This window comes from Papio anubis, chromosome 20 (genome assembly GCF_008728515.1).
Source record: "Papio anubis isolate 15944 chromosome 20, Panubis1.0, whole genome shotgun sequence".
Lineage (NCBI taxonomy): Eukaryota > Metazoa > Chordata > Mammalia > Primates > Cercopithecidae > Papio > Papio anubis.
This window is the reverse complement of record NC_044995.1, coordinates 29,207,744-29,351,922: the sequence shown is the minus strand read 5'-3', so window position 1 is coordinate 29,351,922 and position 144,179 is coordinate 29,207,744. Positions and strand designations below refer to the sequence as shown.

General features: G+C 41.1%; 4 protein-coding genes across 20 annotated transcripts; 2 read left to right on the top strand and 2 right to left on the bottom strand.

Annotated features, from left to right (window-relative positions):
- Nucleotides 1-31,674: 31,674 nt before the first annotated feature.
- LOC101020199 (zinc finger protein 28 homolog) lies at nucleotides 31,675-116,997 on the bottom strand. Of its 16 annotated transcripts, XR_004180476.1 has the most exons (6): nucleotides 116,474-116,993; nucleotides 103,087-105,233; nucleotides 96,302-97,164; nucleotides 75,035-75,131; nucleotides 74,431-74,544; nucleotides 72,817-73,613 (listed from the first exon to the last, which is right to left on the bottom strand). XR_004180476.1 is itself a non-coding variant. In XM_031660311.1 (5 exons), exons 1-4 carry the CDS (start codon nucleotides 116,501-116,503, stop codon nucleotides 73,543-73,545), a joined length of 312 nt encoding a protein of 103 aa, XP_031516171.1. In that variant the 5' UTR covers nucleotides 116,504-116,996; the 3' UTR covers nucleotides 31,675-32,001; nucleotides 73,518-73,542. The 16 variants fall into 16 exon arrangements, 8 of the variants coding, with proteins under 8 accessions (XP_031516171.1, XP_031516170.1, XP_031516172.1 ...); XM_031660311.1 differs by lacking the exons at nucleotides 96,302-97,164; nucleotides 103,087-105,233 and adding an exon at nucleotides 31,675-32,001 and having other exon boundaries at nucleotides 73,518-73,613; nucleotides 116,474-116,996; XM_031660310.1 differs by lacking the exons at nucleotides 96,302-97,164; nucleotides 103,087-105,233 and adding an exon at nucleotides 71,262-71,310 and having other exon boundaries at nucleotides 73,518-73,613; nucleotides 116,474-116,996.
- On the bottom strand, nucleotides 50,036-51,512 carry LOC116271735 (zinc finger protein 254-like). Its single transcript, XM_031660309.1, has one exon. It carries the CDS (start codon nucleotides 51,087-51,089, stop codon nucleotides 50,640-50,642), a length of 450 nt encoding a protein of 149 aa, XP_031516169.1. The 5' UTR covers nucleotides 51,090-51,512; the 3' UTR covers nucleotides 50,036-50,639.
- LOC101020912 (40S ribosomal protein S2) lies at nucleotides 106,150-107,105 on the top strand. The gene has a single exon (XM_003915257.4). It carries the CDS (start codon nucleotides 106,154-106,156, stop codon nucleotides 107,060-107,062), a length of 909 nt encoding a protein of 302 aa, XP_003915306.3. The 5' UTR covers nucleotides 106,150-106,153; the 3' UTR covers nucleotides 107,063-107,105.
- A 4,082-nt stretch (nucleotides 116,998-121,079) lies between the features above and the next one.
- ZNF681 (zinc finger protein 681) lies at nucleotides 121,080-136,659 on the top strand. Of its 2 annotated transcripts, XM_031660304.1 has the most exons (4): nucleotides 121,080-121,246; nucleotides 124,411-124,537; nucleotides 125,049-125,141; nucleotides 134,358-136,659. In XM_031660304.1, exons 1-4 carry the CDS (start codon nucleotides 121,244-121,246, stop codon nucleotides 135,992-135,994), a joined length of 1,860 nt encoding a protein of 619 aa, XP_031516164.1. In that variant the 5' UTR covers nucleotides 121,080-121,243; the 3' UTR covers nucleotides 135,995-136,659. The 2 variants fall into 2 exon arrangements, with proteins under 2 accessions (XP_031516164.1, XP_031516165.1); XM_031660305.1 differs by lacking the exon at nucleotides 125,049-125,141.
- Nucleotides 136,660-144,179: the final 7,520 nt, after the last annotated feature.

The following is a 144,179-nucleotide window of genomic DNA, read 5'->3' as shown; positions in this document are numbered from 1 at the left end:
AAAAGAGTGAGGAATAAGTTTTCTTGATCTGGCGTGTGTTTGTCTGTCCATGTTTATCCATGTTTCCATTATTCCATTCCTTTCCGCTCCATTTCCCTTCCAGACCCCTAATTCCTTCCACCTGTCCATCCATCCAGGGTCTACCGTTCATTCCATTTTCCCTCTTTCCTCCTCTGCTCTTCCTCCTGCTCTCCTCCTCTCTTCCTCCTTCTCCTCTGCTCTCCCTCCTTTTCCTTCTTTTTCTCTTTTCCTCCTTTTCTCCCTCCTTCTTTCCTCCTCCTCCATATTCTCCTCTTCTCCTCCTCCTTCTCTTCTCCTCTTCTTCCTCCTATTCTATTACACCTTTTCCTTCCCTCCATTTCCTCCACCCCATCCTTCCTCCCTACTTCTCTTTCTCTCCTCCTCATCCTTATCCTATCTTCTTCCTCTTTTTTCTTTCTCTCATCATCATTTCATTTTCTCGTCCGTGTTTTATCTTGTCATCATAATATATTTGTCATCCTGCCCCTCTTGTCATCATCGTACTATATGTTCCATCGGCGCTTAGGCTGTCGTGTAAACGGCAATATATCATCATCATCATCGCATCGGCGCCGGCGCAATAATATGGCTGCCAATCATAAACATGTCATCATCGTACCGCCGATTATATTTCATGTCATTGTCATCATCAGCCATCATTCTCTTGTCGGTATGTGCATTTATCATCATTCGCGTAATATTGTCATCTGTTATGTTATGTTTCGGCGCGTAACAATATCATCATTGTCGGCTGTTTATCATCATCATCTCACGGCATATTTCTCTTTCATCAACAACAGTTCCATTGCTCTTACGTCATCATTGTCATCGTCGCGTATTATCATCGGCTGTCGGCTTGTTTCGTACCATGGCATCATCTTCGGCGTGTTGCTCGGCTGTTGTTTCGGCTATATCTTGGCGGCAACAGCGGCCATCATCCGCGCTCGGCGTCATCGGCTGTTTCTCTTACGTACCATCATGGCAATGTCATCATCAGCTCCTGTTCCTCCTCCTTCTCCTTTTCTTTTCTTCCTTCTCCTTCCTTCTCCTTCCTTCCTCCCTCCTTCCTCCTGCCTTCCCTCCTTTCCTTCTTTCTTCCTCATCCCTCCTTCCTCCTTCTTTCCTCCTCTTCCTCCTTTCTTCTTCCTCCTTCTCTTTTCCTTCTTCCTCTCCTTCTCCAACTCTTTCTCCTCCTCCTTTTATTGATCCTCCACCTCCTCTTCCCCCTTCCTCCTGTTCCTCTCTTCCTCCTCCTTCTCCTCCTCCTCTTCTTTTCTTCTCCTCCTCCTCCATTTCCATCTCATCATCCTCCTCTCATTTTACTCCCTCATTCTTTCTTCCTCCATTAATTTTCTTCTCCTTCATCTCCCTCTTCGGCACTCATTAACCCTTCCTCCTCTTTCTTCCTTTCTTCCTCCCTTCCTCCTTCCTTCCTCTTCTTTATCCTCCTTCCTCCTATTTTCCTTCCTCCTTCCTTCCATTCTCCTCCTCTTCCTTCTTTCCTCTTCCTCCCCTCCTCCATCTTCCTTCCTTCCTCCATCCTCTTCTTCCTCCTTCTTCCCCTCCCTCTTATCCTTCCTCCATTTTCTTCTCCACCCTCCACCTCCTCCATTTTCTTCCTTCTTTTTCTCTTCCTTATTCTCTCCTCCTCCACGTTTCCTCTAAACCACTCCTTCCGTCCTCTTCATTCTTTCCTCCTCATTATTCTCTTTCCTCCACTGTACATCATGATTCATCGCTCATGCATTTCCCTTCCCATTCCTTTCTTCTCCACCCTCCTTTCCTTCCTCCTCCTCTTTCCATCCTTCTCACCTTCCTCCTCCTCCTTCCTCCCTTCTCCCCTCCTCTTCCCCTCTTCCTTCTCTTCCCTCCCTCCTTCCTATTTCCTTCCCCTTCCTTCTTCATTTCCTCCACCTCCCCTCTTTCTTTCTTCCCTTCTCTTATCCACTTTCTCCTCCTTTTCCTCTCCTCCTCCTTCTTGTTCTCTCCTCCTCCTTCTTTTCTTTTTTCCTTTTCTCCTTTCTCTCCTCCTTCTCCTTTCCTTCTCTTCTACTCCTCCTTTTCCACACCTCCCTCTCTTTCTGCCCTCCTTCTCTTTCTAATTCTTCTCCTCATGCTATATTCTCCTTCTCCTTGCCTTTTTGGCATTCATCCTCCAGCTCCTCCTCACTCCTGTTCTCAGCTATTTCTCTTTAACAACCATCTGCTCATTTACTCCTCCTCTTCCTCCTCCTTCCTTCCTTCTTTATCTCCTTCCTCTCCACCTAGTCCTCCCCCTCCCATTTCCTCTTTCCTCTTTTCCTTCTCCTCCTTCATTCTTCCTTTTGTCTTCCTTCTTCTCCTCCACTACCTTCTCTTCATTTCTCCTTCCCTCCTCTTCATCTTCTTCTATCCTCCTCCTCTCCTCCTCTTCTCCATTCCTCCTATCTTCTTCTTCCTTCATCTCCTCTCCTCTTTCTGTTCTCTTCCTCCCCCTTCTTCTCCTGTCTTCTCTTTTTCCTCCTTTTCCTTCTGTCCTCCTTCTCCTCCTCTCCTCCTTTTGCTTTCCTTTTCTACTCTTCCTCATTTTCTTCTCCTCCTTTTCCTCCTTTTCTCCTTGCCTCCTCTTACTCCTTTTCACTCATTCTCTTCATCGGCACTGTTCCCGTTTCAGCTTTGCTCACCCCTCCCTCCACTTTCCTCCCTCCTTCATCTCTTCTCCTCCCCCTCTGCTCCTCCTCCTGTTATACTCTACTTTGCTTCCTCCTCCTTCTCCTCTCCTCCTCCTCCTCCTCCTTATTCTCTTTCTCTCCTCCTCCTATTTTCTTCTCTTCTCCTCACCTTTCTCCTTTTCTTCTCCTCCTCCCTCTCTTTTTCACCTACTCTTCTCCTTCTTCCAGGTATTTTTCTCCTCTTTTCTCCAGTCCTGTTGTTCTCTTCTGTTTTTTTCCTCTACTTTCTCTCTTTTATCTTCATTTTTCTTCTCTTCTTCACTTACTTCCTCCTCCCTTTATCTCTCCTCCTTTCCCACTTCTCCTTCTCTTCTACTCTTCTCTTTCTCTCCTCCCTTTTCTCCACTCCTACACTCTTGCTACTCCTCTTACCGAGGAACTGGCAATGACAAGCAGCACCCAGCACACGTTGTGGCAGTCTCTGCAGCGCTGTGCTAGCAAGACCTGAAGTGCGTCTATATTAGCTTTTGGAAGGTAAGAATCCAGCCCAACCCAGGCAGCCGAGTTTATGTATATGGTTGTTTATTTGTTTTTTATTTATTTTATTCTATGAGAACGGGTCTTGCTCTGTCACCCAGGCTGGAGTGCAGTGGCACAAGTTTATGTGTTTCAAGAGATTCTCTCACCTCAGCCTCCTGAGTAGCTGGGAATACAGGCGTGGCCTACCACACCTGTTTTTGTAGTGACGGGCTCTCACCGTATTGCCCAGGCTGGTCTGAAACTTCCGGGCACATGTGCTCTGCCCACCTTGGCCTCCTGGAATACTGGGATGAATTTATTTGTTATAGCACCATCGGGAATCTGATGGTGCAAGCCTAGTAGGCCAGAAATATCTTTCCGACGCTGCTCCCCAACTTCTGCCCTGTCTCCCCGCATCCTTCCCCCTGTGAAAGGAGAAACTTTCCTTCTATTGTCTTTCCATTCTCTCTCTGGAAGGGAAGCCTGGAAACTAAGGATCCTGCTTTCCTCTGCAGTCGCAAAGCACTGGGGGTGCCGGCCAGGAGGTGGCCTCCTGGGGTGTTCTTGCCAGGGTGTTTGATGGAAGTGCTCTCTGCACCCTGCTCTGCCGATTTGAACTTTCTGGGCAGAGGACACTGGCGTCAAGGGGGCAGCAGGCAGCCCTGCACCTTGGCCTTTTCCTGTCTGGCAGTTGTGTGGCCGACTACCACCTAAGGCGCCCAGGAAAGAAGGGGGCCAGGGGCTTGCCATGGGGCACCTATCATTCCTCGCCCTTCCGTCAGTGGGGTGCATGTTTCACAAAGATCCGTCGGTGTGGAGAGCACCTTCCTTGCAGGAGTGAGGGGTTCAGTACCGATGCGGTCGTGAGTCCAGGAAAAAGGCAGGGGGCCTACTCCCGCTGGAACAATTTGTGACTTGTTCTGGGGCTTCCCTTCCTCCTCCCATACTGGCCAGATGCCTAGTGTCGCTTTCTCTAACCCCAGCACCAGCCTCTTCCTGGGCCCCTCCCCTACTGGGAAAAAGGCTTATGGGGTGCCTGTGTAAACTGGCCATAAAAATATGGGGCAATAAGTTGTGGAAAGCCCCAGAAGGCCTCTGAGGAGGAAAGCCTCCTTATTGCCATCATGTTCCCATGACCAGAGAGTGACCTGCTCTCTTATCTATAAACACTGTGCTCAAGGAGAAAGACACTCCTTTGACACATTGGAATGTGGCCAGAATTGCCTGCTCCCAGTTAAGCCTACTCCCCATAGCTGCTCTCCAATAAGTTAAAGAATAAATCAGTAGTTAAGTTTATGCTGCTTCAGCACAAAGAAAATTTAGCTAAACAGCGACTGCTATAGATTAGGTGTGTGACACACCGCCTCCCTTTCACTGTTTCACCCCTGAACATCTGCTTCTTAGAGCTAAATGATTGTACTCAATAAATAGTGTAGAGACCAGAGCTCAGTGCCTTTGCAGCCTCTGAATTGCACTGGCCCCCTGGTCCCCACCCTTTTGCACTCTTGTCTCTTCTCTTTCCTTCATCGCCAGCAGACTTCAGGTACCCTACAGGTGGTGTTGAGGCTGGTCCCCAACACTTGCCCATTTCCCACTCGTGTCTCTTAGGAAACTGCGACCCTAATGTTTGCTAAGGAGCGGGGGAGGTCCTTCCCATAGCCAACGCTCTCCTGCGTTTTCTGGGCTGAGGGCACATCGAGCATGTGATCCACGAGCCCACATCCAGACCAGCATTTCACACTCCATTGCAAAACTCTACACAGCTTCTGAGCTAGCAGCAGCACACATTCAGGAACATTGGAAGGATTTTCTTCTTCTTTTGTGGGAGATGATGTTAGTGGTTGTGGAGAGAGAGAAGGGTGAATAAAAAATATAACGATTTGGTAGGTTGAAACCTGTCTGGGAATGTCATTAACAGAAAATTGAACCCTCGTTCTTGTTTAAGAGTTTAGATTTAAGCTTAGCCCTTTCAAAGTCAATAAAAAAAAAATTGTCTGTTAGATGAGAAGGCTGAAAATAGTGAGACACTTCTGCCTGGTGGAAAAGAAAATGATTTCTGCAAAGGCAAAGTTGCCAGTGCATCCCCACATATATGAGGGTTTTTTTCTTTTTTAGATATGTAGTGGTCCCTGCACCTGTGCACAATGATGCTGAGGTATATTTAATAGAAGTGGAAGGTGAGGGAAAGGGAATTGCAAAGAGAAGAATGTGATTTTGTTTTCATTTTTTCACACCTGTGAAAAGCATTCTCTAGATTTAATGCTTTTTCAAGTAGGCAGGTAGAGTTTCTAAGCCATATTTTAATTACGGAGTCTGTTAGAGGACAAAGTCTTGGCTAAAACCTTTTGGAAACACACAAAAAATGCTTAGTTCTGTGCTACCTTCAAGAGTCCACAGAACTTTTGCAGGAATGCTTATGAGTTCCATCCAAAGGGTCTTGTGCTTCATTTCAAGTGAATGAAATTGCACTGTTTATCTTTTTTTTTTTTAAGTTTTCTTAAAATTTTAATTTTGGGGGTACATAGTAGGTGTATATATTTATGGGTTATATGAGGTATTTTGATACAGGCATGTAATATGTAACAATTACAACACGACAAATGGAGTATTCATCACCTCAAGCAATTACTCTTTGTGTTTCAAACAATCCAATGATACTCTTGTAGTTGTTTTCAAAAGTACAATTAAATTATTGTTTACCACTGTAACCCCATTGTGCTAGTAAAAACTAGGTCTCATTCATATTTTTAACTATTTTTGTATCCACTACCAATCTTCACTTTTACCCCGACACCCCCACCCCAGCCAATTCTTCCTGGCCTCTTGTTACCATGCTTTTTTTTTTTTTTTTTTTTTTCCATCTTTCACGTAGATTTTTCTTTTTCTCTTTTTTTCTTTTTTTATGCTTTAAATTCTAAGGTACATATGCACAACATGCAGGCTTGTTACATATGTATACTTGTGCCATGTTGCTGTGCTGCACCCATCAACTCGTCAGCACCCATCAACTCATCATTTACATCAGGTATAACTCTCAATGTGATCCCTCCCCCATCTCCTCTCCCCATAATAGGCCCCAGTGTGTGATGTTCTCCTTCCAGAGTCCAAGTGATCTCATTGTTCAATTCCCACCTATGAGTGAGAACATGCGGTGTTTGGTTTTTTGTTCTTGTGATAGTTTGCTGAGAATGATGGTTTCCAGCTGCATCCATGTCCTTACAAAGGACACGAACTCATCCTTTTTTTATGGCTACATAGTATTCCACGGTGTATATATGCCACATTTTCTTAATCCAGTCTGTCACTGATGGACATTTGGGTTGATTCCAAGTCTTTGCTATTGTGAATAGTGCTGCAATAAACATACGTGTGCATGTGTCGTTATAGCAGCATGATTTATAATCCTTTGGGTATATATCCACTAATGGTTTGGCTGGGTCATATGGTATTTCTAGTTCTAAATCCGTGAGGAATCGCCATACTATTTTCCACAATGGTTGAACCAGTTTACAATCGCATCAATAGTGTAAAAGTGTTCCTATTTCTCCACATCCTCTCCAGCACCTGTTGTTTCCTGACTTTTTAATGATTGCCATTCTAACTGGTGTGAGATGGTATCTCATTGTGGTTTTGATTTGCATTTCTCTTATGGCCAGTGATGACGAGCATTTTTTCATGTATCTGTTGGCTGTATGCATGTCTTCTTTTGAGAAATGTCTCTTGATATCCTTTGCCCACTTTTTGATGGGGTTATTTTTTTCTCATAAATTTGTTTGAGTTTTTTGTTATTTCTGGATATTAGCCCTTTGTCAGATGAGTAGATTGCAAAAATTTTCTCCCATTCTGTAGGTTGCCTGTTCGCACTCTGATGGTAGTTTCATTTGCGTGCGAGCTCTTTAGTTTAATTAGATCCCATTTGTCAATTTTGGCTTTTTGTTGCCATTGCTTTTTGTGGTGTTTAGACATGGAAGTCCTTGCCCATGCCTATGTCCTGAATGAGTATTACCTAGGTTTTCTTCTAGAGTTTATGAGGGTTTAGGTCCTAACATTTAAGTCTCTAATCCATTTTAGATTAATTTTCGTATAAGGAGTAGGAAAGGATCAGTTTCAGTTTTTCTACTTATGGCTGGCAATTTTCCCAGTACCATTTATTAAATGAGATCTTTCCCCATTTCTTGTTTTGTCAGGTTTGTCAAGGGATCAGATGACTGTAGATGTGTGATATTATTTCTGAGGGCCCTGTTCTGTTCAATTGGTCTATATCTCTGTTTTGAACAGTACCATGCTGGTTTGGTTACTGTAGCCTTGAGTATGGTTGAAGTCAGGTAGCATGATGCCTCCAGCTTTGTTCTTTTGGCTTAGGATTGTCTTGGCAATGTGGGCTCTTTTGGTTCCATATCAACTTTAAAGCAGTTTTTTTTCCAATTCTGTGAAGAAAGTCATCGGTAGCTTAATGGGAATGGCATTGAATCTATAAATTACCTGCTTGGGCGAGGTATGGCCATTTTCACAATATTGATTCTTCCTATCCATGAGCATGGTGTTCTTCCATTTGTTTGTGTCCTCTTTTTATTTCACTAGGCATTGGTTTCTGGTTATCCTTGAGGTCCTTTACATCCCTGTAAGTTGGATTCCTAGGTATTTTATTCTCTTTAGGCTTTATTGTGAATGGGAATTCGTTCGTAGTTGGCTCTCTGTTTGTCTGTTACTGGTGTTAAGAATGCTTGTGATTTTTGCACACTGATTTTGTATTCTGAGACTTTGCTGAAGCTGCTTATCAGCTTAAGGAGATTTTGGGCTGAGACAATGGGGTTTTCTAAATATACAGTCATGTCATCTGCAAACAGGGACAATTTGACTTCTTCTCTTCCTAAGTGAATACCCTTGATTTCTTTCTCTTGCCCGATTGCCCTAGCCAGAACTTCCAACACTATGTTGAATAGGAGTGGTGAGAGAGGGCATCCCTGTCTTGTGCCAGTTTTCAAAGGGAATGCTTCCAGTTTTTGCCCATTCAGTATGATATTGGCTGTGGGTTTGTCATAAATAGCTCTTATTATTTTGAGATAAGTTCCATCAATACCGAATTTATTGAGAGTTTTTAGCATGAAGGGCTGTTGAATTTTGTCAAGGCCTTTTCTGCATCTATTGAGCTAATCATGTGGTTTTTGTCTTTGGTTCTGTTTATATGCTGGATTATGTTTACTAATTTGCATATGTTGAACCAGCCTTGCATCCCAGGGATGAAGCCCACTTGATCATGGTGGATAAGCTTTTTGATGTGCTGCTGGATTTGGTTTGCCAGTATTTTACTGAGGATTTTGGCATCAATGTTCATCAGGGATATTGGTCTAAAATTCTCTTTTTTTGTTGTATCTCTGCCAGGCTTTGGTGTCAAGATGATGTTGGCCTTATAAAGTGAGTTAGGGAGGATTCCCTCTTTTTCTATTGATTGGAATAGTTTCAGAAGGAATGGTACCAGCTCCTCCTTGTACCTCCAGTAGAATTCGGCTGTGAATCCATCTCGTCCTGGACTTTTTTTGGTTGGTAGGCTATTAATTATTGCCTCAATTTCAGAGCCTGCTATTGATCTCTTCAGGGATTCAACTTCTTCCTGGTTTAGTCTTGGGAGAGTGTAAGTGTCCAGGAAATTATTCATTTCTTCTAGGTTTTCTAGTTTATTTGTGTAGAGGTGTTTATAATATTCTCTGATGGTAGTTTGTATTTCTGTGGGGTTGATGGTGATATCCCCTTTATCATTTTTTATTGTGTCTATTTGATTCTCCTCTCTTTTCTTCATTAGTCTCGCTAGTGGTCTATCAATTTTGTTGATCTTTTCAAAAACCCAGCTCCTGGATTCATGGACTTTTTGGAGGGATTTTTGTGTCTCTATCTCCTTCAGTTCTGCTCTGATCTTAGTTATTTCTTGCCTTCGGCTAGCTTTTGAATGTGTTTGTTCTTGCTTATCTAGGTCCTTTAATTGTGATGTTAGGGTGTCAATTTTAGATCTTTCCAGCTTTCTCTTGTGGGCATTTAGTGCTAAAAATTTTCCTCTACACACTGCTTTAAATGTGTCCCAGAGATTCTAGTATGTTGTATCTTTGTTCTCATTGCTTTCAAAGAACATCTTTATTTCTGTCTTCATTTCGTTATGTATCTAGTAGTCATTCAGGAGCAGGTTGTTCAGTTTCCATGTAGTTGAGCGGTTTTGATTGATTTTCTTCATCCTGAGTTCTAGTTTGATTGCACTGTGGTCTGAGAGACAGTTTGTTATAATTTCTGTTCTTTTACATTTGCTGAGGAGTACTTTACATCCAACTATGTGGTCAATTTTGGAATAAGTGCGATGTGGTGCTGAGAAGAATGTATATTCTGTTGATTTGGGGTGGAGAGTTCTGTAGATGTCTATTAGGTCTGCTTGGTGCAGAGTTGAGTTCAATTCCTGGATATCCTTGTTAACTTTTTGTTTCATTGATCTGTCTTATGTTGACACTGGGGTGTTGAAGTCTCCCATTATTATTGTACGGGAGTTGAAGTCTCTTTGTAAGTCCCTGAGGACTTGCTTTATGAATCTGGGTGCTCCTGTATTGGACGCATATATATTTAGGATAGTTAGTTCTTCCTATTGTATTGATTCCTTTACCATTATGAATGGCCTTGTCTCTTTTGATCTTTGATGGTTTAAAGTCTGTTTTATCAGAGACTACTATTGCAACCCCTGCTTTTTCTTGTTCTCCATTTGCTTGGTAGATATTCCTCCATCCCTTTATTTTGAGCCTATGTGTGTCTCTGGTGGATTCTACTGAATCTGTGGCTGTTGGGTCTTGACTCTTTATCCAATTTGCCAGTCTGTGTGCTGTTGGATGAACTTTAGTCCCATTTACAGTTAAAGGTTAATATTGTTATGTGAACTTGATCTGTAATTTATGATGTTAACGTTGTTTGTGTTAGTTAGTGGTTTCTTCCACCATCGATGGTCTTTACATTTTGGCATGTTTTGCAATGGCTGGTACTGGTTGTTCCTTTCCATGTTTAGTGCTTCCTTCAGGATCTCTTGTAGGGCAGGCTAATTGGTGACAAAATCTCTAAGCATTTGCCTGTCTGTAAAGGATTTTATTTCTCCTTCTCGATGACTTAGTTTGACTGGATATGAAATTCTGGGTTGAAAAATTCTTTTCTTTAAGAATGTTGAATATTGGCCCCACTCTCTTCTGGCTTGGAGAGTTTCACCAAGAGATCTGCTGTTAGTCTGATGGGCTTCCCTTGTGGGTAACCGACCCTTTCTCTGGCTGCCCTTAACATTTTGTTCTTTCATTTCCAACTTTGGTGAATCTGACAATTATGTGTCTTGGGTTGCTCTTCTAGAGGAGTATCTCTGTGGTGTTCTTTGTATTTCCTGAATTTGAATGTTGGCCTGCCAGGTTGGGGAAGTTCTCCTGGATGATATCCTGAAGACTGTTTTCCAGCTTGGTTCCATTTTTCCCCTTCACTTTCAGGCACATCAATCAGATGTAGATTTGGTCTTTCACATAATCCCATATTTTTTGGGCTTTGTTGTTCTTTTCCTTTTTTCTCTCTGATTTCTCTTCTCACTTCATTTCATTGTTTGATGTTAAATCACTGATACTCTTCTTCCAGTTGATCCAAGTCAGTTACTGAAGCTTGTGCATTTGTCTTATATAGTGTCATGGTTTTTATCTCTATCAGTTTTGTTTATGGCCTTCTCTGCATTGGTTATTCTAGTTATCCATTGTACATTCTGTTTACAAGATTTTTAGTTTCTTTATATACCGTTTATGGTTTTATCCTTTAGCTTTGAAGTTTGGCCGACTGAAGCCTTCTCTCTCAACTTCGTCAAAATTTTATTCTCCATGCAACTTTGATCCTTTTTGGCGATGAGCTGCGTTCCTTTGGAGGGAATTACGCTCAATTTTTTGAATTTCTAAGCTTTTTCTGCCTGCTTTTTTCCCCATGTTTGTGGTTTTATATGCCTTTGGTCTTTGATTCTGGTGACATACTGATGGGGTTTTGGTGTGGGTGTCCTTTCTGTTTGTTGGTTTTCCTTCTAACACTCAGGACCCTCAGCTGTAGGTCTGTTGGAGATTGCTTGAGGTCCACTCCAGACCTTGTTTGCCTGGGTATCAACAGCAGAGGCTGAAGATAGAATATTGCTGAACAGCGAGTGCTGCTGTCTGATTCTTGTCCTGGAAGCTTCGTCTCAGGGGTGTACCCTGCCATGTGAGGTGTAAGGTGTCGGTCTGCACCTAGTGGGTTATGTCTTCCAGTTAGGCTACTCAGGGGTGAAGGACCCACTTGAGCATGCAGTCTGTCCATTCTCAGATCCCAACCTCCGTGCTGGGAGATCCACTGCTCTCTTCAAAGCTGTCAGACTCCACCCAGAGGTGGAGTCTACAGAGATAGGCAGGCCTCCTTGAGTTGCGGTGGGCTCCACCCAGTTCGAGCTTCCCAGAGGCTTTGTTTACCTACTTAAGCCTCAGCAATGGCGGGCACCCCTCCCCCAGCCTCACTGCCGCCTTGCAGTTAGATCTCAGACTGCTGTGCTAGCAATGAGGGAGGCTCTGTGGGCGTGGGACCCTCCAGGCTGGGTGTGGGATATAATCTGCTGGTGTGCCATTTGCTAAGACCCTTGGTAAAGCACAGTATTAGGGTGGGAGTTACCCGATTTTCCAGGTGTTGTGTGTCTCAGATTCCCTTGGCTAGGAAAAGGGATTCCCTTCCCCTTGGTGCTTCCCAGGTGAGGCAATGCCTCACCCTGCTTCAGCTCTCGCTGGTTAGGCTGCACCAGCTGACAAGCACTGATTGTCCGGCACTCCCCAGTGAGATGAACCCGGTACCTCTGTTGAAAATGCAGAAATCACTGGTCTTCTGTGTCGCTTGTGCTGGGAGCTGGAGGCTGGAGCTGTTTCTATTCGGCCATCTTGCTCCCGACTCCACTGTTTATCATTTTTTAAAATACTGCTAAACTGCTTGCATGTGTAGCATATCTTGTTTTTAAAGGATTTGTCGGATGTGGGACAATTTTTGGAAATGCTCCTGATGCAAGACCTGAGTGTGGCAGATACGTGTTTGTTATGTGATGGTAAACATGCCTGTCACTAAGCTGTTACAGGTGATACATTCATACGTAACTTGCTACAGCATCCAAGTGACTGCCTGATGAAAGAGTCTTTTATTTTAAGTCACTTCAGGCAGACTCCTGAGGTCTTATTTGCATCTGACACAGGCACAGCTTGTAGAAGGAGAAAAAAATACACCTTACCTTACTGGTCCTGCATTAGATCAATAGCTGTTTATTAAGTACCTGGTGTATGCCAGGCACTGTACAACATAGGTGCTCTGGTAATAAATGGCTGGTAATAAATGTAGTTGTCAGTAGAACACAGTGGCTCATGCCTGTAATCCCAGCACTTTGGGAGGCTGTGGTGGGTGAATAACCTGAGATCACGAATTTGAGACCAGCCTGACCAACATAGAGAAACTCCATCTCTACTAAAAATACAAAATTAACAGGACGTGGTGTCACATACCTGTAATCTCAGCTATTTGGGGAGGTTGAGGCAGGAGAATTGCTTGAAACCAGGAGGTGTAATTTGCAGTGAGCTGAGATTGCACCATTGCACTAAATAAATAAATGTAGTTTCCCTACATCAGGGGTCTTCAATACCAGGGCACAGACTGATACCAGTCTGTGTCCTGTTACAATCCAGGCTGCACAGCAGGAGGTGAATGGTGGGTTAGCAAAGCTTCATCAGTATTCACAGCCACTCTCCATCACTTGCATTACAGATGAGTGGCAGCATTAGATTATCATAGGAGTGCAAACCCTATTGTGAACTGCGCATGTGAGGGATGTAGGTTGCACACTATTTATGAAAATCTAATGCCTTAGGATCTGTCATTGCCCCTCATCAGCACCAGATGGGAACATTTAGTTGCAGAAAATCAATCCCAGGGCTCTCACTGATTCTACAATATGGTGAGTTATACAATTAGTTCATTATATATTTCAATGTAATCATAATGGAAACAAAGTGCACAGTAAGTGTAATGCACTTGAATCATCCCAAATGAAAACCATCCCACCACATCTGTGGGAAGAATGTCTTCTGCAAAACCAGACCCCAGTGCCAAAAAGGTTGGTGACCACTGTCCTACATTGAACAGTGCCTGCATACACCAGGTAGCCAAAAAAATCTTCAGAGGGGTTAATTAGATAGAGCTTTTAAAAACTGTATTTGTCTTTGGATGGCTTGCTTTGTATTTTCTTTTTTCCCTTTTCTCAGAGACAATGGGGTAGGATTATCTAAAATGTCTTATATTTCTGGTGGCTTAATTACTTAAAATATTCCTTATTCATTTTGGTGTGCCTTTTTGGACTAAGTTATTTTCACCCTGTTCTTTGAAAGCACCCAGCAAAAATTTCACATTTATACTCAGAGAAAAACTGTTAGAGTTGGGTGGGTATATTGACTGCTATTATAGCTGCTTTATGATCTACCCAGGGGCTGGCAATAAATTAAGCTCAGGATCCACAGTTCCTAACTACTGCTTAGCCCCATGGAACAGCTGCTTTACAGAGTCAGCTTGATCTCAAAACTATGTAGCTTTAAATGTATACTGCTTATTTACCTCTGTGTATGTGTGTTGTTATTTTTAATGAAGACCATTATTTATTTTCAAAATAAATTCAGTTGAATTTGAAAGTATAAGGGAATTTAAAATGAAACTTTAGCTTTTGGTGGCATTACCATTGACGAATATGATGATAGGCATCTTGTCAGTAGCTTTTCTACCTCATGGGATTGTTTTAAGCATAAAGCAAATATTCCAGAAACTCAAAACCTACATATGGAATGAAGTGGTATATTTTGAGATCAGGAAGCTTTAAGGGTATACACTGTAGATTTCCTTTCTAGAATTTTGAATTTTTCAGTATCTTGCTTTGGGAAAGAGTGCTACTGGCCTTTAGCGTACAGACACTAGAAATGCTGCTCCACATATTACAATGCATAGGACAGCCCCAAATGTCAGAAGAGCTGAAGTCAATCAAGCCTGCTTGAGAGGTACAGAAGTGGCCTTTTTTGCATCCACAAGCACACTGGGTGCATTCCCTGTATTACATGTGGTATATTTAGAAATCTGAAATTCCATAAAATAGATAAGATTGTATCTGCCTTTAAGGTGCCATAGTTGGCAAGGTCAAAGTTTTACAAGAAGCTTGGGATTGAGGAAAACATTAAGTGATGTTCAATGTATTTGAAAACTCCATAGGAAATACGAGTTCTAGAACTCATCTTCTACAACAAATGAGATGCATTGGCTCTGCAAAGCTGTTTTGGTAGGTGGCTCAGTTTTCCCAGTCACCGCCTCAGTTATTTAGGAAACTCGCTGTGATGCTGTCATCTGCCAGTCTCCCTCATGCTTTCAGTTATGTGGAGCATATCTTTTAAAAAAATTCTTTGAATCAGCTCTTACTTGCTTGACAGTTAATGTTTTTGCATTCATAATCTCCCTAATTTTAATTTCTCCAGTTTTTGCAAAATTCCAAGCATGCTTGGCGGCTAAGGCAGACTGGTGGTAAGTGGCCTCTACAATGGGAGTGTTAATTGTACCAGATCTGAAAAGGGGCCACAGCTCATCAACATTTCCTCTGTAGTGTCTCCTTGAACAGCGGTGCGATTCTGCCTAGCCTGGTCTGCACACATTTTTTGCCAATTTAAACTCCATGTCAGATATGCACTGGTGGATAAGCAAGTGCAAGCCAAAGGTTTTTTATCAAAAGGTGGAAGGCGCATGGCTCTGAACACCGATTCTAACAGCCCTATAGTGAATGGGCTTTGCACTCCATTATTCACCACGTTAATTTTTAATTCTTTTAGTAATTTAAACTCTACAAGAGTGTGTTCATGTAAAAGATGTGGTGGATCATTCAGATCAGGCCTTATGGTAATAAGAAAAGCACAAGGCCCCAAACGTTTCACCACCATAGCAGAAGCATGTAAATTTTTCTGTATGGGGGTTTCTACTTCTGTTATTGGAGGGGGTGGCAGAGGCCAATTCTCTTTTTTTTTTCTTGCTTAGTAAATGGCCAATTCTCCTCCCCTTTTTCCTGCTCATTATTTTCAATATGCACTGTTGGAGGAACAAATGATTTTTTTTAATTCTTGAAACTCAGAAATTGACTTCTGTTGTCTGACAGAATAAGGAGACAGCAGCAGTAGGACCATGCGAAGTAGGCCCCAAGTAGGAAAAACAGAAGGGCCTACTTTGAGGCCTTTTTGATGAGCCTGTTTCAATCTCTCTCCTACTCTGTCCCAATTTTCCACATCGAGAGTGCCTGCCTGTGGAAACCATGGGTTATGCATAATAACCTCCTGCAGAAGCTTAGTTAATGTCTGTGAATTAACTTGAGATCCAGACTGTTTCAACAGAACTTTAGGCAACTGCATATAATGTTTTTCTTCAAAAGACAAAAGCTGCTCCATGGTACCTTGATTCAGAAACTTCCCATCCCCAGTAATTTTTTAGAGCACTGACCTTATATCCACTGCCAGCAGATTTGTCCCTGGGTCCCCATTCATCTTGTGTATTTCACTTCCTCTGCTCCAGCAGATCTTCGTTCACATCCTCAAAGTCCCTGTTCATGACACCACTTTGCCACTGACCCTGGTGTACTGAGCAAAGGAGGATGAATGCAGGAATAAAGACAAAGACAAAAGAGTATGTTTGAAAGAAGAGGTCAGGGGGCTCCTTGCTTCTAGTGAAGAAGGGCCTGAGCTTCTAGAGCCCTTCGCATTTATTGAGTAAAGGAGACAGGGAGAAGGGGGTGGTTGTCAGTCAGCTGCTTGACTTAGTGCAGGCCCATGGCAGCATTCTTTGAACAGTAGGCTCCAGATGTCCCAGTAGATAACCTCAAGGAGCACAGCACCAGGGAGTGACTACCCCCAGTGTACCTTCTGGTGACAGGTACAGATGCAAGTTTGCCCACATTCTGCATTCATGCTAAACAGTTTGCTGTTTGATCATATAGCCTCCAGTGGAATGTTGAGTTGGTCACGACCCTCAGGTTTTTGGTGTCCAACATTTCCCTTCCTTCCTCCCTCCCTCCCTCCCTCCCTCCCTTCCTTCCTTCATGTGTGAAACAGAGTCTTCCTCTTCACCCAGGGTGGAGTGCAGTGTTGCAATCTCAGCTCACAGCAACTTCCACCACCTCCAGGGTTCAAGCAATTCTCCTGCCTCAGCCTCTTGAGTAGCAGGGATTGGAGGCATCCACAGCCATGCCTGGCTAATTTTTGTATTTTTATTAGAGATGAAGTTGCACCATGTTGGTCAGGCTGGTCTCGAACTCCTGACCTCACGTGATCTATCTGCCTTGTCCTCCCAAAGTAGTGGGATTACAGGCATAAGCCACTGTGCTCAGACTTGCATGTTGATTTATAATATAAAAGTGAGATTTTTGAAGAATTTGGAGAAGAGACACATGTAAATTGCAAGCTAAGGCCTAACTATCACTACGTATTCGGCAAAGGAAGTGGACAGACATAAACTACCAACTTCAACACATCTGTCATTCAGTAGTTTGCTGCTAGGTGGAAGATTTAGGTGCATTGGTGGCAAAGAATGTTTAATTACAAAAATTCTAAAAGAAGAGTTGGCTCAGCTTAAAGAGAAAAAAATGCCTGTTAATGCCTTGTTGCACTAAAAGCTGTTACACTGTGGCCTTTAATAATTATAAGCATTTTTAATGGATTTTAGTTTGAACATTAAATTCAATAGGAAAAATAAGTGCACAGATAAAAGACACAGGTCATTTCAGAGCCTCAATGTGTGAACCCATTTTCTCTACTTAGCGTTTTGTTCATTAGTGGTATGAGTTAGTAGGAGTATTGGTTTGAATATAATTTGACTTCCCTTTATTCTATTGCTTTTTGGTTTTAAAATTGAATGCCAAACCAGAAATTTATAGAATATAAATCTTGCTTGATGTGTGTATGTGCAATGTACACACTTGATAATAATTATGTATCATATTTATAAAAATAATTATTTTTACTGTTTTAAGGAAACTTACTTTACACTGATACTTTATGATTTAAAACAACACAGCACTTCTCTAAATACACAAAATCAAAATTTTAACTTTCTTTTAAAAGAAGCACATATATCTTCAGAAATAGGAGAGATACCCAGAAGATAAGGTAGGTGTTCTGAAGCACAAGCTGAAGCATTTGAATGGGTTTTCTTTTCAAACAATAAATTTTTAACAAAGAAAATGTCTGCATTGTGGGTGAAAATTTCTAACTTTAAATGTCTTTTACTAAGTACTTACATGCTAACTAGAATTTAGACTCCTACCTAGTGGTACATTTAGATATAATATCCTAACTTCATTTTATTTCTGAGGAGGCCTGTATATTTTCCTCTATGACACACAAAAATAGACTTTTCAAGCCATTGTATCTTTTACTTTAGAGATTTTAATTGTTGGTTCAGTGGATTGTTTACAATGGTTTAATAACTTAAACAGGTTTTCTATAATTTGGTTAGTTAAATCTACATGTATCTGGTTAAAATACTCTACTTAAAAGTTTTAAACCAATAGTAACTTAAAGGAGGCTTAAATTCTGTTTCTCAGAATTTGATTTGTATTTAAATTATAAAAATATGATTTCTAAGAACATTTTGTATTCAAAAGCTTATTAAGGTATGACAACTTTATTTTCCTAAGTACAATTCCATATCAGATTAAGCCTCCTTTTAGAAAAAAGAGTTTTTCACTACCAAATTTACCATTCCAGTGATGGGTTTTTTGTGTGTGTGTTTTTGTTTTTTTTTTTTACACTTACAGATTTTTATTTATTCCATAAATATTTAAAGATCTGATTGTGAAGGTTCTGTCTTTACCACCAAGCCTACTGGTATGGCAAAGACTGACAATTTCTAATCTCATAGAAGATAGACCACATTGAAAGAGACTCATTTAGCCATGAACAGGTCACTTCTATCAATGTTAACTGCTCAAAGTTAAAAATAGCATGAACCCATGAAGTAAAGTTTGGCCTTTGTGCATGGGAGAGGATTGCAGGATGCCAGGATGCAGGTCTAGGAAGGCATCCTGTGGAAGTGACATTTGAGCTAGTATCTGAAGGATGGGTGACAGGAGGAAAAAGAATCCTTCAGAGAACAGCAGGTACAAAAAGTCCTGAAGTTGAAAAGGTGGATGTGTCCAGGGAAGTGGGAGAAGTACAGTGTGTTTGGAAGAAGAAAAGACACTGAATGAGGTGAATGACAGGAACGATGAAGTAGGCAGAGGCTAGAGCAGGCTTGTAAGAACTCTGGAAAGTGGTGAAAAGAGTTGGGCCAAAAAGTAGTGTGATGAGATTTGCTTGTTAAGAACTATTTTTACCCATAGTAGTACATAGACCTGGTAGAAGGAAATAATGATTGGCTTTCTTTTTGGAAGATCAGTTAGAAGGCTAGTTCCTGAAAACTGTGAAAAGTAGTGGTGGCCTGAAGTATAGTGGCAGTAGAGATGGGAGCTCAGATGGGTTTGATAGAGGATTAAGAGGTAGGAGAGTCTTGCTGATGAGATGGTGTGGGGAAGGGATAGGTGACTTCCTGATCTTGGATTTTATAGCTGGGTGGATGGTGTGCCTGAGATTGGAATGCTGGATTAAGCAATGTATACGAACAGGGCATGTTCCCAACCAAGAGTTATGTATCTGTTTTCCATGTTATTAGTTATTTCCCTACTTGTGTTTTTGTTGGTTAAAAATTATGTACCTAGCATGGATGAAGCATGAAAAGTACTTATGTAACTGAGAAACCAATGTTATGTTCTTACCTATGAAAATAATTAAATGGCTTTCTACTGTTCTTTTCCTTCTTCCAATTTATCGATACTAAAGTGTAAAGGACAGATTTCTTGTAGATGACCTGACCTTTTCAATGATTTTCAGATGAGATGTACACCTAAATGTTAAGAGTGTTGGAGCTTGTGTTTGATTGAATAATGCTTTATTCATTTGACTTGTAAGCATATAATTCATGAGAAGAGACTTTGAGTAGGAACCAAGTGAGCACTCTACAATGGCTTAAGCCCATCAGAACAGTTATGGTCTGATTTTTCAACTTATTTCTTAATTGAAGCCCCATAAGGAACATAAGTGGTCTTGTATTACCGTTAATTTCTTAGAGTTACATCAATATTTTGCTTCACCAGTAATCTGTGAAAATAAAGTTTATTTAGTAAACAAAAGTTGCTGTTTATCTACTGTATGCTATGATCTTTACTAAATCTGTCAGTGCCAAAGAAAAACATTAATCTTACCTTTTTCACGAAGAGTAAAACTAATTTCCACAGAGTGTTTGTCTAGCCAGCATTTAAATACTTCTGGTGATGACAGAATTGCTACCTACCCCTAGGCACTCCTTGGGTTTCTACTGTATTAATTCATGTTTTTATAAAATGGCAAAGTAAGTTTTTTTGGAAGCAAAATAGACAGTGATGTGTTTTCTGCTGAGTTGGTACACACTAGAAGCCGGAGTGCAGGCATGCTGTTCTGTGCTTTATGCAACTCAGGGAGACAGTGTGCAATGTGACCCCCAGAGAGTTCCATCAGGGCATGCTTCGACTGCTCAGCGAGTGGCCATCTCCTACATTAAGATTTCTGCTCCTGAGAAAAAATATCTGTCTCACTTGACTGCACAGTCCTACTCTTCTGTGTGAGTTGGGCCACCATTTTTTAAGACAATCTCACATGAAAGTCTTACTGGGACTCTAATTTTGGGTAATGCTTGTCTCTGATGTCATCCACATGACTCTCCAAAATCTCAGGTGAGTCCCACTGTGCTCCAAAGATGGTTCTCTTCTATGGTATCAATCCTGACAGATGTAACCAGAACATCCTTTTAGGTCACAAATAGCATTGGTTTCCTCATTTTAAGGAGAATGGATATTTCTGCATCACCAGAACCATAAATATCATTAGGGCAGACACTACCCTTCATTCCATTTCTGTACAGGATAAGATAAACTGAATAGAAGGAATAAACCTTTAAAAAGCCCTCCCTACTCCTCACTTTTTAATCTTGAAATGGCTTGGTGACAACATGCTGGGAAGAATACTTCTAAAACTATGGTTAAGTATGTTTTTTTGAAAATTTAAATCTTAAGTTACTCTACAAATAACAGAGTTTTTTTACCTCACTGTGACCTAAGCATATGCATGCGTTTAATAGTCTAATTACAAGTTAGTTATAAATGTCTTACCAGATAATTACCTTGTGAATATCCAAAATTAAAATCAGTATGTTCAGAACTAATTTGTGGTGACAAATTATATATAAGCCAACTTTTGAATAAGCCATTCCTAGCTACTTATTTTGCAGAGTGCTGGATAGTGGTGACCATGTATGCTGTCTGTTGGGTGACGTATTCTTTCTTAAATATTTGTGTATTTGCACTGTTACGGGGCTGCTTCCTCAAGGCCTTTGTTTGTTACATTTTCTGTACTTTGGGGTGTGGGCATGTCTTACATATGGCTGTTTTCTGGATATTTTAGACCATCTATTGTGGTAAGATTAAGTGAATGCAAGTTGAATATATTTCCTGTGAAGTCTACGAGAAAATTAATGAAATAAGTTAATAAAGAAATACATGTTTGAAATTTGAGTTTACTTAAGAAGTAATTTGAGTTTACTTTAGAGAAATTAAAAATTGTATCAGGTAAGCTAGGCCATGCATTGTGTCTTAAGCGTGTCTGTAGTATGTCTATTCTTTACATGCCCAAAGTCAATGTCATCTTGCTAAGAATGTGAGATAGGGATATATGCTGTCAAATTACTTTTTTGACAGGAAAGTAGATGCTCTGCCTTGGAATGAGAAAGTGTGTGTGCATGTTTGGCCTTCCTGTGACAATAAGTGCTGAAAACAGGGTAGTCACTCATCTTCTCAGTTTCTCATTGATTTTGCTCCTTTTTTAAAGCAGCTCTAGATGTAGATGTGGTGAACATGGTGGTCTGTGTGTTATGAAGCTTGCTTTGTGCCTGTTATTCTGTTCTGCACTGGAGAGCAGACGATGTGTGGTCATGTGTTTGTTTTGTACTATGATAAGAAAAAGAAATAAGTATCAGTGTATTGAGGAAGTGGAGTGGTTGACACTGGTCAAATTCTTATGTTTAGAGATTATTTCATTATTACCTTTACAGTAAATGGGATTTTATAAGGGCTCATTTGTCCAGCTTGTCTCTAGGAAGTCTGGTAGTAGCTAGGGGCTGTCTCTTATGTTTCTTCAGAAAACTAAATAAACAGAAATCAAGTCCTAAACACCAGAAACTATGATATGCTTATATTACAAATTAATCTGTCTAGAGTACTTTTTTTTTTTTTTTTGAGTTGGAATCTCACTCTTGTCACCCAGACTGGAGTACAGTGGTGTGACCTCGGCTCACTGCAACATCCATCTCCTGGGTTCAAGCAATTCTCTTGCCTCAGCCTCCCCACTACTGGGATTACAGCTGCCCATCACCATGCCTGGCTAATTGTTGTATTTGTAGCAGAGACGGGGTTTCACCATGTTGGCCAGGCTGGTCTTGAATTCTGGACCTCAGGTGATCCACCCACCTTAGCCTCCCAATGTGCTGAGATTACAGGTGTGTGCCAACACTGTTGGCCTATCTAGAGTACTTTTAAATACCCTTTTAAGTTTAATCTAAAGCATTCAAATTGCAGACAAACTTTGGTGAAAAGCATTTCTTAGCCAGGTTTGCTTGTATTTGCATTAAATCAGATAAACAAGAGGTTAAGTATTTCTGTTTCTCTTTCACCTGTGCTAGACCTATTAATCCAAACACACTTAACATGATAGCAGTAGGAGCAGAAGTCATAAGATCTAACAATTATTGAGCACTAGCTACCAGGATCCTAATTTTTTTTTACACAATATATTTTTTATTCATCGGGAGGTGGAGGTTGTGGTGAGCCAAGTTCGCGCCATCGCACTCCAGCCTGACAATGGAGCAAAACTCCATCTCAAAAAAAAAAGAAAGAAAGAAAGAAAAAGAGATGTAGATGTAATTATCATCCTGAAGATTTAGATGAGGAAATGGAGGCCCAGAGAGGCGGCCAGCTATTAGAACTCAAACTGTTAAGTTTGTCTTTAGGACTGTGCTTCTTACCCCTGTCAGACTACCTACCATAGAGACATGACCCGCTCACCAAACGAATAGTAACTGAAAACCTCCTGTGTGCAGAGATCTCCCTGTTAGACACATCCAGGGAAAAGATGCTAAAACCAAGGGAAAAGTATAAGTGTGTCAGGTCAGGCTTCTGGTTTCCAGAAATAAATTACAGCTTACCTATTCAACAGCTCATTTTAGCTAATATTTGACCACAAAAGTTAGACCTTCCCTTCTGTGATGGTCAGGAATAGAGACTGGTGTTCTGTGGACTGAGGGAGTCGCAGAGGTCGTGTTAGTACATAAACTGACTGACGGGGATTTGTTTGCCCTTAAAAAGGGGGAGTTCAACAAGACACTAAAGCAGAACACTGGCAGACTGAGATCCAGTGGAAAAGTCCAGTGAAACCCTGAAAAACTCCTGCCAAGGATGAAATTTTTAACATGTTCTCATTGGAAAGGATAGCATGTGGAAGGGAGGTGGTCTTTCACATGGGGGGAGATACGCTAGAAGTGAAAAATCATGAGCATAGATTCTACAATTCTGTTGATCCTCTGTGTGGTGGGTAGTAGGGGGCTCTCTTATCTCTTGAAACCTTCCTTGTGGACACCCACTTTTAATCTCACTGAAAGTGCTGAGCCCTGTTCAAGGACTCATATAAAGCATACTTTTGAAGAGATTTGAAATTGTAAGCTCATAAGTGTTTGGGAAATTTAGTTTTGCTTTGGGTAGTGTCAATGCCTTGAGAACAGGTCTATTGTTATTTTACATAACATAAAAATTAAAGGTTTTGCCTCAGAATTTGCATTGGGGTGATCTTAAAAGGCTCATAACATGTGATATGTGAAATAAGGGCATCAATTGAATTGACTTGATTACTAATCTAAAAATGTGTCCAAGATCAAATGTGATAGTCTCTAGAAGGTATTATTTCTTTGTTGTGTTGCTTTTTAAGCAGGAGGAGCCACATGTACTAGAGGACAGTGAGAGGTAGACCTTCTGTCTCCTTTGAGTATGTTTGAGATGGGGTCACCAGTGTGCCTAGTTTTTTTATGAGGGTGCCTGAGCAAGTTATGAAATTGGCAGGCCTTGCATTGTGACAGACACTTAAGGATCTATTTTCTTCTATTTGTGGATAAGGACTATTTTGAAACTAGTAATAAATACAGAATTGAAGTCACGCATGCTACCAGCTCAATTTTAACTGACTTATCTTCTGTATTTACTGCTATTATTATTTTCATTGTTATTTTTCTTATGACATTGGGAGAGTTTCAGCAAAATAATACTGGAAAACAATATGGATTAGTAGACCAGTATTCTGGCTCCCTTCTTACCTCATCTGTTGAAGATCACTATCAGCAAGCTTGCTTTGGGACCCATTTCTTGACACCTACACCTGGTACCAGGCTCTAGAACTGCAAAGATGGACATAATATGATTCCAGTTCTAAAATTCACCAGTGCCACAACCAGCAAGAACAAGTGGAGAACTGGCAAGTGAGAAGTTGCAGTAGAAAGAAAAGGTGATACAGTCACATGTGTAGCTTTTCCATGTGGAGGAGAAGAATGTGGGAAAGGAGAAATGTACATTTGGGCAAAAAAGCAGTTTAAGTACAGGACTTGAAGTATAAAAATATGAGGCTTATTTGAGGACAGGGTAGGACAAGAAGTGGAGTGTGAGAAAAGAATATAGTTTGGGAGGGTTGTGTAGAGATGAGATGATAAGAGATGTTGGAAACATGAATGACTGCTTAGAATCATGAAAGGGGGCTCAGCTCTGTAGGCTGTTATGAGCCATCAAATGTTTTGGAGCAGGGCTGTAGTTTGAGCAGCTCTGTGTGTTCAGAGAGAACACTGGTAACCTTTTAAAAAGTTTAAGCTTGAAAAAAGACAACGTGTTCAGCAAAGTGCAGTGCAAACTTTGAATTTGGTACCCTTTTTGATAAATACATTTTCCCTTTTTTATGAGACTTTTGAGCCCAGAATGTACGGGCTGCCTTCCTAAACATGGTTAAATCATAATGGAAAAGTTAGACATTTATTTTCCACACATCAAATTCAATTAGACAATGTTTAAGTTTCCCTAATAGGGTTTTACTAATTGGTATTTAAACTCTTTGAAGAGTAGGCATATTAGTCCGGGCACGGTGGCTCAAGTCTGTAATCCCAGCATTTTGGGAGGCTGAGACAGGCGGATCACGAGGTCAGAAGATCGAGACCATCCTGGCTAACATGGTGAAAGCCCGTCTCTACTAAAAAATACAAAAAAAAAACTAGCCGGGCGAGGTGGCGGGCGTCTGTAGTCCCAGCTACTCGGGAGGCTGAGGCAGGAGAATGGCGTAAACACGGGAGGCGGAGCTTGCAGTGAGCTGAGATCCAGCCACTGCACTCCAGCATGGGCGACAGAGTGAATCTCCGTCTCAAAAAAAAAAAAAAAAAAAAAAGAGTAGGCATATTTACAAGGCAGGAACTCCTTTTCTTTCAAAATATTGAACCTGGACACTGGGAGCTGAATGGAGGTATGTGTAAAATAATTTTGGACAAACGATTACTACAATGGGGATACCAAAAGCTTCTATGAATCAGTAAAAAGTTAAATAATTCAATAGCAAAATAAGCAGAAGATATGATTAGGCAATTCAATTTATTTATATATATAAATTTTTTTGAGATGGAATTTTGCTGTTGTTGCCCAGGCTGGTGAGCAATGGCCTGAGCTCAGCTCACTGCAATCTCTACCTTCTGGTTTCAGGTGATTCTCCTAACTAAGCATCCTGGATTGCTGGGATTATAGGCACGTGTCACCATGTCGGCTAATTTTACATTTTTAGTAGAGACGGGTTTTCTCCATGTTGTTCAGGCTGGTCTCAAACCCCTGACATTAGGTGATTCGCCCACCACAGCCCCCCAAATTGCTGGGATTACAGGTGTGAGGCACCGCACCCAGCCTGGGAAATATATTTTAAATAACATGTTCCATTAAACTATTCATAAATGATAAGTGTAGGGAAACAAGAGCTTTGTAACACTGTTACTGGAAGTATAATTTGATATCATATTTCTATATAGCAGTTTTTGCACTTTGCATCAGTGGCCTTTAAAATGTGCTATATTTCTTAATATAGAAATTTTAACTAATTAATTAGTTTTAACATAATGAAGCAGGGTCACTTGTCTGGGGTAAACACCTGAGGTACATCATCTCATGTCAAGGAAATCGAGTAGATGGACACACAAGAAGTTGGTTTAGGAGCGGAGATTTAATAGGCAAAAGAAAGGAGAATAGCTCTCTCTCCTGAATCTCCTGAGAAAGAGTGGGGCACCCCAGTGGGACTTCCTGCCCTCAGTGAAGCACACTGGATTTTATAGACTGGCTTCAGGAGGCGGAGTTTAATTTACATAGGACTCAAAGATTGGTTGGATCAGGTGTGGACATTTACACAGTGCATGAGGAAGCTGGCTGCCCCACCCTAACCTTCTATTATGCAAATAGAGCATTTGCCAGCACCTTGTTGCCTGCTTCTTACACTACATCTGGTTTACAAAGAAAAGGGAAGATGGAGCCACCATTTTGAACATCCATAGTCTGCAGGTAGCTCCTTTCCTATTGGCACAGCTGCTGGCATTTATTCATGCAAGCTTCCAGCTTGGTTATCTATGTCTGCATCTTGATTTTACAGGCTGCTCTTTGTTAAAAAAGAAATAATTTGTTTGTTGCTTTTATTAAAAGGAAAACTTTACCAAGGACTTCCTTGCACTCACTATCTGCCTAAATAATTTCTTTTTAACTCCTGTATCAATAATAGTCACGGGAAACATTTATAACGTATTTGTATGCATGAATAAGCAAGATAGCAAACTCTAGTGGTTCTTTTTAATTTGTCTATACAAATGTATTGGGTACAAGCGTAATCTAGTTATATGCATAGACTGCACAGTTGTGAAGTCAGGACTTTTAGGGTATCCATCACTCTAACAATGTACATTAAAACTTTTATGTAATTTCTCATCACCCACCCCACACCCAACCTTCTCACCCTTTCAGGTCAGGTGTGCTGGCTTTCAATGACCAACACAACAAAGACAAATTAATTGTTTTCTGAGACTTAGAATTAAAAATCAACCTAAGAGAAAAGATGATGCCTAAGGCAGTAAAACGTATGTGTGTATACACACACACACACACACATATACACACACACAGACACATATACGTGTGTGTGTATATATATTTGCTCATACTCAAGAAACTTATACAGTCTTTCCCACTGCACAAACCCCAAAGTAAAGCCAAATGATTCTATGCAATAAACATCATGGTAATATTGTCAATAAAAAAAAAGAGCTTTCTCCAATGAATGTAAATTCTAAAATAAAATGAAGCAATTGTCTCTCCAGATGTGCAGAAATCAGTATAAAGTCCCAGAAGGACATAGGAAACACAGAAAAGCAAGGTTTATGACACTTTTAAAGACACACAATAATTCTTCAGTACTCTAAGAAAAAAAATTTATTGAAATGACTTTAAAAGACTTTTAAAAGACTTCAAAATATAGATTTTAAAGAAGCTCAAAGACGTTGCGGGAGTCAGGGACCCCGAATGGAGGGGCTGGCTGGAGCCGCGGCAGGGGAACATAAATTGTGAAGATTTCATGGACGTTTATCATTTCCCAAATAATACTCTTATAATTTCTTACACCTGTCTTACTTTAATCTCTTAATCCTGTTACATTCATACGCTGAGGATGTACGTCACCTCAGGACCTGTGATAATTGTGTTAACTGTACAAATTGATTATAAAACATGTGTTTGAACAATATGAAATCAGTGCACCTTGAAAAAGAACAGAGTGACAGCAATTTTAGGGAACAAGAGAAGACAACCATAAGATCTGACTGCCTGCGGGGTCGAGCAAAAAGAGCCATATTTTTCTTATTGCAGAGAGCCTATAAACAGATATGCAAGGAGGGAAGATATCTCTAAATTCTTTTCCTAGCAAGGAATATTGATATTAATACTCTGGGAAAAGAATTGCTTTCCTGGGGGGAGGTCTATAAATGGCCGCTCTGGGAATATCTGTCCTATGCGGTTGAGATAAGGACCGAGATACACCCTGGTCTCCTGCAGTACCCTCAGGCTTACTAGGATTGGGAAACTTCGGTCTGGTAAATTTTTGGTCAGATCACTTCTCTGCTCTCGAACCCTGTTTTCTGTTAAGATGTTTATCAACACAATATGTGCACCACTGAACGCAGAGTCTTATCAGGAGTTTCTGATATTGCCCTTTGAAGCATGTGATCTTTGTGACCTACTCCCTGTTGTTACACCCCGTCCCCTTTTGAAATCATTAATAAAAACCTGCTGGTTTTGTGGCTTAGGTGGGCATCACGGTCCTACCGATGTGTGATGTCACCCACGATGTGGCCCAGCTGTAAAATTCCTCTCTTTGTACTCGTTCTCTTTATTTCTCAGAGCAGCCGACACTTATGGAAAATAGAAAAAACCTACATTGAAATATTGGGGGCAAATACCCCTGGTATCTGGCACGCCAACATGGTTTTCTTTTTCCTAAGTGCATGTGGGAACCCAATTCCCTTTGGTAGGTGTGGAGAAATGTTCATTGGTCCAGTCCACAGAAACGCTTGTTTGGCTCCCTGACGATTGGTGAGTTGTCGGTGTATTGTCCAGGGTAACTATGGGTCACACGGAGTCTAAACATTATGCTTATCTCTACTATATTATCTCTACTATATTAAGCTCCTGTTAAAACAGGGAGTCTGAGTGCCCACAGAAAATATGGTCACCCTATTCAGGGCACTGGAAGAACACTGTCCTTGTTTCCTGAAAAGGGAACGTTAGATGTGGAACTACGGGATTGTGTTGGAGCAAAATTCCGGGAACTGGTCCCAACGGGAAATTACGCTCCCATCACTGTTTGGGGTGATTTGGCCTTGGTATGTGCCATCCTAATGACATACCAATCCCATGACCCCCTGCAGTTACTACAGTTTTCTGAATCTGGTGACCCTCTACCTTGTCCTCAGCTTTCCTCTCCCACTCGGCCCTCATTATCTGCTCAGCCTCTCTCCTCACGTACTCCTTCCCCACCTGACGATGTTGAGGATTCAATATCTAACTCTGGTGACTTTGGCTTAATATCACCCCCTGATGATCTTATTTCTTTTCACGAAGAGCCGATACTTGTAGCTCCCATGGCCCCAACTTGGACAGCCCAGGACCATATCTATGTTAATTCTTCCCTTGCCAAACCTTTGCAGTCTTTGCCTCCGGAGCCACCTAACGGCTCTGGGACCAAACTACAATTTACCTGTAATTCTGCAGGCCCTCCCCCATCCACGGCAGACCCTCACCATCCTATCATTTTGGTCCCTTATCTGGTCACTCTGCCATCCATTCAACCTGCTTCTCTGCACCATTCTTCATGCATAGACGCCAATAATCCACCAGTATGCTTCTGCCTCTTCTACTCCCCCAGTGCCCCTTTCTCACACTTTTATATCTGTCTGACTTCCTCAACTTCAGTTTCCCTTATCTACACATGCTTTTCCTGTCACTTCTATGCTGACTCCGTCTCACGTGCCTGCTCTCGAAACTTCCATGCAACACTTATTACACCAAAACAAACAAACAAGTGGATTAGAGGCGTGGGCTTATCTGGTCATGCTGGAACCTCCTAATGCTCAAGGGATACAAGTGCGTCAATATGCGCTGCTCAATCTTACCTTTTTAAAAGAATTCAAGGATGCTTGTACTCAGTATGGTCCTACTTCTCTATGTCAAAATGGTATTATAGACTCTTTGTACTGGGGTCATTTTGCTTCCTTTAGACTGGTACATTTTGGCAAAAGCTGTTGTAACTCCATCACAGCATTTACAATTCCGTACCTGGTGGTCAGAGGAGGCCCGTCTGCAGGCTCAGCTAAATCGGGCTGAAAGCATTCTAATTACTTAGGCCCAGTTCACAGGTTCTGATAATTACTCTGATACTACCACTCAATTAAGCTTTGATGCTCTCACCATGGAACAAGTAACAAAGGTTTGTACGAGAGCTTGGGATAAATTATGTGCCCCAGGCCAAGCTCCTGTTTCTTTTACTAACGTTAAACAGGGTCACAGTGAATTATATCCTGATTTTTTGGCTAAATTACAAGATGCTGTTCAAAAATCTGTCTCTGATGAGCAGGCTCAAGGTATTCTCCTTCGTATGTTAGCTGTTGAGAATGTGAACCATGAGTGTAAAATGGCCATGCGTTCCATCCAATGACAAAATTTACCTGATCATGAGGTTTTTGCCTCATATATTAAAGCTTGTGAAGGCATTGGATCAAAGACCACAAAGCTATTCTGTGGGCACGGGCCATGAAGGACGACAAACTGGCCAACTGATTTTTTTCTTGGAGGCTGCTATAATTGCGATCAATTTGGTCATACTAAAAAAAAAATTGCACTGTCAAAAAGTTAAAAGCAGCCAAGCCGGCTCAACAAACACAACCAAATGCTGCCACTACTGTTTGCCCACATGATCGTAAAGGTAAACACTGGGCAAGTACTTGCAACTCTAAGTCTGATAGAGATGGAAATCCCTTGCCACAGAACCAGGGAAATGGAAAGCGGGGCCAGTCCCAGGCCCCAGTATCAAATGGGACACCTCAGACTCAGACCAATGTTGCGTTTCCACTTCAAGCAGTCCCAGTGTAGCCCCCAGCACAAATTTACTTACAGCCAACCAGGATGGGTCCCAACCTCTTCTTGTCTCAGTACAATGCTTGTCCACCTCCACAGTAGGGGGTGGGTTGGTAGCTCTCTGTAGTACCATTCCTCTAAATTTACTACCTAATTCTTTGCCTTTAATTGTCCCCATGGTGGTCACTGGTCCTTTACCTCAAGGTTTTGTGGGCCTGGTGTTAGGTAGGGCATTCGCCTCTGCTAAAGGAATCACCGTTCATACTGGTCTCATTAATTCTGATTCCTTTAATGAGATTAAACTTATGGTGTCTGCCAAGGTTCCTGCTTCCATTCTGGCCAGTGAGTCAATTGCTCAATTGCTTTTACTATCTAATATTGTTTAAAACAAAGGAGATAAGACACAGGGTCCTGGGATGGGCTCCAGTGGTGAAAAAGCCGCTTATTGGATTAAAGTAATTTCTTAACAACAGTCCACCTGCACCATACACATTCAAGGAAAAAGGTTTGAGGGCCTAGTAGATACTGGGGCTGATGTTTCTATTATTTCCTGTAATTTATGGCCTTCCTCCTGGCTTAAACATCCCGCTAACATGGGACTAGTAGGTGTTGGAAAAGCTGATGAAGTTCACCAGAGCACATTTATCTTGCCTTGCACTGGCGCTGATGGTCAAATGGGTACAATTCAGTCTTATATCACACCAATCCCCATTAATTTTTGGGGTAGAGATTTGCTGGCACAATGGGGGTCTGAAATTAATATTCCACATAACTCTTACAGTCCTCCCAGTCAACAATAATAAAGAACATGGAGTCTGTTCCCGGACCCGGTCTCGGTCCAAAACATGAAGGAATTACTAAACCTCTTCAAGTTACTGTAAAAGAAGACAGGGCTGGTTTAGGTTGTCCTTTTTAATGGCGGCCACTGCCACGCCTTCTAATCCTATTCTTTTACATGGAAATTGGAAACACCTGTTTGGATTGATCAGCAGCCACTCTCTAAAGAAAAATTGGAGGCTTTAACTCAATTGGTTTCTGAACAGTTACAACTTGGACATGTGGAACCTTCTCTTTCCCCCTGGAATTCTCCTGTGTTTCTAGTAAAAAACAAATGAGGCAAGTGGTGTATGGTAACTGATTTAAGGGCCATTAATGTTGTAATTAAACCTATGGGAGCTGTAGAACCCCGCACACCTACCCGTGTTTTAATACCTAAGAATTGGCCTCTCACAGTTACTGATCTTAAAGACTGTTTCTTTCATACTGCTTTACATAAATCAAATTGTGAAAAATTTGCCTTTACTGTACCATCTATCAAAAATCAGGAGCCTGCAGCTCATTATCAATGGAAAGCACTTCCTCAGGGAATGCTGAATAGCCCTACCATCTGCCAGCTTTAGGTTGGACAGGTGCTTTCACCAGTTTGAGCTCAATTTCCCCAGGCCTATATTCTTCATTATATTGATGCTATGTTAATTGCTGCCCCCACTGATAAAATAATTAATTGTTACCAATTTTTGGGTTGCTGTGTGCAGAGGCTGTATTACACATTGCTCAGGATAAAATTAAACAGACCACTTCTGTTCAATATTTAGGAATGGTGGTTGATAAAGAATGTATTCAACCTCAAAATGTTCAGATTAGGAGAGATTCTTTGAAAACCTTAAATGATTTCCAAAAACTTTTGGGTAACATTAATTATTTAAGACCTACTTTAGGCTTTCCAACATATGCACTAACTTGTTTTCTATGCTGCGTGGAGATTCCAATCGCCACAGTCCCAGGACTTTGACACCTGAGGCTTCATTGGAACTGCAATTCGTAGAAGAATCCAAACTGCCCAGTTGTCTAGGATACAGCCGTCTCAGCCTTTTCAGCTTCTAGTTTTCACTTCATTGCACTCTCCTATTGGGATAATAGTTCAACATAATGATTTAGTGGAGTGGTGTTTTCTTCCTCATTCTGTGTCAAAAACTTCTTCCGTTTATCTGGGCCAAATAGCCACCCTAATTGGACAAGCCCCGTGTAGAATACTTAAAATTTCTGGATTTGATCCAAATTTAATTGTGGTTCCTTTAAATCAGCTCAAAGTTCAGGCTGCTTTTCAACATTCCATACTGTGGCAAATTCACTTGGCTGATTTTATCGGTGTTACTGACAATCATTATCCAAAAAACAAATTGTTTGATTTTATAAAAATGACTTATTGGGTGGTCCCTTGACTGACCAAAGATCAGCCCATTCCTGAGGCCGTTACAGTGTTCACTGATGGCTCCAGTAACGGAAATCCTGGTTATGTGGGTCCTACAGACAACCTTATTTCTACCCCTTATACATCTGCTCAAAAGGCAGAGTTAATTTTTTAATAATAATTACTGCCTTACAGAATTTCCCCAAACCTTTAAATATTGTCTCTGATTCTGCTTATGTTATACATCCCACTAAAAATATAGAAACCGCTACCATCAAACATATTGATAATTCTGAATTGGCTTCTTTATTTTCAAGGTTACAACAGGCGGTTCACCAATGTAGATACCCTTTCTATATTACACATATTAGATCTCATACCACTTTACCAGGACCCATGTCTGCTGGTAACCAAAAGGTCGACTGTTTGGTCTTTTTTGCAACCCAAGGAGCTCTCGAGTTCCATAATCTCACTCATGTCAATGCCGCTGGATTAAAAGATAAATTTGCTCTCACCTGGAAAGAGGCTAAGCTTATTGTCCACTGCTGCCCTAGGTGCCAAGTTTTTGTACTTCCAAATCAGGAACCTGGCATTAATCCCAGAGGCCTAAATCCTAATGATTTATGGCAAATGGATGTGACTCATGTTAGTTCCTTTGGCAGACTTTCATATGTACATGTTTCTGTAGACACCTTTTCAGGTTTTATTTGGGCTACTTGCCAAACAGGAGAAGGCATAGCCCATGTTAAAAGACATCTGTATTCTTGCTTTGCAGTTATGGGGCTTCCAAATCAGATAAAAACAGACAACACCCCTGGATATGTTAGTAAGGATTTTGATTTATTTATGCAACAATGGGAAATTTCCCATATTACCAGAATCTCTTACAATCCTCAGGGACAGGATGTTGTGGAACAGGCAAATCACACATTAAAAACTCAACTGTCCAAACAGTCTAAACAATAAAAACATAATTTAACCACTCCCAGCACTCCCAATTACATTTAGCATTCTTTAAACTTTCTAAATGTTCCTAAAGACAATACTGTGACTGCAGCTGAATGCCCTTATACAGGCAAAAAAATTCTCCCTAAATGAAGGCAAGCCAATGTTATGGAAAATTTGCGAGACCAATACCTGGGAACTTGGAACAATTATAACGTGGGGAAGAGGGTATGCTTGTGTTTCACCAGGAGATCATCAATCTGGGGGCCCACCAGGAGACTTAAGCTTCGTGTGAATACTGACAATGAAAACCACAGGGAAAAGATGTCTGTGTCAGAGACCACCCTAATACCTGGTGAGATCTGTGCCGACTCCTCAGAAACTGGCACGCCAAATCAAAACGGGTCTGGCTCAATCCTCCCTAATGGCAATGGAGAACCCTCTAACTAATCCCACTTCTCCTAAACCTAAAAATCTCACCATTTCTATTAGCCTAAAAACAACATCCCTCTGTTCTTCTCTTCCTCCTTCAGCACTGGATCTCTCTTACAATAGGTTTTATTTAATATTTCTCCTCTTTATACTTTCTGTCTCACCAATTTCCCCTCACACTGACTTACCTGCTACACAAAATTATTCTTATTGGGCTTACGTGCCTTTTCCTCCACTCATTCAACTTCTCACTTCGATGGATGCTCCTGCAGAAATCTATACTAATGATAGTGTGTGGATGCCTAGATCTACAGATGACCATTGCCCTGCACAACCAGGAGAAGGCACTGCATTTAATGTTACTATAAGTTATAAATATCCTCTTCTGTGCCTTGGACATGTACCTGGTTGCATCCATCTACTAACTCAAGTCTGGGCTGCTTATCTTCTGGAGAGATTAGCTACAAGAGAACCGGGACATTTGGTCTCTGGCCTCTCCCTTTCTCCTTGAAGACAAATGAAAAGGGGAGAAATAGGAGATACCCCATACTTTCAATATGAACCTGTAGGAAAACAATATCTGAAAAATTTTGAGGGTCCATCTAAAACTTTAGTTTGGGAAGATTGTGTTAACTCACATGCAGTAGTATTAAAAAATGACTCATATGGTTTAGTAACAGACTGGGCACCAAAAGGTTATTTAAAAAACAATTGCTCCTCTGGCAGAAGGGAATGCCTGGAGGCTACTTATTTTGTTTCTTATTGGAAGGACGAGGATCATCATTCTACTTTGCATAGGAGGTTCAGCTCATTATTTCCCTTAAAATGGGAAGATAAGGGCATTACCCCCCGAGGCCTCATATGATATTCCCCATTCTGAGCCCAGAACACCCAGAACTTTGGAAATTGGCTATTGCCATGTCCAGACTGCAAGTATGGAAAGCGGAAACTTTTCTGTCTGTTGCCACCACTGCCGCCCCTCACATCAGTGATTCTGAACCCCATGATAAATTCCCTTTAAACCCTTTTTCTCTTTTTCATGCCAATCCTCCTTTATGGGACTCCAATTGGCATTATGATAATTCTTCTCAACCCAGGTACACGCCTCTACCTCTTCAGCATCCCCGGGCACCTCGGATTGCTTCTTTACAGTGGAGAACATTGGGTGTTGCCACCGCCGCTCCCCTCCCTATCAAAGTAGATTCAAACATTCTGCTTTACCTCCAACCTGACTATTCCTATACAGACTTGTGTTAAGCCTCCTTACATGCTGTTAGTGGGAAATATCAAAATTTGGACAATCAAACTGTCCAATGTATTAGTTGCCATCTATACACTTATATTAACTCCCGTTTTGACTCCAGGAAAAGTGTATTGTTGGTTCGAGCTCAAGAAGGAATCTGGATACCGGAAACTTTACCTAGACCTTGGGAATCTTCCCCCTCATAACATTTAATTAGTGAAGTGTTACAACGAATTCTCAAAAGCACTAAGAGATTTGTTTTCACTTTAATCGCTGTGATCATGGGTGTAATTATAGTTACTGCACTGGCCACCACTGCCGGAGTGGCATTACACCAATCTATTCAAACAGCTCATTTTGTTAATGACTGGCAAGCCAATTCCACCCAAATGTGGAATTCTCAACAAGTCATTGATCAAAATTAGCTAATCAAATTAATGATTTAAGACAGTCAGTTATCTGGCTTGGGGATCAGCTAAAGAGTCTTGAACATCGCATGCAAATGCAGCATGATTGGAATACTTCTGATTTCTGTATCACACCATATTCCTACAACAAGACTGATCATTCATGGGAAATGGTCAAAGGACACCTTCTGGGTAGGGAAGATAATTTATCCTCGGATATAACTAAATTAAAGAAACAAATTTTTGAAGCCTCTCAAGCTCATTTATCCATTGTGCCTGGAGCTGAGGTGTTAGATCAGGTGGCAGAAAGTCTTTCTGGACTAAACCCCACAACTTGGATTAAGTCTATTGGGGGCTCCACTGTAGTAAATTTTGGAATTATTTTCTCTGTTTAATTGGCTTTTTAGTGTACCAGACCAGTCAAAGAATCCTGTGTCAAAATCGAGAGAATGAACAAGCCTTCATCGCCATGGCACATTTATATAAAAAGAAAGGGAGAGATGCTCCGGGAAGTCAGGGACCCCGAATGGAGGGATCGGCTGAAGCTGTGGCAGAGGAACATAAATAGTGAAGATTTCATGGACATTTATCACTTTCCAAATAATACTCTTATAATTTCTTACGCCTGTCTTACTTTAATCTCTTAATCCTGTTATCTTCACAAGCTGAGGATGTACATCACCTCAGGACCATGTGATAATTGTGTTAACTGTACAAATTGATTGTAAAACTTGTGTGTTTGAACAATATGAAATCAGTACACCTTGAAAAAGAACAGAATAACAGCAATTTAAGGGAACAAGGGAAGACAACCATAAGGTCTGACTGACTGCGGTGTCGGGCAAAAAGAGCCATATTTTTCTTCTTGCAGAGAGCCTATAAACAGATGTGCAAGGAGGGAAGATATCACAAAATTCTTTTCCTAGCAAGGAATATTGATATTAACACTGTGGGAAAAGAATTGCATTCCTGGGGGGAGGTCTACAAATGGCCACTCTGGGAATGTCTGTCCTATGCAGTTGAGATAAGGACTGAGATACACCCTGGTCTCCTGCAGTACCCTCAGGCTTACTATGATTGGGAAACTTCAGCCCGGTAAATTTTTGGTCAGACCACTTCTCTGCTCTTGAACCCTGTTTTCTGTTAAGATGTTTATCGGCCAGGCGCAGTGGCTCAAGCCTGTAATCCCAGCACTTTGGGAGGCCGAGACGGGTGGATCACGAGGTCAGGAGATCGAGACCATCCTGGCGAACACGGTGAAACCCTGTCTCTACTAAAAAATACAAAAAAACTAGCCAGGTGCAGTGGCGGGCACCTGTAGTCCCAGCTACTCGGGAGGCTGAGGCAGGAGAATGGCATAAACCCGGGAGGCAGAGCTTGCAGTGAGCTGAGATCTGGCCACTGCACTCCAGCCTGGGCGACAGAGGGAGACTCCGTCTCAAAAAAAAAAAAAAGTTTATCAAGACAATACATGCACCACTGAACATAGACTCTTATCAGGAGTTTCTGATATTGCCCTTTGAAGCATGTGATCTTTGTGACCTACTCCCTGTTCTTACATCCCCTCCCCTTTTGAAATCCTTAATAAAAACCTGCTGGTTTTGCAGCTCAGGTGGGCATCACAGTCCTACTGATATGTGATGTCATCCCCGGCAGCCCAGCTGCAAAATTCCTTTGTACTCTTTCTCTTTATTTCTCGGGCCAGCTGACACTTACGGAAAATACAAAGAACCTATGTTGAAATATTGGGGGCAGGTTCCCCCAATACAAAGAGATGCAAGAGAAATCTGAAAAACAATACAAATATAAATAAACAAATTTAGAGTATGAGTAAGAAATGTATCAAGGAGATAGACATCTTTGAAAAAAAAGGAAACAAAAATTGTGGAACTTAAAGATTTATTAAAGGAAAAAGAAAATACATTCAAAATTTCAATAATAGACTGAAACAGGCATAAAAAGAATTTTCAGACCTTTAAACAGGTCTTTTAAAATAATCTACTCACATAAAATAAGGAGAAAAATGAAAAAGAACGAACAAAGATTTTGCGATATTTGCAACTACATAAAGTAACTAAACAAAAATTATCAGTGTTTCTGAGGAAGAAAAAACATCAAAAAGTTTAGAAAACCTATTTAAGAAAAAATTGATGAGAACTTCCCAACTCTAGCAATAGAATTAGTCATACATATACAGGAAGTTCAGCAATCACCAGCAGAATACAATGCAAAACAGACCTCAGTATGGCACATAATAATCAGAATATCTAAAATCAAAGTGAAAGAAGTAATTCTAAAATCAGCAAAAGAAAAGCATCTAGTCATTTATAAATAGAACCACATCAGACTAAAAGCAGACTTCTTAGCAGAAACTTTACTGGCCAGAAAAAAATGGAATGGTACTTTTAGAGTGCTGAAAGAAAAACGCCAGCCAAAAATTTTTACAACAAGCTAGACAAACCTTCACAAGTGAAGAAGAAATAAAGTCTTACCCTGACAAATAAGGGCTGGGGAAACTAACCACCAATAGACTGGGCCTACAAAAGATGTTCCAGGGATTTCCAATATAAAAGCAAAAGATTGATATTCACCATCATTAAAACATATAAAAGTATAAAATTAACAGGCCTTATAAAACAAAAGAGAAAAATAAATAAATCACAACAGGACATAACTTTATTAAACCACAAAGATAAATAGATAAAAAATAAAACAAGAAAAGAATTAACATTATGACAGTAACAAAGCCTTACATATTAATATCACCTTGAATATAAATCAATTAAAACCTTCACTGAAATGTATATATTCATGAAATGAATAAGAAAAAATGATCCAACTCTGTGTTGCCTACAAGAATTTCACCTTAACTGTAAGATACATATAAATTAAAAGAAAAGGGGGGAAGATATTAACACAAACAGAAACCAAAAACAGACAGCAGTATCTGTATGTAAATCAAATAAAGGAGACTTTAAAAAGAAGTATTATTAAACCTATAGAAAGAGATGGACAGTAACACAATAATAGTGGAGAAATTCAGCATTCTACTCACGGCATTAGAGAGACCATTGAGATAGGAAAGTTGGCAAATCAACAAAGTACTCCCAAAAATCAAAATTATATCAACTACCTACTTAGACCATAATAGAATAAAACTACAAATCGATATCAAGAGAAATTGCAGAAACTATAAATTTACAAAGAATTAAAACAACATGCTCCTAAAGAGTCACTGTAAATGAAGTAATGAGCCAGGGGTGGTGGCTCACACCTGTAATCCCAGCACTTTGGGAGGTTGAGGCAGGTAGATCACCTGAGGTCAGCAGTTTGAGACGGCCTGGGCAACATGCAAAAACCCCATCGCTACAAACAAATAAAAAAAATCTAGGTGTAGTGCTGTGCACCTAAGGTCCTAGCTACTTGGGAGGATGAGATAAAAAGATCACTTGAGCCTGGAAGGCAGAGGTTGCAGTGAGCCAAGACTGTTCCACTGCACTTCAGCCAGGGTGACAGAGTAAAACTCATCTCAAAAAGAAAATTAAGATGAAAATTAAAAATGTGTGGAAAAAAAGATGGAAAGAGAAACACAATATAATAAAACCTGTCAGATACAGTAAATATAGTACTAAGAGGGCAGTTTATAGCCTAAATATCTGCATCAAAAAAGTAGAAAGCTTACATGTTAAGGACCTGACATCATACTTCAAGGAACTAGAAAATTAATAACAAACCAAATTCCAGATTAGAAGAAGAAAAAAAGTAACATAAATCAGAACAGAACCAAATGAAATAAAGACCAAAAACAATAAAAATGACCAACAGAATAAAAAGTTGCTTTTTCAAAAAGACAAAATTGATAAATTGCTAGCTAGAATAACCACAAACAGAATAGAAATCTAAATAAGTAAAATCAGAAAAGAAAGAAAAGACATTACAATGGATACAACAGCAATACAAAAGATCACTAGAAATGATTATAAACAACTAGACACTCATAAACCTGAAAACCTACAAACAATGAATAAATTCATGGAAACATAAACCTGCCAAGATAGAACCAGGAAGAAACTGAGTACCTGAACAAAGCAATGAGTAGCATGATAGAGCCAGTAATAAAAAATGCCTTGAAAAAGAAAAGCTCAGAACTAGATAAATGCACAGCCAAATTCTACCAAATGTATAAAAATTCTACCAAATGCTCCTGAAACTCTTCCAAAATATTAAGGATAATGAAATTCTTCCTAAGTCACTCTCAGGTCAGTACCACCCTGCTACCAAAACTAGCCATGAACACAACAAAGAAAACCGTTATTATTTATTGTATCATCATTATAAAAAATAGACAAATTGGATTCAAACTAAAAAGTTTTTGCACAGCAAATAAAACAGGGTAAACAGGCAACCTACAGAATAAAAGAACATATTTGCAAACTATGTGCCAACATGACACTTATATTTGGAATTTATAAATAACTCAAACTAAAAACATAGTAAGAAATCCCATTGAAAAATGGGCAAATAACATTACTAAGCATTTTTCAATAAAGACATACAAATAGCCAACATGGATATGAAAAGAATGCTCATCTCAGATAGCTAAAAATAGAACTACCATTTGATTCAGAAATTTCATCATTGGGTATCTACCTTAAAAAATGGTTTGTTATATGAAAATGATACCTATACTTGCATGTTTATCGCAGCATGCTCACAATAGCAAACCATACATACAAGTTTAAAATTCAAAATATATAGAAAATTCAAAGCAAAGACAAGTATAGTAACAATGATAAACCAACTGAAAAATAGTCAAAACACTGAAGAAATATTTTGCCAATGAATTATATACAAATGACCCAATAGATATATAAAAAAGTGCTATCACCTACCAACAGGCAACTGCAAATGAAAACAATGATGAGCTATCACTTCAAATCTGTTAGGATTGCTAATATCAAGAACGAAAAATAGAGGCCAGGTCTGGTGGCTCATGCCTATAATTTCAGCACTTTGGGAGGCCAAGGCAGGCAGATCACCTGAAGTCAGGAATTGGAGATCAGGCTGGCCAACATGAAGAAACCCCGTCTCTATGAAAAATACAAAATTAGCCAGGTGTGGTGGTGCATGCCTGTAATACCAGTTACTCGGAAGGCTGCGGCAGGAGAATCGCTTGAACCCGGGAAGCAAAGATTGCAGTAAGCTGAGATCATGCCATTGCACTCCAGCCTGGGCAACAAGAGTGAAACTTCGTCTCAAAAAAAAGAAGAAAAAAAGACAAGACAATATAGAGAAATAACAAGTAACATGTCATTGATGTTCCTGAGATTTCTGAAACAAATCTTAATATCACCACTGCTCTCACACATTTCAGACATGATAGGAAAAGAAAACCCAACAAATGATCAACATGCAGTTTCTCAAAAATAGTCAGAGATATTCTTATATTCCCCCCAAAGAAATGGAATGGGCAGGCATATCATGAAGTACCTTATAAGCCATAAAGAGGACTTTAGCTCTCATGGTACTCTCAAAGGAAAATCACTAAATAGGAAGTAGAATCCATAGAGAATTTAACGGTATGGGAAAAAAAGATGTTCCTATATAAGAGTTAGGGGAAAAAAAATGGCTTTTTAGGAAACCTTTCCATTGAAGCAGAGCATCCCATATCATATTGTAAGGTCTGGAATTCTTTTTGACCTTTGTACCTCTCATCTGTGTTATCTGCTTCATTCATGCATACCTGCTTGAGTATTTGACCACTGTCTCACGTTTCTTTACATACCAGGGTTCTTTTATTTGCTCAAGGCAGGAGATCAGATCAGGTTCAGAGACACCAAGGCCTGTTTTGTTAGAAAAAAGTTAACATGATTTGTCGGGATTCTCCAGTTACCATCCTAGTACCATGTTTAGTACAGAGGAGAGAATATTATGAAAGATTCTAGAAATTTAATTCCAAAATACTGTTTTCTGACAGAAACTTTAGAATATTTAGAACATATTTTACATTTCTGGGTCCTTAGCTCTACTATTCAATACTATTGAATTTAAAGCTGGTGCTGGATATTGGATTTTATTATTTGGGCAACAATATTTAATGCCACTGAATTTCTAGAATTATCATGAATCTAGAGTGAAGGATGCAGATTACCTCAAAAAAGGGGGATGGTTCCTGTTAAGATAAAACATCTTGAAGATTTTCTTTTCTATTTCAATAAACCTTCAAGTTTTCTTTAACTTGATTTTTAGATTATTTTTAGATCAACCTTAAAAGAGTTGATCTAAAAATAATTTATGTGGAGCAAAAACTCCCAAAATCGTACTACAAAAGGAGAAAATAGAAGCCTTAGGGCATATTAGGAAATCTGGTGAAAATTTATTCTCACAGAGAGACGTATTCTAATTCAAGAGATGTGGGATGAGACCTGAGTTCCTGTATTGCAAAAGAACTCACCAATGATGTCAATCATTCTAGCTTAAGGAAAATACTTTGTAAAACATCTAGTAATTGACAGAACCTGGGTTTTATCCAAGTGTATATTACTAGTAAACAAAAATGACAGCCTTCATTTTCCAAAGCAAAGTATAAACAAAGAGAAACTATTCAGAAAAAGGGTGTAAGATAAATGGATGTGCAGTGGTCAAGAACAGGCCGTGGTAAACATCTGGTTCAGCCTGACTCTGAGTTTGGAACACAAGTGCTCAATTCTGCTAATATGTAACCTGGTTGTATAAGCTCACACTTAGCTCTCAGCCGCTATTGAGCGTAAGGGGTACACAGACAGGTGGACAGGAGGGAGAGAGAAAGCTGCTCACCCTGTACACGGGGCTCATGCCCAGGCTTGTTGTGCCTATGGAATAAAGCCATCTCAAAATTGCCCACAATTCCATGAGTGTTCTTCCAGCAACCCACCAATCACCCACCCACTCCTGTCAGACCTCAGATTGGGCTGGAACCTGACACTTGGTGTGCCAGGAGAGCTTTCAGATTAAATGTGATTGTTTATGCACATTAGTCAGAAAGTCTTTCCAAAGTACCTGTTAAATAATACAGTTTTTTGGGGTTTTTTGTTTGTTTTTGAGATGGAGTATCACTCTGTCGCCCAGGCTGGAGTGCAGTGGCATGATCTCGGCTCACTGCAAGCTCTGCCTCCCAGGTTCACGCCATTCTCCTGCCTCAGCCTCCCAAGTAGCTGAGACTACAGGGGCCCGCCACCATGCCCAGCTAATTTTTTGTAATTTTAGTAGAGACGGGGTTTCACCATGTTAACCAGGATGGTCTTGATCTCCCGACTTCGTGATCCGCCCACCTTGGCCTCCCAAATAATAACAGTTTTTTAAAAGAAACATTATAGTGAAGAAATTCTTGAGAAAACACGTTAACCAAGTAAATAAAATTAATGAGACAGATTGGTATCAGGTGCTGATACATATAGGAGTCTGCAACATGACTTCTGTGAGATTACTGGCCAAAAAAACATAAATCATAATCTGAATCTAATCATAAAAAACATGTTTTATATAAAGTTCAAGCCACATATGTTGTCCATATTTTGTCTTTTTTTTTTGCGATGGAGTTTCACTGTTGTCCCCCTGGCTGGAGTGCAATGGTGCAATCTTGGCTCACCACAACTTCTGCCTCCTGGGTTCAAGTGATTCTCCTGCCTCAGCCTCCTGAGTAGCTGGGATTACAGGCACGTGTCACGATGCCTGGCTAATTTTTTTTTTTTTTGTATTTTTAGTAGAGATGGGGTTTCACCATGTTCTTCAGGCTGGTCTCTAACTCCTGACCTCAGATGATCCGCCCACCTCGGATTCCCAAAGTACTGGGATTACAGGTGTGAGCCACTGCACATGGCCCATCTTTTGTAACTTCTAATAGTGTATCTAAATACTCTCTCTTTAGCATTCTAGAAGGCACATTTCTTTGAATTAATTCCTTTACATATCTTTCTAAATTATTCCAGGCAATTAATTGCATCTTTTTTAAGTGTGCATTTAAAAATTATGCTATTCATAGAGCTGACGGAGCATTCAGATTGAACCTAAGTAGTGCAGTTTTCTCCCTCACTGATATCTGAGGACCCAGCACCATCCCCAATAAGAATGTTTTATATCTTCACCTGCCCAGGCTGATCTGTCAACAAAGGGAATACTTTCAATATCTCATGGTATAAATTCAAGGTGAGTATTACTTGCGATATGTAAGAAGCCTGGGTGGAGAGAATAAAGATAAGGTTCTGAAACATAGGGAAGAATTATTCTAATGAGGTCATTTCACTGTCATGAGAAGAAAAAAGGTAGTTCAAATAATCTTGTTAGGCAAAAGCATCAAAAGTAGAAATGTAAATGATTGCAACTGTAAATACATGACATTCTAGAAGAAAATGTGGACACAGTTTTGACCTGGGACACATTCCTCTGAGAATCAACCATTTTTTCTCTCTTCTCTGATTCCTTCTCAGGAGACAGTATCTGAACAAATCACAACCTTCATCTTCAGAATGTGTCTTTAAAGGCATCAGGACAACCCTCTGAAGGAAGCAGACTGCTCCTGTAGGACCCGACAGACACCCCAAATACAGTGAGTGCCACTACTGCAGAAGTGGGAAAGGGAGACCCTCTTCTCCTGAACACAACGACCCCACTGGAGAAACTGAAAGTCTGTTTGTGGGAGAAGCTCCTTACTACCTGGAGCTGAGTCAAGTTAGAGAGCCAAGCTGAGTGAAATACAGGGGTGCAGGAGGCAACAGGGAGGCCCTGGGAGCTCGCTGAATCCCCAAGGAGCTCATTCCTGCCTGGCACCACAGGGATCCATTGGTAGGGAGGGGGAAGGACAGAGGAGCAAGGGGTAAAACTCCAAGGGGAGAAGGACTTACCTAGCTTAACTTCATAACAATTTGAATGGTACAAGAAGCCTCCTGGCAAGAGCTTGGGGGAAAGCGTGAATCTGGCTTAAACACTTCACAGGTAGGGAAGAACTGAAGCACTTTTGTTTTACCACACTGAGAAACAGAAAGCCTGGGGTAATTTTCAAGCCCAACTCATCCTCCACATGGAAATAGACTTGGGGCTGGTGTGAGGGGTGCAGTGGGAGTGAGACCGGCCTTTTGGTTTCCATGGGAGCTGAGTGAGGCCTGTGACTGCCAGCTTTCCCCCACTTCCCTGATACCCTGCCTGAATCAGCAGAGACAGTCATAATGAGCTTCAATAAATTTAAGAAAATTGACATTATATCAAGCACCCTCTCAGACCACAGTGCAATAAAACTGGAAATCAACTCCCAAAGGAACCTTCAAAACCATGCAAATTACATGGAAATTAAATAACATGCTCCTTAATGAGCATTGGGTCAAAAACAAAATCAATATGGAAATTAAAAAATTCTTCAACTTAATGACAATAATGATACAACCTATCAAAACTTCTGGGATACAGCAAAGGTGGTGCTAAGAGGAAAGTTCATAGCCCTAACTGCCTACATCAAAAAGTCTGAAAGAGCACAAAACAGACAATCTAAGGTCACACTTCAAGGAACTAGAGAAACAAGAACAAACCAAACCCAAACCCAGCAGAAAAAGGAAATAATCAAGATTAGAGCAGAACTAAATGAAATTGAAACAAACAAACAAACAAACAAAAAATACAGAAGGTAAATGAAACAAAGAGGTGCTTCTTAGAAAAGATAAATAAAAATTGATACATCATTAGCAAAATTGACCAAGAAAAGAAGAGAGAAAATCCAAATAACCTCAGAGAGAAATGAAACGAGATAACTGACACCACTGAAATACAAAAAATCATTCAAGGCTACTATGAAAACCTTTATACACATAAGCTAGAAAATGTAGAAGAGAGAGATAAATTCCTGGAAAATGTAGAAGAGATGGATAAATTCCTGGAAAAATACAACCCTACTAGCTTAAAACAGGAAGAATTAGATACCTTGAACAGATCAATAACAAGCAGTGAGATTAAAATGGTAATTTAAAAATTACCACCGACAAAAAAAATCCAACAGATTAACAGCAAAATTCTACCAGATATTCGAAGAATTGGTACCAATCTTTTTGACACTATTCCACAAGATAGAGAAAGAACTCTCCCTAATTCATTCTATGAAGCCAGCATCACCCTAATACCAAAACCAGGAAAAGACACAACCAAAAAAGAAAACTAGAGACCAAAACCCTTGATAAACATTAATGCTAAAATCCTTAACAGAATATTAGCTAACCAAATCCAACAACATGTCGAAAAGATAATCCATCATGATCAAGTGGGTTTCATACCAGGGATGCAGGGATAGTTTAACACACGCAGGTCAACAAATGATTCACCACATAAACAGAAGTGAAAACAAAAATCACACGATCATCTCAATAGATGCAGAAAAAGCATTCAACAAAATCCAACATCCTTTATAATTAAAACTCTCAGCAAAGTTGGCATAAAAAGGACACAGCTTAATGTAATAAAAGCTATCTATGACAAACCCACAACCAACATTATAGTGAATGGGGAAAAGTTAAAAGCATTCCCTCTGAAAACCAGAACAAGACCAGGGTGACCACTCTCACCACTCCTCTTCAACATAGTCCTGGAAGTCATAGCCAGAGCAATAAGACAAGAAATAAAGGCATCCAAATCAGTAAACAGGAAGTCAAACTGTCCCTGTTTACTGATGGCATGATCATTTACCTTGAAAACCCTAAGGACTCCTCCAGAAAGCTCCTAGAACTGATAAAATTCAGAAAAGTTTCTGGATACAAGATTAACATACACAAATCAGTAGCTCTTCTACTCGCAACCAAACAGAGAATTAAATCAAGAATTCAACCCCTTTTACAACAGCTGAAAAAGTTAAATACTTAGGAATATGCCTAATGAAGGACCCCAAAGAAGGAAAACTACAAAACACTGCTGAAAGAAATCATAGACCACACAAATGGAAACACATCCCATGCTCATGGATGGGTACAATCAATATTGTGAAAATGACCATCCTGCCAAAAGCAATCTACAAATTCAACACAATCCCCATCAAAATACCACCATCATTCTTCACAGAGTTAGAAAAAACAATTCAAAAAATCGTATGGAGCCCACATAGCCAAAGCAAGACTAAGAAAAAAGAACAAATCTGGAGGCAACACACTACCTGATTTCAAAGTATACTATAAGGTTATAGTCACCAAAACGGCATGGTCCTGGTATAAGAATAGGCACATACACCAGTGGAACACAAAACCCAGAAATAAACTCAAATGCTTACATCCAGCTGATCTTCAACAAAGCAAACAAAAACATAAAGTGGGGACAGGACACCCTTTTCAACAAATAGTGCTGGGATAATAGGCTAGCCACAAGTAGGAGAATGAAACAGGATCCTTATCTCTCACCTTATAAAAAAAATCAACACAAGATGGACTAAGGACTTAAACCTAAGACCTGAAACTATAAAAACTCTGGAAGTTAACATTGAAAAAACTCATCTAAGCATTGGTAGGCCAAAATTTCATGACCAAAAACCTAAAAGCAAATGCAGTAAAAACAAAGAAACAGCTGGGACCTAATTAAACTAAAAAGCTTTGACATGGCAAAAGGAACAGTCAGCAGAATAAACAGATAACTCAGAGTGGGAAAAAATCTTCACAATCTATACACCTGACAAAGGACTAATATACAGAATCTGTAATGAACTCAAATCAGTAAGAAAAAAAATCAAAAAATTGACAAATCTCAAAAGATACACAAATGGCCAACAGACGTATTTTAAAAAACGCTCAATATCACTAATGATCAGGGAAATGCAAATCAAACCACAATGCAATACCACTCTATTCCTGCAGGAATGGTCATAATCAAAATATCAAAAAACTGTAGATGTTGGTGTGGATGCAGCGATCAAAGAACATTTCCACACTGCTGGTGGGAATGTAAACTAGTACAGTCACTATGGGAAACTGGAGACTCCTTAAAGAACTAAAAGCAGAATTATCATTTGATCCAGCAATCCCACTACTGGGTATCTACCCAGAGAAAAATAAGTCATTATTTGAAAGAGATACTTGCACATGCATGTTTCTAGCAGCACAATTCACAATTGCAAAATTGTGGAACCAACCAAAATGCCCATCAATCAATGAGTGGATAAAGAAACTGTGGTGTGTGTGTGGGTGGGGGTGTGTGTGTGTGTGTGTTGGAATACTACTCAGCCATAACAAGTAATTAATTAAAAGCATTTGCAACAACCTGGATGAGATTGGAGACTATTATTCTACATGAAATAATTCAGGAATGGAAAACCAACCATCATATGTTCTCACTGATATGTGGGAGGTAAGCTATGAGAATGGAAAGGCATAAGAATAATACAATGGACTTTGGGGACATGGGGAGAAGAGTGGGAAGGGAGAGGAATAAAAGACAACATATATGATGCAGTGTATACTGCTCGGGTGATGGGTGCACCAGGATCTCACAAGTCACCACTAAAGAACTTACTCATCTAACCAAATACCATCTATATCCCAATAACTTATGGAACAATAAAATTTTTTAAAAAAATTATTCTTGTAATTACAGACCAGTTCACATAATGAATACTTCATAAACTATTACACAGGCTGGGTGCAGTGGCTCACACCTGTAATTCTAGCACTTTGGGAGGCTGAGGTGGATGGATCACCTGAGGTCAGGAGTTTGAGACCAGCGTGACCAACATGGTGAAACACTGTCTCTATTGAAAATAGAAAAATTAGCTGGGCCTGGTGGCAGGCACATGTAATCCCAGCTACTTGGGAGGCTGAGGCAGGAGAACTGCTTGAACCTGAGAGGCAGAGGTTGCAGTGAGCCAAGATCTCACCATTGCACTTCAGCCTGGGAGACAGAGCAAGACTCCATCTCAAAAGAAAAAAACAAGAACAAAACAAAACAAAAACTATTAAACAAACAAGCAAAGAATATTATGGGACTAGCATGAGTACCAGTCAAATTAAAACAAGAATTTGCGTGGGGAGATTCTGAACCCTGAGCCAAAAGATTGCATAGTAATAAATTCAATACAAAGCAGAGAGCACAATTTGCTTTCACTATTTATGAGAATTTTTGTTTTCTAGTAAATTAGGCCCCTTATTAAAATTCCTGTATTAAAATATGCCATGTATGGCATAAACATATACACATATTATATATCCACAGAAATTAAGAAAAATAAATTTAAATGTGAAAATAAGAAAAATATAACCTATAGGAACAATATTTTTAAACTATTGGCCATTTAAAGTTCCCGGCAAAAAAGATTACTAGCGATGTCAGTCCATTATCTTACCAAATAATGTATTGTTACCTACACCCTTGAGTAAGATGGAATAGGTTAAAGTTAGTGGCACAATAACATTTCGATGGATTCATGATAGTATTTAACATGTTAAAAACGTGGAATTGAAAAGTTAATTCCACACATAATTTATAATTTAAAAATATACTGTATAGTATTCCATAAAAGTACAATTAATAACATTACTAACCTAATTTTAACTAAAATTAAGAATGTTTTTCTTTCATAATAGTGCAGAAGAGTATTACTCTGAACACCTACCTCATGTATCACTCAATACTATAAGTTAACCACAAAGAGCCTCTCTACTTAAATTTTCATTATCCATCTTACATTTTAATGTCCTTACCTTTCCATAGAAAAGGTCATAAGTGCCGGGCGCGGTAGCTCACGCCTGTAATCCCAGCACTTTGGGAGGCCGAGGCGGGCAGATCACGAGGTCAGGAAATCAAGACCATCCCGGCTAACACGGTGAAACCCCGTCTCTACTAAAAATACAAAAAATTAGCCGGGCGTGGTGGTGCATGACTGCAGTCCCAGCTACTCGAAGGCTGAGGCAGGAGAATGGCGTGAACCCAGGAGGCGGAGCTTGCAGTGAGCCGAGATAGTGCCACTGCACTCCAGCCTGGGCGACAAAGCGAGACTCCGTCTCAAAAAAAAAAAAAAAAAAAAAAGAAAAAAGAAAAGGTCATAAGTAATGCTTACCTAATAAAAAAGAATCTCTCATATATTTTATCCAGCAACAATTAGTCACATGCTTTCACATTTGAATACACCAGAAATGGAACAGCATGAAGTAATTTAAGAGTTTAACTCCATTATTATCCACTTTTTAAAAATACTTGTATTTTCATAAAGAGTATAATCTGAATGTAATTATAACTCTCCAAAAAATATTCTACTTCTTTTAAAGTTATATACAAATAATGTTTACACAACTTTAGTTTTGTATTATTTTTTACACTCAGCACTCTGATTTACTATAGTGTCTAAAGTTTGAGTGGTCCTAGATATTTCTACTGTGGATTATTCTGATATTTATACAGATAAGTTTGGATTATATATCCTTCATATTTACTACATCTGCAAAAATATATTTTAGTATAAACTCTTTGGTGTTTTACAATTTATAGTTTTTGAAAAAATGTTGTTTCAAATTTATTACATTTGCAGGGTTTTCTTCAATATAAACTCCCTGATGTTGAACGAAATTTTAACAACTGCCTCAGGGTTTTCCGCTAGCACAAAATGTGTACAATAAGATCTCTGATATAAGTAAAGGTATTACAACCGTATTTATATTTGTAATGTTTTTTAAAAATAAATACTCTTCTGCACTTTAAAGACATATTTTATAATAGATCTTTTGACAGTAATTAGACTTTTAATGCTTTTATTTAGTACGAACTCTCTGGTTTTGAGTAAGATGTGAGCAGATATTAATGGCTTTTTTACTTTGCCTATATTTGCACATTTGTTCTCAAGTATAAATGCTTTCCTGTGCAATAACGTGTGAGCATTAGTTAGAAGCTCAGCCACATTGTTCACACTGATAGTTATCTCCAGTATGAATTACCTTACCTAAAATCAAGTGTGACAATCATTTAAAGGCTTTGTCACATTCTTCACATTTCTAGGATTCTCAGCAGCATGACTTTATGTTTAGAAAAGCTTAAGTTGTTGTCAAAAGCATTGGCACATCTTTCAGGTTTGTAAAGTTTCTCTCCAGTATAAATAATCTTATGTCTGTTAAGAACTGAAGACTTTTTATAGGCTTTGACACATTATTCACACTTGTAATATTTGTCTTCAATATGAGTTATCTTATGTGTATTAAGTTGTAAGGACTAAAGGCTTTGCCAAATTTTTTCCATTTGTAGGGTTGCTTTCAAGTATAAATTTCCTTATGTTTAGTTAGGGCTGAGAACCAGAAAAAGGCATTGGCACATTCTTCACATTTGTAGGGTTTTAAACCAGTAAGAATTACCTATGTTTAGTAAAGCTTGAAGCCAGGTTAAAAGATTTGCCACATTCTTCACATTTGTTGGGTTTCTTTCCAGTATGAATTCTCTGAGGGTTAGCAAAAATTGAAGACTGCCTAAAGGCTTTGCCACATTCTTCACATTTGTAGGGTTTTACTCCACTATTAATTTCCTTATGTTTAGTAAAGCTTGAAAACAGTTTAAAAGATTTGCCACCTTCCTCACATTTGTAGGGTTTCTCTCCAGTAAGAATTCTCTTATGTGTAGTAAGGGTTGAGGATTGGCTGAAAGCTTTGCCACATTCTTCACATTTGTAGGGTTTCTCTCCAGTATGAATTATCTTATTATTAGTAAGGATTGAGGACCAATTAGAGGTTTTTCCACATTTTTTACATTTGTATGGCTTCTCTCTAGTATAAATGCTTTTATGTTGGGTTTTGTGTGAAAGCATGCAAAATGATTTGACACATTTTTTACATTTGAAAGGTTTTCTTCCAGTATGTCTTATTTTTTTTGTTTGAATTTAAAAATTTATAAAAGACTTTCAAACATTTACCACACTGAAATACTCTGCTCTAAATAATTGTGAAACCCTTAAGTCCATTATAACCTTCTTTGTGCACCTGACACTCATCCACACTTTTATAGCCATTTCTCAACAGTAAATTCTCATGTCTACATTTTTCATATCTTCTCAGTATTACTTTTTAAAAGGAATATTCCATGCCCTGCTCTGGCCAGAGGTCTTAAGCAAAATGAGGGCATATACTTGAAAAAAATAAATAAATAAATAAATTACTCCACCTACTAGACTCACATGAATACAGTTTTAAAATCTTACCTTTAAAATTATACATAATACATAGGCTGGGCGCGGTGGCTCACGCCTGTAATCCCAGCACTTTGGGAGGTGGAGGCAGGCGGATTACAAGGTCAGGAGATCAAGACCATCCTGGCCAACATGATGAAACCCCGTCTCTACTTTAAAAAAACACACAAAAAAATTAGCCGGGTGTGGTTGCAGGAGCCTGTAGTCCCAGCTACTCGGGAGGCTGAGGCAGGAGAATGGCGTGAACCCAGGAGGTGGAGCTTGCAGTGAGCTGAGATCGCGCCACTGCACTCCAGCCTGGGCAACAAAGCAAGACTCTTGTCTCAAAAAAAAAAAATACATAATACATAAACAAGAGGGCATTGCAAAATACCACAGGCTCTAATTCTTTTATAGATACATAAATGTAACTAAAATATACAGACCCAAATATAGCTGCAAAAAATTTATAAATGAGTTAAGTGTGTGCAGTGTTCCAGGTGACCACACACACACACACAAAACACACAAAGAAAAAAAAAGAAGAGTTAAATTCACCCAACACAGCTTTTCCTGCTTCCCACTATAACATAGTGCCTTTAGAAGTAAATTCCTAACTCTTGGTTTCTGTTTTAAAAGAAAGCTAAAATACTGGCACATTCATTGTTATTTCTGACTTTTAGGGACCTTTTCTGACACTTGTTTCAGTCTCTCATGACATAAAGTGCTGAAAGACATGGTGGCATATTTTGAAATGAGAGTTTGAGTCAGCTGAGATAAAAAAAAAAAAATGTTAGAGCAGCAGAAAGACTGCAGTACCACAGAAAAGGAATAGGTGTAGCATGTGATTACTGACTTCTACAAAGTAACAAGAGTAAACTCTGTTTTTTTTTTTTTTTTTTTTGAGACGGAGTCTCACTGTGTCGCCCAGGCTGGAGTGCAGTGGCCGGATCTCAGCTCACTGCAAGCTCCGCCTCCCGGGTTCACGCCATTCTCCTGCCTCAGCCTCCCGAGTAGCTGGGACTACAGGCGCCCGCCGCCTCGCCCGGCTAGTTTTTTGTATTTTTTAGTAGAGACGGGGTTTCACCGTGTTAGCCAGGATGGTCTCGATCTCCTGACCTCGTGATCCGCCCGTCTCGGCCTCCCAAAGTGCTGGGATTACAGGCTTGAGCCACCGCGCCCGGCCAGTAAACTCTGTTAATTAAAAAATAAACACAAAATTTCAGACAGCACGTGTCCTAAGAATATGTGTGAGAAACTCCCATAATCACCAGCCAAGACAATTGTTTTCAGACTATGCCAGGACAGAACTACATTATAAAGATTTTGACAGGTAGTTTCTTTTAATGTCCAAATTGCAGTCAAAGATTATAATATATACAAAACAGGGCAATATGATCCCACCAAAAATATCATAAAATTTTCTGAAAGAAACCATAAAAAAATCAGAAGTATAAATTTTAAACATTATATGTAGTCCCCAAGGTACCACAAAAATATTTGTATAAATACACAAAAGAGGTTGGGCATGGTGGCTCATGCCTGTAATCCCAGCACTTTGGGAGGCCAAGGTGGGTGAATCACCTGAAGTCAGGAGTTTAAGACTAGCCTGACTGACATGGAGAAACCTCATATCTACTAAAAATACAAAATTAGCCAGGCATGGTGGCACCTGCCTGTAATCTCAGCTACTCAGGAGGTTGAGGCAGGCAAATCGCTTGAACCAGGGAGGCGGAGATTGTGGTGAGCCAAGATCAATGCCACTGAACTCCAGCCTGGACAACAAGAGCAAAACTCAGCCTCAAAAATAAATAAATAAATGAAAATAAGTGAAAGCATATCAATACAAACATCAAAAAGACACAAAGATGGAAAGAGAATAAGAGACAAAGATGTAATAATCAAATAAAATATATAATAAAATAACAGTAAGTCTTTCTAATAATTAAAAAAGACTGGAAGTGGCAGGATGGAAGTAGATATTCCATGCAACCATTACTCAAATGAGAGCAGAAACAGTCAAAATAATATCATGCAAGCTACATCTTAAGTCAGAACGTATAATGTTTTATAAAATATGCTTTAAATTGAAACTCCAAAGAAACAAAGAAGGACATCAAAAAAATAATAGATTCATTCACTGGGAACCAATGACAAATTTGTGTGTGTGTGTGTGTGTGTGTGTGTGTGTCTCACATTAGAGTTCCAAGTACATAAAGCAAATACTGACACAATGGAAGAAACACACAGAAAGCAATATAATTAGAGCAAGATATTTTAATACCACACTTTCTGTAATAAAAATTAAACAAGAAAAAATGTTAATAAGAGAAGAGACTACTTAAAGGCAGTATAAAACAATTATTCCAAACAGAGATGTAGAGAACACTCCTCAACAACATCAGAATACACAACCTTCTCAAAAGCTCATACAACATTTCCCATGATAGACCACATCTTAGGCCAAAAAGGAAGTCTTATCAAAGTTTTTAAAAGTAAAATTCTATGAACTACATACTATGATCAAAATGGAATGAGAGTATACAACGATAAGAGAAAAAAAAAACACAGAAAAAATTTACAAATATATAGAAATTAAGCAATACACTCTTGAGTGTGCTCTTATACAAAAGTTGAAATACTCAATATTGCAAAGAGTCCATCCTGCTCAATGCAATGTACAGATTTAATGCAATATTTTTCAAATTTCTCATTGCATTTTTGAAGAAATAGAAACAGCAACCTCAAAAGTATATAGAATCTCAAAAGAAAAATAAAGTACCCAACAATATTACAAAAAAAAGAAAGAATGCTGCAGGCATTAAAGTGTCTGATTCAAAGCACATTACAAAGCTACAGAATTAAACAATTTGATATGAGTATAAAAGTGAAAAAGTAAACTAATAAAATAGAATGCAGCACATATACAAACTTTCACATATATGGTCATGTAAGTAGTCATTTATATACTCATAATTATTGCAGCATTGTTACTGTAAGCCAATAGGTAAAAGCAATGTAAATATCTTTCAATAAATCATTCAGTAGATATAATTTGAAATATAAAAATTCTCCCCAGGTACAGTGGCTCACACCTGTAATCCCAGCACTTTGGGAGGCTGAGGCAGGCGGATCACAAGGTAAGGAGCTGGAGACCAGCCTGGCCAACATGGTGAACCCTGTCTTTACTAAAATAAATAAATAAATAGATAGATAGATAGAAAAATTAGCCGGACATGTTGGCATGTGCCTGTAATCCCAGCTACTCGGGAGGCTGAGGCAAAAGAATTGCTTGAACCTGGAAGGTGGAGGTTGCAATGAGTTGAGATCGTGCCACTGCACTGCAGCCTGGGTGACAGGGCAAGACTTTGTCTCAAAGGGGTCAAGCCTGTAATCCCAGCACTTTGGGAGGCCGAGTTGGGCGGATCACGCGGTCAGGAGATTGAGACCATCCTGGCTAACCCGGTGAAACCCCGTTTCTACTTAAAAATACAAAAAACTAGCCGGGCGAGGTGGTGGGCGCTTGTAGTCCCAGCTACTTGGGAGGCTGAGGCAGGAAAATGGCGTAAACCCGGGAGGCGGAGCTTGCAGTGAGCTGAGATCCGGCCACTGCATTCCAGCCTGGGTGATAGAGCAAGACTCCGTCTCAAAAAAAAAAAAAAAAAAAAAAAAATTGGAATATACTCAGCATTCAAAAGCAGGAAATACTCTACCAACTATAAATATAAATCTTGATGGCATTATGCAAAATGAAATGAGTCAATCACAAAAAGGCAGATTTTATAACGTATATGAAGCAGTTAGACTGTTAAAAACAAAGAACACAGTGGTATTTGCAAAATGCTATAAAACAGAAAAAACTGGGGCCAGGCATAGTGGCCCATACCTGTAATCCCAGCACTTTGAAAGGCTGAGGCAGGCAGATCACCTAAGGTCAGAAGTTTGAAACCAGGCTGGCAAACATGGTGAAACTCAATCTTTACTAAAAACGCAAAAATTAGCCAGGCCTCATGGTGGGCACCTGTAATTCCAGCTACTCAGGAGGCTGAGGCATGAGAATTGCTTGAACCTGGGAGGTGGAAGTTGCAGTGAGCTGAAATCATGCCACTGCATTCCAGTTCCAGTCTGAGTAGCAGAGCAAGACTCCATCTCAAAAAAAAAAAAAAAAAAAAAGGAGGAGGGGGGCGGGGAAAAGAAGAAAAATTGGTACTTATTGTTTAATGTGTATTAAGATTTAGCTTTGCAAGATAAAAACATTTTAGCAATATGTTGCATGACAATGTCAAGATAATTAATATGACTATTTAAAGATATTTTGTGGTAAATTTTATTATGTTATTTTGACAAGAAAAAATAAATAATAATATCTAAAAGAGATACAGAGTTATGATAGTTTTAAATTATATTCAAATCCAAAAGTGTTTCTCCCACACAAAAATCATATAAATTAACAAATAAATAGGTTGTTGAAATTATAAGAATTTTATGGGCTGAGCATGGTGGCTCACACCTGCAATCTCAGTACATTGGGAGGCTGAGGCAGGCAGAGCACCTGAGGTCGGGAGTTAGAGACCAGCCTGACCAATATGGAGAAACCCTGTCTCTACTAAAAATACAAAAATATTAGCCAGGCATGTTGGCACATGCCTGTAATCCCAACTACAAAGGAGGCTGAGGCACTAGAATCATTTCAACCCAGGAGACGGAAGTTGCAGTGAGCTGAGATCGCGCGATTGCACTCCAGCCTAGGCAAGAAGAGCAAGACTCCATCTCAATAAAAAAACAAAAAAAAAAACAAAAAGAAGAGAATTTGATGATGACTCATCTACACAGAATTAGAAAACCATTCACAACAAACCAACACAACAAATATACAAGTTACAAAAAAAACCAAGGATAACATTTATTTTTGCATACAGGAAAACAAACATAGAGATAATGCTATTGGAAAAAGACATATTTGACTTTGCTCTATACTGCCTTAAATTGCACAAAATTAAGTATTAGAATGCACGATTATAATAAACACTAAAAATCAAAACACAATTAACGGATGTGTGGTGGCATACCCTAAAATGTATAACAGAAAAATCTATATTTGCAAAACAAAGTTAAAACATAGAATGTAAAACTTACTAGATAGATACCTTGGGAGGCCAAGGCAGGAGGATCATGAAGTCAGGAGATCAAGATCATCCTGGTTAACACGGTGAAACTCAGTCTCTCCTGCAAATACAAAAAAATAGCTGGGCATGGTGGCGGGTGCCTGTACTCCCAGCTACTCAGGATGCTGAGGCAGGAGAATGGCATGAACCCAGGAGGCAGAGCTTGCCGTGAGCTGAGATTGTGCCACCGCACTCCAGCCTGCGCAACAGAGCGAGACTCCATCTCAAAACAAAAACAAAACAAAAAAGAAACAACTTATTAGATACCATCAACTAGATTTAGGAAATTTTAGAAGAAGAAAATGAAGAAAAAAAATACAGAGGTTATCTGAAGATAAAAAAGGGTGAAAACTTCCCAAATTTTGATGTAATTAAAAAAACAATGTTTCTAACCAATACTTGATTTAAATTTATTTCACTTTAAAAAGAAAATGAAAATAAAGAATTTCCAAAATAAAAGGTGAAGATGTTCATCACCACTAGCACAGTTCCACAAAAAAATGGTACATGGTGACCAGGCACCATGGCTCATGCCTGTAATCCTAGTTTTAGGAGGTAAAGGCAGTCAGAACACTAGAGACCAAGAGTTTAAGATCATGCTGAGACTCTGCACAAAAAAAAAAAAAAGAAATGCTAAAATGAGTTAATTTTGCTTAAAAATAAAATAATAATGAACACCATCATAAAACTGAAGTAGAGGGTGTAGAGAAAACTAGTCCTTAGCCTCTCTCCTCCCATAGAGCAAGGATGGGAAAAATAAGTTTTCCTCCTCTCCCAGCTTCACCCTCCCTTTAGTAATTTTTCCTTAGTGAAACTCAAGGTTACTTCACAACAACTCCAGTTTCTCTGTTCTGGGCAACATGACAAGGTCACAAGAGGAGCTTGAGTAAGACGTGTACCAGCTGCAAGGCCTGCTTTAGTTTGTTAATAAGTTCCTGTTTTCCTCCCAATGCAGCTGCAAGGCCAGTATAACCTGTCACTGTTTAATTAACTGCCTTTTTTCTGCTTCTGTGAGCCTGCTTGCTTGCACCACAAGCCTTGAGCCACTAGATGGCCACCATGCACATATAAAAGACAAGCCCTGTCTTTGTCCGGGCTCAGCTTTTTGGGTGTGAAGCCACTGAGCCAGTGCGCACCTTAATAAAATCCTCCAGTTTCACCCACTGGGCCTCTTCTGCCTCCTGTTTTCTGCAACATTTTGGCGAGCCAGCCAGGAGATGGAGATGACAGGCTTGCTGTCTACATTGCCTGTGGGTATGAGACCCCAAGTAGGGAGGGGCCCATGACCTCAGGTGCCATCAGGGGAACTTAAACGTGAAGAAGTGATTGGCTCTCCCATGACCTGGTGCCCTCCCAGACAGCACAACAGACTCTAAGGGGCTACAGGACGATTCCAGGAACAGTGTGCTACAGGACCACAGTAAGGTTTTGGGGCCCAAGGCAGGAAGCGTCCCATAAGGACGGAAGGGGAGCCTGATTATCTCCCGAGGTGTAACTAGTAGACCAACACAGGACGCAAGAGTGGTTTGTAAAGTCGGGGAAACTTATACCCCAAGTGACCAGGGCATGAGAGTGGCTCAAAAAGTCAGTTAGGAAAGAAAACTGGGAGTGGGGTGGTGTGTGAGTGTGTGTGAAAGAGATGGTTTCAGGAGGAACCAATGTGGACAGTGACATGTGGGGGCCACAGGTCTCTTAGTATAGACTGTATGCTCCGAGCGAATTGTGGGACCAACCGGGACTAGCGGTGATCCACATACGGCTTACGGAGGTGCCCCACAATTTAGTAATTGTGAGGGGATTAACAAACTCTTCAAAGCTAAGCAGCATCTGAAAACTCCTGTGAGGGGGATGGTTTAATCAGTCTGAAGCAAAAGGAAGAGTGAATGTGTTGCGCTGTAATGGGAAGGAAATGGGAGGGAAGTCACCAAATCCCACCCCATTAGAATGTATGTTAAGGAACTTTAAGAAAGGTTATTCAGGGGACTATGGAATTAAGTTGACTCCCAGAGGCTGAGAACTCTCTGTGAAATACAATGGCCCTCTTTCATGTTGGATGGCCAGCTGAAGGAAATGTAGTTAAGGAAACAACTGGCTGTGTATTTAAGGTGGTAACTGGGGTCAGAGGATAGCCAGGGCACCCAGACCAGTTCCCTTATATTGACTCATGGTTAACTATAGTACAGACTCAAACTGCATGGTTGCAGTCTTGCCAGGCAGCTTTTTGTAAAATGCTCCTGGCTCAAGCTGAGCCTAAGCTACCAAAAAAAAAAAAAATCAGCTTTGCTGGAAGCTACAGAGACAAAGGGAAAGCCACAGGAAAGACAGGAAAAAACAGTTTTGCAGGAACCCCTCCTCCCTATGCACCATCCTCCCTATGCACCAATCTACCACCTTTACCAAGGCTGGCCACTGAGCAGCTGAACTCAGATGGTATCATGCCCCAGGCTACACCTTAAAGGGGCAAATCTGAGCCCCTGTCCCAGGAGGTAAAGAAGGAAGTCAAGATGATCAAGCAGGCCGCCTTCGATCTGCCCACACCAGAGCTTTGCAAATGCCCCTCCAGAAAACACAGGGACCTATTATGATGACAAGGCCAGGCCCAAGGGGGGCAACTGACTTTTATTTACCAGCCCTTTTCTACCACTGATCTCCTGAACTTGAAACATCATACCCTCTCCTACACGGAGAACCCCCAGGGCCTCATAGATCAGGTGCAGTCTATCTTCCTAACGCACAATCCAACCTGGTCAGATTGCAGGAAGTTCCTCCTAACGCTGTTTAATACCGAGGAGTGCAAAAAGATAGCCCAGGCAGCTCTCTGCTGGCTGGAAGCCAGTGTGCCTGAAGGCACCCTTAATGTCCAGGCATATGCTCAGGGCCAATTCCCAGAAACAGATCCCAACTGGGACCCAAATGATGCAACCAAGCTTTAACACCTGCAAAGGTACTAAGAAGCGCAGCTGCAAGGATTGAGGGAAGGTGGAAAAAAGGCAATTGATATAAGGAAGATCTCTGAAGTACTTGAGGGAATTGATGAGCGCCCTAGCCAGTTTTATGAGAGACTCTGTGAGGCATCCCAGTTTTATACTCCAGTTGACCCTAAGGCTGCTGAAAATCAGCACACAGTGAACACAGCATTTGTAAGACAAGTCCAGGGTGACATCAGACAGAAGCTGCAAAAGCTAGAGGGTTTTGCAGGCATGATGCCACCCAGCTTATAGAAGTGGCCACCAAGGTGTACGTCAACTGTGATCAAGAGGCAAAAAAGGAAACAGAGTGGAGACTTAGGAAAAAGGCCAACCTGTTAGCAGCAGCCCTCCCAAAAAGGAAAATTAACATTGTAAAGGGATGCAAATGTGGATGTGGGTGTGGGTGTGGGTGTGGGTGTGGGCGTGGAAGTGGCCAAGTTGAACAGGGAGCCAAGAGACTGCTGAGGCTAAAGGGAGGTCAATGTGCGTGGTGCAAAAAGGAACACTAGAAAAATCAATGTCCAGAGGGCACTGAAGAGAATGGCAAAGGCTGTGAAACAAAGAGGCCACCAGCCAAGGGCTGCCACACCCTGAGGGAGCCAGATGTTGACCTGATTGGGCTGGCAGAGACTGAAGAACATGAGGACTAGGACCAACTGGGCTCCTTCTCCCTAGGTCCCCAGGAGCCCATGGCCACATTAGAAGTGGGGGAGGGGAGGAAGGAGCCCCTCCTCTGGGAGGCAGACCAGGTGAAGGCATTTAAACAAATCAAAGAAGCCTTAACTCGGGCTCCAGCCTTAGGACTGCCAGATCTAACTTAGCCTTTCTTTCCATAAGCTCACGAGTGAAAGGAAATGGCTATAGGAGTCCTAACTCAGGTCATGGGATCATGGCATCATCCAGCGGCATACTTATCCAGGCAGTTGGACTTCACGGTGCTGGGATGGCCCCCATGTTTCAAAGCACTAGCTGCCATAGCCTTACTGGCAAGGGAAGCTGACAAACTAACTCTAGGACAGCAACTAACCATCTGAGTATTGCACTAAGTTATAACATTAATGGATCAGAGAGGGCCCCATTGGTTATCAAACCCGAGAATGACTTGGTACCAAGGGCTTCTATACGAGAATCCTCACATAACTCTAGAGACTGTGAACACTCTAAACCCGGCTACTTTGCTCCCAATTGAATCAGAACCAGGACGTACCTCTTCATTGCTGTACAGACACAGTCAATGAGGTATTCTTAAGCTGGAGAGAACTTACAGACCAACCCCTCAGGGACCCAGATATTGAGTACTTTATAGATGGAAGCAGTTTTGTACTGGAAGGAGTCCAACGGGCCAGGTATGCAGTAGTAACATTGCACTCAGTGGTAGAGGCTCAGTCTCTGCCCACAGAAACTTCAGCCCAAAAAGCAGAGCTGATAGCTCTAACAAGAGCCCTTTTGCCAGCAAAGGACAAAAAGGTCAATATTTATACTGATTCCAAATATGTTTTTGCCACACTGCATGTCCATGGAGCTATATATAAGGAGAGAGGAGGACTTTTAACTGCCAGGGGCAAAGAAATAAAATACAAAGAAGAAATTCTACAGCTCTTAGATGCTGTATGGGCCCCAGAGAAGGTAGCTGTTATGCACTGTAAAGGACACTAGAAGTCAGGGACACTGGAGGCCAAGGGAAATGGAAAAGCAGATAGAGAAGCAAGATGGACAGCAATGACTGCTCCACACTCTAGAAAACAAGTCCTGACCATGCCTCTCCTCCCGGAATCTCCCCTCCAGGAGACCCCAAGTTACTCTCCAAGTGACAGCGCCCGGTTTGCCCAAGAATCTGGAGAATATATTGAAGGAGGATGGTAGAAATTATCTAATGCGAGACTAGCCGTCCCTGAAATGGTGGCCCCCGAATTTGTGAGGCAATTCCAGCAAGGAACTCACATGGGAAAAATGGCACTAGAGACACTATTAGGACACCACTTCTATGTGGCACGGCTCACTGCCATCACATGAGCCGTTTGTGAAGAATGCCTACCTGTGCCCAGAACAACCTATTACAGGGGCCCACCTTGTGAAAGGCCCCTGGGGATTCAGGAAATAGGGGCTGCACCTTGTGAAAATCTGCTTATGGACTTTACTGAGTTGCCCCTATCAGGGGACTATCGATACATGTTAGTACTTGTCTGTACCTTTTCAGGATGGGTCAAGGCTTTCCCCACCAGGACTGAGAAAGCACAAGAAGTACTGCTAAGAAACATTATCCCCAGATTTGGACTGCCCCTGACTCTAGCATCAGAAAATGGACCGGCATTCATAGCCAAGATAGTTCAGGAACTAACACAGCTATTGAAAATAAAGTGGAAGTTACACACACCCTACTGGCCACAGAGTTCAGAAAAAGTAGAACACATGAACTGGACACTCAAATAGCTACCAAAAATTTTTTGCCAAGAAACTCATCTAAGGTGGGATCAGGTCCTGCCCATGGTCCTCCTCCAAGGGAGGTGCACCCCCACCAAACAAACTGGGTATTCACCCTATAAGATCTTGTCTGGCCAAATTAAAGGTGATCTATGTGAACTTGAGGAATTAACCTTAAGGAGACAGATGCAGGCTTTAAGAATAGCCATGCAAAAAATTCATGGCTGGGTATGGGAAAGAATGCCCATAAGCCTCGCAGACCCAAGTTATCCCTTTAGACACCGGGACTCTGTTTAGGTTAAAAAATGGAATCCAACAATACTGGGACCGATATGGGATGGGCCCCATACTGTCATCTTGTCTACTCTTACTGCTGTTAAAGTTGCAGGAATCGTGCCTTGGATTCACTACAGTTGGCTGAAACTGGTAGTCTAGGACAAGTGGACCAGCCAGCAGGACCCAGACCATCCAACCCAGCTGATCCTATGACGGGACTGAGGTGCCAGTGAAGACTACAACAGCCCTGCTCTGGTCACTTTGGAAGCTGACCAGTCTACGCACGGCAGAAGCTTGAGGAAACAACAGCCCTGCTCTAGCCACCCCAGGAGCTGACTCGTCTACACACGGCCAAAGCTCAAGGCATCATCAGGAAAGTAAATGTGGTTAGAAATCTTAGGTCTAGAAACTTTCCTTGTAATATTAATTGTTTTACTATTGTCCTGTTGCTTTGCTTAACTTCCTCCTCTAGAAAAGGACCTCTTCTCCCCATGCTGGGTATAAATATGTTATTCATTACTTTTGCTACTCCCCTTAAACATGTTAAAGGGAGAATCCTTAGAAGGATGCCCCCACTGCACTGACATTACGTGGACAGGAAACACCATGACTGGAAACCTGTTGTACCACACTTATTATAGGTGTGCAGGGACCCATTGAGGAACTTGTACACTCAACCAGATAACCTACTCAATCTGCAACCCAGGAAGTAGCCAGCCTTATGTATGTTATGACCCAAAGTCCTTACCTAGAACCTAGTTTGAGGTTCAAGTTGGGTCAAAAGAAATAAAAGGGGAATAACCATAAAGAATTAAAAAGCTAATGAATGGCCCCCTGAAAGAATAATGCAATACTATGGCCCAGCCACATAGGCAAATTGATCATGGAGATACCGCACCCCTATTTATGTGCTAATCGCATCATATGGTTGCAGGCAGTACTGGAGATCATTACAAATGATACTGCAAAAGCCTTAAATTTGCTGGCTCAGAAATCTACAGAAATGAGAAATGCCATTTAGACTACCTCCTAGCCCAAGAGGGACGGGTATGTAGAAAGTTCAACCTAACTAATTGCTGTCTAAAAATTGATGACAATGGAAAGGTCATCAAACAAAAAGCTGCAAGAATTCAAAAATTAGCCCATGTTTCAGTCCAGACTTGGAAAGGATGATCTCCAGATTCCCTCTTTTCCCTGTTCAGAGGTTAGTTCTCATCCCTTGGAGAATTTAAAACCTTAGTAAGAATAGTTCTAGCCATATTAGGAGTCTGTCTCATACTCCCTTGTCTCTTACCCCTCCTTGTCAAAAACATCTAAACGGCTATAGATGTTCTTGTAACCAGGCAAACTACTACACAACTAATTGTTCTAACTAAATATCAGCCTTTGCCAAATGAAGAAAATTTGCCTTTTCATGAAAAATTAAGTCATAGTGATGGTTTCTATTAAACCTCATTTATAAAAAGTGTTAAAGGGGTAAATGAAGTAGAGGATGTAAAGAAAACTAGTCCTTAGCCCCTCTCTTCCCGTAGAGCAAAGATGGGAAAAACAAGTTTTCCTCCTCTCCTAGCTTCCCCCTCCCTTTCGTAATCCTTCCTTAGTGAAACTCAAGGTTACTTCACAACAACTCCAGTTTCTCTGTTCTCGACAACAAGACGAGCTTGAGTAAGACATGCACCAGCTGCAAGGCCTGCTTTAGTTTGATAAATTCCCGTTTCCCTTCCAATGAAGCTGCAAGGTCAGCATAACCTGTTATTGTTTGATTAAATGCCCCTATTCTGCTTCTGTTAAGCCTGCTTGCTTGCACCATGAGCTTTGTGCCACTAGATGGCCACCAGGCATGTATAAAAGGCAAGCCCTGTCTTTGTCCAGGGCTCAGCCCTTTGGATGCAAATCCACTGCACCGGTGTGCACCTTAATAAAATCCTCCAGTTTCACCTACTGGGTCTCTCCTGCCTCCCATTTTCTGCAACAAAACCATATATAAAATAAAACTCTATATTAAATGTAAATATACAAATATAGAAATCTGTACTATCATAATGATGATGCATAAAACCCCTAAAATTCTTCTGTAGCATATTTAAAACAGAATAAAATCTGCATACATATGTTAATAAATACATAATATAAAATAATTTTTATTTGTTTATTTTATTTTGAGATGGAGTATCACACTTGTTGCCCAGGCTGGAGTGCAATGGTGCAATCTCGGCTCACTGCAACCTCTGCCTCCTGGATTCAAGTGATTCTCCTGCCTCAGCCTCCCGAGTAGCTGGGATTATAGGCATGCACCACCATAACTGGCTAATTTTGTATTCGTTAGTAGAGATGGGGTTTCTCCATGTTGATCAGGCTGGTCTCAAACTCCTGACCTCAGGTGATCCACTCACCTCAGCCTCCCAAAGTGTTGGGATTACAGGCATGAGCCACTGCACCCAGCCTAAAAATTTTTAATATTATACAGAGGTATAATTTTATATTCAATTGAAGTTGTCACAAAATTAAAATATATTGTTTGAATTTTAAGATGTTTAATGTAAACTCCATTTTTTTAAGATAATATGGTTTGGCTGTGTCCCAACCAAAGTTTCATCTTTAATTCCCACATGTTGTGGGAGGGATGTGGTGGAAGGTAATTGAATCAAGGGGGCAGGTATTTCCTGTACTGTTCTCATGATAGTGAATAAGTCTCATGAAATCTGACAGCTTTACAAAGCAGTTTTTCTGCACAAGCTCTCTCTCTCTTATCTGCCACCATGTGAGACATGCCTTTCACCTTCCATCATAACTGTGAGGTCTCCTCAGTCACATGAAACTGTAAGTCCAATAAATTTCTTTCTTTAGTAATTTGCCCAGCGTAAGGTACGTCTTTATCAATAGCATGAAAACACACTAATAGACAACATGATTATAAAGATAACATTTAAAGAAACTATGCAAAACAAAATTAGAAAAATAAATGAAGCACATCACTACACAATTGAAATAAAATTTAAGGCAATAAAACAGTAAATAAGAAAAAGCATACCACTCAGGAACACATAAAACAGTAACAGTAAAACCAGTAACTTCATTTTTAAGAAGTAGTTTTAAATATAAATTAATTAAATTACTTAATAAAAAAGAAATGTAACCTCAGGACTTTGGGAGGTTAAGGTGGGCTGATCACTGGATCTCAGAAGATTGACAACAGCCTTGACAATGTGGCAAAACTCTGTCTCAACCAAAAATACACAAAAAACTGGCTGGGCGTGATGCTACACACTTATGACCCAGCTACCTGAGAGGCTGAAATGAGAAAATCTTCTGAGTTTGGTAAGTTGAGGCTGTAGTGAGCCATGATCACAACACTGCAAACCAGTCTGGTTGACAGAGTGAGGCCCTATCTCAAAAATAAATGAATAAACAAGTAAATAAATGAAATTATAAAAAGAAAAAATAAAATGCTTTACTGGCTTAAGAAAAAAGCTAAGAGTATGTTGCCTACAAGGGAATCATTTTAGCACTAAGTCAAATAGGTTGAAAACCACAGAGTGAAAAAAAAACCAAACTACATTTTATGAAAATAGTAACTACAACTGGGTAGGTATTAGACATAATATGTTTTAAGTCAAGTGCTAACATGAGATAAACACTGATATTATATATTCATAAAATAGGTTGATTTACCATAAATCTGTAACTATTATATCTATCTCCCTAGCTGTATGTATATGTATATATAACACAAGGGCTCCAAGATATATAAAGCAGGCCGGGCGCAATGGCTCACGCCTGTAATCCAAGTACTTTGGGAGGCCAAGGCAGGCGGATCACCTGAGGTCAAGAGTTTGAGACCAGCCTGGCCAACATGGCGAAACCCCGTCTCTACTAAAAATACAAAATCAGTCCAGTGGTGGCAAAGCATATAATCCCAGCTACTTGGACTGAAGTGAAGAATTAAAAAACTGAACCTGGAAGATGGAGTGGTTCCTGATGAAGGCGAGGTCAGCGCCACTGCCTCCAGCCCTGGGTGACAGGCAGACTCAAATCTCGAAAAAAGAAGAAAAAAAATATATATATATATATATATATATATATATATAGAGAGAGAGAGAGAGAGAGAGAGAGAGACCGAGAACGCAAATATTAACAAAATTAAAACAAGAAATACATAACAACATAATTGTAGACATCAAGACCCCAGTTTTAATAACAGAAAATTCAGATTAAAAAATCAATAAGAAAACAAAACCTAGACAACATTATAGACTGTATTAATCATTTTACATATAGAAGAATACCTGAGAGTGGATAATTTATAAAGAAATAAAGACTATATGGCTCACAATCCAGCAGACTGTACAAAAAGTGTGTGCCAGCATCTGCTTCTGGTGAGTGTCTCAGCAAGCTTACAATCATGGTTGAAGGCAAAGACCTTGAAGACATATTTGATACAATAGAATATTATTCAGCCTTAAAAAAAAATCTTGTCACATTTAAAGATACACTTTGAGAATACTATGTCAACTGAAATAAGCCAGTAATGAAATCATAGATATTATGTACATGTCACATAATAACAGACAGAGCAAGTATGAGATGAAGGAGCCAGGTTCTTCTAATAAATCTGTTTTCATTTGAATTAATGGAGTGTAAACATTTTGATTACCAAGAGGATGGTGCCAAGCTATTTATGAAGACTTTGCCCCCATGACCCAAACACCTCCCACCAGGTCCCACATCCAACATTAAGGATTACATTGCAGCATAAGGTTTGGAGAACATGAACATCAAAACCATATTACAGACCAACTAGGCTTAACAGATGAGTACAAAACTTTCCAGTCAAAAGCAAGAGAATACACAATATTCTTATTTGCACCTGGTGTATTCTGTTAGGACATATACTAAGTTTTATTAAATTTAAGAATGCCAGCTAGGTGGTGTAGCTCATGCCTATAATCCCAACACTTAGAGACCAAGGTGGGAGGATTACTTGGAGTTAAAAGTTTGAGGCCAGCCTGGGCAACATAGTGAGACTCCATCCTTACAAATAATCAAATAATTATTCAGACATGGTACTTCATGTTTGTAGTCCCAATTACATGAGACACTGAGGTGGAAAGATCACTTGAACCCAGTAGGTTGAGGCTGCAATGAGACAAAATCATGGCAGTACACTCTGGTCTGGTTGACAGAGTAAGATCCTGTCTCCAAACAAAAACAACAAATACAACAACAAATAAATTTAAGACCAAAATTACACACTTTGTGTTTTCTGACCAAAACTGAATTAAACTAGAAATTAAAAGTAAAACTAAAAAAAAATCCAAAAATATATGAAAATAAAACACACTCCTCAACATATGTTTGCTCAGGAATCAAAAAATAATAATTTTTCAAAGATGTTAATACAACTTACAGTGCTAAACAAATTCAATATAATCTTCATAAAACCCCCAATAGCAGTTTTTTAAAGAAATATTGTTTAAAATGTTAAAATTTTATTATGAGCTATAGCCAAACACCCATGAAAAAGAACAAAGGTGCATTATAATTTCTGATTTTGAAACATATTAAAAGCAACAATAACAAACACAGTGTGGTACTGACACAAAGACAGATAAACAGATGAAAGAACAGAATAGAGCGCCCAGAAATGAACCCTTCTGAATATGGCCAAATAATCTCCCACAAAATTGACATGAGCACACAATAGAAAAAAGATAATCTTTTCACAAAATTATTTTAAAAACTGAATATCCATACTGATAAAGTTCAATTATTTCCTGAAACCATAAGTGAAAAATCTTTTAATCAGCCATAAGAAGATAAGTTCTTTTTGTTTTCTTTTTTCTTCTGAGATGGAGCCTCGCTCTATTGCCCAGGCTGGAATGCAGTGGCATGGTCTCAGCTCACTGCAACCTCTGCCTTCTGGATTCAACCAATTCTCCTGCCTCGAGCCTGCCACCATGCCTAGCCAATTTTTATATTTTTAGTAGAGATGGGGTTTCACCATATTGGACGGGCTGGCACGGTGGCTCACACCTGTAATCCCAGCATGTTGGGAGGCCAAGTTGGGCAGATCATAAGGTCAGGAGTTCAAGACCAGACTGACAAACATGGTGAAACCCTGTCTCTACTAAAAATACAAAAATTAGCTGGGTGTGGCAGCATGTGCCTGTAATCCCAGCTATGCAGGAAAATCGCTTGAATCTGGGAGGCAGAGGTTGCAATAAGCTGAGATCATGCTACTGCACTCCAGCCTGGGAAACAGAGTGAGACTCTGTCTCAAAAAAAAAAAAAAGAAAGAAAGAAAGAAACCCATGATGACTGTCGGTAGAAAACAAGGAAACAAGGAGGCACCCATTATTTTATGTTATAAATGTACTTCTTATAATTAAAAATAAAATTATTATCACATACAGCAATTCCATTTATTAATCTGTATCTAAAATATGCAACATAGGACCTTCAAGACATATTTGATACAATAGAATATTATTCAACCTTTTAGAAAAGTCTTGTCACATTTAAAGATACACTTTGAGAATATTATGTCAGCTGAAATAAGCCAGTAATGAAATCATAGATATTATGATTTCACTTATGTAAGATATATAAAATAGTCACACTCATAAAAACAGAAAGTGGAAGGGTGTTTGTTAAGGGCTGGAGAGAGCATAAAATGAGTAAATGTTATTTAATGGATAGTGAGTCTTAGTTTTACAAGATATAAAATTTCTAGAAGTCTTTTGCATAACAATGTGAATACAGTTAAGATAGTTGAAATATACAACTCTTTTTTTTTTTTTTTTTTTTTTTGAGACAGGGTCTCAATCTGTCACCCAAGCTTGAGTGCATGGCACAATTATGGCTCACTGCAGCCTTACACTCCCAGGCTCAAGTAACCCTGCCCCTCAATCTCTCAAGTAGCTCAGACCACAGGTACACACAACCCTGCCTGGCTATTTCTTAGAAAGAAAAATGTTTGTAGAGAGGGTGTCTCCACATTTTGCCCAGGCTGGTCTCAATCTTTTGGGCTCAAGCAATCCTGTCCTGGCCTCTCAAAATCCTGGTTTTACAGATGTGAGCCACCACCATGCCTGGCCCTGACATGTGCATTTAAACAGATTTAAGAAGCTAAATTATATGTTATGTGTTTTTACAACAATTACTTCTTAAAAAACTGAAAAAAATACCAAATTATAAATCTTCTAAAAAATTACCTCCAAATCACAAAGTGTTTGTCTCACACAAAGGAAATACGTATTCATCATTAAACACATGGCGAAAATGAGGCTATTTCCAAGGCTACTCACTTAGACAAGATAAAGCCAACATTGAAAATGAGCTAAGAGGTCAGGCACAGTGGCTAATGCGTGCAATCCCAGCACTTTGAGAGGCTGAGGTGGGCAGATCACCTGAGGTCAGGAATCCGAGACCAGCCTGACCAAGATGGAGAAACCCCGCCTCTAATAAAGAAAAATAAATAAAATTTGCGGGGTGGGGTGGCACATAGCTGTAATCCCAGCTACTTGGGAGGCTGAGGCGGGAGAATTGTTTGAACCCTGGAGGCAGAGGTTGCAGTGAGGCAAGATAGTGCATTGCACTCCAGCCTCAGCAACAAGAGCAAAACCCCATCTCAAAAAAAAAAAAAAAAAAAAAAAAAAAAAAAAAACAGAGAAAAAGAGAATGAGCTAAGAAAGAATATATGCAAGATAAGCTATAACAAAAATTGGGGTCACATTTGTAGATATAAACACACAAATATATATAATCTGATTGTGACAGACATATGGCTCATTTATCTTTTAATTAAACCCCACATTAATTTAAAGTATACAAACAGAATTGCCAATTGTCTAAAATTATAATACATAAGTAAAACTAAAAACAATAAACTGATAGTAAGAAATTTACAGTAAAAAAGACAATAATATAGTACTACAAGACAATAATAAATGTTTACTCATAAAATCTAGTTGGCAACATCAATGTACATTAACAAATAATTTGTCTAGATGACTGCAATGTTTGGCTGTAACTGTGCATTCCTGGAAGGCAGGCATTTTAAATTACTGGTATCTATTGTAAGGTAATAAAATTTCAGAGAAAATGAATTACAATCATAAACGGGAGATGCTAATGAAAAACTTTTAATAGATAAGCATTTAAAAGAAACTAGTGTCAATTTGTTTTAAATATTTGCTATTTTTACCCAAAATAAAACTACTGTAATCCAAATATAGAAGCAAACAACACCTTACATTGTGAAATTATACATATATTTAGCAGAATAGGGTTAGAGCCTCATATACAAAACAAATATTTGGGGAATAAACTATGCTATTATTTAGATATAGGCTGACAAAAGTAGTTGAAAATTTTATAATTCCTTTTTGCCTGCCTGCATATTAATTATCTAATTTAATTCAGGCACAACATGTAAATTCTAGTATATTGCCCTAAATGTCTGAATCTAAAATTACAGACAAATTTGAAGTAGAAAATAGAAAGTAAAAATTTATATAGAGAGTGACATTAATAAGACTAAAAAAAAAAAAAAAAGGCACCCTATTTGCTTATCCCCTGACAGCAAGAAAATTTGTCAGCCATTCCTAACAAAAATGCCTTTTTGAGAGAACCACGCATCATGGTTTATACCGGTAATGAGAGTTACATGATACATTAACAAATTGCTTGCAGACAAAATATTAAGACATGCCTGGGTTATGTAATAAGACCACATCTCAAAAATAAGTGCCTTTGGCCAGGCACAGTGGCTCACACCTATAATCCCTCACACCTGTGATCCAAGGTGGGTGCATCACCTGAGGCTAAAAATTCAAGACCAGCCTAGCCAACCTGGTGAAACTCCATCTCTACTAAAAACACAAAATTTAGCTGGGTGTGGTGGCAGCACCTGTAATCCCAGCTACTCCGGAGGCTGAGGCAGAAGAATCACTTGAACCCGGGAGGCGAACGTTGCAGTGAGTCAAGATCGCGCCATTGCACTCCAGTCTGTGTGACAGAGCGAGACTCCATCTCAAAGAAGAAGAAGAAGAAAAAAAGTGCCTTTAAGAGAGTTCTGAGATCTAGGAAGGGAGTTGTGTTCTGCCAAAGCCCAAGATTGAAGTAATTCTGTTTAGAAGATAGGCCCTCATTCAGGTGGCAAACTACAGGACTACTGTTTTTGGCTACAGACAAGAAAATGTTCCACCTAACTTGGTTCCAGTGAGAATTTTGAACTTACTCTGTAACCATCCCAAACTCTTCCCAGCCACAGTCTGGGGGAGGTCCTGCCCTTCCAGAGGCCTAGAGGAAGACACCCATTTACAGCCATGCTGGCAGGCCTGCAGACCTTGGCCTTTACTGTGGTCCCTGAGGCAGTTTCATGATTCATTTCCAGGTCCCTGAGCCACAGTTCATGGCCGGTTCTGCCTATGTAGAAACCCAAAGTGACCTGGGAAAATTATCTCTTGTAGTCAGTGAAAGCCATGCTCATCCACATCCTGATATAAAGTCCACCATATGCAGACCTGACTGCAGAAACCTGCCCCTGGGTCTGCAATGCACAGCAAAGTCCTGAAAGATATTCACTCTATCCAAAAATTAACTGTCCAAAATTTAAATGTGAACTACAATTATCCAAGCCCCTTTTTTTTGTTTGTTTTTTGTTTTTTGTTTTTTGTTTTTTTGTTTTTTGAGACGGAGTCTGGCTCTGTTGCCCAGGCTGGAGTGCAGTGGCCGGATCTCAGCTCACTGCAAGCCCCGCCTCCCGGGTTCATGCCATTCTCCTGCCTCAGCCTCCCGAGTAGCTGGGACTACAGGCGCCCGCCACCTCGCCCGGCTAATTTTTTTTGTATTTTAGTAGAGACGGGGTTTCACCGTGTTAGCCAGGATGGTCTCAATCTCCTGACTTCGTGATCCGCCCGTCTCGGCCTCCCAAAGTGCTGGGATTACAGCCAAGCCCCTTTTAACAAGACAACTAAAGGTGGACCCTTGTGCAAACCCAGCAGCCTTAAGACCAAGCTACACCCCTTCTTCACTACAAACCCAGAGGGCATTCTATCACATTGGGGGCCAAACAAAAATTTACTTTTACTTTCTGAAACCAGTTTATAAAATCTTGAAGAGGTGTTTGCTCCTTTAAATTTACAGACCCCATTGCAAAACAACTGTTTCTTATTGTCAATGCTTCTATTTTAACATAGAACTGAAAGTATGTGGAAGAAATAGTCAAAAGAAAAATTTAAAGTCATTGAAATTGAAGACCAAAAGTAAAACGTTGCTCTTGGTAGATCATGTAATCTTATATCAAAAAAACATAAACAGTACATTAAAACCTGTTTAAACTAAAAATATAAAATTAACACACAAATCCAAGTTATGGTTCCATACACTTTAAACAAATGGTCTGATAAAATAGAGAAAAAAAATCTTATTTACAATAGCAATGAAATAATTAATTTTAGAACAAATTTAAACAAGGAGCTTGTAAATCTTTTAAGTAAAAGATAAATCAATGAAAAAAAGTAGACAGGACACAAATAAATTTAAAAATATTTCTACTGAAAGAATAAGTATTGCGAAACAGCTATATTATCCAAAGTGATCTCTAGATTCAATAAACTCCCTGTCATAATTCCAGTGTTTTTTTTTTCACAGTAATGAAAAACACAATCCTAAAATATACATGAAACTACAATAAACTTTGAATAGCCAAAGCAATCTTAAGAAAAAAGAACAAAGCAGAAAGACATCATACTTTATAATTTCAAACTATATTTCAAAACTATGGTAATGAAAACAGGATGAAATGTGCAGAAAAAATGAACAAGAAAACCAATGAAACAGAAACCACCACTCTCATGCATTTCAGACGTGATGTAAAAAGAGAACTTAAAAATAGTTTAACATAGAGTATCTCAAAATTATGGAGATATCTCTCTATCCACATAAACAATGAAAAAAAAAGTCAGATTGTACACTCTTTTTGTATGTCACGAACAGTACTTTAGCTGTCACTGTAAATTTGAAAGAAGAACATTGAAAGGAAATTAGAATTCTTAGAAATTTTATAAACATAAGACAGAAGATGCCCCTATGTGAGAGTATAATTTTTAAAAATTTTCAGGCTTTCCAGAAACTATTTCCTTTTGAACACAGTTTCCCAAATCACTTTAAGGACTTGCTTTCTTCTTGACTTGGATCCCTCATCCATGTCATCTGTTGTATTCACTCGCACCTACCTGGGGGTTCATCCACCATCTCATGTCACTTCATATTCCAGGACTCTTTTCCTTGTTCCAGAGAGGTGATCAGGTCGGGCTTAGAGACAGCAATACCTGTTTTATTAAAAATAACTAACATGAATCTTACTCATATTCTCCAATTACCAACTTAGTAATGTGCTCAGTAAAGAGGATATAATAGAATATTCTAATAAATTTATCCCAATATACTAATTTATAACAGAAATGTTTAAATATTTAGAAAATACTTGTATTGGTCAGGTACGGTGGCTCACACCTGTAATCCCAGCACTTTGGGAGGCCAAGGCAGGTGGATCATGAGGTCAGGAGTTCGAGACCAGCCTGCCCAAGATGGTGAAACCCTGTCTCTACTAAAAATACAAAAATTAGCTGGGCATGGTGGCAGGTGCCTGTAACCCCAGCCTACTCAGTAGGCTGACGCAGGAGAATCGCTTGAACCTGGGAGGTGGAGGTTGCAGTGAGCTGAGATCATGCCATTGTACCCTAGCCTGGGTGACAGAGCAAGACTACATCTCAAAAAAAAAAAAAAAAAAGAAAAAGAAAAAAAGAAAATAATTTAATTTTGGAGGTTCTTAATTTCACTGCCTGGTACGACTGAATTAAAAATTGCTGATGACAATTAGATTTTAAGGCCTGAGTAACAATGTTTTATGCAACTAAACTTCTGAAATTACCAAAAATCTAAAGTGAAGGACACAGATCAGCTCAGGAATATGGAAAGTTCAAGTCAAGATGAAACATCTTGAAGAAATTCTTTTCTAAACAGACAAATCCCCAGGATTTTCTTGAAAACAGAAATTTGAAAGCATAAATTACCACAAAACATTCTACAAAAGAGAAATGAAACCTTTAGTTTATATAAGGAATTTTGTATTAAAGTTATCCTCACCCAGGAAGGCCAGGTTTTCATCCCATTCCTCTATAAATTCTGCTGTGCAGTGTCCAGGCACTGCTACTCCTCCAGAGAGAATTCTATGGCCACAACCGTAAATGTCAACAGTCCCTGGAAAAGACACACAAACACACATACTTACAAAGTGGCTACTGGCAGAATTTTCCATTTGACTCAAGGTAAAATCAGAAAGTGAATAGAACTGATTCTAACTTATAAGAGGGACTGAAATTATCCAATAAAATAATTGTCAAAACACAAACGTTTTCTAATATATTCTCTAACTCTGAGAAAAGAGAGTGGCATAATATCCACAAAATCAGTGTGTATATGATACTTGTCTGGATGATGAAGTATAAAATTGAGGGCATAAACACTAACATGTACATTTTTGGGGGACTATATTTACATAATACAGAATGAGTTGTGTATGTTTTTCAGATGAAAAAGACATAGCTGTTTACATTTTTCAGACAAAATAGACATGTTGACTTAGAAGGTAACACTTGAATTTTAATGTGTATAATAAACCAGACATCTTGTTAATGCAGATTATTGTTTCAGGAGATCTGAAATAAAGTCTAAGTTACTGAATCTTTACCAAGTTTACCAGTAATGCCAATGTTTTGGCCCCAAAAGATCATTTTGTCAAACATCCAGTAAGTGGAAGAGTCTGTGTCTTTTTCAGTTTTTCTGTCCTGTAAACAAAGATGAGAGCTTTCATTTACCAAAGAAAGATAAATACAAAGAAAACCTCAAAAACAGGGCAGCTGCCAGATTAAATGTGATGGTTTATGGACATCAGCTGCATAAAGATACTTAATGATGAAAAGAAAAAAAGAAAACTCTATAGCGAAAAAATCTGTAAGAGAGCTTACTAAGCAAGTGAGTTATTAACATCAAATGCACTAGGACAAGTTTTTATAGTGTGCTGATGCACCCAGAAGGACACAGCATCACTACTGAGATATTGCCCCCACTAAAGCCAGTTACAGTCTGAATTTAACTGTAAGAAAACATCAGTGGTATGGAAAGTTAAAGATACAGATATCTTCCATGTTCTACAATTTTTAATAGTGACTTTAAGTAGTCTTTCTTTAGCAACCAAATAAGCAGGTATCTCCTGGTAATTGTTGTTTTTTGTTTTTGTTTTTGTTTTTGTTTGAGACTCAGTCTCACTCTGTCGCCCAGGTTGTAGTGCAAAGGTGCGATCTCGGCTCACTGAAACCTCTGCCTCCAAGGTTCAAGTGATTCTCCTGCCTCAGCCTCCCGAGTAGCTGGGACTACTAGCGCATGCCACCACGCCTGGCTAATTTTTTGTATTTCTAGTAGGGATGGGGTTTCACCATGTTCACCAGGACGGTCTCAATCCTGTCCTTGTGATCCATCTGCCTCAGCCTCCCAAAGTGTTGGGATTGCAGGCGTGAGCCAAATTGCCCAGCCACTTCTTTCAGAACTTTCTGGGTAATAAATGCCATTCTGTTTAAATGAGCATTTTCTTAATCGTGTAATGCCTCAAAACAATAAAGAACACAGAAAAAACCTCAACATTACATGTTCTCCATCTTTACTAGGAACCCCAGATTTTCCCCCAAAGAAATATAGAGTATCATTGCTGGATGCTGTGGCTCATGCCTATAATCCCAGCACTTTGGGAGGTTGAGGCAGGTGGATCACGTGGTCAGGAGTTTGAGACTAGCCTGACCAACATGGTAAAACCCCGTCTCTACTAAAAATACAAAAATTAGCTGAGTGTGATGATGTGTGCTTGTAATCCCAGCTACTCCGGAAGCTGAGGCAGGAGAATTGCTTGAACCCGGGATGTGGAGGCTGCAGTGAGTGAGATCCTGCCACTGCACTCCAGCCGGGATGACAGAGTGAGATTCCGTCTCAGAAAGAAAGGAGAGGGGAGGGGAGGGAAGGGAAGGGGAGGGGGGAGGGGAGGGGAGGAATACTGAGTATCCACAGCTATCCATGTTCAACAGCCAGTCAACATTTTTAATATTGCAGATCACAAATTCATGGTGAGAATTCTGCATGGCATATAAGAAGCCGTGATGTAGAGAAGGCTGTGATATATAGAAACGAAGTATTTTTCAGAGACCCTCGACTATCATAAGCATTTGTAAAAGTAGTTAAGAAAAACTCATTAGGGAGAAAAAACACAAGTATAGAAGTAAAGATTTGCAAGTACTAAGCACATGGCAATCCAGGAGGCAGAGTGGACACAGCTCTTGATGTCAGAAATGTTTAGCTGAAGAAAAGTCATTTTTTCTGTCTCCTCCTCCTCTAGAATTATTTCTCAGATGACACTTTCTGGACTAATTATATCTGCCTTTAAAAATTTGAGCACCATATGTTCATCTTTTACCACAACACCCAAAGGCAGAAAGCCCAAGACAGAAAAACTCTACCCATTTCTGTCCTTTATAACAGAAAAGATTTAGGAACAATGAGCTGCTCCACAGAGATAAAAACATGTAAGTTTATCTGCAGCCAGGTGCAGTGGCTCATGCCTGTAATCCCGCACTTTGGGAGGCTGAGGTGGGTGGATCACTTGAGGTCGGGAGTTCGAGACCAGCCTGACCAACATGAAGAAACTCCATCTCTACTAAAACTACAAAATTAGCAGGACGTGGTGGCTCATGCCTGTAATCCCAGCTACTCAGGAGGCTGAGGGAAGAGAAGAGAATCACTTGAACCCGGGAGGTGGAGGTTGCAGTGAGCCAAGACTGCACTATTGCACTCCAGCCTGGGCAACAAGAGTGAAACTTCATCTTTAAAAAAAAAGAAAAAAGTGTGCGTGTATATATATAATATATATATTTTATTTTTTGGTCCTCAGGTTCTCTCCTCTGCTACAGACACTAGCAATTTTTGCTTCAGTAATAGAAATATTGGCCACACTGTCCTGTCCTTACCAAACCCAAACAGAACAGGTTCCTGGACCACCCTTTAGTGCAAAGGCAGCACTTAACTCTCATAAATGTATCTTGAACTCGTCATACTTGATTCTGGCACCTTAGAGTCACATGAGGCACTTAATTAAAACAAATAGACGCTTTCACCGAGAACACTAAACAAACTGTGAAAAGGGTACAAGAGAGTTCTGCAAATTGGCCATGTGATTCTAATTAGAAGCCTGCGCTTATAACCACTTACCTAAGCACTGCTACTCAAGCTTTAATGAGCTTATACATCACTTCGTAAATTTGGCCCCACTCTATGTAGTATGATTCTTCAGGTTTGGAAAGGGTCCATAAATGGGTGTTTTAATTTTTTTTTTTTTTTTTTTTTTGAGACGGAGTCTCGCTCTGTCGCCCAGGAAATGGGTGTTTTAAAGAAGTCCCCTGTCAGTGCTGATGTCACTCTCTCTGGGCTCATTATTAGCATTGGCCCAAAAGCCAGCAGGAGAGACTCAGGCTGATTCTAAAAAGAAAATGAAACTATCCTGGTGGAGCTCCAGAACCTGGATCACCTGTCCTGATTAGCTAGCTTTTGGGCATGTAGAAAAATGAGGCATGGCACAGAGTCCCTTATATTCAGCAGTCTTGTCACAACACAAATACTTTTGATACAAATGAAGACAACCATTCTTTATCTTAAAGTATTATATTATTTGCTGGCTCTTTAAAGTTTATAGAGAAAACAGAAAGCAGCAATTTCTGAGTAAGTCTGCATTTAGAAAACAACATGTGCACATGTACTAATGCAATGTTTATTAAGCAGGTACCGTGTGCTCAATAAGAGGTTACAGAGCACTATGATAACCCATTATTTAATTCTGATAAAACCTGTGAGTTTATACTAAGTGTTCAATAATTCCAAGGATTTAGAATAAGAACCCAGCATTTTTATTTCTTCTTTTGTTTATCTGTCACTGATTTTTTTTTTTAAAAAAATGTAGAATAAAGTCTAAATATAGACAGATGAGCGGGATACAGATAGAAAGAGTTTAATGTAATTTAGATGAATTTTTGTTGTGTTTATATTTATTATTTTGTGATTTGTGAATCAATTACTATATCTGCAGGGACAGAAAACAAGTTGCTAAATGTAATGTCTCTGCAAACAATGGTTTCAATAAAAAATTTAAAAATTAAGACCATACAAATCATATTTCATATTTTCCATTTATCTGCTTTTGGGTTTCAGAAAATCATGAGCATCAACCCTAAAAAAGCAACAGGATTCATCACCCCAAACTCTGATCTCTTCTAGTTAGTTCTGGGAGGCATGACTCCGGAATATGGCCACACCTAAATAAGGTCTTCAAAAAGGGTGAATCTGATCAGGGCTGGGGCAAGGTGTAGAACTAATGTAAAATTCTGTTCTTTATGCCACTGGGGAGTATTTTCAGTTGTTTCATTTTTTAAGTGTACCAAAAAAAAAAAAAAAAAAAACTTAAATCTCAGAGTTTATATAATTTTTAATCTTTTTAAACCCCACTGCCCTCTCAAGGGCATATCACATACTAATAAGCAGTTTAAACAAAACTCTTAAGGTTTTCTAAAATAATTTTTAGAAGATAAGTATTCTTAGCAAGCTAAAAAATACAAATAATAACTCTTTTGTTTATAAATATATGTTCAGGTGTAGACATCAGAAGTCTCAACAATATAAAGAAAATGGTGCAAATAAATCCCATATCTTTGCACACATCTATTTATTGTACCCACCATATGATGCATAATTAAACCACTTATCCAGTTGATAGTCAAGACTAAAAGTTCTTGCATGGTAGGGACCATGACTGCTTTATCTATTTTTCTAATGACTATATGAAATGGAATCAATTTGTTTATCTGTTTGAGTCTCCAGATCGCGTCCTTGTTTTTCACCCAAGTACCAGGGAACCAGAGAAACTCTCATCTGGGTACCAGCCAAAGACATCTCTTGTATGGTGGGAGGAACAAATACCAGATGACTCATTTCTTTTACATTAAGACAGAAGCAAAATTAACCACTCTTGTCAGCCTGACACAATTCTGTTCTGGAGATTCTCAAATGTCACAGATGCCTAGGTGATTATGAGAGCATTTCCAGTGACCCTGGGCTGATGGCCCAATAATAAGCCAGCAGGAGAGACTCAGGCTGATTCTAAAAAGAAAATGAAACTATCCTGGTGGAGCTCCAGAACCTGGATCACCTGTCCTGATTAGCTAGCTTTTGGGCAGGTAGAAGGACAATAACACCCCAGTATCACATTTTCCAGGTAGCTATAGTTGTGCTCAGGGCTCTGGCTACTTTGTGGCCTTGATCTCTCACTCCTAAGATGCTTGTTTACACTTAGAGATTCTGCCATCAGATTCTATTTACACCTGTAGCCTCTCACATAAAGATAGCGATGTGAAAAGGTCAAAGAGCCACACTCTCAAAGGAGGGATCTGAAATGTCTATGTTGACATCTCACAATGCAGAAAATGCCTCCTGCTGGTTTTCTGTACATTCTCAATCTAAAGTCTGGCCCTGTTTTGTAAATTCCAGGCAGAGGCCAGACCTTATTTGCAGATTCCAGATAAAATCAACATCACTCTACATTTTTGGCTGTTACAGCAAGTACAATCAAAGGAGAAATCTACTCAGAGGCTGCTCTAGAAAATTCTAAATAATATTTCACCTAAAAAAAAGCTGACACAACATGAATATAAGTAGACAGTTTATTGGGGCCAAACTTAAGCACTGTAACTTGAGAAGAACTATTCAAGATGCCTGGAATCTACACTTTGATTAGCAGCAATTACAAGTGGATTTGTGAAGGTAAAAAAAGAGAGACAGAGAGAGAGGTGATACAAACTAGTTTGTGAGAAATTCTTCTTTGTTTAAATAAATAACTTATTATTAGTTTAACTTATACCTACTTTTGGCAATAGTGAACAGCTTCAAGAGATGAATACATAGTTGAAAGTAAGGAGAAAGACATAATTGTGCTCTTATTTTAATGTCTGAGTTTTATAAGTAAAAAGACTTGCAGACAGGCACAGTGGCTCACGCCTGTAATCCCAACATTTTAGGAGGCCAACAAGATAGGATCACGAAGTCAAGAAATGGAGACCATACTGGCCAACATGATGAAGCCCGGTGTCTACTGAAAAAAGTAATACAAAATTAGCCAGGTGTGGTGGCACATGCCTGTACTCCCAGCTACTCAGGAGGCTGAGGCAGGAGAATAGCTTGAACCTGGGAGGAGGAGGAGGTTGCAGTGAGCCAAGATCATGCCACTGCACTCCAGCCTGGTGACAGAGCAAGACTCCATCCCCACTCCCACCCCACCCCCCTAAAAAAAACTTGCATTTCTCAAATGAAACTTTTGTTTTGTTTTGTTTTTTAATTTCTAGACCTAGATTTAGAATTTGGAGTTTCAGATTTAGGTCCTAGATGGGTGGAGTAGCAGTAGGTGTTACCTGCAATTGTGAGCATTTTAGTAAGAGGAAGGAAAGAGAAGTGGAGATTCTCATGTCTCCATGTCTACTCAATGCACACTTGTTACACTGATTGGGTTTCTGGGCTCCATGGTCTCTGAATCAGTTTCAGGTCTGAAGATACAAGAGTCATTGAAAGAAGTAAAATGGTTAATATCTGCCCTATAAAGTTTGTAGAAATCTAGGCCAGGCGAGGTGCCTCACACCTGTAATCCCAGCACTTTGGGAGGCTAAGGTGGGTGGATCACCTGAGGTCAGGAGTTCGAGACCAGCCTGACCAACATGGAAAACCCCTCTCTCTACTAAAAATACAAAATTACCCAGGCATGGTAGTGCATGCCTGTAATCCCAGCTACTCGGGAGGCTGAAGCAGGAGAATCACTTAAACCCAGGAGGTCGAGGTTGCAGTGAGCTGAGATTGTGCCACTGCACTCCAGCCTGGGCAACAAGAGCGAAATTTCATCTAAGAAAAAAAAAAAAGGCTTGTAGAAATCTGCTCTAGCCTCTCTAGAAGTGACTGTGGAGGACTATAGATACCAAATAGGCAGAGACACAATTCTGCCTGCATATTTAGGTGACAGCATGCATTTTACAGCATAATTGTGAGAAGCCTGAGAGGGAAAGTCCCCTCTAGAGTAAAGTTTGGTTGGCACCTTATTTGTATATATTATGTCTGGTAATTCTAGGAAATATAGTTTAAAAAAAAAATCCTTTTCAGCCCCAGAGAAACCACGATAATAGCAAAGAAAGAGGCTGGGCATGGTAGCTTACACCTGTAATCCCAGCACTTTGGGAGGCCAAGGAGGGTCGATCATGAGATCAGGAAATAGAGACCATCCTGGCTAACACGGTGAAACCCCATCTCTACTAAAATAAAAAAAAAAAAAAAAAAAAAAAAAGCCGGGCGTGGTGGCATACGCCTGTAGTCCCAGCTACTTGGCAGGCTGAGGCAGGAAAATCACTTGAACCTGACAGGCAGAGGTTGCAAAGAGCCAAGGTCGTACCACTGCACTCCAGCCTGGGTGACACAGCAAGACTGTCTCAAAAAAAAAAAAAAAAGAAAAAGAAAACTCTTTCATTACACAATTAAATCTCAATGTCACATATATTATAGTCAGTCTGCTTAAGAGATTGAAAAGACATAAAGGTGGTTATCAAAAATAGTTCACAAGTAGAAGAATTTACAGCACCATGTCATACACAGTTCATCCTAAATTCCCCTGGTCATTGGGGAGGTCACCCATGTATGCAAATTGATTATATTCAATGACAAAATAAGCTTTTCACATGTTCATGACAGAAGATAGTTCTGCAACTTGAAGCCAGCTGCCTGCTGAAGGTAGACTTTCACTCTTATACAAAAGTGGTTGAATAGGGTGCTATCTTTTTGGCTACCTGCATTTTAAAGCAGTGCTCTCTCCTCCCTGAGGACGGGGTTACAGTACTCTGGTTTCCCCTCTTCTGGTGGCCAGCGTCCTCTTTTGTTTCCTACCCTCTGCCACTGTGGTACAGCCCACAGCACAGGGCTCACAGCTGGCAGCTCACATTATAGGTGAACGCCAATTGCTATAGCAGCACTTTAGTGTCACATCAAAGAGTGAAGCCTGAACTGCAGGAAGAGAGCCTCCCTGGGTAGAACTGCACCTTCACAATAATGGAAATGAGAGCATTATTTAAGCCACAGTTTCTATTTATAATGGTGACATGGAAAATAAACTGCTGGATTTCTAGCATGCATCCAGATAGAGATAGCTCCAAGAGTTCTCACTGTAATAGCCGCGTCTTTCACAGACATTATGGGATACTAATAGGGCTTCTAAAACAGATACACAAAGCATTCTAAAGAAAAACAGCTCTCACTCTGAGAAAGATTATATTGAGAGAGAAAAAAAGTTAAAAGCATCTTAAGAAAAAACTGAAATTAGATATAAGATTGATCAAGTCAGGCAGAAAATATTCCTCCAAAAAGAATTTCTCTCTAAATACTCAAAGTGCATAGCTACTCACAGCATGAGAAACATGAGTATTATGAAGAAAAGAAGTATATTATCAGAAGAATTATAAAAGATTTTTTTCTATCTCTGATGCTAATTTTCTAGCCATCGAATGTGGAATCTATATTCAAATATATCTCACAACTTCCACTAGCACTTTTTGATAAAAAATTAAAATCTGACTGTGTTAATATAGTGGAATATATGTGAACCTGCAAGGTAGCTAACTGGAGAGCTACTACAGTTTTTGGGCAGCCACATCGCCTGCCTTTATTTGTCCTGTAATAGCAGCATTCCAATTTGTGAAATGAAAGACACTGAAATTATGCTTACTTATAATTATCCCTATTGGTTAAATTAATAAGCATAGAAGACTAATATCTACTGTAACAATTTGGTAGTAAAATTTCTTTGGATATTGGATATAAATATGTAAGGAGGAATAATTTTAATGTACTAGTCATAATGTATGTAGGATTTTTTTAAATTTCTGTAACTATATTTCAATTGAAAAACTTTACATTTCAAAAGTGTGAATCACAATATTAAAATAACTAAGGAATTCATTCAAAGTAGACATTGTGGCTTTATAGTCATACTATTGTAGAAAATATTATTAAATGTATATGAATGCAGGTTGTCTAACAACACCACACATAACTATGCTAATTGTACTGAAGTAATAAATAGAAACCAAGGTATGACAACATACTCCACTGTTCAGTTTATAAACTGAACTATTTTTGCTTTTGTAGTATAAGTACTTCAGCCTGTAAATAATCACGTTGGATAAACAGGTTTGTCAATCAAATTACACAATATCTTTTAGTCCTTATAATTCTGTTTTGCTAAATTTAATCCTATTTTTATGCTAAACTTTTGTGTGCTCTTGGAATGAGTTTTACAGTGAACAAATCTGTGTCAACTTTAAAAGACTAAAAATAGTAAGAATAACCTTTTGCCAAAGCAAAAACAAAGCAATTAATCTCAGGTCCCAGATAAAGACAATCCTGAGTAAAAAAAATAAATAAATAACAAAGATTTATTTAACTGTTAATATGATTTACATATATTTCAAAAAAAGGGAGATAAAAATCTATATAAAACCTGTTTTAAGAAAAGAGATTTTAGTAAGATATTTTCTCTTATTTTTATGTGGACTAATTAAGCCTCTTATTTCTAATTTAGACTTTTACAACAGCCAGGTCTCTAAACATGTTCTTAAACTTGTGGACATCTAAATTTTGCAAATTGTGCATACATGAAAGAATGTTTACAGAAGAAAAAGCAGAAAAGAGAAAGGTGTTATATAAAATTAATGGGTTCACATGAATAAAGCAAGTTCTTAGAGACCTATGAAGAGATTTAGATTCTGACACAATAACAGTGGGAGACTACAACATCCCACAGGCACTAATAGACAGATAACTGAAGAAGAAAATTAACAAAACATTAGGACCTAAACTCAACACTTGACTAAATCGTCCCAAGAGACATCTACAGAACTCTTCAGCTTGACAAAAATATAATTCAACAAAAAGAAAACAACTTGAAACCATACCATACAATTACATAAAAATTAAACAACCTGCACTTGAATAACTTCTTGATACATAATGAAATTAAGGCAAAAACCAAGTTCTTTTAAACAAATAAGAACAAAAAAAAACAGGCCAGGGCTGGGCACAGTGGCTCATGCCTGTAATCCCAGCACTTTGGGAGGCTGAGGCAGGCGGATCATGAGGTCAGGAGTTTGAGACCAGCCTGGCCAAGATGGTAAAACTCCATCTCTACTGAAAATACAAAAATTAGCCCATCGTCGTGGCACACGCCTGTAATCCTAGCTACTTGGGAGGCTGAGGTAGGAGAGTCGCTTGAACTCAGAAGGTGGTGGTTGCAGTAAGCCAAGATTATGACATTGCACTTGGCCTGGGCAGCAAGAACAAAAATGCATCTCAAAAAATAAATAAATAAAAATAAATAAAAATAAAAAACGAACACATCAGAATATCTGCAATACTGCTAAGGTGGTGTTAAAAGAGAAATTGATAGCATTTAATGCTCAAAAAGTTTGAGAGATCTTCGTTTGACAAGCTGACATCATAAATAAAAGAATGAAAGAAGCAAGAGCAAATCAACCCCTAAGCTAGCAGCAGACAAGAAATAATCAAAATCAATATCAAGAAATCCAGGAATTAAGTCTATGAAAAAATAATAATATAAATAAACCACTACCTAGATTAATGAAGGAAGAAGGGATGATCCAAATAAACACAATTAGAAATAACAAGACATTACTACTGACCCCACAAAAATATATTGAAGTCAGGCCGGGCACGGTGGCTCAAGCCTGTAATCCCAGCACTTTGGGAGGCCGAGATGGGCGGATCACGAGGTCAGGAGATGAGACCATCCTGGCTAACCCAGTGAAACCCCGTCTCTACTAAAAACTACAAAAAACTAGCTGGGTGAGGTGGCGGGCGCCTGTAGTCCCAGCTACTCGGGAGGCTGAGGCAGGAGAATGGCGTAAACCCAGGAGGCAGAGCTTGCAGTGAGCTGAGATCTGGCCACTGCACTTCAGCCTGGGCGACAGAGCGAGACTCTGTCTCAAAAAAAAAAAAAAAATATATATATATATATAGAAGTCTACTATGAATATCTCTGTGCACACAAACAAGAAAAGCTAGAAAAAATGAAAATATTATTAAACAAATACATCCTTCCAAGAACGAAAAAAAAGAAATCAAAGCCCTAAACAGATGAATAAGAAGCTCAAAAATTGAATTAGTAATAAATAGCCAACCAACCAAATAAAGCCAAGGACCAGACAGATTCACAGCTGAATTCTACCAGGTGTACAAAAAAGTGCTGGTATTATTTCTACTGAAACTATTTTAAGAAATTAAGAAAAAGTAACTTCTGTTCAACTTATTATATAAGAACAGCATTATTCTGATACCAAAACCTGGCTGAGATTTAAAAAAAAAAAAAAAAAATTCAGGCCAATATCTTTCAACATTCATGCAAAAATCCTCAACAAAATACTGACAAACCAAATTTAGCAGCATATCAAAAAGCTAACCCACTATGATCAAGTAGAATTTATTTTGGGAATGCAAGGTTGGTTCAATGTACACAAATCAAATCAATAAATGTGATTCATCACATAAACAGAACTAAAGACAGAAACCACAAGATTACCTCAATAGATGCTGAAAAGGCTTTTGATAAAATATAATATCTTTCATGTTAAAACCCCTCAAAAACCTAGGCATTGAAAGTACATACTTTACAATAATAAGTTATTTATGACGAACTCTCAGCCAACATACTGAATGAACAAAATCTGGAAGCAGATAGGTACAGTGGCTCACACCTGTAATTCCAGCACTTTGTGAGGCCAAGGCAGGTGGATCACCCGAGGTCAGGAGTTCGAGATCAACCTGGCTGACATGGCAAACCCCATCTCCACTAAAAATACAAAAATTAGCCAGGGGTGCCTGTAATCCCAGTTACTTGACAGGTTGTGGAAAAAGAATCACATAAACCAGAAGGCAGAGACTGCAGTGAGCCAAGATTGTGCCACTGCAATCCAGCCTGGGAGACAAAGGGAGACTCTATCCCAAAAAGAAAGAAAGAAAAAAGCTTGAAGCATTCTTCCTCAAAAATTGGCATAAGGCAAAGATTCCTTCTCTCAACTCTTCTATTCAACATAAAATTGGAAGTCCTGGTCAGAGTAATCAGGCAAAAGATGACAATAAAAGGAATTTAAACAGAGAGGAAGTCAAGCTATCCCTTTTTGCAGACAACATAACTGTATATCTGGAAAACTGTATAGTCTTGGCAGAAAAACTCTTTAAACCTACAAACAACTTCAGTATCATTACAGGACACAAAATCAATGCACAAAAATTAGTATCATCCCTGTAAATCAACAACATCCATACCAAATAAAAATAATAAACATACCATTAACAATCGCTGCAAAAAGAACAAAATATCTAGGAATACAGCTAACCAGGAAGGTGAAAGATCTCTATGATAAGAATTGCAAACAATGCTTAAAGATGTCAGAAATGGCACAAACAAATGGAAAACAACTTTACACTCATAAGTAGAAAATATCAATATCCTAAAAATGGTTATACTGCTCCAAAAATTTACAGATTTAATGCTATTCTAATCAAATGACCAAAATATTTTTAACAGAACAACAACAACAAAAAACTATTGTAAAATTCATATAAAACCAAGAGTCCAAATAGCCAAGGTAATCATAAGCAAAAACAACAAAGCTGAAGGCATTACATTACCTAACTTCAAATTATACTACAGAGCTACAGTAAACAAAGCAACATGGAACTGTTACAGAAACAAACTCATAGACCAATGCAACAGAACGGAGCCCAGAAATAATGTCACATACCTACGACCATCCGATCTTCAACAAAGGTGACAACAGAAATGTGGAAAGAATTCCCTATTTAATAAATGGTGGTGGAATAACTAGCTAGCACTATGTAGAAGACTGAAACTTTATTACACTATATACAAAAATCAACTCAACATTAATTAAAGGCTGAAATATTTATTTGAAAATTATTTTAAAAACCCTGGAAGATAACTTAGGAAATACCATTCTAGACGTAGAAACTGGCAGAGACTTCATGATGAAGATACCAAAAGCCATTGCAACAAAAGCAAAAATTGATAAATTGGACCTAACTAAAGGCCTTCTTCACAACAAAGGAAACTATCAACACAGTAAACAGACAACCAAAAGAATAATAGGAAAAATTTGCAAACTATGCTTCTGACCAAGGTGTAATATCCAGAATCTATAAGAAACTTAAATAAGTTTACAAGAAAAAAAAAGATCTCACTAAAAGAAAAAAAACATGAAAAAGATGTTTTTCAAAAGAAGACAAACGTGGCTAACAAGCATGTAATAAAATGCTCATCAATAATCATTAGAGAAATGCAAAGAAAAACTACGAGATGCCATCTCACACCAGTGAGAAGGGCTATTAAAAAGTCAAAAAAATAAACGCTGTCAAGGTTGCAGAGAAAAGGGAATACTTATACTCTGCTGTTAAGAGTGTACATTAATTCAACCATTGTAAAAAGCAGTGTGGCAATTTCTCACAGAACTAAAAACAAAATTACCATTTCACCAAGCAACCTCATAATTGGGTATATACCCAAAGAAATATAAATTATTCTGTCATAAAGACACATGCACAAGCGTGTTCACTGCAACACTATTCACACTAGCGCATATGGAATCAACTTGAATGTCTATCAGTGGTAGACTGGATAAAGAAAATATGGTATGATCAGACACAATGGCTCATGCCTGTAATCCCAGCACTTTGAGAGGCTAAGGCAGGTGGATTGCCTGAGCTTAGGAGTTTAAGACCACCCTGAGTAATATGGAAAAATTCCATCTCTAAAAAAAATACGAAAAGAAAAATTAGCTAGGTGTAGTGATGCATGCCTGCAGTCCCAGCTACTTGGAAGTCTGAGGTACAAGAGGATTGCTTGGCCTGGAGGGATGGCTCACACCTGTAATCCCGGCACTTTGGGAGGCTGAGGCAGGCAGATCACCAGGTCAGGAGTTCAAGACCATCCTGGTCAACATGGTGAAATCCTCTCTCTACTAAAAATACAAAAATTTGCTGAGTATGGTGGTGGTGGGCACCTGTAATCCCAGCTACTCAGGAAACTGAGACAGAAGAGTCACTTGAACTCCAGAGGAGGAAGTTGCACTGAGCCAAGATGAGGCCATTGCACTCCAATCTGGGCAACAAAAGCGAGACTGTCTCAAAAGAAAAAAAAAAAGAAGACTGCCTGATCTCGGAAGGTTGAGGCTGCAGTGAGCCAAGATCATGCCACTGCACTTCAGCCTAGGCTACAGACTGAGACTCTGTCTCCAAAAAAATAAATAATATGACATAATATAAAATACAAATAAAATAAAATACAAATACAATAAAATACAAATAAAACAAGAGCAAAACTCTGTCTCAAAAAAAGATACCGCCTGGGCCGGTGGCTCAAGCCTGTAATCCCAGCACTTTTGAGGCCGAGACGGGCGGATCAACAGGTCAGGAGATCGACCATCCTGGCTAACACGGTGAAACCCCTCTACTAAAAAATACAAAAACTAGCCGGCAAGGTGGTGGGCCTGTAGTCCCAGCTACTCGGGAGGCTGAGGCAGGAGAATGGCGTGAAACCCGGGAGACGGAGGCCAGTGAGCTGAGATCTGGCCACTGCACTCCAGCCTGGGCGACAGAGCCAGACTCCATCTCAAAAAAAAAAAAAAGATACAACCCCAAAAAAGTGAAATGTATAGGACCAAGAAAAAAGGTGGGAAAAGATGAAGCACAAAGATGATAAACAGCTGTGATTAATAAAATTCTCATCCCTTGTGTTCTCCAGGAAGACTTTAAGTGGTGGTGGGGGGGAGGATCGCTTCCATTATGACTGAAATGGTGTTCTCTTTTCTTACCTATCACATAGCCAGAAAAACGCTTTGTACATTTTCTCTTTTTACTCACTGAAAAACAAGCTGACTTTGTCTTCAGTGCTTAACATAAAATACTTCTTAATCAAACAGGTTTATTTTCGTCCCACAAGCTCATGAACTTGATCTCATCCTCAGTCTGAGCCACCATACAACTCCATTTTATGTCCTTCCTAAGAACATACGTCCGAGTAAAACATTCTCTAATCTAAAATCTGATTTTATTACCCTCCACTTAAACATTCCCCTCCAACCTCCTTTCTAATCTTGTTTGCTTTTCTCTGGAAAGTAAAGCCCTTTTCTGTCTAATCTTTGCAATATTTAAAAATCTTGGCCCAGCGTGGTGGCTCACGCCTGTAATTCCAGCACTTTGGGAGGCCGAGGCGGGCGGATCACAAGGTCATGAGTTTGAGACTAGCCTGATCAACATGGTGAAAGCCCGTCTCTACTAAAAATACAAAAATTAGCCAGGCTTGGTGGTGCACACCTGTAATTCCAGCTACTCAGAGGCTGCCTGGTCAACGGAGCAAGATCCCGTAGCAAAAAAAAAACTTATAGTTGCTACTTTCTCCTGTTGCAATACTCCTTTGAAATTCAATTTTTTTTTACATATATGTTTTGTTTTTAAAATTCTAGAAACTGCCTCAAAACAGTAACAACTCCATTTGCGGTAAGACCCTCTCAATCTCCTTTATATTAACTTTATCTGCATTGGCCTGCGGATCCCCAGAGTTCCAAGGCTCTATAGCTTCTCTCAGTATACAGGTTTCTTCCCTGGCTTGGATAACCAGGCTGGGAAGTTTGCAGGGGAGGCTCTCCAAAAGGAACTAACTGGGCCTTAATAACCTCCTTTTGAAGGCCCAACATTAGCCTCAGCTTGGACTCACTGGGCTTAAACTTCCATGTCAGAGTTATTAACTTGGTTTGTGAAACTAAAACTAAATGTTAGAAAAATTCAGCAATATTACTTACAGTGTTCACATAAGGGAAGAAACTTTGAAGGTGCTTACATTTTATATCTCAGTAAGAAAAGCAAAATCATTTATTCCTTTCAGACAATAAATGTATTATTATTTGTATTAAAAATCATGTAGTAAACAATCGGCAGGGCACGGTGGCTCACGCCTGTAATCCCAGCATTTTGGAAGGCCAAGGTGGGTAGATCGCCTGAGGTCAGGAGTTCACGACCTGCCTGACAAACATGGTGACACCCTGTCTCAACTAAAAATACAAAAATTAGCCAGGCGTGGTGGTGGGTACCTATAATCTCAGCTACTCAGGAGACTGAGGCAGCAGAATCGCTTGAACCCAGGAGGTGAAGATTGCAGTGAGATCATGCCACTGCACTACAGTCTCAGAGACAGAGCAAGGCTCCCTCCATCTCAATAAGTAAAAAAATAAATAAAATAAAATAATATCAAAATATACACTCAAGGACAAATAATTAATAAAATGAATTAGGGAGGGGAAACTGGCATTTGGGAATATCAGACAAAACTGGAAATTTAGTATTTTACTGCAAGCCAGAGTTAGGCTGGAGGAATAGGGGATGAGGGGTGGACTTGAAGTCCTGCTTGTGACACATGTGAAAAATTCAGGGAAAAATCAATCACCAGTGGAATGAGAAAATAATTAAGTGGCAGGCAATTAGACTGAGGTGGCTCTAGTCCCTGGATTTCTACTTCTAAAAAATAATCTAAACTCAAGAGCATTTTTTGGTAAATTACCACATTGCCGGAAACAAGTTTCAGGTTTAACCAACTATAAACTGCCAATTAAACGCTGATTATATAACCAAGATATTTCCACCTTGATTGTAAAAATTAAGAAACTAGGACAGGTGCAGGGCTCAGGTCTATAATCCCAGCACTTGTGGGGCGGAGATGGGTGGATCACCTGAGGTCAGGAGTTCGAGAAGCCCCTTCCATAGACCACAAATTACAAACCATAGCTGAGTGCTCTACAATTTTTGAATCATCCTTTGATTGAATTATTTAATACTTAATAACCCTGAGTCAGGATTCTGCCCTGACGATTCTCCTGTGGCCCCTGCACATCTGGGAGAGATGCCGCGCTACTGGTGCAGAGCTGCCCAGAGAGGGCTCCAGGCCATGGTACAGTCACTGCACTGGGAAGACAGGGCGCCAGGGGGCCCGCCTGTCAGCCTAGCTGCCATCTTCTGCAGAAGACTGACGCAGACCTGGGCAAGGAGAACTCAGGGTGCAGAGCTGACTGTGGGGAGGCCTGAGTCCTGCCACAGCCACTTCCCACCAGTTCCAACCAGCCCTTGCCCCTCTCCGGATGTCGGACCCGGCAATCTCACCATTTCTAGGCTTTCAGTGGTCTTTTGCTGTAGATCTCCAGTACCTGCAGGTCGCAGGGCCACACAGGCTGGGGCTCTAGGTCAGAAGACACAGAGCAGTGAAGACGAGAGCAGGAGCTCCATCTTCAGCTAGAGACAGAGTCCCCCCTCTACATCCCGGAAGTCACCCTGTCCGCTCCAGTTGTGTGTACGATTGCAGTTTCCAGTCCAACGTCGCTGATTGGATATAGTTCAAGACCCCACCTTCTCAGGCCCTGAGTGACACAACATGTGATCAGCCTAACACAAGAGTGACAGCCTAAGTTGCAGCCTTTTCAGGGAGGACTTCCTGCCTGAGCTGAGCCAGGCCCACCCCAGAACATGGGAAAATTCTCTTTTTTCTATTTTTTTTTCCAATGTATTCAAAATGTAAACCAAAATATTTTATGTATATTAACAATACATAAAATTATTGCTCAAGAGAAAATCAGACCAGGTCCGGTGGCTCATGCCTGTAATCCCACCACTTTGGGAGGCCTAGGCGGGTGGATCACAAGGTCAGAAGTTCCAAGCCAGACTGACAAAGGTGGTGAAACACTGTCTGTACTAAAAATACAAAAAGTAGCCGGGCACAGTGGCGGGTACCTGTAATCCCAGCTACTCAGGAAACTGAGACAGAGAATTGCTTCAACCGGGGAGGCAGAGGTTGCAGTGGGCCCAGATCATGCCACCGCACTCCAGCCTGGGCAACAAAGCAATACTTCATCTCAATAAATAAATAAATATATACATACAAAAAAAGGGGGCCAGGTGCAGTGGCTCATGCCTGTAATACCAGCACTTTCCGAGCATGAGGCCAGCAGATCACCTGAGGTCAGGAGTTCTAGACCAGCCTGGCCAACATGGTGAAACCCTGTCTGTACTAAAAATACAAAAATTAGTTGGACTTCATGGTACATGCCTATAGTCCCAGCTATTCAGAAGGCTGAGACTGCAGTGAGCCAAGAGTGTGCCACTGCAGTCCAGCCTGGGTGATAGAGCAAGACTGTCTACAAAAAAAAAAAGTAACACAATATCATCTGTAATTTTGTTCCTTAATGGCACTGTCTGTGTCACCCGAGGGCTTTATACAATATTTGAGAGAGTGGTAATTCTCTATGACCTTGGCAAAAAAAAGGAGACTAAGGATCGTGTTTGTTTTCCTAAGCCTAGCTAGGAGAGAGAGTAACTCTTTTATTGCCTGGTTCAAGGTGTGAGAATCATCATAGAAACTACAAGCTGGGGCAACATATATGTCACAATTACATCAGTGAGTAGAGAGTGAGCAGAAGAGTCACATTACCTGGGGCTTGTCTAAAGATGTTACAATCTTTTTTGGAGGGAAGAACCAGATAAGAGAGTCATATCACATCACCTAGGTACTTGGCCAGGGATGCATTAAAATCTATTTCTATAAGATGGCCGCAGGTGGCAGGCAGGCAGACTGGGGGCAGTGGCTCATGCCAGTAATCCCAGCACATTGGGAGACCAAGGCAAGTAGATCAACTAAGGTCAGGAGTTCAAGACCACCCTGGCCAGCATGGTGAAACCCCACCTCTACTAAAAATACGAAAATAAGCCCAGTGTGGTGATGCATGCCTGTAATCCCCAGCTACCTGGGAGATTAAGGAAGGAGAACTGCTAGAACCCAGGAGGTGGAGATTGCAGTGAGCCAAGATCACATCACTGTACTCCAAACTGGGTGACAGAAACTCTGTCTCAAAAAAAAAAAAAAAAAAAGAAAAGAAAATTTTAAAAAAGATGAGCACAGGCCACAAGTCACATCATCTGGATGCTGGGCCCAGTGATATGTTACAAAGCTCTCAGTGAGCAACACCCTGAGAGGTGAGACACACACCTGGTGGCTGATCCAGTGATATGTTACAATCTTTTCTTTGTGCATGGAGCATGTAGGCAAGGACAGTCACATTTCATACGATATTGATCCAAAATATGTCACAAGACCGCCTGTGGGCAGGGCGCAAGAAGGAGCTTCCCATTCCCTAATGTCAGACTCAATGATATGTAACAATATGAAAATATGCAAGGTCCAGTCAAAATATAAGTTACATCATCTAGCTGCTGGGTCCAGTGATACATCACAATTCCCTTGTGGCAGGGTAGAAGCTGAAAAAGAGTCACATTACTACCTAGATGATGAATAAAAAGATATTTCATAATACTCTTGTGGCTAGGGCTTATGTAGAAGACTCTTATCACCTGGGTGGCAGCCCCAGCTATAGGTCACAATGCAAAATGTTTATAGGGCCCAGGCCAGAGAAAAAGAGTCCCATCACATAGGTGCTGTGCCAAGTGATACATCACAATCCCTTTTTGGTCAGAGTCCAAGCAGGAGAGGAAGTCACATCACCTAAATGCTGCATCCAGCAACATGTCACAATACCCTGAGAGGACGACCCAGGAAGAAAAGTCACATCACCTTGGTAAAAGGCTCAGAAAGAAAACCAGAGTCAGAAAACATAGGAGCTGGGCCCAGCTATATGGCACAATCACTACAGTAGGCAAGGCCTTGGCATAAGAAGAGTAACATCACATACGTGCTGGGCCCAGAGATATGTCACATTTCCTACTGTGGACAGGTCCAGAAAGAGGAGAGACCTGTCATTTAGGCGACTGGCCAAGAGAGATGTCAAAATGACCACTTGGGCAGGAATCAAGCAGGAGTATCACAACTCTGTGGGCTGGGCCTAGTAGTAAGTCACTGTTGCTTCTGTTAGCACGACCCAGGCCCAAAGATATATTACAGTCTAATCTATGGATGAAGCAAAGGTAAAAGAGGAGAGTCATATAAAATAGTTGATAGGCAGAAAACTCATATCATCTAGGTGCAGGGCACAGCAATATGTCACAATGTATTACATAGGCAGGTCCAAGAAAAAAAAGTAATATCACTTTGGTACTTAGTTCAGTAATATTTCACAATCTTTCCTGCAGGAAAAACTAAGAAATAAAAGAAAAAAATCAACCATATGCTGTGAAAGGTCACGATTCTTCCTGTGAGCAGAGACCAGCTAACACGAGAGAGTCACATCACCTTTGGGATTGGTGCAAAGACATTCATTCATTCTTTCTTTCTTTCTTTTTTTTTTTTTTTTTTTTTTTTGAGATGGAATCTCACTCTATCACCCAGGCTGGAGTGCAGTGGCACGATTTTGGCTCGCTGCAACCTCCACCTCCCGAATTCAACCGATTCTCCTGCCTCAGCCTCTTGAGTAGCTGGGACTACAGACACCGGTCACCATGCCTGGCTGCTTTGTTTTTTAGTAGAGACAGGGTTTCACAATATTAAGCAGGCTGGTCTGGTACTCCTGACCTTATGATACGCTTCCCTCAGACTCCCAAACTGCTGGGATTACAGGCATGAGTCACCACCTCAACTGTGGCCAGATATTCACATATGACAAAGTTCCAACTGTAGAGTACATTCATGTGAGATTCAGGACCTCACCCAGTGGGCTCTCTCCATGTGTAAGGGTGACAATTCTAAAGGTTGCTGGGCTGTGCATAGGACAAATGCAATCTCATCTGCATGGTGGACCCTGTTATGACATTCTCTGTAACACACTAGGGCTTCACATATGTGAGAGAGTGGTAATCCTCTATGACGTTTGTACAGAAAGAAGAGCCAGGATCTTCTTTGTTTTCCTAAGCGTAGCTATGAGCAACATTATCTCTTCTACTGGCTTCTTGGAGGTATGAAAGTCATCATTACATCTGTGTGCTTGGCCAAGTTATATGTCACAATTACACCTGTGGGCAGAGAACAAGCACAAGAGTCACATCAACTGTGTGCTGGGCCAGGGTTATGTCACAATCTTCCCTGAGAGCATGCACTAGCCAGGAAAGTCACATCACAGGGTCCTCAACCAGAGACATTACAATCCTCTCCTGAAAGCAGGGCACAGGAATAAGAGTAAGATCACCTGCATGCTGAGCTCAGATATATGTCAGAAGACTCACTGTGGGCAAAGTCCAGAAGGACAGATGAAACACCTGGTTGCTGGGCCCAGCAATGTCACAATCTTCTCTATGGGGAGAATGCAGGCAGAAGTAGAGGGTTTCACCCTCCAGATGATGGATAAAAAAATACATACCAAGGCTATCTGTGGGAAGGGCTCAGGCAGAAACTTTCCAACCCCTAGGTGTTTGTTTCAGTGATATGTCACAATAACCAAAATATGTTGGTTTCAGGCAAGTGAAGAGAGTCACATCACCTAGGTGCTTGGTCCAGGAATCTGTCACAATTTTTTTTTTTTTTTTTTTGGCAGTGCTCAAGCAGAATGGAAAAGTCACATCACCAAGATAATGAAAGAAGAGATGTATTAGAATATTTCTGTGGGAGGGCCCATGCAGGAAAGTCGTATCATCACGTTGTTGAACCCAGAGATATGTTGAAATAAATTATTCCAGCCAGGTGTGGTGGCACCTGCCTATAATCCCAGCACTGTGGGAGGCTAAGATGTTCGAATCATCTGAGGTCAGGAGTTCGAGAACAGCCTGACCAACATGGAGAAATACCATCTCTATCAGAAATACAAAATTAGGTGGGAGTGGTGGCACATACCTGTAATTCTAGCTACTCGGGAGGCTGAGGCAAGAGAACTGCTTGAACCCAAGAGGTGAAGGTTGTGGTGAGCTGAGATGGTGCCACTGCCCTCCAGCCTAGGCAACAAGAGCAAAACTCCATCTCAAAACAATTAATTAAGTAAAAGAAGTACATGATGCATGCAGGTCTCAGGCAGGAGAGGAGAGTAACACCATGTAGGTGATGGATGCACCTAAATGCACATCACAATTTCTCCTTAAGCACACCCCAAGCAGTAGCAGAGAGTCATATCACCTAGGTTCTTGGTCCAGCAGTATTTCACAATACCCCTGAAGGGAGGGCCTAGGCAAACAAGTCACATTACCTAAGTGAGAAGTCTAGAGATATGTCACAATGTCCCTTGTGGGTACGGCTCATAAACAAGAGGAGAGACACAGCCTAGGTGCTGGGCTCAGCTTTATGTTCCAATCACCCCAGTGGAAAGAAGCCAAGAATGAGGAAGAGTCACATCACATAGGAGCTATGTCAAGTGGCATATCACAATTCCCACTGTGGACAAACTCCAGAAGAAAAGAGTCTCATCATCCAGGTGGGAGGCCTAAACATATATCACAGTGACTCCTGTGTGCAGGGACCAGGCAGAATAATTACATCACTGTTTTGCTTGCCCCAGCAATAAGTCACTCTCTATTCTGTGGGCATGGCCCAGGCAGAAGAGGAAGGTCACATCACGTAGGTATAAAGGGCATTTACCTGAGCTTGGCCCATAGGAGAGATTGTAATGGGTCAAGAAATATGTCACAATGCTCCCTGTGGTCAGGATTCAGGCAGAGGACTCACATCATCTTAGTGTTAGGCCCAGCAGCATGTCTCAATGCCTTCTAAGGGCAGAGCCAAAACAAAAGAAGTAACATCACCTTAGTGTTAGGGACAGTCATACGTCATAATCTCTTTTCTAAGCAGAACCTTAAAAAAAGAAAAGTGTCACATCAGCTAGGTGCTGGACCCAATAGTATGTCCCAATACCCCCTGTGATTAGGGAACAGGCAGGAAAAGTTAGTCATATTTCCAGGGTGATTGGTGAAGACATATATTACAATCCCCTCTGTAGACAGGTCCAGGATGAAGCGTTACATCACCTGGGTGTTGGACTCAGCAATGTTACAATGGCCTATGTGTTTAGGGCAAAAGCAAAAGATTCACATAACATAGACCAAGCAATATGTCACAATACACCTGTGGGTAGCACCAAGGCAGAAGAGGAGACTCAAATCACCTGGGTGCAACTCCTCACGATATGTCACAATGATGCCTGTGGGCTGTATCAAGGCAGAACAGAACCACATTACCAAGGGTCTGGATCCAGTGATACAGCACTGTGAACTGGGCCCAGGAAAAAGAGATAAATAACTCAGATGTCACAATACACTTGTAGAAAGGTCTTGTGATGACATTAACAGTTACACACATGTCCTGAGTCAAGGGATGAGAATCAACACCTCGTGTATGTTGGGTCTAAGTACAGGAGTCACAATCTCAATGGTGAACTGGATTTGTGCATGAGAACCTCCATTTCCTTTGCAAATTATGTGCCTTAAGCTGGGCACGGTAGCTCACACCTGTAATCCCAGCACCTTGGGAGACCGAGGTGGGCAGATCATTTGAGGTCAGGAGTCCCAGACCAGCCTGACCGACATGGTGAAACCCCATCTCTACTAAAAATACAAAATATTAGCCTGTGTGGTGGTGGGCATCCCAGCTACTCAGGAGGCTGAGGCAGGAGAATCACTTGAACCCAGGAAGCAGAAGTTGCAGTGAGCCGAGATCACGGCACTGCACTCTAGCCTGGGTAAGGAGAAACTGCATCTCAAAATAAAACGAATGAATTATGCTCCTTAGTGAGATTACAGTAACAAAGATGTGTTAAATTTTGGTTACAGGGTCACTAACTCAAGGCCAGGCATGGTGGTCATGACTGTAGTCCCAACACTTTGGGAGACCGAGGTGGGCAGATCACGACATCAGGAGTTCGAGACCAGTCTGGCCAACATGGTGAAACCCTGTCTCTAGTAAAAATAGAATAATTAGCCAGGCATGGTGGCATGCACCTGTAGTCTCAGCTACTCTGAAGGCTGAGGTGAGAGAATCGCTTGGACCTGGTAGGTGGAAGTTGCAGTGAGCCGAGATCATGCCACTGCACTCCAGCCTGGATGACAGAGCGAGACTCCGTCTCAAAGAAAAAAAAAAGTCACTAACCCAACTGTGGACAAAATCCACAAATGAGAGTCAATTTTCCAACATTCAACTACCTCCAAAAGTGAGGTTTAGAACCTCAAAGGTAGGCTGTATTTAAGTGGATGACAATCTTTGCTATTGACTGGGTGTGAATATAAGTTTCACAATCTCACCTGTGTGCTTGGCCCTGTAAGGGCACTCTCTTGAGGACCTTATATGGTGTGCATGAGAGTTGCAACCTGCTCTGAGAACGTTATGCTGTTCTGTACCCATGATCTAATGTGGTCAACATCTCTCCAATTGGCTGGGTCCAGAGAGGAGCATCCTCATCCACCTCTGAGCTGGGCTTAGAAATGAATCACCATCTCAACTGTGGCCACATGTTCACAAATGATGTTCAGTTTTAACTGTGGCCTGCATCTGTGCATGAGAATTATGACCTCATCAGTGGGCTTTTCCACGTGTGACTGCTTTATACAATATATGAGAGAGTGGTAATTCTCTATAACCTTCAAACAGAGAGGAGACCTGGGATCTTACTCCTTTTTGTAAGCCTAGCTGTGGGAGACAGTATCTCTTCTATTGACTGGTACGAGGTATTAGTTATCATCAAACCTGTGAGCTGGGCCGAGATATATGTTACCAATGAACTTTTTGGCAGAAATCACCCAGGAGAGTGATATCACCTGGATGCTGGGCCACTGATATGCAATTTTTCTTTTCCCTGAGGACTGTGACAAGGCAGGCGAGTCACATCATCTGGGTTCTCAACCAGTGATGTGTTACAATTTTCTCCTGAAAGTTATGCGCATGCAGGAGAGACACATCACTTGGTGGTTGGGGACCGAAGTATGTCACAATCTTTCCTGTGGGCAGGGTGCAGATAGAAAAGGCATCACATCTTTTATGTAATGGATGCAGATATATATCACAAGAAACCCTGTGGACAGGACTGAGGCCGAAGTCTCCCATTCTTCTAGGTGTTTGGCCATGTGAAATGTCACAATACCCAAAATACATGGTTGCTAAACAGAAGAGTTGCATCACCTAAGTTCTGGTTTCAGTGATATGTCACAATCTTTCCTTTTGACAGGGTTCAGGGAGGAGAGGAGTCATGTCACTTAGGTGATTAACAAAAATAAATGTCCTAAAAACCCCATGCTCATGATCCATGTGAGAGAGCTGAATCACCCATGTGTTAACCCCAGCAACATATCAAAATATACAATTTATGCAGTGTCCAGGCAGGAGAAGACAGTATCTTCACCTAGGTGTTAGGCCCAGTGATACATCACAATACCTTCTGTGACAGAGTCCAAACAGTGGGGAAGAGTCACATTACCTAGGTGCTGAGTCAAAAAATGTGTCACAAAAATCACCGAGCAGAAAGCCCAGGCAGGAGAGTCAGCCAAATTACTTACATTAGGGGCTCAGAGATATGTTGCAATGACCTCTGTGGGTAGGACTCAGGAAAAACAGGAGAGTCACATAACCTAGGGGCTGAGTAAAGCTATATGACACAGCTGCCCAAATTGATAGGCCCAGGCAAAAGAAGAGAGTCTTACCACATAAGTGCTGGGCCAAGTGATGTATCACAATCCTCATTATGGACAGTTCCCGGGAAGAAGAGTCACATCGTCTAGGTGATGGGCCTCGAGATGTCACAATAAGCCGCGTGGGCTGGGTTCATGCAGAAGAATCTAATCACTTGTGTGTCAAGCCTAGTGATAAGTCACTCTCTTTTTTGTGGGCATGGACTAGGCAGGAGAGGAAAGTCATAACATCTAGGCGCTGGGCCCAGAGATAGGTCACAATCTCTACTACTGGCAAAGCCCAGGTAAAAAAGGAGGGTCACCAGGCACAGTGGCTCACACCTGTAATCCCACTACTTTGGGGGGCTGAAGTGGGCAGATCACCTGAGGTCAGGAATTCAAGACCAGCCTGACCAACATGGAGAAACCCTGTCTCTACTAAAAATACAAAAAATTAGCCAGGTGTGGTGGTGCATGCCTGTAATCCCAACTATTTGGGAGGCTGAGGCAGGAGAATCACTTGAAACTGGGAAGCAGAGGTTGCAATGAGCCGAGATTGTGCCATTGCATTCCAGCCTGGGAAACAAGAGCGAAACTGTGTTTAAAAAAAAAAAAAAAAAAAAAAAAAAAAAAAAAAAAAAACCACAAAGGAGAGTCACATCATATAGTTCATTGGCCAAGAGATCTATCACAATTCCCCCAGTAGGCAGGGTTTAGGCAAGAGACAAATTACATTGGTAGGGCTGGGCGCGGTGGCTCACGTCTGTAATCCCAGCACTTTGGGAGGCCGAGATGGGCGGATCACGAGGTCAGGAGATCGAGACCATCCTGGCTAACACGGTGAAACCCCGTCTCTACTAAAAATACAAAAAAATTAGCCAGGCGTAGTGGCGGGTGCCTGTAGTCCCAGCTACTCGGGAGGCTGAGGCAGGAGAATGGCGTGAACCCAGGAGGCGGAGCTTGCAGTGAGCTGAGATCGCGCCACCGCACTCCAGCCTAGGTGACTGAGCAAGGCTCCGTCTCAAAAAAAAAAAAAAAAAAATCCATTGGTTCTGGGCACTGCAATATGTCACAATGTCTTTTAAGGGCAGGGCCAGGCAAAATAACTTTGCTGATGGGCCTAGTGATATGTCAGTTTTTTTGCAGGTAGAATATAGGAAGAAGAGACAAGTTACATCAGCTCCGTGCTGAAACCAGCAATATGTATCATTATCCCCCAGTGAACAAGGACCAGACAGGTGAAAAGATTCACATCACCTGGGTGATTGGCACAAAGATATGTCACAATATCCCTGGAAGGCAGTGGCCTGGCAGGAGAGTTACATCACCCGGCTATTGAAACCAGCTATACTTCGCAATAGCCTAAGTAGACAGGGCACAGGTGGCAGAGTTCCATCACCTGGGTACTGAGCCCAAGAATATGTCACAAGGTTCCTGTGGACAAGGCTCAGGCATTAGAGAAACATCTTCTAATTGCTGGGTCCAGTGATGTCACAATCTTCTCTGTGGGAAGAATGCAGGCAGAAGACGAGAGTCACATCTTTCTAGGTAATAAAACCAGAAGACAGGCCACAAAGCGTCCAGGCAGGAGCCTCTCATCCCCTAGCTGTAAGGCCAAGAGATTTGTCACAATACTCATAATATTCTATGCCCTGGCAATAAAGGTGAGTTACATCACCTAAGTGCTAAGTCCAGGGATATGTCACAATTCCTCTTTCATCAAGGCCCAGGCATAAGTGGAGAGTCATACCACCTGGGTGATGAATGAAAAGATACATCATCATACCCCTGTAGGCAAAGTCCATGCAGGAGAGTTACATCACCTCGGTGTTGGCCCCAACGATGTGTCAAAATACATAATGTATGCAGGCTTTAGGCAGCAGAAAAGAGTAACATCACCTAGGATCCTGGTCAAGCAATATATCAAACTCTCTTTTTGGGTATATTTCAGGCAGTAGAGGAGAGTCACGTCACCTGGGTTCCCAGTCCAGCAATATGTCACAATGCCCCTTGTGAAAATAACTGAAGGATAAGAGGAGAGTAACATAACCTAGGGGCTAGGCCAAGCTATGTGTCACAATCACACCTGTGAACAGGGCCTAGGTATGAGAGGAGAGTCACATCAAGTAAGTACTGGGCCATGCAATATATCACAATCGCCATATGGACAGATCCCAGGAAGATAATACCTAGGTGCTGGGCCCAGAAACTTGTGACAATGTCTCTTATAGACAAACACAGGGTAGGAGATGGGAGGGGATAACATCAAACATCTGATGAGCCAAGTGATATGTTACAATGCCCCTGTGGGCAGGGTCCAGGCTGGACACACTTATCACCTTGGTGTTGGGCCCATGAATATGTTACAGTGCTTTCTGAGGGCAGGCACAAGGCAAAAGAATAATATCATTATGCTGCTGGGTCCAGCGGTTTGTTACTATCTCTGCAGCAGGTGGAACCTAAAAGAAGAGTCACACCAGCTAGGTATGGGGCCTTGAGATATGTCACAGGATGTTTTGTGAGAAGGAACTAGGCAGTAAAAGGGAGTCACATCACCTAGGTGATGAGCAGAGATATGTGACTCTTGCAGGCAGAACCCAAACAAGAGAGTTACATTGCCTGGGTTTTAGACCCAGCAATATGTCAGAATGACCCATGTGGGCAAAGCAGAGGCAGGAGAGTAACATAACCTAGGGGGCAGGGCAGCAATATTTCACAATGTTGACTGTGGACAACACCAAAGCAGGAAAGAAAACTCCCATCCCCTGGGTGCAAGGCACAGTGATATGTCCAAATGCCCCATGTGGAAAGCACAGAGGCAAGACAATGGAGTCACATCACCTAGTTTCTGGTCCAGCGACATGTCACGATTCCATTTCTGGGTTAAATACAGACAGGAAAGTAAACTCACTCAGGTTCTACACAGAGACATGTGTCACAGTCACACGTGCAGGAAGGTCCAAGAAGAGATTAACAATCCTGTACATATCCCAATTCTGTGTGTAAAACCAAAGCATGAGAGGAGACTCACATTACCTCGGTGCAAGGCTCTGAGATACGTTACAATGTCTTTTTCCAGGAGCACCAAGGCAGGAGAACAGAGTTACATCACCCAGGTGCTGGGTCCAGCAGGGTGGCACAATCCTATTTCTAGGCTGGGCCAATTCTGAAGAATCACATTACTCAGATGCTGGGCAGAAGTGTGTGTCAAAATCACACCTGCAGGAAAGACCAGGGATGACATTAACAATCCTGTATATATCCCAATTCTTGGTACGAAAGTCAACACCTCCTATATGTTGGATCTAAGAACACAAGTCACAATTTTTAGAATGAATTGAATCACTGAATGAGAGACTCAATCCCTCTTACTGGCTGTGTCACCTTAGTGGAATCAGACAAACAGGTGTGTTCAATCTTGGTCCGAAAGTCACCAACTTGCCTTTGGACTGGATTCACTTATGAGAGTAAATTTTCCAACTTGCGACTGTCTCTGCATATGAGATTCAGAGCCTCCAGTGGACTGTGTTCATGTGAAAAGATGAAAATCTTTACTGTCGGCTGGGTGTGCATGAATGTCAAAACCTCAACTGTATGCTGAGCCTAGTTAGAACACTCTCTGTACCACCTGAGAAATTTATAAGGTATGCATGAGAGTCGCAATCTTTGGTAACTGGGAGACATTTGTGCTGCTATGGACCCATGATCGTACCTGTGGCTCTATGCCCAGATATGAGAGTTAACACCTCTGTAATGGCTGGGTCCAGATATGAGAGTTGTCACCTACCTATAAGCTAGGCTTACTAATGAGTCACCACCTCAGCTGTTGCCTGATGTTCACATATGACAGTCACAATTTCAACTCTGCACTGCATCGAACTGTAAGATTTAAGACCTCACCAGTAGGTTCTGTCCATGGATGAAGGTGACAGTCTTAAGAATTGGCAAAGTGTGCATACATAAAAACAATCTCATCTGTTTTCTGGACCCTGTTATGACACTCTTTGTACCACCCGAGGGCTTTATACAATATGTGAGAGTGTAATTCTCTCTGTCCTTCCTACAAAGGGGAGAGCCAGTACCTTACCCATTTTCCTAAGCCCACATATGAGAGATATACAGTATGTCCCCTATTGGCTGATTTTAGATATGAGAGTCAACATCGCACCTATGATCTGAACAAAGATATATGTCACAATCTCCCCTGTGGATAGGGAGTGAGCAGGAGAGTTACATCATCTGGGTAACAGGCCAGGGATATGTCACAATCTTCTCTGAGAGCAGGCACCAGGCAGAAGAGTTAAAACCTGGGTGCTCAGTCAGGGATATGCTAAATTTCCTCCTGAAACCAGGGCACAGACAGTAGAGTCACATCACCTGGGTGCTGAGACCAGTGATATGTCACAATGCTCCCTGTAAGCAAAGCTCAGGCAGAAGAAACATGTCGCCCGATTTCTGGACCAGAAGGTACGTCACAATCTCTCATATGAGGGAAGCCTTGGCATAATAGGAGAGTCACATCAAATAGTTGATGCTCTTAAAGATACATCACAATGCTCTGTTGTCAGGGTCCATACAGAAGACTCATGTCACCTTGTTGCTGGGCCCAGCAATATGTCACAATGCCTTTTGAGGTCCAGGCCCAGGAAAACAGTAATGTCACACTGGCGTAGAGCTCCACAATATGTCTCAATCTCCCTTGCCAGCAGAACTTATGATGAAAGAACAATCACACTTGTTTGGTACGGAGCCAAGGGATATGTTACAACTCCCTCTGTGAGCAGGGATCAGGCAGGAGAAGAGAGTCACATTCATCACATTCACACCACCTGGATGATGAGCGGAAATATGTCACAATGCTTCTTGTTGGTAGTAGAGTTATACCAGAGAGTCAGACCCAGCAATATATCACAATTGCTTATGTGGTCAGGGGACAGGCAGGAGAGTCACATAATCTGGGTGTGGGGCCCAGAGATATGTCACAATGCCTTCTGTGGGCAGTACTGAGGCAAAGGAGGAGACTCTCATCACCTAAGTGCAAGGCCCAGCGATATGCCACAATGCCCCCTGTGAGCAACACCAATGCAGAAAAATAGAATCACATCCCTTCAGTTCTGGGTTCAGCAATATGTCACCATTCCATCTGTGGGCTGGTCTTAGGCAAGAGTCAGATCACTCAGGTGCTGGGGAGAGAAAAACGTTACAATTAAACCTGTGGGAAGGTGCAGGGATGAAATTAACAATTCCATACATGTTCTGGTTTTAGGAATAGAAAGTTAACCCTTCCTATATATTGTGTCTAAGAACAGGGGTTACAATTTCAATGATGGACTAAATTTGTACCTGACGGCCTATACTCCTCCTGTGGACTTTAATTAGTGAAGTCACAGCCTCATAGGTGTGCTGAATCTTGCTCTGAGTATCATCAACTCACCTACGAACTGGATCCACATATGAGAGTCAATTTTTCCACCTCTGACTTCCTCTATGTGTGAGATTCAGAACTTCAAAAGCAGGCTGTGTTTATATGAGAAAATGATGATGTATGCTGTTTGATGTGTGTTCACACAACAGTAAAAATCTCCAGGCCCGCTGCAGTGGCTCACGCCTGTAATCCCAGCACATTGGGAGATTGAGGCGGGCAGATCATGAGGTCAGGAGATCGAGACCTGGTCAACATGGTGAAACTCCGTCTCCACTAAAAATACAAAAATTAGCTGGGCATGGTGGTGTGTGCCTGTAATCCCAGCTTCTCAGGAGGCTGAGGCAGGAGAATCACTTGAACCCAGGAGGCGGAGGTTGCAGTCAGCTGAGATCGCGCCACTGCACTCCAGCCTGGGTGACAGAGTGAGACTCTGTCTTTAAAAAAAAAAAAATATATATATATATATATATATATATATATATATATATATATATGTATCAAATTAGCCAGGCGTGGTGGTGGGCACCTATAGTCCCAGCTACTGGAGAGGCTGAGGCAGGAGAATGGCGTGAACTCGGGAGGCAGAGCTTGCAGTGAGCCGAGTGAGTCGAGTGCCACTGCACTCCAGCCTGGGCGACAGAGCGATACTCCGTTCAGGATTTAAAAATAAAAATAAAAATGGCTTCTTCTCCAAGAGAACACCAAATGGCGGATGACGCCGGTGCAGCGGGGGGGCCCGGAGGCCCTGGTGGCCCTGGGATGGGGAACCGCGGTGGCTTCCGCGGAGGTTTCGGCAGTGGCAGCCGGGGCCGGGGTCGCGGCCGTGGACGGGGCCGGGGCCGAGGCCGCGGAGCTCGCGGAGGCAAAGCCGAGGATAAGGAGTGGATGCCCGTCACTAAGCTGGGCCGCTTGGTCAAGGACATGAAGATCAAGTCCCTGGAGGAGATCTACCTCTTCTCTTTGCCCATTAAGGAATCTGAGATCATTGACTTTTTCTTGGGGGCTTCTCTCAAAGACGAGGTTTTGAAGATTATGCTGGTGCAGAAGCAGACCCGTGCTGGCCAGCGCACCAGGTTCAAGGCGTTTGTTGCTATCGGGGACTACAATGGCCACGTCGGCCTGGGTGTTAAGTGCTCCAAGGAGGTGGCCACTGCCATCCGTGGGGCCATCATCCTGGCCAAACTCTCCATTGTCCCAGTGCACAGAGGCTACTGGGGGAACAAGATCGGCAAGCCCCACACCGTCCCTTGCAAGGTGACAGGCCGCTGCGGCTCTGTGCTCGTGCGCCTCATCCCTGCACCCAGGGGCACTGGCATCGTCTCAGCGCCTGTGCCCAAGAAGCTGCTCATGATGGCTGGTATTGATGACTGCTACACCTCAGCCCGGGGCTGCACTGCCACCCTGGGCAACTTCGCCAAGGCCACCTTGGATGCCATCTCTAAGACCTACAGCTACCTGACCCCTGACCTCTGGAAGGAGACTGTGTTTACCAAGTCTCCCTATCAGGAATTCACTGACCACCTTGTCAAGACCCACACCAGAGTCTCTGTGCAGCGGACCCAGGCTCCAGCTGTGGCTACAACATAGGGTTTTTATACAAGAAAAATAAAGTGAATTAAGCCTGAAAAAATAAAAAAATAAATAAATAAATAAATAAAAAAATCCCTTGTGTGCTGGGTCTTGTTAGCACACTTTTTTTTTTTTTTTTTTTTTTTTTTTGAGACAGAATCTCAGACTGTCACCTGGGCTGGGGTGCAGTAGCACGATCTCAACTCAATGCAACCTGGCTAGTACACTCTCTGTACTACTCAAAGGCTTTATCTAGTATAAATGAGAGTCACAATTTACTCTAAAATAATGTTTTTAAGCACCCATGACCATATCTGTGGCCTAAAGCCCAGGTATTGGGGTAAACATCTCTCCAGTTGGTTGGGTTTGGATAGTAGACTCCTCATCTGCTATGTTCTGAGTTTAGAAATGTGTCACCATCGCAACTGTGGCTGGAGGCTCATATATGACAGTCACAATTCCAACTCTGGACAGTGTTTGCATTTGAGATTCAAGACCTCAGCAATGGGCTCTTTCCATGTGTGAAGGTGATAATCCTAATGGTTGGTGAGGTGTGCATATAAGAAACAATCTCACTTTTGTGCTGTGCCCTGGGATAACACTCTTTGTAACACTCGAGGGCATTATATGGTATGTGGGAGTGTGGCAATTCTTTATGGCCTTCATAAAAAGAGAAGACCAAGGATGTGACTCATCTAAGGCAAGCTATGAGAGACACTATTTCTTCTAATAGCTGACTTGAGGTATGAGAGTCATCATTGCACTTGTAAGCTGACTGTAGTATATGTCTCCATTTCACCTGTAGGTAGGGAGTAAGCAGGAGAGTCACATCACCTGGGATTTCAGCCAAGGATATCTCACACTCTTCCCTGAGGGAAGGAACCAAGCAGGAGTGTCACATCACCTAGGTGCTCAGTCAGGGATATGTTACAATTCTCTCCTGAAAGCACAGCACGGGCAACAGAGTCACATCACCTGGGTGCTGAGCTCAGCACTATGTCACAATGCTCCCTGGGGGCAAGACAGAGGCAGAAGAGCCACATCACCTGGTGTCTGGTTCCAGGGATATGTCACAATCTTTCCTGTGCAGGGCAGGGTGCAGGTAAGAAGTGTCACATCTTTTATGTCATGGATGCAGATATATGTCACAATGTCCCTGTGGGCAGAGCCCAGGCAGGAGCATGCAATCCCATAGGTGGTAGGCCTAGTAATATTTTACAATACTCAAAATATGTGAGGCGCAGGAAATATGGGTGAATCACATCACCTAGGTGCTGGGTCCAGGGATATGCCACAATCCTCCCTTCCGGCAGTACCCAGGCAGAAAAAGAGAATTACATCACCTAGGTGATGAATGAAAGGATATGCTATAATGCCTCTGTGGGCAGGGCCTATACAGGAGATTTACATCACCAAGGTGTTAGAACCAGCCACATGTCAATACACAATGTACAAGAGAAACCAGGCAGAAGAGGAGAGTCACATCACCTAGGTTCTGGACCCAGAAATATATTACAATCCCTTCTTTGGAAAAGTCCAGGAAGTAGAGAAAAGTCACATCACTTGGACATTACTCACAGTGATATGTCCAATGTCCTCTGTGAAAAGCACTAAGGCAAGAGAATAAACTCACATCACCTAAATGCTGGGTCCAGCAATATGGCACAATCCCATCTGTATGCTGGGCCCAGGCAAGAGAGTCAAATCACTCAGGTGTTGGGCAGAATTGTATGTCACAATCACATCTGGATGAAGGTGGAGGCATGAGATTAACAATTTCACACATTTTTTAGTTCTAGGTATGAGACATAATACCCTCTGTATGTTGGGTATAAGTACATGAATGACAGTCTCAATGACGGTCTGGATTTTTATATGAGAACCTCAATCCCTCCTGCAAATTATGTCATTTATTGAAGTCAATGACTCACAGGTGTGCTGAATCTTGGTCCCAGAGACACTAACCTCTCTATGGACTGAATTAACATATGAGATTCAATTTTCCAACTTTTGGCTGCAGCTGGGTATGAGATTCAGAATCTCAACAGTGAGCTGTGTTCATGAGGAAGGTTGACAGTCTTTACTGTTGGCAGGTTATGCATATGAGTGTCACAACCTCCCCTGTGTGCTGAGTTCTGTTAGGACATTCTCTGAACCTCTTGACACTTTACACAACATGTGACAGAGTGTTAATTCTTTATGACCTTCATACAAAGAGGAGGCCCAGGATATTACTCATTTTCCTGACCCTGGCTATGAGAGAAACTACATCTGCTACTGGTTGTCTAGAGGTATGAGAGTCATTATTGCATCTGTAAGTTTGGATAAGATGTGCATCACAATCCCACTAGTGAATAAGGATGGACCAGTAGACTCACATCACCGCATTTTGGGGCAGTGATATGTCACAATCTTCTCTGAGGGCAGGGATAAGGCAGAAGTGCCACACCCACACGTGGGTGCTCGATTAGGGATATGTTACAATCTCCTCTTGAAAGCAGAATACAGTCAGCAGAGTCACATCACCTGGATGCTAGACCCAGTGATATGTTACAATGATCTGTGGGCAAGGACCAGGCAGGAAAAACACATCACCTGATTGCTGAGTCCAGTGATTTGCCACAATCTTCCCAGTGATCAAGGTGCAGGCAGAAAAGGGGGGTTAAATCTCCTAGATAATGCATGCAAAGATATGTCACAAGGCCACTTATGTGCTGGGCTCAGGCAGAAGCCTACTGTTTCAAGGGTGTTGAACTCAATGATATGTCACCATACCAAAACTACGCCAGAAACAAGAAAATAAAAGGGTCACATCACCACATCACCTAGGTGATGGAAAGGAGATATGTCATAACACTTCTGTGGGCAATTCCCATGTCATAAAGTTGCTGAATCCAGGCATATGTCACAACACACAATGCATGCAGGGCTTAGGCAGAAGAGGAGAGTCATAACACATAGGTGGTGAGTCCAGCAACACATCACAATTGCCTGGGCAAAGCCCAAGCCATAGAGAACTATGAGTCACATCACCTATGAACTAGGCTCAACAATATGTCACACTACCCTTTATGGGGAGGGCCCATGCAAGAGTCACACCATCTAAATTATGGGCCCAAAAATATGTCAAAATGCTCTGAGTATGGCTCAGGAAAATGAAAGAATCACATGACCTAGGGTTTAGGCCCAACTATATGTAACAAACATCCAGCTTGCAGAGCACATGCATGAGCAAAGAGTCACATCACCTAGGTGCTAGGCCCAGTGATATTTAACACTTTTTTCGCAGTTCCCAGGCAGAAGAGGAGTGTCACATCACCTAGGTGATTAATAGAAAGATATTTCATAATACCTCTGTGGGCGGGGCCCATGCAGGAGAGTTGCATTACCTAGGTGTGAGACCCAGTGATATGTCTCAGTACACAGTGTGTGCAGGTCCCAGGCTGGAGAGGAGAGTCACCTCATCTAGGTTCTTGACCCACTGATATGCCACAATCTCTTTTTGGGCAGAGACCAAAGAGTAGAGTCACATAACCTAGATGTTGGGCCCAGCAATATGTCACAATATCCCAAGAAGAGGGTCCACACAAAAGTGTCACATCAGCCGGGCATGGTGGCTCACGCCTATAATCCCAGCACTTTGGGAGGTCAAGGCAGGTGGATCACTTGAGGTCAGGAATTCGAGACCAGCCTGGCCAACATGGTGAAACCTCATCTCTACTAAAAATACAAAAAGTAGCCGACTGTGGTAGTGCGTGCCTATAATCCCAACTACTCATGAGGCTGAGGCAGGTGAATCGCTTGAACCCAGGATGCAGAGGTTGCAGTGAGCCAAGACTGTGCCACTGCACTCCAGACTGGGTGACAGAGCCCGACTCCATCTCGAAAAAAAGAGTCATATCACCTAATTAAGTGTCTCAGAGTTAAGACACAGTGCCCCTCATGGGTAGGGCTCAGGAAGAAGTGTGAAGTCACATATAACCTTTCAGCTGGGCCCAGCAAATGTGTCAAAATCACTTCAGCAGGCAGGGCCCAAGTCTAAGAAAAGAGTCATATCACATAGGTGCTTGGCCAAGCAATATGTCACAATCCCCACTATGGACGGGTCCCCGGGAGAAGAGTCACACAATCTCAGCGATGGACCCAGATATATGTTACAGTGACTTCTGGGAGTCAGCAGAAGAATCATATCACCTGTATGCTAAACTCAGCAATAAGTCACTCTCTCTTCTGTGGGCAAGGCCCAGGCCGAAGAGGAGAGTCAAATCACCTTGGTGCTGGGTCCAAATATATGTCACAATCTCTTTTTGGGCAACTTTCAGGTAAGAGAGAAGAGTCACATAAAATAGTTAAAGGAGGCCAAGCAAAATGGCTCACACCTGTAATCCCATCACTTTAAGAGGTTGAGGTGGGCAGATTGGCTGAGGTCAGAAGTTTGAGACCAGTCTGGCCAACACGGTGAAACCCGTCTCTACTAAAAATAGAAAAATTAGATGGTCCTGGTGGTGTGCACCTGTAATCCCAGCTACTAGGGAGGCTAAATAGGCAGGAGAATCACTTGAACTTGCGAGGTGAAGGTTGTAGTGAGCTGAGATTGTGCCGCTACACCCCAGCTTGGGCAAAAGAGCAAGACTCTTTCTCCAGGGGGGGGAAAAAAAAAAAGCTTAAATATCTGTCCTTTTCAGACAATAAACATGTCATTTAAATATTTCCATGAGAGATAATTTAATAAACAACCATATGTGAACATTTCCAGAAGGTGTCAAGTTCCATGTCATAAAATTTTGCATTAAACTTGGACATCTAGACAACGGAATACAGAACAGAGATATCCACCATTACAAATTATAGACCCTGCAAAAAAAGAGGAGCTGATGGTTTGAGAAATATACACAATGCACCAATTAATCTATCATATTTGCTTGTGGAAATGTATTCACTTTCTATAGCCATAATGGAAAAAAGATTTTTCCTACTTCTCTTCTCTGGTAGCATTCCCAAAGCAAACCCTTGGGGTTCTATTTAAAGTCACACAACCAGAAAAAAAACCATAAATTTAACAAATAAAATATATCACTAGATTTTTCTGAAATATACCTTTCATAGTCTTTGACTTCTTAAACATCTTTTAAGCTCTTCTGATGAAATGCAATTTACAGTTATTAAAAAACTGAAATTGGGCTGGGCATGGTGGCTCGCACTTGTAATCCCAGCACTTTGGGAGGCTGAGGTGGGTGGATCATGGGGTCAGGAGTTCCAGACCAGCCTGGCCAACACAGTGAAACCCCATCTCTACTAAAAATACAAAAATTAGCTGGGCGTGGTGGTAGGTGCCTGCAATCCCAGCTACTCGGGAGGCTGAGGCAGGAGAATCACTTGAACCCGGGAGGCAGAGGTTGTGGTGAGCCGAGATTGTGCCACTGCATTCCAGCCTGGGTGACAGAGCTAGACTCCGTCTCGAAAAAAAAAACAAAAAAAAAACTGAAATTGAAATAAGTGAAAAAATCTTTCAAGGTGACAAACTCAGGAAGTGGCAGTGCTGACTGGGACACAAATATGTCCAACTCCACTGTCAAGTCAGACCATAATATCACTCAAAATATTCTTTCATCCCCATCCTGCCCATTAAATTACTCAGTGACCACCTTCCCAGGAGACACTGTACTGTACCCCACTGTAAGTCTCAGGTACATTTTGCTTGCAGGTTCTTGCATTGCCTTACTGGGATGGGATCTTCTTGTCCTTTGGAAAAAAATTTATTTCAATAATCTAGAGAAGAAAAATCATTTCTGCCTTTTCTCATCAATATGAACATCTGATTGTCTCATCACCAATGTGTCTACTAAAAATAAAAATCAGGTTGAGAGGCTAGGCGTGGTGGCTCACACCTGTAATCCCTGCACTTTGGGAGGCCAAGGCGAATGGACCACCTGAAGTCATGAGTTAGAGACCAGCCTGGCAAACATAATGAAACCCCGTATGCACTAAAAATACAAAAAATTAGGCCAGGTGCCATGGCTCACACCTGTAATCCCAAAACTTTGGGAGGCTGAGGCGGGTGGATAACCTGAGGTCAGGAGTTCGAGACCAGCCTGGGCAACATAGCAAAACCCCGTCTGTACTAAAAATACAAAAATTAGCTGGGCATGGTGGCACACGCCTGTAGTCCCAGCTACTCAGGAGAATGAGGCAGGAGAATGGTTTGAACCCGGGAGGTGGAGGTTGTAGTGAGCCGAGATTGCACCACTGCACTCTAGCCTGGGCAAGACAGTGAGAATCCATCTCAAAAAAAAAAAAAAAAGGAAACGAAATATCCGCACCAGCAACATTAACACAAAAAGTTCCATTAAACAATGACAGCTACTCAAATGTCACCTCTTCTATAAAGCCCTCCTTGATATTTCCACTGCTATGTTAGTGGCAGAATTGATAACTATTATCTTTCAGCTCAATACCTTGTCTTTTCATGTACAAGTATTATTCTAGAGAATAAATTGTTTACACACCTATCCATGCTAATGAGCTATAAACTCCTACATGGCAGGTATGTTGAACCCTGTTCATCTGTGTAATCCAAATTTCTGATACATAATGGGTGTCATATACACATAAAATCAAAACGCTATCAGGGAATTATTGGAAAAGCTAACAAATTTTTTTTTAACTTTTAAGTTCAAGGGTACATTTGCAAATTTTTTGCATAGGTAAATATGTGTCATGGGGGTTTGTTGTGCAGATTATTTCATAACCCAAGTGTTAAGCCTACTACCCATTATCTTTCCTGATCCTCTCCCGCCTCTAATAGGTCCTAGTATGTGTTGTTCCCCTCTACAGGTCTATGTGTTCCCATGATTTAACTCTCACTTACAATGAGAACATGTGGCATTTAGTTTTCTATCCCTGTGTTAGTTTGCTAAGAATAATGGCTTACGGCTTCATCCACGTTACTGCAAAGGACATAATCTCATTTTTTTTTATGGGTGCATAGTACTCCATGTTTTATATGTACATTTTCTTTATCCAGTCTATCACTGATAGGCATTTAGGTTGATTCCATGTCTTTGCTATTGTGAATTGTGCTGCAATGCGCACACGCATGCATGTGTCTTTACGATAGAATAATTCATATTGCTTTGGGTACATACTCAATAATGGATTACTGGGTCAAATGGTATTTCTGTCTTTAGGTCTTCAGACAGTTCCCATCATGTCTTCCATAATGGTTGAACTAATTTACACTCCCACCAACAGTGTATAAGCATTCTTCTGTGAAAAAATAATTTTAATTTTCTAAGAGGTTTTTTAGACAAATACTATACAAGGAAATTTTCCACAGGCCTAGGCCATCCAGCTGCTCTTCTGAGAGGCTACACTCTTACTCCTCAGGCTGTCCTCTAAGAGACAACTCGGGAAGATATTCATTAGACATTCCAAGATACATGGCCACTATGGGTATTTTGGGTTCTCCCAGACAGTTCTGAAACTCATGACCAAGAATAGACTACAGGGCTGCTGTAAAGGGCCCTGTAATTTCTCCAAAGCAAAACTTCAACCCAAAGACGTACTAGTAAGGTGTGTGTGCCTAGGGAAGATAAAAGGAGAGGCGCAGACTTTTTTTTTTTCTTTTTTACAGTGGAGTTCCAGAAGATTATTTTTCTACTTTTTTTAATCACGTAAAATGTTTACAGACTTGGAAGGCTGAGGCGGATGAATCACCTGAGGTGAAGAGTTCGAGACCAGCCTGTCCAAAAAGACAAAACCCAATCTCTACTAAAATTATAGAAATTAGCAGGGCACGGTGGTGGGAGCCTGTAATCCCAGCTACTTGGGAGGCTGAGGCAGGAGAATCGCTTGAACCTGGGAGGCGGAGGCTGCAGTGAGCTGAGATCATGCCATTGCACTCCAGCAAGGGCAACAAGAATGAAACTCCGTCTCCAGAAAAAAAAGTGTTTACAAACAGAAAACAAATCTTTAAAAACCTGCCATCCACTGCTGTGTAAAAACATGATTAACAAAACACTGGGTTTGAAACGTACAATAAAGGACAAATAGTGGATAGTGTTGTAAATTGGAGACAGGAAGTTGTTTGTCCTCATTTCCTACATTTGAGAATGTAGGAAAGAAAGTAGAAATTTATAATTTTACTGCAAGACTTAGTTAAGCTAGGGGAAGAGGGTAGTGGATTAGAAGTCCTGCTTGCATACATTAGGAAGTCACAGAGGAAAACCAGTCCTCAGGTGGAGCGTTAAAATAATTAAAAAGCAGGAAATTAGGCTGAAGTGGCTCTACCGGCGCGGTGGCTCAGCCTGTAATCCCAGCTCTCAGGGAAGCAGAGGCGGGAGGATAGCTTGAGCCCAGGAGTTCGAGACCTGCCTGGGTAATATAGCGAGACCCCGTTCTTCACAAAAAGAAAAAAAAAAAAAAAAAGACTGAAGTGAGTCTAGTGCCCTTTGTTCATAAGTAAAAAATGTAAAACCTAACTCGAGTTTATTTCTTATAAATTACTATTTTAGGCGGAAACAAAATTCAGGCTTAACCGATCATAAACTTGCAATTAACCTCTGATCACATAACCAGGAAATTTCCACCTGAATCATACAAATAAGGTGACTACATAACTGTAAGCAATTCTTGAATTTGGTTTGCCTTCTCACATGCCCTTTATAAAACTCTTTCCTTTATGCCGCTCAGGTGGGCCACATATTATGGCTGGGTGCTTTCCATTTCACCAATCACTGCTCAAATAAACTCGTTAACCTTTTAACATTGACTCCCTTTAATTTTTAAGAGAAGGGGCTGGGCGCAGAGCCTCATGCTCCTAATCTTAGTACTTTGGAAAGCCAAAGCTGGCGGATCACTTGAGGCCAGGAGTTCCAGACCATTTTCTGCCATGGCGAAACCACTTATCTACTAAAAATACAAAAATTAGCCAGGAGTGGTGGCGCAGTTCCCTAATCCCAGCTTCTCTGGGGGCTGAGGCACGAGAATCGCTTGAGCCTGAGAGGCGGAGGTTGCCGTGATCTAGCACTGCACTTCAGCCTGGGCGGCAGAGCAAGACTCCGTCTCAAACAAACAAAATGTTTCACAAAAGAGACTGGGAACCCTCACCCGCCGCAGTTCTTCCCACGCAAACACCGGGTCGGGATTCTGCCCTGATGACCCGCCTGGCATCCCTGAACAATCTGGGAAATAATTGGGGCTGCCTGAAGAGCTCCTAAGGGAGGTCCAGACATGGTGCCGCAGGGACCGGGCGGGACGCTGGGGTCCGGGTATGGGCCCAGCCACCATCTTGCGGCCAGAGGGGCCTGAGGCGGAGCTGCGCCAGAGGAGACTCTGGTCTGCGACCCGGGAGCGGACTGTGGAGAGGCCGGTCCTGCTGGTTTCACAGCCTGGTCTCCCCTCTCGGGTTGCCCAACCCCGCACACTCACCCTTTCCCAGGTTCCAGGATGTCCTGGCATCTTAGCTGTGCATCTCCCTGCAGATTACAGGTCAACAGAGGCTGTGACAGAGTCACCGGAGGCTCCCGCGGTGTAAGATGCGGAACAGTAGAGACAGATCCCAAACTCGGGAGAGAGCAAAAAGCAAAGTCCCCGCCGAATGTCGGAAGCCACGCCCTCCCCTCCGGCGGCGCCCCTGATTAGGCGGTTCCCGCGTCAGCGCCACTGATTGGATAAAGCAACAGCACTCATAACACCACCCGCCCCACTCGGCATTAGTGCATTTTACCGACGGGAAAACATGCTAAAAGTAGGTAAGATAACATGCACAGGGAATTACAGTTAATTAAGAAGTAAGCTGAGACATGAATGCACTTACTCTTTTCCTTACCAGGGTCTTGTATAATGCATCTTATTTGCTACTTAAGGGTAAGAAAAGAACATTTGGATTTTTCTTTTTCTTTTTTTTTTTTTTTTTGAGACCGAGTTTCGCTCTCATTGCCTAGGCTCAAGTGCAGTGGTGCGATCTGGGCTCACTGCAACCTCCTCCTCCCAGGTTCAAATGATTTTCTTGCCTCAGCCTCACCAGTAGCTGGGTTTACAGGCGCACGCCACCACACCCGGGTACTTTTTGTATTTTTAGTAGAGATGTGGTTTCACCATGTTGGCCAGGCTGCTCTCGAACTCTAGATCCCAGGTGTTCCGCCCGCCTCCGCCTCCCAAAGTGCTGGGATTACAGGCGTGAGCCACCGTGCCCTGCCCATTTGGAAATTTTTAAACCACTTTTTAATGATTTTCATAATGCAGGAAAGAACCTCATCCCATCCCTGAGCCCCTCTCCCACCATGCTGTACTGTGCTGCTGACCACATTGTGGGATGGCCATTAGAAATGAGGCGGGGGTGGGGGGCAGCCCAGGCTGAGAATGGTGTAGAAACAATTATGTTACCGGGCGGGGCACGGTGGCTCACGCCTGTAATCGCAACACTTTGGGAGGCTGAGGCGGGAGGATCACGAGGTCAGGAGTTCCAAACCAGCCTGACCAACATGGTGAAACCCCGTCTCTACTAAAAAATACAAAAATTAACCGGGCGTGGTGGCGTGCGCCGGAAACCCAGCTAGCTACTCTGGAGGTTGAGGCAGGAGAACTGCTTGTATCCGGGAGGCGGAGGTTGCAGTGAGAAAAAAAAAAAAAAAGGCCGGGCGCGGTGGCTCAAGCCCGTAACCCCAGCACTTTGGGAGGCCGATCGGCGGATCACGAGGTCAGGAGATCGAGACCATCCTGGCTAACACGGTGAAAACCCCGCCTCTACTAAAAAAAAAAAAAAAAAGGAAAGAAAGAATTACAGTTACCCAAATTTGTTCATCTTAGAAAGGCTCCTCACTTTGGGAGGCTGAGACGGGCGGATCACGAGGTCAGGAGATCGAGACCATCATGGCTAACACGGTGAAACCCCATCTCTACTAAAAATACAAAAAATTAGCCAGGCGTGGTGGCGGGCGCCTGTCGTCCCAGCTACTTGGGAGGCTGAGGCAGGAGAATGGCATGAACCTAGGAGGCAGAGCTTGCAGTGAGCCGAGACCGCGCCACTGCACTCCAGCCTGGGCAACAGAGCAAGACTCCCTCTCAAAAAAAAAAAAAAAGAAAGAAAGAAAGAAAGGCTCCTCAGTCATTCCGTGTGAAGTGGCTATTCCAGGGTAATTGTGCCCTGACTATACTGCATTTCAGTTTGGCTTCTCTTTTTTAAAATCGCTGGATTACTCTCACGAATGGGGGTATTTAATTTTCTAATTGAAAATGACCAGCTATTCTTTGTGGGTGTCCTGATTTGATTTGCTAGTTTAGACTCTGGAGGTAGGGGTGAGGAAATATTGGGTCACATCAGAATACGTTATCTCACTTAGAGGATATATAGGAATTTCTTAATAATATCTAACAGTTTTCTCAATACCCATAATATTTAACAGTGATAGCTTACAGGGCAGGAAGGGGACACAGAGGACACAACCTTAGAATTTTAATTTGGTCATAAATTTTTTGTTTTGTTTTGTTTTGTTTTGTTTTTGGAGACAAGGTCTCACTCTGATGCTCAGGCTGGAATGCAGTGGCACAACTATAGCTCATAATTTGGTTGTAACAGTTCTTTAAAAAATATTGTTGGCAGGGTTTGATGGCTAACACCTGTAATCGAAACACTTTGGAAAGCCATGGTGGAATGATTGCTTAAGCCCAGGGGTTCAAGACCAGTCTGGGCAATGTAGTGAGACTCAGTCTCTACAAAAATTTTAAAAATTGGCCTTGTTTGGTGTTGCATGCCTATAGTCCCAGCTACTCAACAGGCTGAGGTAGAAGGATCACTGGAGGTTGAGGCTGCAGTGACCCTTCATTCAGCCACTACACTCCAGTCTGGGTGACAGAGTGAGACCTCTATGTGTACACACACACACAAAATCGCACACACATATATATACACACACAAACATACACATATATATTCCCTATATATATGTATATATACACCTTATATATATAATCAAAATAATATATATGTTTGCCAGGCATGGTGGCTCACACCTGTAATCCCAGCATTTTGGGAGGCCAAGGTGGGCAGATCCCATGAGGTCAGGAGTTCGAGACCAGCCTGCCCAAAATGGTGAAACCCCTACTCTACTAAACCTACAACAATAAGCCCGGCGTGGTGGCCCGCGTCTGTAATCCCAACTCTTCGGAGACTGAGGCAGGAGGATTGCTTGGACCTGGGAGGCGGAAGTTGCAGTGAGCCAAGATTGCACCATGGCACTCCAGCCTGGGTAACACAGCACAACTCTGTCTTAAAAAAAATAAATAAATAAAGTATATTGAAAGAAATTTAAGCACAGAAGAAGAGTGAAAGACTATGGTGGGGAATGTGATAAAAGGTGAGTGCGGCTCTACAGCTCAGTGAGACTTGGTTTCCATCTTAAGGAACTGCCCTCCCATACTGAAACCACAACCCAGCACATGCCATTTCTCACACTATTTATACTTTGCACAAAGGCAGCAGAAGGAGGTCAGCAATATCGTTCATGACATGGAAGTCTATTCCCCACTGAGACATTTTAAAAATGTTATTGTCTTAAGCCCTTTTCTTTCTAATAAAGCCTATACAAATACACACAAGCCCGAAGCTACTCAAAATAAAAAATCAGGTTTTTGAAATCCCATAAATAAGCAAACACAAAAACAGCCACTTTGACCAAGGAGAGAGTGGGATGGAGGGGTTTAGGAGGCTGCTGGCTTCACCTCCTGGCCCCATGTGGAGGAGGGGATGGAGTCTAGGGAGACCCTGGGAAGTCACTTGTTCTGACTGGGCTTTCCCCCACCTCCACACTTTGTTAACCATTTCCTGGGAAGAGCTTAGGAACCTCCTGTGCTCTAGTGAGTCAGGGCCTCCCCTCACAGGGTATTGGCAAGGAGAAATTCTGAGACTCTGTGACTGAGAAGCTAGCACAGTGCTTGATAAGCACTTGTGGGAACTGTCATCCTCTGTAACTATCATGTGGCCTTGGAGGGTTCAGATGGCCTGGCCTGGGGCTTGGTGGAGCTGTTTGAGGGTCAGCTGCTTTAGGCTCCCACTTTCTCCTCAATCAAAGTGGCTGCTTTTGTGTCTGTTTATGGTTTTAAAAACCTGATATATAGCCAGGCGCGGTGGTTCACACCTGTAACCCCAGCACTTTGGGAAGCTGAGGGGTGTGGATCACGAGGTCAGGAGTTCAAGACCAGCCTGAACATAGGGAAACCCCGTCTCTACTAAAAGTACAAAAATTAGCCAGGCATGGCGGCACGCACCTGTAGTCCCAGCTCCTCGGGAGGCTGAGGCAGGAGAATCGCTTGAACCCGTAAGGCAGAGGTTGTGGTGATCTGAGATTGCGCCACTGCATTCCAGCCTGAGCAAGGCTCCATCTAAAAATAAATAAATAAATAAAAATTAAAAAAAAAAAAAAAAACCCTGATATATAAATAGAAAGTGCAGCTGGAGGTGCCAACGCTCAGCGTCTAGAGCTGTGCTTCATGGGCTTACTTGCTGGCGTGAGACCAGATGAACTCTGGGTGTGAGGCGGTTCCCACCCTCGACCTACAATCCCCACCTCCTTTCCCAGGGCCTGAGTAACCAACACAAGGCAGTGCTAAAGAGCGGGTGAGTGACGGGCTTCAAGCCCATCCAGGAAGATTTGAATGCCATCTGGGCTGGGGGCTGTCAGGGTAGGGACTATGGCTGCCAGAAACCAGGACAGTCATAAAAGCTGAAATTTTAAAATAATTGTTATTATATATGTATTTATTTTTGAATAGCTATCTAGTCTATTATTTGAAATGCATGTGACCTTACACAGAAGGTTAAAGGCAAATACCCTTTTGGGTGGGCCCAGCTCAGCTCTGGGAGGGAGCCCTGTCTGAAAAGGCTGCAACTTAGGCTGTTAGTCTTCATTCAGCCGAGCATCTGATCACATCTTCTGTCATTCAGGATCTGAGGGGGTGGGGTTTTACTTATTATCTAATCAGGGACGCTGGGCTGGGAACTGTCCAATCAGGAATGCAGGTAGAGCGGACAGGGCGGCTTCCGGGTTTGGCGGGGCCTTTGTCTCTCTCTGCAGCCGGAGCTCCAGGTTTTGCTTTCACTGCTCTGTGTCCTCTGTTTCTAGAGGCCGAGTCTCTGTGGCTCCGTGACGTGCGGTATTGGAGATCCATATCTAAGACGCCAGGGTCCCCGGAAACCTAGAAATGGTGAGAATGCCGGATCCGACATCCCGAGAGAGGGGAAGGGGCTATGGCGAGACGCAGACCTCGCCGCAGTCAGTTCCACAGTCTGCGCCCTGAGTTCTCGCCCGGGTCAGCCTTAGTCCCCTTCGACCATAAGATGGCGGCTGCGCAGCCAGCCAGCCCCCCGGGCGTCCTGTCTCTTCCCTGGTCAGTGACTGCGTCCTGGCCAGCAGCTCTCTCTGGGCAGCTCCGCACCCGCAACGCCGGGTCTCTCCCGGATTGTGCAGGGACCATGGGAGGGTCGTCAGGGAAGAATCCAGACGGATGCCGGGTTCATGAATGGGAAGAGCTTTGGCCCGTGGCATTCCCAGTTTCTCTTTCCTTCTATTAAAAAATGTATGGGAGTCAAAAAGGTTGGCGCGGTGGCTCATGCCTGTAATCCCAGCACTTTGGGAGGCTGAGGCGGGCAGACCACGAGGCCAGGCTGTTCGAGGCAGCCTCCCGAGTAGTTGTAATTACAGATATGTGCCACCACGCCCGGCTAAATTGTTTTCTTTTCATATGGCCATTAGAAAAATAGATGAAGGCCGGGCGCGGTGGCTCAAGCCTGTAATCCCAGCACTTTGGGAGGCCGAGACGGGCGGATCACGAGGTCAGGAGATCGAGACCATCCTGGCTAACACGGTGAAACCCCGTCTCTATTAAGAAATACAAAAAACTAGCCGGGCGAGGTGGCGGGCGCCTGTAGTCCCAGCTACTCAGGAGGCTGAGGCCGGAGAATGGCGTGAACCCGGGAGGCGGAGCTTGCAGTGAGCTGAGATCCGGCCACTGCAGTCCAGCCTGGGCGACAGAGCGAGACTCCATCTCAAAAAAAAAAAAAAAAAAAAGAAAAATAGATGAAGCAGTCAAGGTCCCTACAATCCAGGAGCTTTTAGTCTAGACTAACAGCTGGATAATGGTTAAATTAAACATCATATAATTGGTACAATAAACAGATGTGTGCAGAAAACTTGGGCTGTATTTGTGCCACTTTCTTTATATAATTGTGACTTGTGATGTCATCACCTAAAGGGATATTTATTTCTTTTACCTTGTTAATACATACTTATCTTTTAATAAAATTACCCTAGAAAACCTTTATAAATTTGTTTAAATTGCTTATTAGTATATGTTACATATAATTGATAGGGCAGTGTCTAAGAAAGGTTAAAATTATACAAACTCTGAGATTTAAGTTTTTTTTTAAGGTCAGTTTAGGAAAAACAGAACTGGAAATATCCCAGTGGCATAGAGAACAGAATTCTACATAGAATCCACTCCCTGCCCCAGTTCTGCTCAGGTTCACCTTTTTGGAGGCCTTATATAGGTCTGGCCCTACCCTGAGGTGTTGCCTCATAGAACTGATTAGTGGAGATCAGAGTTTTGACTGGTGAATTCTGCTGCCTTTCTACAGCTGGTGCTTACAATTCCCGAAACACAAAAGCAAATAAATTTTAAAAATAAAGTATATATTTTAGGGTTATAATTTTTTATTGAAACTAGTACTTGCATTCTATCTAGCAACTTGTTTTCTGTTCCTACAGATCTAGGAGTTGCTCCACAAGTCACAAAAAAGTAAACATAAAGAATATAAATTTTTCTAAAATACATTAAATTCTTTCTGCATTTCTGTCTATATTTAGCTTTTATTGTTTATATTTTTTAAAAAAATGACAGAGAAACAGAAGAAATAAAAATGCTGGACTTTAAATCTTGGGAATTATTAAACAGTACCAGCTCCCAGGGTGTTATAAAAATTAAATTACATAATATGTTATCTCAGGCACAGTGCCCTGTAACATAATCTTTTTTCTTTTTACTTTTGTTGTATCTCAGCACTTTTAACTATAACTTTTATAAGCCGGTTGAGGTGGCTCATGCCTGTAATCCCAGCATTTTGGGAGGCCACGGCAAGTGGATCACGAGGTGAGGAGTTTGAGACCAGCCTGGCCAACATGGTGAAAGCCTGTCTCTACTAAAAATACAAACATTAGCCAGGTGTGGTGACGGACATCTGTAATCCCAGCTACTCTGGAGGCTGAGGTTGGAGAATTGCTTGAACCCATGAGACAGAGGTTGCAGTGAGCCAAGATCATGTCATGGCACGCCAGCTTGGGTGACAGAGCGAGACTGCAACTCAAAAAAAAAAAAAAAAAATTGAAAAATTTTTGTTATTTATTTCTAAGTATAGTCTTTTATAATATATATTTTTTTCTATTTTACTTTAAGTTTTGGGATACAAGTGCAGAACGTGTAGGTTTGTTACATAGGTATACATGTGTCATGGTGGATTGCTGTACTTATCAACCCATCATCTAGGTTTTAAGCCCGGCATGCATTAGCTATTTATCCTAATGCTCTTTCTGTCCTCATCCCCCCACACCCCGACTGGCCCGGGTGTATGTGGTTTCTCTCCTTGTGTTTATGAGTGCTCGTTGTTCAGTTCTTACTAATGAGTAACAACATGCAGTGTTTGGTTTTCTGTTCCTGTGTTAGTTTTCTGAGGATAATAGCTTTCAGCTGCATCCATGTCCCTGCAAAATACATGATCTCATTCCTTTTTATGGCTGCATAGTATTCCATGGTTGTGTATGTACCACATTTTCTTTATCCATTCTATCATTGATGGGCATTTAGGTTGGTTCCATATCTTTGCTATTGTAAACAGTGATGCAATAAACATATTAGTCTTTCTAGTAGAATGATTTATATTCTTGTGAGTATATACTCAGGAATGGTATCACTCGGTCAAATGGTTTTTCTGGTCCTAGATCCTTGAGGAATCACCGCACTGTCTTCCACAATGGTTGAAATAATTTACATTCCCACCAACATTGTAAAAGCATTCATATTTCTCCACAGCCTCACCAGCATTTATTGTTTCTTGACTTTTTAATAATTACCGTTCTGACTGGCAATTTATTTAGGTCTGGTGTTATAGATCTAATGCGTCTTTCTTTTCTCATAGTTAGAGAATAGATCAGAGAATGTTCCTGTGTAAAAAAAATTATTTTATTGGATAATTTCAGTCATTTATGTAAGTCAGAACCAGTTCTCTTCACTTTCTTATTTTACCTTGAGTCAAATTATAAATTCTTTCCATGGCCACTTTGTAAATATGTATGTGTATGTGTGTGTGTGTTTTTCAGGAACCATTGAAATTTAGGGATGTGGCCATAGAATTCTCTCTGGAGGAGTGGCAATGCCTGGACACTATACAGCAGAATTTATATAGGAATGTGATGTTAGAGAACTACAGAAACCTGGTCTTCTTGGGTGAGGATAACTTCAATACAGAATTCCTATTATATCCTACAGATTTCATTTTTCTTTTTTGTGTAATGTTTTTAGGTAATTTATGCTTTGCATAAGTGAGTTTCAGATTCCTGTTTTTATAAAAATCTTAGGGTTTCATCTCTGTAGAAAAGAATTTCTTTAAGCTGTTTCATCTTGACCTGAACTTTCTGCATTCCTGAGCTAATCTGTATTCTTCACTCTAGATTAGAGTGGTAATTCCAGAAGTTTAGTGGCATAAAATATTATTGCCCACACTTTAAAATCTAATTACCAACACTAATTTTTGATTTGTTGTACTGGACTGGACGGTGAAATTAAGAACTAACAAATTTAAAATATTTTCTAAATATTTAGAAATTTCTTTTGTAAATCAATATTTTGGAATTGATTTACAAGAATCTTCTATTTCACCCTCTTTACTGAGCACATTGCCATGTTGGTGATTAGAGAATATGAGCAAGATTTATGTTATTTATTTTCAATAAAACAGGTATTGCTGTCTCTAAGCCAGATCTGATCACCTGTCTGGAGCAAGAAAAAGAGCCTTGGACTAGAAAGAGACATAGGATGGTGGCCAAACCAGGTAGGTGAGAGTGAAAGTGAATACAACAGATAACATAGATGAACGGTTTAAAGGTCAAAGAAAAAGCTAGTCCTTAATAATGTGATTTGGGAAGCTATGTTCCAAAGGAAATAGTTTCTGGAAAGCCTGGGTTTTTCTTTTCTTTTCTTTTTTTTTCCTATGAGAGATGGAGTCTCACTCTGTCACCCAGGCTGGAGTGCAGTGGCACAGTCTCAATCTCAGCTCACTTCTGGAAAGCCCAAGTTTTTCTTTTCTTTTTTTTTTTTCTTTTGAGAGATGGAGTCTAGTTCTGTCACCCAGGCTGGAGTGCAGTGGCACAGTCTCGGCTCACTGCAACCTCCACCTCCAGGGTTCAAGCGATTCTTCTGTCTCAGCTTCCCAAGTAGCTGGGACTACAGGTGTGCGCCACCATGCCCAGCTAATTTTTGTATTTTTTTTTTAGTAGAGACGGGGTTTCACTGTGTGTTGGCCAGGCTGGTCTTGAACTCCTAACCTTAGGTGATCCACCCACCTTGGCCTCTGAAAGTGCTAGGATTACAGGCATGAGCCACAGCACCTGGCCGAGTTTTTCTATTTTGCTCTCACATAACAGCGTCTTCTGTCTTACGCTTTTAAGTTCTCTTAGGACTCTGCTTTCCCTTCAGTGATCTGCCTTCTAATTTAGAGTGAGAGCCAAAGTCTTCTTAATGGCATATAAGAGACTGCACAATCTGAGTGCTTTTCCATTGTTTTGGGGGACACACAGATATCTGCATAATTTTGAGAAACTCTATGTTAAACTATTTTTTAAGTTCTCTTTTTGCATCACCTCTGCAATGTGTGAGATTAGTAGGTTTTTGTTCATTTTTCTGCACATTCCATCCTGTTTGTATTACTATAGTCTTCAAATATAGTTTGAAATTATAAAGTATGATGTCGTTCAGCTTTGTTTTTATTTCTCAAGAGTGCTTTCACTATTCAAAGTTTATTGTAGTTTCATATATAAATTTTAGACTTGTATTTTTCATTACTGTAAAACGCCACTAGAATTTTGATAGGGAGTTTATTGAATCTATAGATCAAATGCCATTTTTTGAATCTATAGATCTAAGTGCCATTAACATGGCACTTTTTATTTTGAGACGAAGTCTCACTCTTTCGCCAGGCTGGAGTGCAGTGGCACAATCTTGGCTCACTGCAACCTCTCCCTTCCAGGTTCAAGCTATTATCCTGCCTCAGCCCCCCAAGTAGCTGGAACTACAGGAGCTCACCACCACGCCCAACTATTTTTTGTTTTAGTGTACTAAGAGACAGAGTTTCACTATGTTGGCCAGGATGGTCTCCATCTCTTGACCTCGTGATCTGCCTGCCTCAGCCTCCCAAAGTGCTGGGATTACAGGCGTGAGCCACCATGCCTGGCCAACATGGCACTTGAACAGTATTTATTCTTTCAATCTATAGACATGAAATATTTCCAATTTATTTGTGTTTTTTCTAATTTCTTTCATTGATATATCTTTCATTGTAAAGATTTTCTACCTCTTTGATTACATTTCTTCTCAGAAATTTATTTTAATGCTGTCGTAAATAAGATTTTTTTTTTTTTGAGACAAAGTCTCACTCTGTTGCCCAGGCTGGAGTACAGTGGCGCAATCTCGGCTCACTGCAACCTCTGCCTCCCAGGTTCAAGCGATTATCCTGCCTCAGCCTCCCAAATAGCTGGGACTACAGGCACGCACCACCATGCCTGGCTAATTTTTGTATTTTTAGTATAGATGGGTTTCAGTATGTTGACCAGGCTGGTCTCGAACTCCTGACCTTGTGATCCACCCGCCTCGGCCTCCCAAAGTGCTGGGATTACAGGCGTGAGCCACCATGCCCGGCCCTTGTCTTCAGTTTCAATGGCTCTTTTTCATTTTTTTGACTAATTCTTTTGCCACATACTTAATGTTCTTTGTTAAAATAGAAGCATTGACAATAGGCAAAATGCAGTTTTGTATTAGTGTCTTTAAACTTGAAAAAGCAAACACCTCTTCAAGTTTTTATAACCTGTTTTCAGAAGGTAAAGATCTTTTATTGGGCCCCCAGGGTCATGAGATGCCCTCTGGGTTTGTAGTGGAAAGGGGATGTAGCTTGGTCACAAGGCTGCTGGGTCTGCACTGGGGTCCACCTTCACTTGGCTTCTTACAAGGGGTTTGGGTAGTTGTAATTCACATTTTATTTTTTGGACAGACTGAATTTCCCTCAAGACTTTGACCTGTAGGGCAGACACTAGGGCAGGTTTCTGCAGTCAGGTCTGTATATGGTAAGTCTTATTTAAGAATGTGGATGAGTATGGCATTCACTGTGTATCAGAGAGGATTTTTCCAGGTCACTGAGTGGGCTTTAACATAGGCAGAACTGGCTGTGAACTGTGGCTCAGGTATCTGAAACTGAGTCATTGAACTGCTTCAGGGACCAAGGTCTGCAGGCCTGCTGCATGGCTATAAGTGGGTACCTTTCTCAAGGCCTCTGAAAGGGTGTGACCTCTTACAGACTGTGGCTGGGAAAAGTATGAGATGATTACAGGGTAATTTCAGATTTATCAGAAGACCAAGTTGGGTAGGCCATTTCCTGGTCTACACTGGAAAACAGGAGTTCTATAGTTTGCCACCTGCCTTCTGAAAATGAGCTTTCCTCAGAATTGGGCATTAGCAGTTTCACAACTCCCTCCGTGGATCTCAAAGCTCTCCTAAAGGCACTTAATTTGGAGATTGGGTCTTGCCACATAACCCAGGCTGGTTTTGAAATCCTGGCCTGAAGCAATTTTCCAACCTCAGACCAGGTGCAGTGGCTCACGCCTGTAATCCCAGCACTTTGGGAGGCCGAAGTGGGCAGATCACGAGGTCAGGAGATAGAGACCATCCAGGCTCACATGGTGAAACCCCATCTCTACAAAAAATACAAAAAAAAAAATTAGCCAGGCATGGTGGCAGGCGCCTGTAGTCCCAGCTACTCAGGAGGCTGAGGCAAGAGAATGGCATGAACCCGGGAGGCAGAGGTTGCAGTAAGCGGAGATCGTGCCACTGCACTCCAACCTGGGTGACAGAGCGAGACTCTGTCTCAAAAAAAAAAAAAAAAAATTGTCTCTAGTTTCTTTTAAATGCTTATTAAAAGTTTCTCATTAGTTTCTTTTAAATGCTTATTTATTAAACATTTCTCATTAGAATCTTCTGTTTATGATTGCACTTCATTTTCTTTGAAATTTTACTGCCGTGGAGCACATGCCAGTTATTCAAAATACCTGACTTCTGTGAGTACACAGTCACATATTACATTGATGTAGAGAATAGAGTTTGTTTTTGTTTTTGTTTCCTTTTTTTTTTGAGACGGAGTCTTACTCTGTCTTCAGACTAGAGTACAATGGCGCAGTCTAGGGTCACTGCAACTTCTGCCTCCCAGGTTCAAGCGATTCTCCTGCCTCAGACTCCCGAGTAGCTAGGATTACAGCCATGTGCCAAACCGGCCGGCTAATTTTGTATTTTTAGTAGAGACGGGGTTTCACCATGTTGGTCAGGCTGGTCTTGAACTCCCAACCTCAAGTAATCCACCCACCTCAGCCACCCAAAGTGCTGGGATTGCATGTGTGAGCCACCACACCCGGCCTATTTAGAGAAATTTTTAATGGTACATCAGTATTGCAAACCACATTTTTTTTTTTTTTTTGAGGTGGAGTTTTGCTCTTACTGCACAGGCTGGAGTGCAATGGCGCAGTCTCGGCTCACTGCAACCTCCACCTGCCAGGTTCAAGCAATTCTCCTGTCTCAGCCTCCCTAGTAGCTGGGATTATAGGCATATGCCACCATGCCTGGCTGATTTTGTACTTTTTTTTCAGTAGAGACGGGGTTTCTCCATTTTGGTCAGGCTGGTCTTGAACCGCCAACCTCAGATGATCCACCTACCTCAGCCTCCCAAAGTGCTGGGATTACAGGTGTGAGCCACTGCGCCCGGTCTTTTTTTTTTTTTTTGGAGATGCAGTCTCACTCTGTTGCCTAGGCTGAAGTGCAGTGGAGTGATTTCAGCTCACTGCAACCTCTGCCTCCCATGTTCAAGGGATCCTACCACTTCAGCCTCCGGAGTACCTGGGACTACAGGCACATGCCACAAGGCCTGGCTAATTTTCATATTTTTAGTAGAGATGGAGTTTCCCCGTGTTGGCCAGGCTGGTCTCCTACTTCTGAGGTCAGATTTGTCCACCTCAGCCTCCCTAAGTGCTGGGATTACAGGCATGAGCCACCACACCTGGCTGCAAACCGTATTTTGAGTAAACATTTCTCTCATTATTGTTTTCCAGTTCATACTAGTGTGTTTTTTTAGTGTAGGTTTCTTAATATTAGTTTCTTGTGCTTTTAAATTTTACATATGTATTATAATTTCAGACAATTTGCAATTCTGTTTGTACATTTTAAGTCAATGTGGGATTTACTTAAGAGATACATCAGCCATATGTCTATCACAATGACAGTATATATATTTGTGTGTTTATCTATAAATATAACCACAATTTTGGTTATGACTTATCTTGTATATATTCTTTCTTAGTTGATTTTTTTTTTCTTTTTCTTTTTCTTTGTTTTTTTTGAGATGGAGTCTTACTCTGTCTCCCAGGCTGGAGTGCAATGGCATGATCTCGGCTAACTGCAACCTCTGCCTCCGAAGTTCAAGCAATTCTCCAGTCTCAGCCACCCAAGTAGCTGGGATTACAGGTGCATGTCACCACACCCAGATAATTTTTGTATTTTTAGTAGAGATGGGGTTTCACATGTTGGCCAGGCTCATCTCAAACTTCCGACCTCAGGTGATCCGCTCACGTCGGTCTCCCAAAGTGCTGAGATTACCGGCATGAGCCACTGTGCCTGGCCCACCCCCTTGCCACTTTTTTTTTTCTTAATTTTCAGTGGTTGTTTTATCTTGTCCAATTGAGTAGTCATGGAAATAGTTTTATTTTCACCATGTGTTTAATGATGAATATATATTTGCTCTGTGTGAAAGAAATACTTTTGTGATTTGAAGATAATTTATGAAAAGATTTATGATTCTGTATTTTTTCAGATTTATTTTGAGAAAAATTAATTGTAAAAACACATAACATAAAATTTACCATCTTATGTCTATTGAAGTGTACATTTCAGGGCCAGGCATGGTTGTGGCTTACATGTGTAATCCCAGAATTTGGGGATGGTAAGGCAGGAGGATTGCTTGATCCCAAAAGTTTGAGACCAGCCTGGGCAACATATGGAGATTCCCTCTCTACAATTTTTTTTTTTTTTTTTTAAACCCAGGCATGGTTGGGTGCAACTGTGGTCCCAGCTCTTTGAAAGATTGAGGGAGGAAGATTACTTGAGTCTGGGAATTTGAGGCTACACTTACCCATAATTGTGCCACTGCACTCTGCCTTGCATGACAGAATGAGACCCTGTCTCAAAAAAAAAGCTGTACATATCAGGCATGTTAAGTATATTCACATTGTTATGCAAAAGACTTCTGAAAATTTTACATCTTGTAAAACTAAAACTCAATATCCATTAAGTAACAGCTGAACATTTTACCCTTTCTCCAGCCCTTGACAAATATCCTTCTACTTTCTGTTTTTATGAGTGTGACTACTTAAGATATCTCCTATAAATGAGATCATATAGTATCCATTTTGTTACTGGCTTATTTCAGGTGACATAATATTATCAAAATTTGTCTTAAAGTGTGTCAAGATTTTTTTTAGGGCTGAATAATATTCCACTGTACTTATATGTTACATTTGTTGATATATTTATCAGTCAAGAAAGGGTTACTTCAGTCTTTTGGGTTTTGTGAATACTGGTACAGTAAACATCAGTGTTCAGATATGCCTTCTAGGTCCTGCATTGCAGAGTTTGCATATCGATTTACAAATTGAATTGTTGTATTTAATAATTCCATTTTTAATTATTTGAGTAACATTTATAACATTTAAAAACAGTGGCTGCATCCTTGTTTTACACCAACAGGTAACGGGTTTTCAGTTCATCAACAGATTTAATGTTTTTAAAAAATTGATAGTGGCCATTCTAATTGGTTTGAGTTGATTTTTTCACGTGATTTTTATGCATTTCTGTACAAATGTAATTTCCTGTGTCCTTTCAAACGCTTTTTCCCATTTTTGTATTTTTTTGATGAAAACGAATTTCAATTATTAGTCCATTTAAGACTTGTTTATATATTCTCAGTATTAACTGCCATGGACCTTGCTTGACTGAACAAAGGAGGATGAATGCGGGAATAAAGACAAAAACAAAAGAGTATATTTGGAGGAAGGGGTCAGGGGGCTCCTTGCTTCTAGTGAACAAGGGTCCTGAACTTCGATAGCCCTTGGTATTTATTGAGTAAGAGAGAGAGAGAGAAGGGAGAAGGGGGTGGTTGTCAGTCACTTAGGGCAGGCTTGCACGACTGCATTCTTTGAACAGTAGTCTCCAGATATTCCAGTAGATAACCTCAAGGAGCACGGCACGGCACCAGGGAGTGACTGCCCTCAGCAAACCTTCTGGTGGCAGGCACAGATGTGAATTTGCCTACATCCTGCACTCATGATAAACAGTTTGCTGTTTGATCACATAGCCTTCAGTGGAATGCTGAGTTGGTCATGACCCTCGGGCCTTTAGCTCCCTACAGTTAACTCTTATCACATATAATTTGCAAATATTTTTGCTTATTTTCTACAAGGTATTATCGCTCTAATGTTTTTTTGATGTGTGGAAATTTTGAAGTGTAGTGTACTTACTTTTTTCTTTGTTGTTCATGCATTTAATGTCATATCAAAAAAAAATGGTGCCAAGACCAACATCACGTCATTTCTCTTTTTTTCCTAAGAGATTTGTTAGTAATTTTTATATGTTTAAGTATTTTATTTAAAATATTTTTTGTATATGATACAAAGAAAGAATCCAGCTTCATCAGTGTTGGTGTCCAGTTTTCAACATGATTTTTTGAAGAGATTGTCTTTTCTCTATTGTGTGCTCATGGCAACGTTGTAAAAGATTATTTAATCATATACTGAAGAGTGTATTTCTGGGCTGTCTATTCTGTTTTTTCATCTGTTTATCTGTGTTTGTGTCAGTACCACCTTATATTTGTAGCTATTAATATATTTTAAAATCCAGATATATAACACCTCCTTGTTCTTTTTCATGAGTGTTTGGCTCTAGTTTATAATCAAATTAAAAAATTTTAAACAATATTCTTGTAAAAATTGTGCTTTGGGGATTTTTATAGAAATTATATTGAATGTATTCATCACTGTAAGTTGTATAGACATCTTTGAAAAATTAAATTTTTTGACCCTTGAGTAAAACTATGTTGAAGAGTATGTGTTATTTTCATATATATTTGGATGTGCCAGTTTTACTTGTGCTCTCAATTTCCAATTTCATTCAGTTTTAGTCAGAAAACATTCGGTGTATAATTTTTATTTTCTTGCATTTATTTGTTGTCGTTGTTGTCGATTTGAGACAGGATCTCTTTCTGTTACCGAGACTGGAGTGCAGTTACTGCAGCCTCAACCTTCGGGGCTCAAGTGCTCCTTTCACCTCAGCCTCCTGAGTAGCTGGGACTACAGAGATACACTACCATGCCTGGCTAATTTATTGATTATTTGTAGGGACAGAGTACTACTATGTTGCCTAGGCTGGTCTCAAACTTCTGACCCGAAGAGATCCTCCCATCTTGGTCTCCCAAAGTGTTGAAATTATAGGCATGAGCCACAGCACCCACCTGGTATTCTTAATAAGACTTGTTGTGTATCCTAACAGAATACACCAGGTGCAAATAAGAATATTGTGTATTTTCTTGCTTTTAACTGGAAATTTTTTACGTGTCTGTCAAGCCTTGTTGGTTTATGATATAACCTAAATGTTCACAATCCCCAAATATTATGCTGCAATGCAGTCCTCAATGTTGGATGCAGAACCTGGTGGGAGGTGTTACGGCTTGACATCAACCTCTTGGTAATCAAAAACTTTACCCTCTGTTAATTTAAATGAGAACTGGTTCATTATTTCACACTTGCTCTGTCCCTTGCCATGTGGTATGTTCAGTTACTCTTTGCATTTCACCATGATTGTAAGCTTTGTGAAACCCTCACCAGAAGCCAATGTTGGCACACACTTCTTGTACAGTCTGCCAAAGTGTGTGCCAAATAACCTTTTTTCTTTTTTTCTTTCCTTTTTTTCTTTTCTTTTTTTTTTTTTTTGAGACATAGTCTCACTCTGTCACCTAGGCTGGACTGCAGTGGCACAATCTTGGCTCACTGCAACCTCTGCCTCACTGGTTCCAGTGATTCTCCTGCCTCAGCCTCCTGAGTAGCTGGGATTACGGGCATGCACCACCATGCCTGGCTAATTTTGTATTTTTAGTAGAGACAGGGTTTCACCATGTTGGTCAGGCTGGTCTCAAACTCCTGACCTCAGTTGATTCACCTGTCTTGGCCTCCCAAAGTGCTGTGATTACAGGCATGAGCCACCGTGTCCTGCCAACCTTTTTTCTTTATAAATTATCCGCTCTCAGGTATACGTCTATATGCAAAATAATTGAAGTTGGCAATTTACTTTTAAAGATATTATGTTATATTGGGGAGCAGAAAGATCTGTGTTGGGTAAATGTAACAGACTTTTCTTTCTATGTGGCTCTTTGCATTCTGCTCACACACTTAACTAATTTATAAATTTTCCACAAATGTATTTTGATCAATGTGTTTTTGTTACATTTATATTTCTATTAAGAAATTAGGGCCTTTGGGCTGGGCACGGTGGCTCATGCCTGTAATCCCAGCATTTTGGGAGGCTGAGGTGGGCAGATCACGAGGTCAGGAATTTGAGACCAGCCTGGCCAACATGGTGAAACCCCATTTCTACTAAAAATACAAAAATTAGCTGGGCATGGTGGTGCATGCCCATAATCCTAGCTACTCAGGAGGCTGAGGCAAAAGAATTGCTTGAATCTGGGAGGCAGAGGTTGCAGTGAGCTGAGATCATGCTGCTGCAGACCAACCCAAGTGACAGATTGAGACTCCATCTCAGAAAAAAAAAAAAAAAAAAAGAAGAAATTAGGGCCTTTGGTATTTTGCTATGCCATCTTGCTTGTGTAATTTGTATAATGGTATAGGTTGGATTTGTAAAGTATATTTAGAGTCTATCAAGTTAAGTCATTTGTTATTTTTATTTCTTTCAGTTACTTGTTCTCATTTTGCCCAAGACTTTTCACCAGAGCAGAACATAAAAGATTCTTTCCAAAAAGTGACACTGAGAAGACATGGAAAATGTGAACATGAGAATTTACAGTTAAGAAAATGTGGTAAAAGTGTGGATGAGTGCAAGGTGCAAAAAGGAGGTTACAATGGACTTAACCAATGTTTGCCAGCTACCCAGAGCAAACTATTTCATTGTGATGAATATATGAAAATCTTTCATAAATTTTCAAATTTAAATGGACATAAGATAAGACACACCGGAAAAAAACCTTTTAAATGTAAAGAATTTGGCAAATCATTTTGCATGTTTTCAAACCTAACTCAGCGTAAAATAACTTGTACTAGAGTAAATTTCTACAAATGTGAAGACTGTGGAAAAGCCTTTAATGGATCCTTAATCTTTACTAAACATAAAAGAATTCATAATGGAGAGAAACCGTACAAATGTGAAGAATGTGGCAAAGCCTTTAACCTGTCATCACACATTACAACACATAAAATAATTCATACTGGAGAGGATCCCTACAAACATGAAGAATGTGACAAAGCCTTTAATCAGTCCTCAACCCTTACTACACATAAGATAATTCATACTAGAGAGAAACTCAATGAATATAAGGAATATGGCAAAGCTTTCAACCAGCCCTCACACCTCACCAGACATAAGATAATTCATACTGGAGAGAAAGCCTACAAATGTGAAGAATGTGGTAAAGCCTTTAACCAGTCCTCACACCTTACCAGACATAAGATAATTCATACTGGAGAGAAGCCCTACAAATGTGAAGAATGTGGCAAAGCCTTTAGACAGTCCTCACACCTTACTACACATAAGATGATTCATACTGGAGAGAAACCCTACAAATGTGAAGAATGTGGCAAAGCTTTTAACAAGTCTTCACACCTTACTAGACATAAGAGCATTCATGCTGGAGAGAAACCCTACCAATGTGAAAAATGTGGCAAAACTTCTAACCAATCCTCAAACCTTACTGAACATAAGAATATTCATACTGAAGAGAAACCATACAAATGTGAAGAATGTGGCAAAGCCTTTAAGCAGTTCTCAAACCTTACTACACATAAAAGAATTCATACTGGAGAGAAACCCTACAAATGTGAAGAATGTGGCAAAGCTTTTAACCAGTCCTCAATTCTTACTACACATAAGAGAATTCATACTGGAGAGAAATCCTACAAATGTGAAGAATGTGGCAAAGCTTTCTATCGATCCTCAAAACTTACTGAACATAAGAAAATTCATACTAGAGAGAAACGCTACACATGTGAAGAATGTGGCAAAGCCTTTAACCATTTTTCACACCTTACTACACATAAAGTAATTCATACTGGAGAGAAATTCTACCAATGTGAAGAATGTGGTAAAGCCTTTAACCAGTCCGCACACCTTACTAGACATAAGAGAATCCATACTGGAGAGAAACCCTACCAATGTGAAAAATGTGGCAAAGCTTTTAACCAGTCCTCAAATCTTACTGTACATAAGAAAATTCATACTGGTGAGAAACTCTACAAACCTAAAAGATGTAACAGTGATTTTGAAAACACCTCAAATTTTTCTAAACATAAAAGAAATTATACTGGAGAGAAATCTTAGAAATCTGAAGAATGTAACAAAACCTTTAAAGGTTGTCACGCTTCATTGTACATAAGATAATTCATGCTAAAAACCGTAGTGTGAAGAATGTGGCAAAACTTGTAACCAATGCTCACACCTTATTGCACAGGAAACGATTTGTACTAGAAAAAAAAATGTCAAATATACAGAATGTGAAAAAGCCATTAATACCTGTTCACATCTCAGCATCAGAGAGTTCATACTTAATAAAAGCATTATACATGCAATTACGTCAAAAGTCTTTCAGAAAATATAAGCCTCTAAAGTGAAGAGTATTCATTTTGACGACATACATTATGAACATAAAGCGGGTTGTAGTTAGGCAGGAATTCAGACCCAACATGGCGATATCACCTGGCATGGCAGGCCCTTTGTTAGGACTCCCTGCCCTTCACTTCCTGCTAAGACTCAGCGCGCAAAAAAAGCCCGCACCCGCCGAAGAACGCCCGCTCTGCGTCAGCTCCTGAACATGTTATTCCCCAGAAATCGAAACCTACCTCAAGAAAGCCGAAACCTACAAACCCCGCCTACCTCACCCTACAAAAGGCCCCCGATACTCGCCCCAAGCGCGACTTCCTCGGCCCTCCTGCTAGAGGACCGGTTAACCTCTCCCATGAGCCCAATAAAGGCTGCCTTTGTTCTCATATGCCTGGTGTCTTCTTGCTCGACTCCCTCATTTACATTACATTGCTGCTGAAAGCCTGGGAGGAAGCTTCCCCCAGTCCCCCGCCTGTCCGGGTAGGCTCTCCTCTCCTCTGAGCCGGGACCTCCTCTCTGTGCCGGGAGCTGTTTTCACCAAAATCAAGACTTGATTCGATCACTGCTGGGTAAGCTTTCCCCTGTCCTGCAGGCCCCCTCTGGGAATCCCTGTCCCAAACGCGCGGCCATGTCAGGGGCTCCCTCCGGTCAACTGTGACCTCGGCACCGGGGACTAGGAGACGTCCAACCTTCCCGGAAGCCACCGTAGCCGCACTCCATGTGGCAGTGAGAGGACGCTCCTGCTGCCTCCGGACTGCCTGCCTCAGGACCATGGGGGCTGCCCAGTCCAAACCAGACCCAAAATGCCCTCTGGGGTGCCTCTTGGCTAATTTCTAGACTTTAGGTCTCAGCCAAGACCTAAAAGGAAAGCTGCTTATTTTCTTCTGCACAGTGGCATGGCCGCAGTATAAATTGGATAACCAGTCTCAGTGGCCTGCAGAGGGCACTCTAGACTTTACCATTCTCACGGATCTGACCAACTTCTGCAAGAGACTAGGCAAATGGTCTGAGGTACCCTGTGTTCAGGCCTTTTGGGACTTGCGTTCACACCCGGTCGTCTGGGCCCGATGTTCGTTGCCCCAGGTCTTGCTGGTGAAATCTACTCCCTCAAGCAAGGAGAAGGACAATTCTTCCTCCTTCTCTTAGCCTCCTGATACTCTTTCCCTGCCCCCTCTTCGGTCCCCCGCCCAACCTCCCCCTTACCCTGACCCCTCTTCTCCGTCCTCGTCGGCAGCACCACTTCCCCCCACCCCTCCTGTGTCCCCACCAAACCTGACAGACCCTGTCTCTCCTACCTCCTCCTCCTCCTCGCCAGTCTCAGCTCCTATCTAGTCCAGGAGTGACCTCCTGTGCCCCTTGCAGGAAGTGGCAGGTGCGGAAGGAGTGGTCCAGGTCCATGTGCCAGTTCTCGCTGGCAGACCTGTCTACAATTGAAGAGTGTGCAGGCTCAACCCTACCCATTGATTTTATACAATTATTTGACTGGAAAATAAGTATTTTGTTAATTTACTCTAAATCAAGAGACTAGATTTGCAATCTGCAGTCTTTCAATATTAGAGCAAGTCAGAGGGCCAGACGCGGTGGCTCATGCCTGTAATCCCAGCACTTTGGGAGGCCAAGGTGGGTCGATCACAAGGTCAGGAGTTCGAGACCACTTTGGCCAATATGGTGAAACCCCGTCTCTACTAAAACTACAAAAATTAGCCGGGCATGGTGGTGTGCGCCTGTAATCCCAGCTACTCAGGAGGCTGAAGCAGGAAAACTGCTTGAACCCAAGAGGCAGAGGTTGCAGCACTACTGCACTCCAGCCGGAACAACAGAGCAAGACTCTGTCTCAAAAAAAAAAAAAAAAAAGCAAATCAGGGAAGGGCAATGTGTGTATATAGTATGCATTTTCCTACCTGTCAAAATTCTCCTTGTATTGCCTTGACTACTTTAGTAAGCCACTTACTAAAATCCTTTAGCCAGGATTCTAAATTTCAAAATGTCAAAAACATACTGATTGAGAAAAACGAAAATCTTGTTTTTGCTTCTGGTTAGTAATCTAGCCATTTCAAAAAGCAGGCAACTATGCCAAGCCTTTGGGGAAAAAAAGTGTTTTAGATTATTTATTCCACTTCAAATCTTTTGTTACTTCTCGCATGTTAATTTAAAAGAAACTATCAACATAACTCTTCATGCACTCAAGAAACATTCATATTAAGGTGCTTAAAGTTCAATATTGTATTACAGTATAGTAGAATGCTCCATAATTAGCAGAAGTACTTTTTTTTTTTTTTTTTTGAGATGGAATCTCGCTCTGTCGCCCAGGCTGGAGTGCAGTGGCCAGATCTCAGCTCACTGCAAGCTCCGCCTCCCGGATTTACGCCATTCTCCTGCCTCAGCCTCCCCAGTAGCTGAGACTACAGGCGCCTGCCACCTCGCCCAGCTAGTTTTTTGTATTTTGTAGTAGAGACGGGGTTTCACCGTGTTAGCCAAGATAGTCTCGATCTCCTGACCTCGTGATCTGCCTGTCTCGGCCTCCCAAAATGCTGGGATTACAGGCTTGAGCCACTGCGCCTGGCCAGAAGTACATTTTTAATAAATTTATGATGTTTTCGAGGTTTTTTGTTTGTTTGTTTTGAAATAGAGTCACTGTCACCTAGGATGGAGTGCAATGATGTGATCTTGGCCCACTGCAACCTCTGCCTCCCAGGTTCAAGCAATTCTCCTGCCTCAGCCTCCTGAGTAGCTGCGATTACAGGTGCCTGCCACTGTGCCTGGCTAATTTTTGTAGTTTTTTTAGAAACAGGGTTTCACCATCGTGGCCAGGCTGGTTTTGAACTCCTTACCTCTTGATCCACCTGCCTCAGCCTCCCAAAGTGCTGGGATTACAGGCGTGAGTCACTGCGCCTGGTCATTTTCAGGGTTTTTAAATTGTGAAAACAAATAATTAGGTATGCTTTTTCATAATAAGGTCAATTTTAGCAGGGTACTCACTCATCTCCATAGTATTTCTGTAATGTATAGTGTAAAACTGTTCCACTAGAATGCTGATTTAACCAGAATGAGTTCAGATTGTTGGTAGACTGTTGGTATTCCAGAGGCTGATCATTCACTAAGGCTTACTAAATGCTGCCTAAAAATGCCAGTAAGCACTTTTAACCAGGTTGCCTCTTTTCTCCCATTGATGTGGTCATGTTGTGGTCTCTTCTGTTTATCATAAGCTATTCCAGATTAGAAGTGATTATCTCTTGCACAAATGAGATCTCTTTTTTTCCCTTTTCCATGGGATCCTCCTGTTCTCCCTGCTTGAAGCAACATGTAGGAGGCAGATATAATGACAATATACAAATATATTTCCTTCCATGTTGCCACTATGAGCAGATTACAACATGGCCCAGCTGGAAATCACTTACTTCCAGGCCAAGGAGTGTTTTTCTATGATGTGTCTCTTTCTATTAAAAGCACCTCTGATTTAGTTTACCCAATAGTAACCTAATTTCGTGAGTGATTTCCCACCACAGTCACACATTGTTTTTTACAAGAAAAGAAAAGATTACACAGCAGGTGTACAACAAACTGAGAATCTTGAGGATAATCTTAGCATTTTTTGTTCCCAACTGAATAGATCTTTTTTTTAATTTTTTATTTTTTATTTTTTATGCTTTAAGTTCTAGGGTACATGTGCACAATGTGCAGGTTTGTTACATATGTATACATGTGCCATGTTGGTGTGCTGCACCCATTAACTTGACATTTACATTAGGTATATCTCCTAATGCTATCCCTCCCCCACCCCCTCCCCACAATAGGACCTGGTGTGTGATGTTCCCCTTCCTGTGTCCAAGTGATCTCAATGTTCTATTCCCACCTATGAGTGAGAACATGAGGTGTTTGGTTTTCTGCTCTCGCAATAGTGTGCTGAGAATGATGGTTTCCAGCTGCATCCATGTCCCTACAAAGGACACGAACTCATCCTTTTTTATGGCTACATAGTATTCCATGGTGTATATGTGCCACATTTTCTTAATCCATTCTGTCACTGATGGACATTTAGGTTGATTCCAAGTCTTTACTATTGTGAATAACTTTTTTTTTTTTTTTTGAGATGGAGTCTCACTCTGTCACCCAGACTGTAGTGCAGTGGGACCATGTTGGCTCACTGCAACCTCCATCTCCTGGGTTCAAGCAATTCTCTTGCCTCAGCCTCCTGAGTAGCTGAGATTACAGGTGCCACTACCACACCTGGGTAATTTTGTATATATATATTTTTTTAGCAGAGACAGGGTTTCATCATGTTGGCCAGGCTGGTCTCAAATTCCTGACCTCAGGTAATCCACCCACGTCGGCCTCCCAAAGTGCTGAGATTACAGGCATGAGCCACTGTGCCCGGCCCTAAATAGACTTTTAAAAGTATTTCAGTTGCTTTTGTTATCTCAGTAAGCAGACATCATCTGCAAATGATAGTTAACTACTTTCCAGTTATATTTATTGCAAATATTAGCTATTGTTTTCTGGCTTATTTATATACCTTTTTTTGTTGTTGTTTATTTTTTTTGAGACGGAGTCTCGCGCTGTCGCCCAGGCTGGAGTGCAGTGGCCAGATCTCAGCTCACTGCAAGCTCCGCCTCCCGGGTTCACGCCATTCTCCGGCCTCAGCCTCCCGAGTAGCTGGGACTACAGGCGCTGCCACCTCGCCCGGCTATTTTTTGTATTTCTTAGTAGAGACAGGGTTTCACCGTGTTAGCCAGGATGGTCTCGATCTCCTGACCTCGTGATCCGCCCATCTCGGCCTCCCAAAGTGCTGGGATTACAGGCTTGAGCCACCGCGCCCGGCCTACCTTTTTTTTTATCTTCATACTCACTTAGAACAATAAAAATGCATCCAATTATTTAATTTTTGTAAAATGTTTATTTAAAAATGAGTGTTAAAAATCATTTTGTCTTTTCTGCTTGAAGAGGGTTTTTATTGTTATACTGAAGAGGGTTATCTCTGGATACCAAGCTGCCTTTGGTTTTTTGTTTTTGTTTTCCTGATGGAGTCTTGCTCTGTCACCAGGCTAGAGTGCAGTGGCGTGATCTCGGCTCACTGCAACCTCCGCCTCCTGGGTTCAAGCGACTCTCCTGTCTCAGCCTCCTGAGTAATTGGGACTACAGGTGCATGCCATCTCACCCAGCTAATTTTTGTATTTTTCATAGTGATGGGAGTTCACCATGTTAGTCAGGCTGACCTCATGATCCGCCTGCCTTGGCCTCCCAAAGTGCTGGATTACAGGCGTGAGCCACAGCTCCCAACCTCTGTTTGTGTTTTAATACTGGCTTCGCTAGTGTGACCAAGTCCTTTCTCACAGTGGCTTTGTTTCTTCCTCTGTAAAATGAGAATAATAATAAGACCTATGTTATTAAGTTACTGTGAAAATTGAATTCAGTAACACATACATAGTGTTACAATTAGTGATCAGTATAAATTAGCTACTTTTAATGAGATATTTATATGCTGAAAATTACACTAACATATGCTTTAACATAGAAATATTCTTTCGTAACATGAGTTTTTCCACCAACAGATAAATATATATTAAAATTAATTCTTCTAAAAATGTAGTATAAGCAATGGAACACTATTCAGCCTTAAAAGTGGGTAAATCTCATCATTTGAATCAACAGAAATAAATTTAGAAGACGTTGTGCTACATGAAATAAGCCAGACATAAATAGACAAGTACTGCAAGATGTATTTATATGTTAAACCTAAGAAAGTTTAACTCAAAAAAGCAGAAAGTGGAATAATAGTTATCAGAGGCTGGGGGTGGTGGGAAAAAAATAGAGAGTTGTGGCCAGGCGCAGTGTCTCATGCCTGTAATCCCAGCAGTTCCGGAGGTCAAGGTGGGCAGATCACCTTAGGTCGGGACTTTGAGACCAGCCTGACCAACATGGAGAAAGCCCATCTCTACTAAAAATACAAAATTAGCCGTGTGTGGTGACGTGCACCTGTAATCCCAGCTACTCAGGAGGCTGAGGCAGGAGAATCACTTAAACCCGGGAGGCGGAGGTTGCAGTGAGCTGAGACTGTACCACTACCCTCCAGCCTGAGCAACAGAGTGAGACTGTCTCAGGAAAAAAAAAAAAAAAAGCTAACTGATGTAATTCTCTCACCTGTGGAGAGTGTATGCCTCTTATTTTAATTAATCTGAAAGTTACATTACTAAACAAATTTTCTAGTTAAAACCAATTTTCTGTGCAATAAAAAGTATCAACTTTTAAATTAGAACCTACAAAGTACCATGTAAAATGTCATGGCATAAAGACAGCAATAAGAAAACTGTCATCATAACACAGTAAATAAAGAAGGACTGTGATGCATACATTCTTGGAATCCACATAATAAGACAAACAAAACTGAGAATAATTAGGAAAGGAAAAAGTCAGAATTTATATTTAAATTCAGCAAGAGTCAGTTTTGCAGCGTGGAAAAAAATATCCTCTCCACGTGAAGAATAAATGTTATTTCTTCACCGTTGCTATTTTCCATCCCTGACTTGAAGTTACAAACTAACTCCACCAGGAATAATTATGGCTTATTATAAAGCATCTGTGACACAGCAAGCACGGTCATGTTTGTTTGCTGCATTTATGTATAGAAACGTACTCCTGAAGTCTCCCTAGTACTTACCTAAACAAATTGGCTCAATCAATCAATAAATTTACTTATGTCATTTATAAAAAGTGAAAGGAACAATAACTAAAGAAATGTAGGCTTATATAGGGTTCTCCAATTAATAAATGAAAATGGAATGTTCCAACTAAATAAAATATAAATTAATGTATTAGTCCATTTTCATGCTGCTGCTGATAAAGACATACCCAAGACTGGGCAATTTACAAAAGAAGGAGGTTTATTGGACTTACAGTTCCATGTGACTTGGGAAGCCTCACAATCATGATGGAAGGCAAGGAGGAGCAAGTCACTTCTTACATGGATGGCAGCAGGCAAAGAGAGAGCTTGTGAAGAGAAACTTTGGTTTTTAAAACCATCACATTTCATGAAACCCATTCACTGTCATGAGAACAGCACAGAAAAGATACTGTTCAATCATCTATGATTCAGTGATTCAATACTCTCCCACTGAGTCCCTCCCACAAGAGGGAGGAATTATGGGAGCTACGAGATGAGATTTGCGTGTGGACACAGAGCCAAACTATATCATTCTGCCCCTGGCCTCTCCCAAATCTCATACATTCACGTTTCAAAACCAATCATACCTTCCCAGTAGTCCCCCAAAGTTTTAACTCATTTCGGCATAAACTCAGAAGTCCACGGTTTAAAGTCTCATTTGAGACCAGACAAGTCCCTTCCACCTGTGAGCCAGTAAAATCAAAACCAAGTTCGTTACTTCCTAGATACAATGGAAGTAAAGGCATTGGGTAAATATAGCCATTCCAAATGAGAGAAATTGGTCAAAATAAAGGGACTGAAGGCCCCATGCAAGTCCAAAATCCAGTGGGGTGGTCAAATCTTTTTTTTTTTTTTTTTTTTGAGACGGAATCTCACTCTGTCGCCCAGGCTGGAGTACAGTGACCGGATCTCAGCTCACTGCAAGCTCCGCCTCCCGGGTTCACGCCATTCTCCTGGCTCAGCCTCCCGAGTAGCTGGGACTATAGGCGCCCGCCACCTCGCCCAGCTAGTTTTTTGTATTTTTTAGTAGAGACGGGGTTTCACCATGTTAGCCAGGATGGTCTCGATCTTCTGACCTCGTGATCTGCCAGTCTTGGCCTCCCAAAGTGCTGGGATTACAGGCTTGAGCCACCGCGCCCGGCCCAGGGGTGGTCAAATCTTAAAGCTCCAAAATGATCTCCTTTGACTTCATGTCCCACATCCAGATTATGCTAATGCAAAATATGGATTCCCATTGTCTTGGGCAGC

What these genes read in the sequence shown, in the direction of transcription:
- LOC101020912 (XM_003915257.4), top strand. Translation starts at nt 106,154, where the DNA reads ATGGCTTCTTCTCCAAGAGAACACCAAATGGCGGATGACGCCGGTGCA.
- ZNF681 (XM_031660304.1), top strand. An exon ending in CAGAAACCTGGTCTTCTTGG is followed by an intron (nt 124,538 to 125,048) that starts GTGAGGATAACT and finishes TCAATAAAACAG; the next exon opens with GTATTGCTGTCTCTAAGCCA. An exon ending in TAGGATGGTGGCCAAACCAG is followed by an intron (nt 125,142 to 134,357) that starts GTAGGTGAGAGT and finishes TATTTCTTTCAG; the next exon opens with TTACTTGTTCTCATTTTGCC.
- LOC116271735 (XM_031660309.1), bottom strand. Translation starts at nt 51,089, where the DNA reads ATGCTTTCACACAAAACCCAACATAAAAGCATTTATACTAGAGAGAAG.
- LOC101020199 (XM_031660311.1), bottom strand. Translation starts at nt 116,503, where the DNA reads ATGCCAGGACATCCTGGAACCTGGGAAAGG. An exon ending in ATCCTGGAACCTGGGAAAGG is followed by an intron (nt 75,132 to 116,473) that starts GTGAGTGTGCGG and finishes CTTTGTTTACAG; the next exon opens with GACAGAAAAACTGAAAAAGA. An exon ending in TGGCATTACTGGTAAACTTG is followed by an intron (nt 74,545 to 75,034) that starts GTAAAGATTCAG and finishes TGTCTTTTCCAG; the next exon opens with GGACTGTTGACATTTACGGT.